Raw genomic sequence first — 144,179 nt, 5'->3', positions numbered from 1 at the left:
CAGACTCCTTGGTGCATAATAGTGGTTGATTATGAAGATCTCATTTTTATGGTGCAATTGTCTCTTTTAATGACCAAGTGTGGACATGACCCAAAGTCTATTTGTCCCATTTTTATTCCTTGTTCCCAAGAGAGGTAAAAAATAGAAAAGCTTACATTTATGAGTATATTTCCCCTCCCCCTAACTTATCTGATGAACTTTATTTGCTATGTATGAAGTGTCACTCTGTTTGAATTTTCCTTCTAAAATTTCTGAAACTGAACCTAGAATGCTTCGCCAAGTTCAAAACCCACTTAAATCATCTGGGTTTGCAATTTTGAACTGAAATTGAACTTTCTGGTGCTCCAGTTCACATGATGTTGGAACAATGTGACTTTTTGTTTTGAAAAAGAATGCCTTTAAAAGTCTCATAAACGGGTCTGGCTTGTTCTTGGATATCAAGTAGCACTTATAAACTGCAGTCCCTGAGTTTTATGTCATTGTGAATAAGTAAATGATAGAGGAGCAGAAATATTCTGATTATGCATCCTCAAATTACATCCAGTTTAAGAAATCCAAGAAATTCTTATTGCCGTGGCCATTAAGGTCACATTAAGGCCTTCAAGAAATAACATCTAGTATTCAAAAGACAGAGACATGAGGATTATGACTATAAACCATTATTAATTAATAATTCTTTAATCAAAGTCAAAGAAAAGTCAAGAACTCCAAAGAACAGGTTGGTGGAATCATCAACTTACTGGGAAGCTTGTTGGAAGGAAAGTCATAATGAGTACATTATTACTTCAATAGATATATGTATAATTAGCATATAGATAAATATTTTGCCTTATTTTATATTTTCTCTCTATATTATACATATTCTCTATATAGAGCTATAGATCTATATGTAGATACAATATATCTACATATATATATATATATATTCTGTATATGCAATTTTTACTAAGACATCATCACAGAACATTTATTCAATGGTTGTCTGGTATATAATGTTATGCCATTTTAAAAATTATATCGACAAGCCCAGAACAGCAAAATGAGTAATAATATTCATCAAAGGAAAGTCCATGGAATCCTCAGGATAAAAGGAATATAAAACAGTGGAGCTTGGAATATGGCTTTTAGCCAGAAATGAGCATTTTTGAGCTTTGAGTTTTGCTGTCCCATTTTTCCTCTTCTTCTGTATTCATTTCAATTGACCTAATGCTTAGATTTTTCCTGGATTAAAACTATTAGATGATGCTTTAGATTTCTTTATTTTTATTGACTCCCCCAGATGATTTCTGATTAAAAGTTGTGAATTAACTTATGGATATCTCTATTTTTCCCCAATTAAATTCCCAAATTAAAATTAAACCCCAATTAAATTTCCCCAATTATGTTGTTGATTATCTCAACAAATCAAGACAGTGGCCATACTGGACAAAATAGATGGCTACTTTAAAAATTGCATATTTCTTGTCAATATAATTGACATAACACTTCTCAAGGATTCCATGAAAAGAAAAAAAAGAAATTCTTGACTGAAAAAGCAGCTCAAGTTACTTTCACTGTACTGAATATCCCAAGACAGACACTTTATGAGAAAATAGAAGATATGCTCCATTAGACTTCTCTCTCAAGAGGTACTAATAGCTAGTGTTGTTTGCCCAAAAAGGATTAAGTGAGAGAAGTTGATAAAGTAGAGTAGAAAAATAGGAAAAGAAAGGCAGGACATTGCTAAGCTATTAGCCGAAATATGACATCAATGTATTACCAAACTTCCAACCAAGTTTAACACAAAGGAGTGCTTTGCCATTTTGACATATTGACTTTTTTCTATGGGTATGAGACTTGACCTTCCCACGTACTTTACATCTAATATATAATAGCAATTTAATAAGTATAATCTATTTACCATACTAAACATTAACCATGGAGATCAGTTGTCTAATATTGAAGTCTTGTGATGCAGCAAATCCACTGGCACTGAAATTATGCTCATTGTAAACAAGTTTAGTCTGTCTGGACTAAAATATAGAGATAATAATTTCAGGGAGATTTTGAAATAGTTGGTCAGGTCAGTTGTACTACAGTAGGCGCATCTGGAGGCAAAGTGGGCAGAATTCAGTTTATGTAAAATCATTATCTTGATTATGCTAGGTATCCCTTGAATTTTCTTCACTATCCTTCTCCTGGGTAGATGATAAGCTGAGTATTTTCTTATATGGTTATTAGCTGAAAGTCAATTACTCTTTAAGTACTTATTAAGTGCCTACTATGTACCAGATACCATGCTAAGTTCTGAGAAACAAAAAGAAGTAAAAGTCAGACTCTGCTATCAGAGTTCACTATCAAATAGGGTAGATTCATGCAATTTACTATGTACAAAATATTTTTCAGGATTGGCAAGGGTAGAGCCACCACAATGGGAACCATGGTTATTTTCCTTCTAAATAAATTGGTTTAATTATTCCCTCTGTCTTGAGCATAATCTGCTGTTCTTATTGTTGACTAATTTCTCCTGTTCTACTCCTATCACTTTTTAGATTATGGGCAAGAGAAGAGCTTGAGATCTGTGTATCATCCTAGGCTGCTGACCTTGCTGGTGAAATCTGCTAAGGCCAAACCTATAGGGTCCCAAAGGAGTCAACCAGTCAGTCAATAAATATTTATGAAATTCCTCCTACATTCCAGTCATTGAAGTAAATACTGGGGACACAAACAAAGGTAAAAACTGTGCCTACTCTCCAGGAATTTCTAGTCTAATGGGGAAAAAACGTGCAAACAACTATGTACAAACAAACAAGATAAACAACAAATAAGTGCTAGAATTTAGGAAGTTCAGGAAGGTTTTTTGAAGAAGGAATTTAGCTGGAACCTGAAGGAAGCCAGGAAAGCCAGGAGAGGAGGATTTTTATTCCAGGTATGGGGTAGAATGCCTGGAGACAGGAGATTGGATGTCTTGTTCTAGGATGCTTGTGCCATTGGAATGCAGGTACCTAGTTGATGTGTGTGTGTGTGTGTGTGTGTGTGTGTGTGTGTGTGTATGTGTGTGTGTGTGTGTGTGTGTGTGTGTGTAAGACTGGAAAAGTTGGGGTGGAGAAGGACAGGTTACATAGAACTTTAAAAGCCAAAGAATTTTGTGTTTGATTCTGGAGATGATAGCTGTGACAGGCCATTGGGGTTTATTGAGTAGCACGATGATGTGGTCCGACTTGCATTTTAGTTTAATCTTTGATAATAAATGAAAACTAGTGAGTTTCCACATTGGAAGCACATTTTTGGAGGATGTGAAGGATTAGATGAATTTACACTGAACTAGCCAGAGAGGTACTTAATTCTGTATAGGCAAATGAAGCTCAAGCATTAAGGGAAGAAAGAGGAAGGGACAGAGATGTCATGTAAGTACAATTTAATTAATACCAGAACACTGACTTATCTCAGTAATTTAAAGTGGAAGAGAAATTGTCTTTCTCTTTTTTACCATCAAGTAAATGGATGTACACTAATCATTTCAGTGCTAAGGTGCTTACCACTACTTCTGCAGTGGGGTGGCAGGGCATGAACTAGGTAATAGTAAGGAGGAGGAGAACCTACAGTGAAATAAATATAGCCTCCAAGATGAAACGAGATATTTCAGAGGTCCTGACATTGCTGACCACTAAAGCTAGTTTTACTTCTATATTATTAAGGAAACATTTTAAATTCCAAAGCTCTTCCCCCTCTCCTGACAAATAATTTCTATTGTTTCTCTTACAAAACTAAAATGTAGTTTCTATACTACCATATGGTTGTAAGTCCGTGGACTTTATATAGTTTGCTTTTCGAGAGAAGAAAAGTTAAGTAAGACTATGTATAAGCTAACTGAAAAATTATTTTGTTTTTATGCAGAAATTACTGTGGTAAAAATAAAAATGTTCAGTACTTTCCCTGAAGTGTTCTGACCATTTCGAATATCAAAGAGTGGAAAAGTAGCCAACTCGTGGGAAAATTCATGCATCTGTTGATAAGACAGTGTGTGTGTGTGTGTGTCAAATAATGTATTAAGCTTGATTTATCCTGTGACTATTTGAAAATTGAGGTTCACAAAGTATAAGGAAGCTCATCCTGAATAACATCCCTGCTGAAACACTATCCAATGGGTAAGCAAGGGGATAGGAATACACTTTAAAAGGTAATCTGTCCTTTTAGCCAATAACATCAAACTGAAACCTTTTCGTTCACTTTTTCTGGACCTCTAACCTTTAAAGGTGACTTAGACAGCTGCAGAAAACCTGATCTCATTTTCTGCCCCTGGCAAGATTTTTTCAAGTTCATCTTTTTTTCCCCTTCTCTCAAAATCTGATGAAAAATGAAATGTCAGGAAAACAGGCTCTCAGGCTTAAAAACTTCTGTCTGTCTCTGTGACAGATGTCAGTTTGAAAGGTTTCAGGTCACCTGTCAGAAGTATGTCAGTGTGATCCATACAAACATCTACTCAACCTCTAACACTAACGGCAAGTTCTACTTTTTAAAATATCTCTTGAAAAAGAATCAAATGATTTCAAGTCACTGCCTTTTCCCTTTTCCTTTAGTTCTGATTAATGAGGCAAACTCTTAAGCCAAAAAAAAAAAAAAGGGGGGGGGAGTCTTTAAAAAAGGACAGCTTGACCTTTGTGTGCCCCTGGCAGTGAACCAATCAGCATTCTCATAATCCAAACACAGATGCCTGGAGCTAAACAAATTCTATACTTGTGAACAAGAATTCAGTTTGCTGTCAAAATACAGTGAGGAGCTACATAGTGCTACTTTTAAACAAAATATCCTGAATTAAAGTTTAAATGTTTTTAATTAATTGGAAAAATAATGTTGATAACATAATGCTTCAGTGATGCCACAATTAAGTACCATATAATAATAGGGAAAAATAGAAATATTAATAGTTAAAAAAAACCCAAAACTTATACCTTAACTTTCTACACAGAACACAGTTCTAAAATATTTTATGCCAAAATCATTGCTTGTATTATGTTACAAGTCAGTAGTTTGTAATGACTAATTAATGGAGTTGAACTTTGTCCTGTTTCTGGCTTAGTTTCATAACATTTGAATTATTTATCCCAATGATTAATTTTTTTAAATAAGCTTCTGTCTTGGTCTAGACAATTTAAGAATTGAATGAAAAACACAAAAAATATATTTGATCAGTTTGGGTGGTTTAGTAATCATGGGTGGTTATATATTGTAATTCCAAAGGGGAAAGAATATAGGACTTTCTTCTTATTCATTCCAAAGATATGTTTGGCAACTTCATTATTCCAAACTCCCTCCCTCCTCAACCTCCCCCCCACAAAAAACTCCAAACAATAACAAGACCCCCAAATCCAGGGTGAGGTCACAAGTAAACAGGATTCCTCCAAAATATGAGTTTCCTCATGTTTCCTCTAAATCCAGGAATATTTAATAGTATAGGAGAGAAGATACTGAGATTTTTCTTTGCCTTCTAGGGCTTTTGGGCTCTCCAGCATTTCCTTGTTTTTAAGTGTCCCAAACGGACACTCTTGACTTTAATTAAATGAGCAACAATTTTGGCATTCTAGAAGTAGAAAACCTGGAACATGTAATGAAGAGGCCCCAAATGCAATGAGATAGCTTGAATTAGATAATTGGGAATGTTTGAATCTCAGTGAAGATTTGGACTGTGAAGTTTGACTTTGCAGCAACACTTTTCATGGTTTATATGACTCAAATTTGAAAACAACCTTTCTTTCTCTTTTCACACCTATGGCACAGTTTCAGGTCACGAGAAACTTAAAATTATATTTCAACATTTTCATGTGCTAATCATATATTTTATCATTTAAAAATATTGTTCCATTCCTTTGTCTGTGGTTAAAAAATCTCCAAATTGAATATAACTGAAGTTATTTTACTTATTAATGAAACAGCAATATTTTCCAATTTAATAGTATTACAACACAGTAACAACACAGCTCATCATTTTGTGATGTCAATTTTTCCTCTAACTTGCTCTTAAATCATTTGTTTTTTATTTAGATCACTCTTGTAGTGTCAGCATTTTGTTCCTTGAGATAATTTCATTAATACTGAATGATAACCTCACTTGGTTAAACTGGGAACCAGTCTGCTCTTATAGTTAAAAGGTTTACAAGTCTTCTGAAATCCAGCTTCTTAAATTGTTTGCAACTCATGGCATCTCATAACTGAATGTGGAGCTCACAAAATTATGATCCATTATCAGTAAATGTTTCATTTTTATACCTATTTCATATACCCATATGCCCAGGGTCATGTAAAAATTTCACAGATGAAAGAGGATCTTCAATGGAAAACATTTAATAAGTTCAGTGCAAAAGAATGAAACCAGCTTTAGAAAGCAACTTGAAGACAAAACAAAAATAAATACAAAACAATCCTTTCACCAAAAAAAAAAAAAACCCAAAAACTGAAACAACATACAATGACTACATTGCCAAACAACACAGTTATATAAAAGGAGTAGCCAGAAGTATCATCAATGTTTAAACCCAGATAACCACAAACATCCTGGAATTTACTTAACTAAGTCTGATTTCTCAGTGAAGAATGTTTAGAATTCTGGATGTTACTTTGCTTTTCCTTTATTTTTTTTTCTTGATCAGCCATGCAGTGGAAAGGAGGTGGGGTAAAAATCTTCCATGGCAATTAAATTTCCAATAGCTATTTGTACATGATCTTGATAAAGATGGATCCAACCATTAGTCAAACAAGGCTGCACCAATGTTCTCATGCTCATTTTGTATTTATAATATGGACATTCCTATGACAGATCATGCAGCTGCTTTAGTCAGAAACTAATATCCAACAAGAGAGTGCCAAAGTCAGCTTTACAGAGATAAAAATACACAATATTTAATACTCAATTTTCACTGTGTATGTTGGATTTGAAAAGTGATTACTGCCAGTTTCACACTAGAGTTCTCATAATAGAGTTTAATAATACAATCCATTTTTATTCTCTGAAAAGATTCTTTATTATTGTCCAATGGAAGTAATATTTAAACATGTGAAAAAACACATATGGAAACTTTCTTGCCTTCTGATTTTTCTTTGTTTTTAGATTCCAGCACTTCACTGCTCTTATATTTGAAAATTGAGCACTTCATATGTAGGCTACCCTACAGTAAGCTCTCTTAAGATCTCATTAAATACTTCTAAGAAAGAAAGAGTTCACTGATTTCTCTTCTTTTGCATTACCCATTTCAAGTGGCGGGGCAGTCGAAAATTGAGAGAGCATTCATATAGATTCCAATCAGAAATGTAGTTGAAGTTATCCGTGCCTTGTTAGAAGAGCTCAGCTAACTTTAGCAAAAGACAAAGACTTCCGAATTCTGTTGCAAGAAGAGCACATTGATGTTTGAACCTTTTGGGCGTATGTTTGGTGGGGGGCGGGATTTAATAGCCATTGTGAAAACAGATTCCGAGCTGAAATTAATAATTCCAAGCAGCACTAAAATTAATTACTCCATCGTTATAAGCAGGCACTGGATTTATGGTAAATGACAGAGTGTTTGCAAATTTCCCTGACTACTCGATTAGAAAATGCCCAAGTAGAGGCGTCAGCCGAGCATGCATTATTTAAGTGGTTGGTGTCTGGCGACAATCTGGAAGCTGCAATTGTTGTGGTTGCCCGTAGGAAAACTCACACTTTCTGAGAGAAATTCTTTCACCTTTGTGTGCCCACAGCACGGATCTCTCCTCATGGCAGCTGTAGGATACACAAGAACTCCATGACCTGGAAAATGTGGGACAACTGACACAAGGTGACCCTGGAATGCTGGGGTAGGCCCAATTAATTTAAAATTTTGCTTGGCCTTGTCTCTTCCAATTTTCTAAATCCTCTGGAAAAATGATTAATGCGTACACTGCCAATGCGAAAATATTTTTGACCCTATTAAAGTCGACCAAGGGTAAACCAAGTGTAGGCTGGCATTGTATCAAACTAGCTTTATTAAATTTGATTGGAGGTTTGTATGAGGAAGGGACAGACAAGGACATTATTTTGCACAGCAACTCCTTTTAAATGAAAATATCGAGAGGAATACAAAGCAGAAATGTGCATTCATAAAGCTACTTTAAATACAGTAAAATCATATGCTGAAATTTGTTTAAGGTGAAAGTTGCATTTGTTAGATGTCCTCTTCTATTTTATTTCTGTGCAAGTCTTTTGCCAATAAAGTTGATTCAATTTATGGAAGCCTTATATTTCTTCATTTAAAGATGAACCAGTTCAACCTTGCTTTCTTTTTCTTATCTGTCCTTGTATTTCAGGCCTTATAATAATAATTATTATTATTCTTTTTACTTTTTGAAGTTTAGTACAAAAGGGTCAGCCTCACAGATTTTTCCCATCCATCCTCCACTACAATCCAATCAGTGTTACAGGTTTTCCACCATCATGCTATTTTGAATATTATTGGCATCATTCCAAAAAGCTTATTTTCCAAAGAGAAATATTTCTAGTATTAAATCCTTTCCAAGTCTAAGAAAACAGAAACCAAATCTCACTATCTTAAAATGCTAACTATGCTGGACATAGTTTAGGGTCTTAGAGAGGAGAACTGGATTTTTCATGTAATATTCTTTATTTAGCTAGTTGGTTTCAAATTCAGTGATATGTATCAATTTTAATATTACAAGTAGAAGGAAGACATTTAGGGCCCAAAATGCATCCATTATATAACATAGATATTTTCAATCTATGCTGAAGGATATGAAATATTTTGTAGATTGTCTATAGAATTATTATATCAACTACTGTCCTTTCTAAGAAGCTAAGGCAGCAGGCTAAGCTTCAGTATTATATGACAGAAAAATCCACAGGTTCTCATAGGACTGTTCATTTAGGACTAAAAGTAATGAAAAATTTCTGAGGATCAGACTTGCCAAAGACACATAGTTTGTTATTAGCAGAAATGGGATTTGAGATGAGGTTCCCTAATTCCAAATCTAGTTCTCTTTTCATACCACACCATTCCTTTTATTCAGTGATTATCTCTACATTCCAATTACAGTGCGCTAGGAATCATTAACCTATTTCAAAACTAACATGTTATATTTAATTAATTTATTTTTAATCAGTACCAAAAACATTATTTCAGCATCTATTATGTGCCAACTAATGTATGAGAGATTCTGGATGATAGGCTCTGCTTCCATGCAGTTTAATATTTTAATTCCATAATATACACAAACACAAATAATATAATATGATATACAAATAATATTATATAATGAATCATATGTGCATTAGTGAGATCCCTTCTTCCCCTTCAGTAATAGTGGTGGTATGGCACAGCAGTAATCATAGTGAAGATAGTTTTTCTTGTAAAGAAGGAAAAGCAGCTCAGACAGTTGATTACTTGAAGGAGAAATTTTCCCAGTTCCAAAATTATAGGAAATTCTCCATCCAAATCAATTGAGTTTTAAATTACTTACAAATCAATTGAATGTCACCAACAAGGCTCAGAAAGAGAATCTAAGGAAATTCTCTAAGGATAGAAAATACAAGCTTTGTACTTGCAGCCCAAGAAGACCTTTGTCTGTCATTATAGGCTTAGTAAGCACGAGGAAAGTATGAATTCCAAATAAATAAATAGCTTTCCCCCCTTGTGTTTGTTATTATAATAAATTTTTTATTGTTTCATACTCTCCAATAATCTAATATTAGTTTTCATCAATGAGTTTAAAATAACTTTTCTCTTGAAAATTTAGAAAATTACCAATGCAATATATAACAGAAAAGGTTAAAAGATATTATCTTTCATTCCTCTTCCCAAAATATAACAAAGCAAAACATCCTAGAAAAATATTGTTGATAGTGGGAAGTTGGATAGCTATCCAGCTGAATCTTGCTTTCCTTCTAGTAGAAACAAATACAAACAGATACAATAGAAAGTTAGTGATGATTATACAAAGATGGAGATGGAATGAAAGAGATAATATTTATAAATTGAGTTGGGATCATAAGAGAGAAAGGTAAAATGAACTAGCTGAGTTAATATTTTTGAGTCTAGAAGAGTTGACATTTTGTAGACAAAATTGTTTTCTTTCAATTTATTCATATGCTACTCTAGTAGTGACTCTCTCTTTGACATATAGTTGATTTTAAAAATAAAGGAAAAGATTAAAGTACTTCAATTAATGACTGGTAAAAATTTTGAGAATTGATGTGTAACTAAGAGAACAAACAATTAGGACATTTTTTGTCTACTACTAATTGCAACAAATCTATAATTCTTGGCAAAATTCTAGAATATTTTAATAAAAAGGATGATTTGTGAAAACACAGAAATGCAACAATAATTAATATTGATCTGTATAGAAACATCAATAATAAATCATGACAGAGTAAGAAAACTTTTTTTCCCTTTTTTTGGTGAAGCAATTAAGTGACTTGTCCATGATCACACAGCTAGCTAATGTCTGAGGTCAAATTTGAACTAAGGTCTTCCTGACTCCAGGGCCAGTGCTCTATTCAGTGTGTCATCTAGCTGTCCCAATTGCCTTTTTTGGGGGAAAGGATTAATAGACTGATAGACCAGAAGATAGACCAGATAGAATGCAGAGAACACTTTATCCCTAGAATTCAATAAATTATTTCACCAAAAGCTTTCTTTGTGGAGAAATGGAAAGATGTAAATTGGATGAGAGTATGGGGCAGTACATTTACAGTAAGACTAGGGAAGTGGTAAGAAATGTTAAGAGTTTTTAGCAGTATGTCATAGGCATCTATAATATTGTTATAGTTTACTTGTGTGAAGTCAGATATGTAGAGAACTAAAGCTGGGAGAGATTGCTAAATGACAGAATAAAAAATTATCAACAGACTAGAAACATAGGTTGAATCAGATTAAATTAATTTGATAAAGATAATTGTAAAGTCCTTCATTGGGGTTCAAAGAATCAACAATAGTTAATGTAGGCACTACACATCTCTTAAATTGTCTAAGATAATAGGAAAGGATAGTGATGAATGTTGGAGGGAATGCAGGAAAAGTGGGACACTAATACATTTTTGGTAAAGTTTTGAATTGATCTAACCATTCCTGAGAGCAATCTGAAACTATGGCCAAATGGGTGTCAAATTGCGCACATCCTTTGATCCAGCAATGTCTCTACTGGGTCTATATCCCAAAGAGATCATAAAAAAGGGGAAAAGGATCCACATGTGCAAAAATGTTTGTAACAGTCCTTTTTGTGGTGGCAAGGAACTGCAAATTGAATGGATGCCTATCAGTTGGAGAATGGCTGAATAAGTTGAGGTAGATGAAGATAATGGAATATTATTGTTCTATAAAAATGATCAGAAGGATAATTTCAGAGAGATCTGGAGAGACATGTATGAACTGATACTAAGTGAAGTGAATAGGACCAAGAGAATAGTATACATGACAACAAGAAGATTATGTGATGATCAATTCTGATGGATGTGGCTCTTTAACTGCAAGGTAATTGAGGTCAATTCCAATGGAGCTGTGATGGAGAAAGCCATTTGCACCCAGAGAGAGGACTGTGGGGACTAAGTGTAGATCAAAACATAGTATTTTCATTTTTTGTTGTTGTTTGCTTGCTTTTCATTTTCTTACTCATTTTCCCCATTTTTGATCTTATTTTTCTTGAGCAGCACAACAACTGTGGAAATATATATATATATATATATATATATATATATATATATATATATATGAATTGTATATGCTTAACATGTATTGATTGAATTACTTGCTGGCTAAGGGAGGAGGTGAAGGAAAAGGAGGGAGAAAAATTAAAACAAGACTTTGCAAGGGTGAGGGATGAAGAATATTTGTGCATATATTTAGAAAATAAAAAAAAACTTTAAAAAGAAAAAAACAGTTAATATAAGTAATTTAATGGACTATTTGGTCAGTTTCAATCATAATGAGTTTAATTTAACTCAAAAATGAATTTAATTTTTAATTTAATCTTAGAAGGTCTTAATGGTAGGCAATTATCCTATAAAAATTAAATCATAGCCTTGTTTTACTCTATCATAGTTTGTCTCTATATATTCTGTTGTTTTTCAATTCTGAGGAAGAAGGTCATTAAACTGAATGCCATTCAGAGGTACTAATCTGGATGTTTAGAAGGTTCAAAACTATTTATTAGTAGAATTGATCACAAGAATTGTGGATTTTTAACCTGGTGAAGGAATGTGGAGAGGATATTATAGCCAACTTCATATAATTGAAAGGCTTGTCATGGTTAATTTCAAGGAAGTAATTAAGTGTTTGGAAATTTAAAAGGGATGCATTTTGTCTGGAAATAAAGGGGAAAATATAACTTTCTAATAGTTTAACTGTCCTAAAATGTTAAGCATTATGCCATAGAAAGTAGGGTCTTTTCTATCACTGGAAGTCTTCACTTGAGGATAACTTCTTATATGAGTTTTTCACATAAAAACCAATGTGACACTTATTAGGCATAACATAGAGAAGATTCCTATTTATGCAGAAATTGGATCACATTGCTTTTTATGTTCTTGCCAACTTTTGGATTTTATGAATTTGATCTTATTTTCCAAGTGAAATCCATTCTACTTTTGTCCTATCAATTCTGAAGTCCTTGCATTGTTCATATTCTTGACATTATGGAAGTAGCAAGGAATACATGACCTATTATATATCAATTATATTTCTTTTTTGCTATAAGATTGGTCCTTGTCTTTTTCCCCAACACTCACCTCCTTGACAGTATCTTCATAAATGGTTGTTAGAGCTAGAGTCAGGAAGACATTTTTCCGAGTCAAATCAGGTTTACTTACTAGCTGTGTGACCCTTGGCAAGTCACTTAACTCTATTTGCTTCAGTTTCCTTATCTGTAAAATGATCTGGAGAAGGAAATGGCAAACTGCTCCAGTGTCTTTGCCAAGAAAACCTCAAATGAGATTGTGAAAAACTGTACATGACTGAAATAACTGATTAACAACAAGAGAAGCATCTAGTAGGATTCTTCTCCATAAAGATTCTGTGCCAGATATTCTAAATGACAGAGGCAAAAACCTGTTTTATGACTTGTTTGATATTTATAATAATCGCAAATTTCTTGTCAGGCAGTCAGTCAACAAGCAGTTAGTTATTAGTGCCAGACCTTATACTAAACTCTGGGTATACAAAGAAAAGCAAAAACAACCAGTCTCTGAATTGAAGGAGCTCTAAATCTAATTGTGGAAATTGCTGTTGTGCTGCTGTTATGTCTTTCAATTACTTTTGTATGATATAGTATATGCTTGGAAGATATCTGATAGGTTAATTTAAAAGAGACATTTTCCTCTATTGATTTGTTTTTACTTTTAACAAATAAGCACAATGTAATCTTGTAATCTGTGAACAGCTTTATCAATTATATTATTATAAAGATTTGAGCTGCTGTAAATAGTGTTTGTGAACCTTCTAATACCTTCATCATGTCTGCTTTCAATATATGTGTAGATTATTTTTATAAGTATTTTATAGAGTCACTGAAGATAGGTCGATTGACAGTTATTGAAACTTTTTCAATTCTCTTTTTTCCCCTTGCTGTCCATAATTTCTATAATTCCTATAATCTCTATAAATTTTCCCTGATGTCTATAATTTCCCCAAGCATTTCTCCTCACTAATAAAATATGCAGGAGAAATGAAATAAAGAATACTATTAGAATTGACTCTTCCACTCCATTGGTATCTATTTAATTGTTGACATATATAGATTCTTTATTTGAGGTCTGTGAATATGGATATCTGTGTTTCAATATGATTGGTTTTATTTTAATCCTATATATTTTATTTTATGGATTTAAAAAATTCAAAGATGGAGCCCATAGACTTTGCAAAACTGCTAAAGAAAACTTTAACATAAGAAAAATTAAGAACTCTACTTTTAGAAGAAGGACTTTAACATACTGGGCAATCTTTTCTCTGGAGAGTTTCTAAGGGTATGTAAAGACACAGTTCAAGATTTAAAAACAAGTAATTCTTGCTTGCATTTTTTTTTCTTCTCAGGTTATTTTTACCTTATTTCTAAATCCGATCTTTCCTGTGCAACAAGATAACTATATAAATATGTATACCTATATTGCATTTAACATATACTTTAATATATTTAACATGTATGGGATTACCTGCCCTCTGGGGGGGGGGGTTGGGGGAAGGAGGGGAAAAGTTGAAACAGAAGATTTTGCAAGGGTCAGTGTTGAACAATTACCCATGCATATGTTTTATATATAAAAACCTATAATAAAAAAATAAAATAAAAAGATTTAAAAACAAGACTAGAATAGGTGTGTAGTATATCATGTAATGAATTTGTGTGTTTGTATGGACCTGTAATGTTGAAAAGAATGACCAAATTAATGCTATCACATATCCATTAAAACATTAAAGTATCTAATAATAATTCTAATGTTGGATTCCCAGATACCATATGGAAAGTCAATTTTTGGATGTTCAATAACTCTTAAAAGCTTTTATATTTAGTTAAGTTAAAATACATTTAAAGGTAGCTGAGGAATTGATAGAAGAAAATATTTGTTCATTTTATACTAAAATTTTAAAATATAAGTCTAAAAAGTAGCTTAGTTATCATCAATTTCCTTCTTTTGTAGATAAAGGGGAGAAAAGCAAAAAGAGTATCAAGTTGGTAACAGTAGATAGATCATTGGAAAACCAAGAAGATTCAAGTTCAAATTTAATCTCAGACACTTACTAGCTGTGTGACTAGATCCCAGTTTCCTTAAATCTAAAATATGCATGATAATAGCACTTGCATTACAAGGTTCTCATAAGATAAAATAAAATAATATTTGTAAATTGCTTTGCAAATGTTAAAGTATTATATAATGTGATGATAATGATGCTGATAAAATTATTTGACTAAAGTCACAATAATAATAATAATGGATCCAAGATTTTAATTCAGTTATTCTAACTCTAATATATGCATCCTTTGAGGAAAATGTAGAACCCATACTAGTTGCTGGGGGAATAGATGTAAGAAGAAGATTATGCATTTCTAAGAAGAATGAAAGCTGGAAATCATAATGGGAGCACATTTCAGAGATATGATGAGGCACCCCCAAAATGGAAGTTCTAAGGTCATGGTAATGCTGTCTGAGAACTAACCATTTTATTTTTTTTATAGACTTACTTTTTGCTTGGGGGAATGTGTGACAGATAAGCAAAAGATTGTTTGTTCTTACAACAGTAGCCAGAAGAGCCTCACTTTGGCAGAAAAAATGCCCAACTATAGCATTCAGGATGTTTAAAACATCTGATTCTCAGATTCTCTGCTTCATATATAGCCATAAATCAATCATTCTGGTAGTTTGGGAAGAGTACTAAGACTCTTACTTAAGTAGAAGGAAACTAGTGAAGTAAAAGTTATTCTGTCATAGTCAGTCTTGAATTATTGTTAAATGTCAGGATTGGAAAGAGACACCAACAGTACATATGATTGAGAAAATCCTGTCTTCAGCAGAATGCTTTACAGTTTTATTTTTCTGGTCAAGATTTGTGATTTCATCAATATAAGAAGCCATTGGTTTTGAAATTCTTTCCACCATCTCAAAATAGCAACCCATTTGTAATTTATGATTTAAAGAGTAGGCATTCAGAGTAATACTCAGTAGTTAAATGACTTGTCCACAGTCACTCACCCTGAAAGTGTCAGAAGCAGAATTAGGACTCAGATTGTCTGATTTCAAGGCTGACAGTTATCTAGAATGCTTGTCTGTTTCCCTTCTCATATCAGAGGTGTTTAATTATTATTTGTTGAATGATATAAAGCATGAATCAATCAACAGTAGTTATTCTTGATCCCAAGAGAAATATAAAAGTAGATTTTTAATAAGATTGCATTACAACTTAGAGAATTTTTGGAATCTAGTTAAAACTCAAATAGGAATAGAAAGGAACATCAATTTTGACTCGTTTTATGTTTCTTTAATTCTTGCTTTAAGCTTTTTTCTCATTTTATATCAATTTACTTAAATCACACAGATCAATTTTTTTCAACAGACATGGGATTTTATCGTTATAGGGAACCCCTAGTGAGGAAACTGTTTCTACTAGTGCAGATCAGGGTGGGCTTCCAGGGTGAATTAAAAGGTTAAGTAATTTACCGAGGGTTACACATCAAATATGTGTCAGAAAGGGAATTTGAATCCAGGTCTTTCTCATTCCAACACTATTTACTTTCGTCATTATGCTATACTGCCTCTCATAAATTGACTAAAATTAATATTAATGTTTTAATAAAAATGTATCTTTTTTGAAAAAAAGACTGACTTGTGATTTATGCTAAATCTCCATTACATAGACCTGAAGAAAGAATTATTTATTGGCAATTCAACATACTGGCATCACCTTGTCTTAGAGCAACTACCAGGATTTCATGCTCAGGCTCTTAAGGGAATAATCCAACTATGGGAGGAGTAGGCTTATTAATTCAACCCTACCTTGCTGATTGAAAATGTCACAATTCCCATAGAAGCAAATCTTATTATCTTCACATTTTATATCTAAGCTCATTGATGTTGAAATATTTTATGTTCTTAAGTATAAAATTATTAATAAAAATTTAAGATCGTAAACATAGAAACATTATACAGATTTAGGTATGTGCATATATCAAATCTTCAAGATCAGTGACAACCATGCAAACCCTTTTGTAAGCTTCTATCACACATAAGGCAATTTCAAATTTCAAAATAATATAATATATTATAATGCTTGTGAAATAATTGAATTTTCTGATGCATTGCTTTTGAGCTGAATGAGTCTGAAAAATTCTTTTACTTTATTACATTTCTCTCTTTCTCTTTCGTGTGTAACTCTTTCTCTCTCTCTTCTCTCAAAGATGAAATGATTAGGAGTAGGAGGTGGTTAAAAAATTGGGGATGATGCACAAAATAGGTTTTCACAGACAAGCTTTAGCCATAAGAGTGCTAGCAGGCACCATTGTTTTACTTGACTTATTTCATAGGTTGCAAGTGAGTGGACTTGATAACTTCTCCAGTAAATTAGTCATTCTAGTGGGCCGCCTACAGCATTTTTGTGAAAACAGTAGAGCCAAGAACAAAGAGACATTAGTGGTATGAATCAGATGCTGCCCTGTGACTTCAAAGCTGAGTTCAAAAAAGGGTAAGGTGGGAGGGAGACTGTGCAAGCCTAATTTTCTTAAGATACAGGCAGTTTGTAAAATGACTCCAAATATAGGCAATTTCTTATCTTTTGAGCTCTATTTCATTCAAATGCTTATTATATTTCTCCATTAGCAATTGATAGACCAGAGCTGTGTAGGTTGCTAGAAACTTACAAGTTAGCTCAGTTAAGGTATTTAGACAATTTTTACACGGAACTGTTTGATAATTATAGTCCATAGTCCATAATCCATACTGGATAGTCCAACTGGATGCTACCTCTTGATATGACTAGGGATGCCATTACAGTAGCATAGAGAAAAATCCAGGAATAAGGAAGTTTACACTTGAATTCTGTGAGGGAAGACATCGCCAATTTGCAAAATCATAACACAAGATAAATAATAATGTGTTCTACTGTCCCCTGTGCTAGAGTCCCTCCTCAGCAGTAAGTTAGGTGCTTAGGGAGGCAGATTCAATCTTTCGGGCCACTGGGATACCAGTGAATTTATTAATGTACATCCCTCAGCTCCAAGGTAATACCCCAGTCACCTGGACTCTGGGGAGGATCTGATTCATTATTTCTTAGACTGGAACATTTATCTTCCTGCAAAGACAGCACTGCAGTTAAATGGAAAGTGCATTAACTCCTTCAGACCACTAGGGTTTGGCTGAATTGTGCACTATGTATTATTTAATAGTGCTCATGTCAAAGCCAGTCCATTTACAAATGAACTGTACTACTGGCAGATTGGAGCAGTTCAAGTGCAGAGTAACATTTCATTCAATGTTTAAAAGAATAAATCTGGGAGAATCACTATGGCACAATGAAAGGAGGACTGCCTTTGAAATACAAGAATTTGAGTGCAAAGCTTCCCTCTGCTACTTCCTATTCCAGTGAGATTAGTTGAGCCAATATTACTCTGAGCCTTGATTTCCTCAGCTATAAAATGAGGGGATTAAACTAGATTGATATCTAAGGCCTCTACCAGTTTTAAATCTATGATTTTAATGAAGAATAAAATAGCTTTTACTGAGATTAAATGAGAATAAGATATTTTCTAGTAAACTGATTTTTAATTTATTTCCACTCCAAAGGCAATACTCTTCTAGCTATGCTATAGCATGGAGATTTCCTTTGCTTATTTCAGTTCTAAAAGTCATTGTGCTCTTCTGTTCAATCAAAATCCACCTTTGCAATAAGAATTTAAAAACAAAACAAAACAAAGAAAAGATAGTCTGAGAATGGCAGAGAATAGAGTTTATATAGTGATCAGGGATTTCCAAGATAGTTAAAACATTTCACTCCCTCATTCATTCATCCAAAAAAAAAAAAACACTTTAATGCCTACGTGCCCAGTTCTGTGTTAGGCCCTCAAATTAGAAACTGATTAAGATTTTTGGCTCAGAGTTAAGTATGCTGCTCTTAATTATTCTAAAATATTATACCTAAACCTTTCTTATTGAAGGAGTAGTTTAAGGCATTATATTAAAAATGCAAAATATGAGGGAGAGTGAATATAATCATACTGTTTCCTCTGAAATTAATGATTCAAGTTCCATGTAAGAAATAAATCTATACTTTAGCAGAGCTACCTTATAAGTCACAGCAACCTACATAGATTTGCTCTATCAATTGTCAACAGAGAACTTTAATGAATATTTCAATATTATGATGAGCCCAGTGTTTTAGAAAATTTTAGAAAGTTATTCAGCAAGAATGTGTAGAATAGATTGTCATTTGAGATTTTAGAGGCAGAATTGGAGGCTTGCAATCAAATTTGAGAAAATATTGTAATCCAAAGGGAAATGAAACAGCTGCTTAGGATGATGGCAGTAGGGATGAACACAAAGGAGAAATCCAAGAGACATAATTTATTTGAAGAGTTCAATAGTGAAATAATGGTAAAAAAAATACTACAGTAATTTGAAAAAGAAGCAATTAAGGGAAGATATTTAAAATTAGTTCATATGTAGCATATATATCTTTTTGTAGAAAAGAGTTAGGAAGTAGTGGAACTGTTAACCAACAAATAACATCAAAAATTAAAATGATTATTTATTTATTTATTTTTATTATTATATTTTTAAGAAATGAAATGTCTTATTAATAACCAAATTAACAAAAACCATATGATCATCTCAATAGATGCATAAAAAGAATTTGATAAAATCCAATATCCATTCCTATTAAAAAACACTTGAGAGTATAGGAATAAATGGACTTTTCCTTAAAATAATCAGTAGCATCTATTTAAAAATAGATCATATGTAATGGGTACAAATGGCAACCATTCCCAATAAGATCAGGAGTGAAAAAGGTTGCCCACATTCACCGTTACTATTTAATATTGTATTAGAAATGCTAGCTTTGGCAATAATAGTTGAGAAAGAGATTAAAGGAATAAGAATAGGCAATGAGAAAACCAAATTATCACTCTTTGCTGATGATATGATGGTATTAGAGAACCCCAGAAATTCTACTAAAAAGCTATTAGAAACAATCCACACCTTTAGCAAAGTTGCAGGATACAAAATAAACCCACATAAGTCATCAGCATTGTTACATATCACTAACAAAACCCAGCAGTTAGGGTTACAAAGAGAAATTCCATTTAAAGTAACTACTGATTGTATAAAATATTTAGGAATATATCTACCAAGGGAAAATCAGAAACTTTATGAGCAAAACTATAAAACAATTTCCACACAAATTAAGTCTGATCTAACCAACTGGAAAAATATTAAAGGCTCTTGGATTGGGTGAGCAAATATAATAAAGATGACTATACTACCTAAACTAATCTATTTATTTAGCGCTATCCCAATCAGACTCCCAAAAAACTATTTTAATGACCTAGAAAAAATAACAACAAAGTTCACATGGAAAAACAAAAGGTCAAGAATTTCAAGGGAATTAATGAAAAAAAAATCAAATGAAAGTGGCCTAGCTGTACCAGATCTAAAATTATATTATAAAACAGCAGTTACCAAAACTATCTGGTATTGGCTAAGAAATAGAGTAGTTGATCAATGGAATAGGTTAGGTTAAAAGGACAAAACAGCCAATAACTTTAATAATCTAGTGTTTGGCAAACCCAAAGACCCCGGTTTTTGGGATAAGAACTCATTATTTGACAAAAATTTCTGGGAAAATTGGAAATTAGTATGGCAGAAACTAGGCATTGGCCCACACTTAACACCATACACCAAGATAAGGTCAAAATGGATTCATGACCTAGGTATAAAGAATGAGATTATAAATAAATTGGAAGAGCATAGGATAGTTTACCTCTCAGACCTGTGGAAGAGGAAGGAATTTATGACCAAAGAATAACTAGAGATCATTATTGATTACAAAATAAAAAATTTTGGTTATATCAAATTGAAAAGTTTTTTTACAAACAAAACTAATTCAGACAACATTAGAAGGGAAACAATAAACTTGGAAACCATTTTTACAGTCCAAGGTTCTGATAAAGGCCTTATTTCCAAAATATATATAGAATTGACTCTAATTTATAAGAAACCAGGCCATTCTCCAATTGATAAATAGTCAACGGATATGAACAGACAATTCTCAGATGAAGAAATTGAAACTATTTCTAGCCATATGAAAACATGCTCCAACTCATTATTAATCAGAGAAATGCAAATTAAGACAACCATGAGATACCACTACACACCTGTTAGATTGGCTAGAATGACAGGGAAAGATAATGTGGAATGTTGGAGGGTATGGGGGAAAACAGGGACACTGATGCATTGTTGGTGGAATTGTGAATATATCCAACCATTCTGGAGAGCAATTTGGAACTATGCTCAAAAAGTTATCAAATTGTGCATACCCTTTGATCCAGCAGTGTTTCTACTGGGCTTATAACTCAAAAAGATACTAAAGAAGGGAAAAGGACCTGTATGTGCCAAAATGTTTGTGGCAGCCCTGTTTGTAGTGGCTAGAGACTGGAAAATGAATGGATGCCCATCAATTGGAGAATGGTTGGGTAAATTGTGGTATATGAATGTTATGGAATATTATTGTTCTGTAAGAAATAACCAGCAGGATGAATACAGAGAGGGTTGGAGAGACTTACATGAACTGATGCTAAGTGAAATGAGCAGAACGAGGAGATCATTATATACCTCAATAATGATACTGTATGAGGATGTATTCTGATGGAAGTGGATTTCTTCAACAAAGAGATCTAACTCAGTTTCAATTGCTCAATGATGGACAGAAGCAGCTACACCCAAAAAAAGAACACTGGGAAATGAATGTAAACTGTTTGCATTTTTGTTTTTCTTCCCAGGTTATTTTTTACCTTCTGAATCCAATTTTTCCTGTGCAACAAGAGAACTGTTCAGTTCTGCACACATATATTATATCTAGGATATATAGTGACGTATTCAACATGTATAGGACTGCTTGCCATCTGGGGAAGGAGGTGAAGGGAGGGAGGGGAAAAGTCAGAACAGAAGTGAGTGTAACGGATAATGTTGTTAAAAAAATACCCAGGCATGGGTTCTGGAACACACACACACACACACACACACACACACACACACACGAAATGAAATGTCTAATCAGTGTTGTGCCCCTCCTGCCTGAATCAATTCTTTGAGTATAGGCAGATTACAACTATACTGAATCAGAGATCATGAACAATAATGAACTAGAAGAAAGAATAAAAAAAAAATGAGACAATATTATGTAGAATTGATGGTATTTCAATTTAGCCTATTTGAACTAATTGTTAATACCAACCAAATAGGAAATAGATAAAAAATTGACAAATTTTCATCATTTACAAAAAAAAGAATCCCTTAAGCTTTATCCATGAAATTGATTGCCAATGTGAAATGAAAAGAATCTAGGAAGTGTCACTATCTGCAAAAACTTGATGTCTGATAAACTGAGATAAAAGACAATGGTAACAGTACTTGAGTGTAATGCCCTTTGTTTGGTTTTCCTGGGGGTCTCTGGGAGCCTTCTTTTATTTGAGTTCAGTAATCACCACAAGAGTAGCCAGGGGTTAAAGTCCAAATTCTTTATTATCTCCTTCAAAGTCTTGTATCCTTTCCTGGGGCCTGGTTAGCCATTTTAAAAGCCTAAGGCTTTTAAAAGCCTTAGTTTCTCAGTGGAGAAACTAAGGCGCTTGAGAGCCTGCCACCCATGTGGTGTGAGCTGGGATGAATGAATCTGAGACCAAGGGATTGTACTTTAGCCTCCAGTCTGCTTGTCTTCTCTAGCACTCTGAATCTCTAACAATCTAGTTGAGGCTCCTAGCTTATATGCTCTACACTGAATATAAATCAATCATTATATCATTAGGAAACCATGATTTGTTGTAAGATTAAATCAATCATACTGAACTTAGAGAACTATTAATCACCACGCTAAACTAGGTAATTATTGTCTCATCAATTCCACTTAGTTAGCACCTTGTTAGAGTCCTTGTTTCAAGTTCAGAGTTCTGGCCCATAATATCTTCTGCTTTCTTTTATTTTAGAACATAAAGTGGTCACTCTTCCTGACTTCTCAAGGAGGTGAGAACCCCAAAAAGGAGGTGATCACACTTTCCCTGACTCCTCAAAAAGGGGGTAAAAACAGCATAAAAGGTGGTAATCATGCCCTCCCTGACATCTCAGGAAGGGAAATGAAAACACCAAAGAAAATGGAAGATTAGCGGGTTTCTGAAGGGTCTCACTTGAAACAGGTATATATAATATCAACATGGGAGGTATTACACATAATTGCATAAATTACATAAGCACATAGTAACAGAGGCTAGTAGTGATGTAACAAATAACATGTATCAACATGAGGAATTATACATGTCCATAAGTCCTAGAAATAGTCCAAAAGGGAATCTATTGTCTATTACTTCACATGAGTAGGGAATCCAATGATTCCTGCAAGTTTTAAAGTCCTGCAATAGTCTTATCATGTATTAGGAAATCCAATGATTTCTGCTGGTTTTGAAGTCCTGCATCAGTCTTATTATGTCTCAGAGAATCCAGTGATTCCTGCAAATTTTGAAGTTCTGCAACAGTCTTATCAATAATTTTTCATCTCAGGGAATACAATGATTCCTGTGGGTTTTAAAGTTCTGTAACAGTCTCATTATTAGCCATGCTTTTTCAGTGTCAGATGTTTCTTAGGTCTTCTCCTTTGTTTCAAGGTTTTTCACTGTTTCTGTCTCTCTCTGATAGATGAGGTGAATACAGCTTGTTGGCACCCATCTAATTCCTTCTCCATCCGTAGAAATACAAGCAAACCCTCTCCCCCAAGCAGTTAACCTATCTAGTCCCTTCTATTTACCACTTTCTAAATCTTTCCTCATCACCTGGCAATTAATTGGAGCTGCTCCCAGTGGACACTGCCATTCTGTTTGGTTAAAAAGCCTATATTCTCCTCAATTGTACTTCTTTTCTCTTATCTGATTGCTTTTTGGCTGATTGATCATGTAATCCCTTTCTCCCATCTGATAGCTTTTTGGCTGATTGATCATGTAATCTCTTTGTTCTATCAGATTGCTTCTCTGCTGATTGATCATATCAGAGTCCTGAACTTCTAAAGACTCTCTGGGGTGTAACCTCAGCTGCCATCATGCCCCATCTGTTTTTTGTTTGAGGTTTTGGAGCTGGGCCCTGCCTCGCATTTCCCTGGGTCAATCTACATTTGGAGGCCCATTTTGGACATAGGGTTTTAGGTCTTCTCTAACCCTGTCTTCTCACTCTATGTCTATAGCTACATTGGGCTTTCAGATGTCCAACTTTACCGCACTGAAAGCATTGATGAGTTTCTCTGGAAGTCCCTTGCCAAGAGGGACTCTGTCTTCCCATGTTCATCATAGTCTGGGTATCATAAGCATTTGTGTCCCCTGGGGCACAGCGTCTTATGATCTTCTCTAAAGGAGCATCTTTGTGTAGTCGCCATATAATTCTTCTACAAACCTCATTAGCATTTTCCTTAGCCAGTTGTCTTATCATTATTCCTGTAGCTGCATTTTCTCCAATAATTCTTTTTTTTCAATTTATTTTATTTTATTTTATTGCTCTAGAATTTTTCTATAGCTTTTTATTTACAAATATATGCATAGGTAATTTTTCAACATTGACAGTTGCAAATCCTTTTGTTCCACCTTTTCCCCTCCTTTCCCCCACCCATTCCCCCAGATAGCAGGTTGATCAATACATGTTAAATATGTTAAAGTATAAGTTAAATACAATATATGTATACATGTCCATACAGTTATTTTGCTGTATAAAAAGTTGGACTTTGAAATAGTGTACAATTAGCCTGTGAAGGAAATAAAAAATGTAGGCAGACAAAAATAGAGGGATTGGGAATTCTATGTAGTGGTTCATAGTCATCTCCCAGAGTTTTTTCCCTGGGGTTCAGTTCATTACTGCTCTATTGGAATTGATTTGGTTCATCTCATTGTTGAAGTGGGCTATGTCCATCAGAATTGATCATCATACAGTATTATTGTTGAAGTAAATAATGATCTTCTGTTCCTGTTCATTTCACTCAGCATCAGTTCATGTAAGTCTCTCCAAGACTTTTTTGAAATCATCCTGTTTGTCATTTCTTACAGAACAATAATATTCCATAATATTCATATACCACAATTTATTCAGCCAGTCTCCAATTGATGGGCATCCACTCAGTTTCCAGTTTCTGGCCACTACAAAGAAGGCTGCCGCAAACATTCTTGTACATACAGGTCCCTTTCCCTTTTTAAAAATATGTTTGGTATATAAGCCCAGTAGTAACACTGCTGGGTCAAAGGGTTTGATAGCTTTTTGAGCATAGTTCTAAATTGCTCTCCAGAATGGCTGGATATATTCACAATTCCACCAACAATGTGTCAGTGTCCCAGTTTTCCCACATCCCCTCCAACATTCCGCATTATCTTTCCCTGTCTCTCAGAGTTGTCTTAATTTGCATTTCTCTGATTAATAATGACTTGGAGCATCTTTTCATATGGCTAGAAATAATTTCAATTTCTTAATCTGAGAATTGTCTGTTCATATCCTTTGACCATTTATCACTTGAAGAATGGTTGATTTCTTATAAATTAGAGTCAATTCTCTCTATATTTTTCTCCAATAGTTCTTGTGACAGCTGTCTGCAAACATCCCACAAAATCAGCAAAAGGTTCATTGGGACCTTGCTCTATTTTTGTGAAGACTTGCCCTCCATCTTTTCTTGGTAGGGAGCCCCATGCTTTGATTGCAGCAGCAGCAATTTGTTCATATGCTTGCTATGGGATAATTAATCTGTACTAAAGTGTCTGCATATTGACCTTTACCTTCTAGTTGGTCAAAGGTGATTTGTATATTAACTCCAGTTTGCTTATTTCATTGGGCTTGTATCCTGCATAGTTTACTAAACCCTGAAAGCTACAACAAGTTTTGTCCAGGTTCTAAACATGGACTTGCTATGGATTTCCAATCACTAGGGGTTAAAATTTCATAAGCCATATTCTCTAGTAACATCTTAACATAAGACAATGTAGCCCCATAAAGAGTGCAACCGTTTTTCAAATCCTTGATTTTTTCCAGATCAAAAGGAGTGCATCTTTTCCTGGCTTGACCTGAAGAATCAAATTCTTCAATCAGAGGGTATGCATTTATCAAATCAGATATATCCTGTCCTTCTTCTTTTGCTTTAACTAATTCCTTTTATAATCTTGTCATAGGCTGCTTCATAGGTGGTGATGATTGTGTCACTGCTCCTCCCCCTCCCCCTGTCTCCATGTTTGGAGGATTAATTGAGGGGGGCAGGGTCACGAGATGGGGAATGCCCTAATGGCTTCTGCTGTGAAGCACCAAACTCCTTAATTTCATCAGGATTGTACTTAATTCCTTTCTTGTCAATTTCTTCATCTTTTTCCCTTAGTTTGTCAGTATCCCCTCTCTCTCTTGCATTTTCTTCTTTTTCCTTCTTTTTATACTTATATAATTTCTTAAAGCCAGTTGTATTAAGTTAAATGTAAAAAATATTTCTTTAGAAATTAAGTCAGATGTATACATATATTGTATTTAACTTATACTTTACCATATTTAACATGTATTGGTCAACCTGCCATCTGGGGTAAGGGGTTGGGGGAAGGAGGGGAAAAAGTTGGAACGAAAGGTTTTGCAATTGTCAATGTTGAAAAATTACCCATGCATATATAAGCTATAATAATAAAAAAAAAAGAAATTGAGTCAGGTCCATTATCATTGTAATATTCACATAGTTGCTCTCCTACTAATTTCCACTCATCTGGATCTAATTCTTTTTCCTGTGAGAACTAAGGAGATGTATACTGTACTGTTTCTAAAAGTTCAATTATCTGCTCCCAAGTTACAATCAACCTTTGGTTTTTTTTTATAAATTTAACCAGCTTTCAACATATTTTCCTTGAATTGGAAAAGAAGGCTCCTTTCTAAACATCTTTCCCATTTTAGCTGAATCACTAGTTTAGCCCTTTACAAAGTTTCCTTCTTGTACTCACCCTAATTTCTGAGTCACAGATGTAGGTCCTTGGTGCCATATTCAGGGTCCATGGTTCATGTCCCTGTCCGGGTGTCAAAATGTAATATAGTTTGGTTTTCTTGGGGGTCTCTGGGAGCCTTCTTTCATTTCAGTTCAGTAATCATTATAAGAGTAGTCAGGGGTTAACGTCCAAATCCTTTATTATGTCCTTCAAAGTCTTGTCTCCTTTCCTGGGTCCTGGTTAGCTTTCTTAAAGGCCTTTTGGAGTCTTGGTTTCAGTGGAGAAACTAAGGAGGAGAACCTTCCACCCAAATGGTATGAGATGGGATGAATGAATCTGAGTCCAAAGGCTTGTGCTTCAGCCTCCAGTCTAATTGTCTTCTCTAATTCTCTGAATCTCTCAATGAATGTAGCTGAGGCTCCTAGCTTATATGCTTTACACTGAGTATAAACCAATCATTATATCACTAGGAAACCATGATTTGTTGCAAGATTAAATCAGTCATACTGAACTTAGAGAACTATTAAGCATCATGCTAAACTAGATAACCATTGTATCATCAATTCTACTTAATAGCTTGTAAGAATCCTTGTTTCAAGTTCAGAGTTCTGGCCCATAACAATTGCGAATATAAAATTGTCACTAAACAAAGGAAAAGCAGTTGATGATACCAACTACATTCAGAAGAAGACTTTGGTTAACATTGTATTGGTGGGTACTGGGAATCTGGACTCAAGACATCTGAAAGAAGGCAAGAGAGTCAATATCTGGGGGAAAATGTCAAAGCTTGCTTTTGCCAAAAATGGAAAGTGAAAGACAATAAATAAAAAATGAATGAATGAATGGATGGAGAGATAGATAAATAAAATCTGCATTTCTACTTTTTTACCTTTGCATTCCCCTAGAGCAGAAATTCTTAATGTTTTTGCATGTGTATCATGGATCTCTTTTGTGTGTGTTGGGTGCAACTTATAAATCATGTCTTAGGAGAATATATTTAAATACATAAAATAAAACAACATAGTATTACAAAGGAAAAGAAACAGTGAAAATAAAGACATTTTTCCTATCCAAATTTATAGTTTGAGTGAAATCTATTCAAGTGCCCAGGTTAAGAACCTTCATCAAAGAGCACTAGAGCATCTTTGATAAAAACAAGAGAAGGACATAGGCAAAAACTCATAAATAAAAATTTTGATAGCATTCAGACATCTTTTGAATCATATTATTAACTCAAAGATAGCACAAATAAAATTTCCCACTATAATTATTATATACAAATTTTTAAAAAAGTTTTCTGATTTCCCAGAACAAAGTATTTTTATAGCTTCTTTTCCAACAAGGCAGCATCCATGTATATATCAGAATCACACAAGGTTTTTTAAAATATGTAAAAGAAGAGATAACTTTACTCAATGTTTCTCTGATAATTAATATCAAATGTAGGAAAAAATAGAGATATATGTTCATTAACTGTGTTTGCTACTGTCATGGAACATATCCAGTGCAGAATCCAAATGAAAGAGGGATTCCATGTAGATATTAAAGTCTTTGAGGTGTTCCTTTTTGGGGAAGACATTAAATGATTGCATTAATCCTGGGAACATGGCAATATTTCTTAAATAGGACACAAACCACTCAATAATTGACTTAAACTAATCACATAAAATTTTTTAAAGTATTGGAAAAAGTACATGTTCAAATTATGATATTTAGTTGGCAAGGCAGTTCAGGGCTATTTCCACTATACACAAATGCATATATTCTGATATAATCATATACATGTATGGAACATATATACATATGATACATTCACTCTGAAATATATACCTATATAAATATGTGCATATAATGATATGTGAATGATCGAGTATATATATATATATATGTATATATACATACATACATACATACATATATACAGGTATATGTGTCTGTATCTGTTTATACCTTCTACACACAGATAGACACAAAAACAGAGAAATAGTCATAAGCAAATACACTCTGCATGTTCAGTGAACTAGGCTTAGATTTTTACAAGAGGAGAAGTACAAGTTCAAATATCTTTGGAAAATTTTTTAGTGCTTTTAAAAACTTAAAATTTTTCCATGAAAAGAAAAAATCTGTCTTTTCACCATTAATATTGTTGTGGTGATACTCTATGACTGTGATTCATAGAGCATTAAAGTGTCTGAAGAATTGAAAGTCATACAAGGGATAATGTGGTGTTGTTTCATGGGCTTAAGTAGGCTACAGCATGTTAATGAGCTACAGAGAAGGAAAAAAAAGTAAAGAATTATTAAAGAGAAGGAAAGTTAGAGATGTCATCCAAGAAATATATGACAAAGAAAGGAGAAGGCCTAGTCTTATGGTGAGGACTCCTGTACAACTTTCATATTCTATTCACATTCATGTAATATTAGGAGACCTGTAGAATATTCCCCAATTCTCCCCCTCCTGCCCCATTCTAGGTCACTATGCATATGATTTATGGAACAACATGGAAAAGAGTCACAATGAGAAGGCATGAATTAGTTCTGTTTTGCATTATTGGAGGGAGCATCTACATGAAGGAGAATATAAATCTCACAGAGAATTCAAATATTTAATGAGAGAGTTTAGTAAAGAAGTTGAAGATGTTGGAAAAAAGAGAGAATTAATATTATTAAACAACTGCTCAAATGATAGGACAGCGTAACTTTAGAAAGAGAAGAACTTTTATCCTTCTTTCTCTGAATCTGGAGGGAAAATGAAAAGGGATGGTGTAGAGATATGAATATGTTGAAGACATCAGTGTTTGACTATGCTGCATAATCTTTAATTTCTCAAAAATTAAAGCAAAGAAAGCCCTCATGGGTTTCAATTATTTAGTTTCATTTTTGTTTGTCAAACACTTGCCTGCCAATTTGCTAATGAGTTGCTTTTTTGGTTTTGATGAATAACATACACTGTGAAAACATATACATCAAAAGATATTGTCATCAAACTGTTACTTTTTGTTTCACTTAATAGTACAATAAATAAGAAAACAAAATCCACTAATTCACTTGAACCTCATTATAATAGACTACTATACAGTTTTATTAGCAAAACCTTAGAAACAATCTTTTGATATTTTCTATCAGTGCATAAAAACAAATGTATTATATCTGAAATGGAGCTATGATTGTAGAAACCTACTTTAGCAAGTATTAAAGCAAATTAAATATGCTTACCTTTATTGTCCTCAAAAATATACACACACTGAATATTTATTCAATTAAAATTAGTATAAGTGCAGTCTTTAAAATAAGAAAAAAAGTTGAGCATTAATTAAAATTGTAAAAACAAAAATACATGTACTGAATTAATCACCTTCCTGTCCTAGCTATACATAACAATTTTCATTATAAACTTATATCTTTTATACTAGGGAATGGTCAAGGGGCTTCTTTAATTGACTGATTGTTTTCCTTTGTTATAACTAATTTAAATCATGTGAATTCAGGTGTTTGGATAAGCTACATTTAAAAACAAAAAGAAGATTCAATAAAGAGCAATTTACTGAATGATTCATTAAATCTGTCTTTACTATTTTGTTCTTTATGCAAACTATCCAACAAAATTCTCTTTTTAATATAGGGAATTATAAATAAAAAAATTCACAGGGATATTTAAATTATGTTTCTCAAAAATTATCCTAAGTGATTGTTTTCATCAGTGTATAGTGCAGCGGACCTGTGATCTCATTGGTACTCTTTCCATTAATAAAGATCACAACCCTTCTACATCTTTTCATATTGGGTGATTGCAGTCCATATTACCCCAAAGATCATTCATAGAAGAGGTATCCAATGATTCAAAGGCCGTCCTCTTGATATTTTTATATTTAATCCTAATTTCAATAGTTCCTTCCACAGAAAGTATGGAAATTATAATTATATCTTTAAAAAGAAATATAATTTTTGGAATGTGGCAGTTTAAATGTCATTTGAAGAAGTTTAACAGTCATGACTGGAGTGAGACTATGTCACTGAGAAAAAAGACTAAGAATGCCTTGTGTGAGAGAATCAATAAATCAAATGAATCAATTATCAACATTGAGAAAGATTAAAGAAAATGATTTCTGATAAAACAGAATTTAATACTTATGTTATGGAGAAAGTTTCTTTTTTTTATTTTTTTCAGAGACTAATCTTTGGGAGAGCTGAAGAGTTCAATTCTAGGTCCAAAAGCTAAGAAGTGTTAATGGTTAGAGATAATCCTCAATTGATATGAGGTTTTTTTTAAAAAATAATTAGTTTAGATAAGTTTTAATAAATGAATTTAGGAGTTACTACTCATTTCTCAAATACTTTTGCTTCTAATAACTATGTGCAAGTGAAATCTATTCTGATACATCGTTTTCTAGAAATTCCTTTAAAATTGATTATGCCATATTTGTAGTCCTCTGCCCACTTGAGTCATTTTGTATTTCTCTCTCAAGTTGTATTACTCCTTTTTCTACCAATATTTGCAGTCAGCTCTCTAGTTGAATCACAGTTTTGATTGGTGATTCTTCTTTTTACTTGATAAAATTATTTCAGCATTCAGTTTGTGCTACAATACTACATAATTAATAATTGCATTAATGTCTAAATGGTAATTTAGTAATAGAATTTCAGGTCTTTCTCTTTGATGAGATTTTAAATGTCAAAATCAGGTCCTGTAACAGTTTCCACTCATTTATACATTTTATTTAGTTCAAATGTCTATTACACATTTACTAATTCTCTATCATACCCATTTCAACTCTCCACACTCTTCACTAGAAGCTCTGAGAAGATTCCTGAGAAAGACATTATATATATATATATATATATATATATATATATATATATATATATAGTGGTTTTCCATAAAATCTTCCAGTTTTAAAATTATCTTTTTTTCTTCAAAGGATATTTTAAAGATGAATTTCCAGACTTTTTCCTGTCTTCATTGTATCAGAATTTTTGAAGGGTCACTGAGTTTTATAGTTCACAAAATCCTGATTGAGTAGTCTCTTTTTGTTTTATTTTTCTATTTTTTACTTTATATTTTCTATTTCTTTCACAATGATTTTATATTATTCAAGTTTTGCCTCTGTCACATACTGGCTGTATGATACTAGGCAAGTCACTTAGCCTCTCAGTTTTTTGGAAATTCTAAGAAGATAAATTATATAGAACAGAATTTTTAAAACTTTTCCCATTCCTCCTCCTCCTCCTCCTCCTTCTTCTTCTTCTTCTTCTTCTTCTTCTTCTTCTTCTTCTTCTTCTTGCTTCTTCTTCTTCCTCTTCCTCTTTTTCTTCTTTCTTCCTCCTTCCTTCTTCCTTCTTCTTCTGCCTTTTCCTCTTCCTCTTCCTCCTTCTCTTTTTCTTCCTCCTCCTCTTCCTCCTCCTTTTTTTCCTCTTTCTTATTCTTTAGTTCCATAGAATAAATAAATATATAAGTATTTTAGGCTATATACATGTAATGTTTCTAAAACTTCCTAAATGCATTTGTTAGATAGCAGTGAAGCACTTAGAATATTTGTCTATTGTATCTTTGTCTACACAACAGTCCTATTTCTTTTTCTGATCATACATTTCTTCAACAATATCTTTCATGTAAATTTTTGCATGTAGGGTGTCAGTAGAAATATGCTTCAGCTTGGTTATCATACTTCTTTCATTTCTATTTGAGTTTCTTGCAACTTTGATTCTTCAGTGATTATAATGTTCTAAGATAATTATTAAGGATTACTGGAAGATCCTAACACTTTCCTACTCAACTCCAGTGGTTTTCTAAAACTCCTATAAATAAAATCTAAAATCTGTTTTTAAAGCCCTTCACACCAGGGTCTCAATCTATTCTTCTGGAATCATTACATATTATTCCCCTTTACATATTTTTCACTTCAATCAAACTGACTTTTTCCTTTTACATATTTTTCACTTCAATCAAACTGACTTTTTATCTATTCCTCACATAAGTCATTCCTTTGTTCATCTTCTGCCTTTATATTGGCTCTGCCCTAAAATGCAATCTCTTCTTACCTCATAGAAGGTACCATATACTTCATGAAGTCTTTTCTGGAGCTCTCAACTACTGTTGTACACTATCTTCCCCTATCTCCACTCCTGTGTGTGTGTATCAAACTATTTTGTATTTGACTATTTTACACTGATTTATAATTATTTTCTTTACATTTAGCCTATATATGTTTATATTGTTGTTCAATCATTTCAATTGTGTCTGACTCTTCATAGTCCCATTTAAGAGTTTTCTTGGTGAAGATACTAGAGTGGTTTGTCATTTCCTTCTCCAGTTCATTTCTCAAACGAGGAAAGTAAAATAGAGTCAGATGACTTACCTGTCATCCAATGTCATACAGCTAGTAAATATTTGAGGATATATTTGAATTCATGAAGATGAATATTTTTGACTCCAGGACTGGCATTCAATCCACTATGTCACCTAGCTATCCCATGTGTATTTATATATTTATATGTGTATGTACACAGAGACGTGTATATGTGTGTGTGTGTGTGTGTGTGTGTATCTTTATAGATAGATACAGATATATAGATATATGGATCTGCCTATCTATATTTATATCTACTTATATCTACCATAAAAATAAACTACTTCTGAATAAAAATTGTTTTATTCACTGTATTTTTGTCCTTAATGTCTATGTCAAAGAATGACACATAATAGGGGCTCCATGAATTTTCAAATGGAATATATTTGCATATTCATTGAGGAAAATATACATATATAACTGTAGATATATCAAAAATACATGTAAAACAATTAGGTGGTGCAATAGATAAAAGACTGGGCCTGGAGTGAGGAGGACTTGAGTTCAAATGAAACCTTTGATAGTTACTGGCAGTGTAACTCTGGGCAAGTCACTTTACTATTTGCTTCAGTTTCCTCATGTCTAAAATAGATAAAATAACAGCACATATCTCCCAGGATTGTTTTGAAGATCAAAATAGATAGTACATGGAAAGTATTTCTTAGTATATGGTAACTAACAGTAGATACTTTCCTCTCATCTCTTCACTTTCCATGTATGCATCTTAAGAAAAAAATATTTTTAATGTTATAGTTGAAAATTATCAAACTTTAATACTCAAATTATTATATGTTTTCTTGTCAAGTTTTTCAGATGAAAAACCTTTTAACTATCAGCTTTTTCCAGTACTAATATGATAATTTTTTGGCAATCAGAATCACTCAAAAATTTAGATTACTCAAAATATCTATCCCATATTATCTGCTAAAACTTTGTATTTATTTTTGACATCTTGTACCATGTCAACGCTTTTCTATCATGTCATACTGTGTTATGCCAGCTTACAGAGGGAAGAAACCTAACAGGATGTGACACCATGCAAGTGATGCCCTGACATGTGTAATTTAAGAACTACACTGTTGTTGGAAACAGGCACCTGCAATTAATTCAAATCTTGGAAATTCAAGATGAAATTGATGCACAAAAAGTGTGTGGAGTAAGGAATAAAGGACTTTTCCAGGTTACTTATAGACTGAAAATACTGTTTTTAATAAATTTCATGTCTTGACAACATTGTAATTATTAAGGCCCTCAGAGCAAAATAGAGTTTATGGATAATATTTAGAACCTTACCATTTTTTCTGACTTTTTTTGGAGATAGCCACAGATTTAAGGAGGGCCTCTCTTTTACTTTGGTATCTTAGTCATTTATATCTTACCTGCCCAGTAAAAAAGAAAGGATTGTATCATTAGCACCCAGAAAATATCAGAGCATTATTATTGCCTTAAAAAGAGATTAAAAATCTGTACCATATATTTTTATCATGTTTAACATGTATTGGATTACTCGCTGACTGGGGAAATGAGTGGGGGGGGGAGGTGAGAATTGGAACATAAGGTTTTGCAATGATCAATGTTGAAAAATTTTCCATGCATATGTTTTGAAAATAAAACTCTTTAATAAGAAAAAAAATGTATAAGACACAATCTATATGATAATCCAGGGCAGAATTAAGTTCAGCTTTTTTCTATGTATCCAAAGTGGCATAGAATAATAGGACAATGATACAAATAATTTAATCTAAAACTCAATGGTACCTCAAAATCTGGATATTTTGATTGAAAAAGATGTTTTTTTGGTCTTAGTTTTCTCAACATCTACCTCTACTCTTTATTCATATTCATATGTACACATATTGTCTAAGACCTGTGAAACCAATCTGAAATAAAGACATATGGCTTAGAGTTTCACTACATATTTTTAACTTTTTTTCTGGATTATTATATCTTTCAAAGACTCTAGCTCCTTTTATTTTTGTAAATTATACATTTCATAAGAGAATCAACAAAACAAATTATCAAATAAACAGGCAAAATTAGATACTAATATGACCCTCAACAAATTCTACAGTAGATTTTGATAAATTATAATATATATATATATATAATATGTTTTCTTTGCCTTTTTCTGAGATGTAATTTCCCTCATTTTACCTCCACTTTCCCCTTGTTTTTTTTTTGTTACAATCCCCTTCCCATCTCTAGTTTTTTTTTAATATTATAACAGTAAAACCCGTCAAATACCCATAACAGAAATACAGTTCTCAAGAAATATTTTTTTTTTCTTTTTAGCTTTTTATGCTTGTCTTGAGTTCTATATTTGGAGGTCAATTTTTTTGTTTGGCTCTGGTCTATTCATCAAAAAGGAATGGAATTCACCTGTTTCATTAAATGCCCATCTTCTTCCCTGAAAGAAAATGTCCAATTTAGCAGGGCAATTTATTCTTGGCTGCATTTCAAATTCCTTTGCTTTTTGGAATATCAGATTCCAGGCCCTTTGATCCTTTAAAGTGGAAGCTGCTAGGTCCTGAGTAATCCTTATTGTGGCTCCTCAATATGTGAATAGTTTCTTTTTGGCTGCTTGTAATATTTTTTCCTTGGTGCAATAGTCCTCAAATTTAGTCACAATATTACTTGGGATTTTAATTTGGGGTCTCTTTCAGGAGGCATTTGGAGACTTCTTTCAATGGTCATTTTACCTTCTGTTTCTATGATATCTTGGCAGTTCTCTTTGATGATTTCCTGAAAGATACTGTCTAGGTTCTTTTTTTCATTATTTATTTCAGGGAATCCAGTAATTCTTAGTTTGTCTCTTCTAGATCTATTTTCCAGGTCAGTTGTTTCCCAATTAGGTATTTTACATTTTTTCCCTATTTTTTTTTCATTTTTTTGGTTTTACTTGACTGATTCTTGTTGTCTCATTGAGCTTTCATTTCCATTTGTTCAATTCTGAATTTTTGTAAGTTATTTTCTTCCTTTACTTTGTTTTACTTCATTTTGTATTTGTCCAATTGGATTTTTAAATTTGTTTTGTTCTGTGAATTTTTTTTCCATTTCACAAATTCTGTTTTTTTGAGGAGTTATTTTCTTTTTCTGTTTCACAAATTCTGTTTTTTCTGAGAGTTGCTTTCTTTTTCTATTTTATCAAACTTATCTTTTAATGAGTTATATGCCTTTTCCATTTCACTAAGTTTATTTTGTAGTGCATTTTCTTCAGATAGTTTCTGTGTTGCCTTTTCTAGAACCTCTTGTAAATTTTTCATTCCTTTTCCCATTTTTCATCTAGCTCTCTTTTAAGATACTTTTAAATTTCTTCTAGGAGATCCTTGTGTGATGGGGACAAGATTATATTGCCTTTTGGGGCTTTATCTGGAGACAATCTATCTTTAGTCTCCTCGGGGTTTGAAATATATTCTTCTCTTTCACCATAAAAGCTATCTATTGTCAGAGTCCTCTTTATTTTTTAATCATTAAAAAAAATAAGATCCGCCTTTAAGGGGGGGGAGGGGTTTCCAAGCAGCCACAGCTGGGTTGAGTCAGTCTTGATTCACTTCTGGTGCTGGGTGGGAATGGCCAGTTCTCCTGAGATTCTGGCATTTTGGAGTTCACTATTGATGTTTTGTATTTGTGTTGGATGTTTTATAACTTCTCTGCTGATGTACTGGCTTGCAACCAGGGTAGAGTGGCCAACACTGCTGTAGATTCCTGTGGATTCCTACCTGTAGAATCTCTGCTATGTGGAGTCAGCAATGTAGGCGGAGTCAGCAATACAGGTGGAGTCAGCAATGCCCTGGGATTCTGCACTGTCTGCACTGGCTCTTGTAATCTGCTGTTTGTGTTAATTTCCAATTTGTGTTGTTTCCAATTGAAACAGACCTTTTCTGGTGATCTTGAAAATATCTTCTGCTGGTGATTTGTTACACTCCCAATATTTGTGGGTTCTTCTGGTTCAGAGCTAATTCAGAGGTTGGATTTCATAATTATTGTGAGGTTTGTAGAGAATATCAGAGAGGAACATGTGCTGTTTCTTGGCCCTGCCCCCTATATCTAAAATATAAAATATTAACCAACAGAAAAAAAATACTTTTGTTCTTTGCTTTTTACTTTTCCTGCATATTTGGATTTAATGTATACTTTTTTATTGATCTTACTTTTTATCATTCTATAAATACTTCTGTATTTCCTTAAGTTCCTTTTATTTATTTTTATAATACCCACATATTCAAAATAACAGTATGGATATGTATACATATATTGTATTTAACATATACTTTAACATATTTAACATGTATTGGTCTATTGCCATTTGGGGGAGAGGGTGGGGAGAAGGAGATGAAAAATTAGAACAGAAGGTTTTGCAATTGTCAATGCTGAAAAATTACCCATGCATATATCTTGTGAATAAAAAGTATAATAAAAATACATATATGCATATGCATACACAAAAATATACACATACATTTTGTTCCCATGCCAAAAGAATTTGAGTAAAGGGATCAATTGGACAGGAGGGGAGATGGAAGAAGAAAGGGTCTTTGGGAATATTCACATGAGTGGGGATGAAATGAAAATCTTATGCGGTTTTTGTTTGTTTGTTTGTTTTTTGTGGAAAGAGTATCCCTCTGGAGACTTCAATTTTAGAATAAGAGTTATATTTTTAGCACATTGTCTTACCTTATTAATATGTAGGTTCAAGGGGCCTTAGTGTGTCAAAAGTAGAGCGTATTTGGGCAGGAGTATTTAGATGTGAAGGTAGGCTGTGCTAGTTTTAGAAGGAGTGAGAGATGAACATCAGGACAAATGAATAATGCTGGGTTCTGGGTTCCATGACATGGAACACAGAATTTTTTCTACTTTCTACATTCCATATAATAATAAACAGTAAACAAATAAAAAATAACCAAAAGGAATAGATTCTCCTCCTCTTTTTCCTCCTTCCTGCTTCCCTTCTATCCCTCCTCCTTCTTTTCCTTCTTCTTCCTCACAAATCTATGGAGACAGAATTTCAGCTGAGGTTATCTTAATTATTAGATTGGTCTCCTATCTGAAATATCATACTATTTCTCATACACATTTATATGCTAAAAAAATTGAACACTTAAAGGAAAAATTGGTTATCTATAAAAACACTAAATATGTAAATTAACAAAAAATTATTAGCAAACAATCTAGTGTCAGAAAAACTTATACAGTAAGTTAAAAAAAACCTACTTGTGAAGATCGTGTATTTTTAAATCAGCAGGAGTCAGGAATTCAGGTTAGGGGAAAACCATCAGTCTTTATTCTCAGTGAAGAAGGATCGCAGGTGGAAGAGAATTGGTGATAGCAATGTGTGCAGCTGAGTCAAGAAGCTAGCTCGACCAGCAGCCACACAACCAGCAGCTCGGAGTCTCGAACCCAGCCCAATCTCCCCCAGCTTCTCTTCCTGTCTCTCTCTCTGCCTCCACCTACCAAAATCGTCATTTCCAATACAACACATCAGGACTTGCACGGAGAGTGGGCAGGGACCATTCTTTATCCAATCATGTATATTAATAGAGTATAGCCCAATTACTATTTAGCCTCACGTACTTGGGACCTCAGTGCATCAACTCAAACCTCAGCCCATTACACCTACTAAAAGGGGTTAACTGGTCCAAGAAATATTACAAGTGAATGGTATTGAATGAATAAAGAACAATTTTTGTAGGTGAATAATGTGCAAAAAAAACCCTATTTCAATTTTTTTGTCTTTTTTTCTTATTTTTCCAGTTACATGTAAATATAGTTTTATAGTTTTCAGTATTCATTTTTCTAATATTTTGGGTTCCAATTTTATTTTTTCCTTTCCTGTATTATTGATGTAGATTATACAAGTGCAATCATTCCAAATATATTTCCATATTAGTCATGTTTTGAAGGACAAGTCAGAACAAAAATGAAAAAAACATGACATTCAATCTCCATAGTTTTCTCTTCTGGTTGTGGATGACATTTTCCATCCTAATTCTACTAGAATTGTATTGGATCACTGTTTAGCTATGCAGGACTAAGTCTGTCATACTTGATAATCATATAATCTTGTTATTACCTGTATAATGTTCTCTTGGTTCTGCTTGATTCACTTAGCATCAGTTCATCTAAGTTTTTCTAGGCTTCTCTGAATTAGTCTGTTCATCATTTATTATCAAACAATAATATTCCATTACATTCATATTCAATAACTTATTTAATCATTCTCTAACTGATGGGTATCCACTCAATTATCAATTCCCTGCCATCATAAAAAGAGCTGCTACAAACATTATGGTACAAATGGGTCTTTTTTCCCTTCTTTTATGATCACTTTGAGAAACAGACCTGGTAGTGAAACTACTGGGTCAAAGGGTATACACAGTTTTATAGCCTTTTGTGTGTAGTTACAAATTGCTCTCCAGAATGGCTAGATCAGTTCATAACTCTATCAACAATGCATCAGTGTCCCAGTTTTTGCATATCTCCTCCAAAATTCATTATCTTTTCCTATCATCTTTGCCAATCTGATATGTGTGACTGGTTCCTCAGAGATGTTTAAATTTGTATATCTGTAATCAGTAGTGATTAAGAGCAAAAATCTAGTCATTTAAGTAATTATTATCTATGTAATAGTGTTAACACATTAAAAATGAACATATCATATATGTATGTGTGAATGTGTATAAATACTCATAATGATCATGTGGTACTTTTCCAATGATACAAGGATGATTCAACTTTAGAAAAATAATAAGCATTGGTAATCATATAAATAATAATAGCAACCAAAAAACTCCAGAAACCATCTTATTGTCAATAGACAAAGAAAAAGAGTTTTTAAAAATATGGGACAATTTTTATGCTCTAAAGGCTCCAGGGGTCCTCAAACTTTTTAAATAGGGGACCAGTTCACTCTGCCTCAGACTGTTGGAGGGCTGGACTATAGTAAAAACAAAAACTTTGTTTTGTGGGCCTTTAAATAAAGAAACTTCATAGCCCTGGGTGAGGGGGATAATGATATGAGCCAAAATCAAAGACAAGTCTTAAGCAACTCAATATGCACAAACTGTGTATTTTTTTTAATATGGGAAATGAATAATATATATTTAAGATTAACATCAACAATAGGATAATTCAAAAGAAAGAATGGGGCAGAGTTAAGGTAAAAATAGTAATTATGTCATACAAATGAAGTGTAGATGGAGAATAGACACAGAGGCATTGTGGGGGAGGACAGCATGTAGTTCTGAAAATCTACTCACATCAGAAATGGGTTAAATAGGCAACAGTACATATAAATCATAAAGGGCATGGCACTCCGCATTAAAGGAAAAAAGAACCTTGACACAATAATGCAAGAACAGTCAACAAAAATGTGTCTTGGGCCGGGGGGGGGGGGGGGGGGAAGCAGAAATAGAAATAGAAAGCAGAAAAAGAAATAGAAATAGAAATCTATGAGTCACTACCTCAAAGAAATCCTACATGGAAAACACACAGGATTATTATTGCCAAATTTTAAAATCCCCACATCAAAGAGAACATTCTACAAGAAACAAAAATCCTAAACAAAACAAAAACAGAAACAAAAAAAAATTCAAATAAGCTGGAATTACAATTACATTTGTATAGAATTTATCAGCATCTACAATAAAAAACCACAGATCCTTGAACAAAATTTATCAATAATCAAAAAAAAATTAGGCACATGGCTAAAAATATAATATTCAACAAAAATAATCATAATATTGAACAACAACAAAAAGACATTAAAAAATTGCAGATTTTCAGAACTTTATCTCAACAAATCTGAACTGAATAGAAAATTTAACAAAAGAGCCAGCATAAAGATTAATTTAAAGATTCAACAAGGACAATTTTTTTTATATTTTACATGAAAATAAATACCATATGTTTGATTGTCATAATTGAGTAGTGAGTAACTGAGTAGCTCAAAGAAAAATTGGAGCAGATGTAAATATGATCTGTCTCTAAAAAGCAAAACTGTATAGGAAAAGGCAAAAATATTAATTATATTATATGAATGAGGTACAGAAAAAACATCAACACAGAAGCATTATTGGGGGAGGAGGGCTGGTAGTTCTGAAAACCTACTTATATGTGGAATGGTCTATATATGGAACAAAGCATTTGTACATGCATATACACATCTATCTATATACCTATTTATCTATCTATTTATATTATTTATTTATTCATATATTTACTTATTTATTTGTTTATTTATTTATTTATCATATAAATATATTTGTATATACCATGAAGAGAATATCACCTTCCAAAGTCTACAAAGAAATGATGGGGAGGGAATACGACAAGGTGGGGAATAGAAGAGTGAATAAGTTTATGGTGGTGAGACAAAGTATGTAAATTAATGGTAAAGGAATCAAGAGGGAGGGAAAAGGTAGAAGGACAAGATAAGGAGGAATTCATGAGTGGGAAGAGGTTAAGCAATAGAAAGTCAAATTAAGAACTAGAATTAAAGTAGAACAATTACTAGTGACAGGAAATGAGAGATAAATTCAAACAGTATAACAAGGATCAGGGTGGAATTCATTAGAAAAAATAAGTAGGCTAATAATCATTGATCTCAGACAAAATCAAACTTAAAGATTCAATAAAGACAGAAATTTATAGTATATGCCAATCATTAATATTGTTTTAGATGCATTTCTACACATGTATAAATGCTTATGTATATATGTGTATATATATGCTTATAGATATATGTATTATGTAATGTAAATATATGCATATATGTTTGTGTGTGAATGCATGCATGCATGCATGTATACTGGCACTTAACTTCAGCCTACTGGAGGAAAATGGTGGGGGGGGAACAAAAGGAAGGGGAAGAATAAAGTAAAAAAGTGCACAGCACAGAACAAAACATTAACTTAGAAGGAAGCAAAGAAAAGATGAACTGTCATAAATATATAGTCTCTTCTATTATTATATAAGTTTTCTTTAAATGGAAATTTATGGTTACATATTTTGAATCTTCCCTGATGTTCTGCTGGGCATGTGACAAATTTTTTTTTGATTTTTTAATTTTAATTTTCTGTTTTGGTTTTTTATTTTGTATTTAGTTTTTTTAAAAAATAGAAAAAAGAAGAGCAAATATTATTAAAAAAATCTAAAAATTGAATTAAAACAACAATTAACATTATTTGTAATGGATAAACAGTTGAAGTCTTCCCAACAAATACAGAGATAAAGCAGAGATATACAGTCCCTATAATTAATTTTAAGAATTCTAGTTATAAAAATAATATGAGTGAAATTATCCTTATTTATAGATAACATATTACTTTACTTACAAATTAACACAATATATCAGTGATGGAACTAAACATATTCAGAAACTCTTAATGAAGGATAAGTTTGACTTCCTTTCTTGAAAGCAACTTTACTCAACATTTATAAGTTTTGGGATCTACAATGGGAAATGTCTTGGGTAAAAGCCAAAAACCATCAATAAAAGATTTCTTTAAAATTACATTGCCTTTTTGTCAAAGAATATATCAACATCCATTTGTTGATTTGGCCTCACTCTTTATTAGAAAACAGTAAAATATTTCTAGTCTGATAATTATTTTGTAGTTTTCATATACATATAGATTCTCCAAGAGAAGAATGACATAGCATATTGTATATGAAATGCTCCTTTTTTATTGCCCAAACTGAAAAATTGTTCTGAATATTTACAAGATTCTTATTTCTCTTTTTTTCCCCTTTCATTTTCTTTTCAGGACTTTCTAATACAAAGTTACAAAAGAACAAAATAAAATGTCTGACATATTGAGGGATACAATTACATGAAAGAAGTGTACTCTGAATGAGAATGACCATGAAAGTTATTGTGGGAATTCACGGCACAATTTCAATACCAATATCACAAATTACTTAAAAAAAAAAAAAAACAAAAAAAAAACCCAACAACAACAACAACAACAAACACAGCAACTCAGACTGAAAGCAATAAAACCTCAACTAGGTTATATAATTTTTCAGCTGTAAAATAAAAGTGATTTCATCATATGTAGCCCTGCCAAGATTTGACCTCAATAAATGCAGTCTCTCTCCTTGCTTTCCAAAATGCTATAAAAATGCACAGCTTTGAGTTTTGTGACATATATTTTCTAGCAGAGCTCTTACTTAGAATCAGTTTCTTGGATACCTGCTAAGTTGTGTATTAGTCATTTTCTAATATTCTACCATTTCTGAGGATTGTTTTCTTGGGCAAATAGTTCTCTTATTCCAGTTGAATCATTTCTATCCACCAATATTGATAGTTTGAATTATGAGCCAGCTAAAAAACTATGATATACTTAATATACCTTACTTTTTCTTTTTTTTTTTTTTTTTTTTGTAGAATTTGGAAATTCCAGAGAATACACTAACAGTATTAACATATCACCAAGACACCTGATAAGAATAAAAAACTCTTGCAGGAGCAAAAACAATATCCCCACAATCACTTTATCTTCCAAAAGGAAAAAAAAAATAGTTGCTACATTCTTCATTTCATTAAAAACTATATAATATCATAGAATTTCATGACATTCTTCTGAATCCTTTCTTCTTGAGATTTTTGTAACTGCTCCCTTTATTTCTGATGGGTGTCTAATAACGTTGTCCATGTGGCTTGGAAACAACAGCAGAATGTTAATTTATTCCCCAGTGCTACCTAAAGGCCCTGACATGGATCCAAGACTGGTAGCACCCTAATTTAAATAAAGGCAAGAACCAGGGTTGATCAGGTGGCACAGGGATAGCACAATGTGCTGTGAAGGGAGGACCCACTCCCTGATCAGGGCAGATCAGGAGTATTTCAAATGTAATTGGTCCCCAGGGAGAGTGTAACTCACTCCTGTACACCCCTTTTCAGACCCTCTTAATGCCTTGCCAGCTGGAAGGGAAAGGACCTTCATTGCAGGCCCCACAAAAGAAAAGGGGTGTGTGAGAGGGACTGAAAGAATTATAAAGAGGAAAGTAGACAGCTGGAAAAGTGAAAAGGTAGACAATAATGTAGTACATATGAAAGTATAAAATCTGCTATTATAAAAAAGGGTAGTTCAATGGTCAGTAGACAATTAGATCCTGTTCTATAATTAAAAACACTGACTAATTACATAAAGTTAAAGGAAATTAGCACAGGAAACTTGTTTTTGTCCAAGTCCACATCAAAATGCTATAAAATCAAAGCATGAATTTAATCTTCTGTGGCTTTGAAGAAATCATAGTTTCTGAAGTTTGGAACATCTGTCCAAGGCCCTCCAAATATTACAAGACATACATGTTCAGAGCTTAGCAATTGAATTTTAAAGAACAAAACAAAATAAAAACACTCCTGTCTCTTCTAAACTTCCCTTTCTCCTATAACACTTATATGATCCATTAAACTATTTCATTCTAAGATGATATTTCCCAAATCATCTTTCCCATTTTATCTGTTTATGTACAATACCATGTGGAGAATAATCATTTGCTAAAATGCAGCAGAATTTTTAATTGCTTAGATGAATGTTAAAAACAGCATTTTGCTAATAACCAAGGAGTACTTTATAAATCTCCCTCTTACCTTAAACTTAATGTACCATTATGGAGCTATATAAAATTTTAAATTTTGCTGTCAAAATAAAGAACTTTACTTGGGTGGAAAAAAACTGAAATCATATTTGAAAGAGATTTTTGATGCTGACAATTGGCCATCTGTAGAGAAAACATTTTTCTTTTCAGAAAGAATTAGTTACTTGGCTCTCTTTTGGATTACAATTGGCTAATTCAATTCCATGAAACTGAATAAGAAAAGAATCCTTTACAAACACATGTAGAAAAATAACTCAAGTCTACCTTCTTTTAATAGACATGTCATTGGAAAATTGCATGTATATTGGATTTTGTAAACCGAGTCATATTTTCTCACTGTCTCCCATTGCAAGTTTAGAGATTTATTTTCCCTGGTAACATTGGGGAAGAAATGAGCATGCTACTTCAGAATTTGTAATCTGTAATTAATTAAATGAATGTTTAGCATAGTCTGACATCTATCTTAAATTTTGGCCCAATTACATTCAGTGATTTCAGAAAGTGGATATAAGAGGATAACAAAAAATAATATCTTATAAAGAGAAGTTTTCTTAAAGAATTTTGGAGGAAAGAGATTCTAAAGAATGGAATTTTGACAGTATAAACATAAATAGATCTGAGAAGGAAGAGGGGAAAAGGAAGGTCTTAAAGAAACTAATGGGATTGTACTTGGAACATATAAGTGAAATATTACATAGAATGGCATAAAGTTTAACATGGAATCAAGATAATCAGGAGAGTAGTGTGAGTCTGTAAGAATTATTAAGTACCCACTAATAAGGACTGAAAGAAATGCAAAAATCAAATAATCCCTGTCCTGCTGGAAATTATAATCTGATAGTTATATTCAACTTTGTATACCCTATAGAATATAACATGATATCTTATGAATAGTTTGTTGTTGCTCAAATGTTTCTGAATCTTTGTGAGGCTGTTTGTTGTTTACTTGACAAAAATATTGGATTTATTTGCCATTTCTTTCCTTATCTCATTTTTCAGACAAGGGACACTATGCAAACAGAATTAAGTGACATATCCAGAGTCACACAGGGTCTGGGACCAGATTTGAATTCAGGAAGATATGTCTTTCTGACTCCAGGTTTGGCTCTCTATCCATTGTGCTATGTAGCTGCCCTTTATGAATAGTAAAACACAAAAAGTGATTGTGGAAGAATGGGAAGAAGGAAAAAAGGAAGAAAGGGAGGGAGAGAAAATGGGAAGGAGAAATAGAAAGAATAAGGGAGGGAGGAAGGAAAGAAGCATTTGTTTAGCATGCACAATGTGCTAGGCACTGGCCTATGTGTTTTATACACATTGTTTTATTTGATCCTCACCACAGAACTTGGTCAGGTACCTTAACTCAGTATTTGGATATTTGGACATCCTTTTTTTGGAAGGGATATTAATCTAATCAATTTTTCTAAGAGACTTACTTTACCTCTTTGGGTCTCAGGTTAATTTATAAGATCAGCATGTAATAGATTTAGAGCTACAAGACCCTTAGAAGGTCCGCTAGACTATCTCCTTATTCAGAAGACAAACCTGAAACCTAGAGGTGAAGTAACAAAGGTCATTCAGATAGTAAATGGTAAATGGAAAATTCAATACATCACGGTGCTTCTTTTTTAATAAAGCTTTTTAATTTTCAAAACATATGCACAGATAATTTGACAGCATTAACCCTTGCATACCCTTGTGGTTCAGATTTTCTCCTCCTTCCCTCAACCCATGCCTAGATGGGAAGCAATCTAATATATGTTAAATATATTAAAATATATGTTAAATACAATATATATAAACATATTTATACAATTGTCTTCCTGCACAAGAAAAATCAGATCAAATAAAGAAAGTAAATGAGCAAGAAAACAAAATGCAAGCAAACAACAAAAAGACTGAGAATGTTATGTTGTAATCCACATTCAGTTCCCACAGTCCTCTCTCTGGGTGTGGATAACTCTCTTCCTCACAAAATCATTGGAGTTGGCATCAATCATTTCATTGTTGGTAAGAGCCATGTTCATCAGAATTGATCTTCATCTATTAATGTTGCTGTGTACAATGATCTCCTGATTTTGCTCATTTCACTTAGCATCAGTTCATGTAAATCTCTCTAGCGCTACCATCCTGTTGGTCATTTCTTATAGAAAAATAATATTCCATCACATTCATATACCATAACTTATTCACCCATTCTCTAACTGACGAGCATCCACTCAGTTTCCAGTTTCTTGCCACTACAAAAAGGACTGCCACAAACATTTTTGCACATGCATCACACTTTTTAATAAAATGAATAAATAGGATAAAATGATCTTTAATGTTCTATCTAGTACTAAATACCATCTAATATATATAGTATATAATCAGTAGGTATTGACATCTTCACTGCTTTACTGGGTGATGTGATAAACATTTATTATGTCTTTTCAGCATCTAACAATCATGTTCCAGAGATAAGACAAGCGTGGGAGAAATGAACATGATGCACATAAGGGAACTCCTCATGACATTAGGAGACCTGAATACTATATAACCATTTACAAAGTAATTTAATCTCTGTGGATCATCTTCATCACCTAGAAAATGATGAGCTTGGATGAGATCATCTCTGCAATAAATTCCAGCACTAAAACATAAAAGGAAATCATGATATAGTAGAAAGAAGTGTTAAAAAAAATCTGAGTTTGACTTTTAGCTCTAGTATTTAATTTGTGACATTAGAATGTCTTTCACCTCTCTCACTTGTTTAAAATGTAGAGTTAAATATGACCTTACATGTCCTTTTCATCATTAATATTCGTGATCAATAATTTTGTAGTGAAAACTGAAGTATTTGTGGGAATATGACTAGAAGGACCATTGTGGAAACTTCCATGAACATGCCTGAGAGTTCTGAAGAATTTGAACTTTGAAGTAATGACTCAATGCCCTAATTGATCATTGGTTAAGAAGAGCCAGTGGTTTAGTGGATCTTTTTTTTCTCCCAAAACATTTTATTTTTTTAAAAATATTTATTTATTTAACATTTTTGTCTTTTTAAACTGAAATCCAAATTCTCTACCTCACTTCCACCCCACCCACTGAGAAGGTCAGCCAAATGATATCAATTATATGTGAAATCATACAAATATATTTTTATATTGCTAAAAAGCAGAGAAAACTAAGAAATGAGAAAATTAAAATATAATTTTTTATTAATATTTGACCAATTCTCTCCCTGGAGGTGGATGGCATTTTTTCATCATGAATCCTTTAGAATTATTTTGGAACAATGTATTGATCAGAATAGCCAAGTCTTTCACAGTTGATCATCATCATGAAACTGATCTCCTTGTTTTTCTCATTTCAGTTTTTATCAGTTTATATATATATATATATATATTTATTACATTTTTTTTTACTGAAATGAACCCTCCCCATTGTAATTTCTTATACCACAATAGTATTCTTTCACAATCATATTTGTTTAGTTGTCCCCAAGTGATGATCCCCTTAATTTTTAATCCTTTGTCATCATTAAAAGAGCTACTATGAATATTTTGTAAATATAGTTCTTTTGCTTTGATTTCTTTGGGATACAGACCTTGTAGTGGTATTGCTAGGTCAAAAAGTAAGCACAGTTTTTTTTTTTTTTTTTTTTTTTTTTTTTTTTTTTTTTTTTTTAGTCCTTTGGGATTAATCCCAAATTGTTCTCCAAAATTACTGGACTACTTTAAAACAGTTCATTAGTTTACCAATATTACTTCAGTTTTATTAATCTCCTCTTTTATTTTCAGAATTTCAAATTTGGCATTTAATTGAGGGTTTTTCCTTTCTTTTTTATCATAGCTTTTTATTTATAAGATATACACATGGTTAATTTTTCAGCATTGACAATTGCAAAACCTTTTGTTCCAATTTTTCCCCTCCTTCTCTCCACTCTCTCCCCCAGATGGCAGGTAGACTAATATATGTTAAATACAATATATATATATATATATATATATATATATATATACATATCCATACAGTTATTCTGCTACACAAGAAGAATTGGACTTTGAAATAATGTAAAATTAACCTGTGAAGAAAATAAAAAATGCAGGCAAAAACAGAGGAATTGGAAATGCTATGTAGTTGTTCACTCTCATTTCCCAGAGTTCTTTCGTTGAGTGTAGCTGGTTCTATTCATTATTGAACAAATGGAACTAATTTAATTCATCTCATTGTTGAAGAGAGCCACGTCCATCAGAATTGATCATCATACAGTATTGTTGTTGAAGTATATAATGGTCTCCTGGTCCTACTTATTTCACTCAGTATCTGTTCATGTAAGTCTCTCCAGGCCTTTCTGAAATCCTCCTGTTGGTCATTTCTTAAAGAACAATAATATTCCATAATATTCATATACCACAATCTATTCAGCCATTCTCCAATTTATGGGCATCTATTCAGTTTCCAGTTTCTAGTCACTACAAAGAGGGCTTCCACAAACATTTTTGCACATACATGCCCCTTTTCCTTCTTTAAGATCTCTTTGGGACATAAGCCCCTTAGTAACTCTGCTAGATCAAGGGGTGTGGACAATTTGATAACTTTTTGAGCATAGTTCCAAATCGCTCTCCAGAATGGCTGGATGTATTCACAATTCCACTATCAATGTATCAGTATCCCTATTTTCCCATATCCCTTCTCACATTCAGCATTATCTTTTCCTGTAATCCTAGTCAATCAGACAAGTGTGTAGTAGTATTTCAGAGTTGTCTTAATTTGCATTTCTCTGATTAATAGTGATTTGGAGCATCTTTTCACATGGCTAAAAAGTTTTTTTCTTCATCTGAGAATTGTCTGTTCATATATTTTGATCATTTATCATTTGGAGAATGGCTTGATTTCTTATAAATTTAAGTCAATTCTCTATATATTGGAAACGAGGCCTTTATCAGAATCTTTGACTGTAAAACTGTTTTTTTCAGTTTATTGTTTCCATTCTAATCTTGTCTGCATTTGTTTTGTTTGTATAAAGCTTTTTAATTTGATATAATCAAAATTTCTTATTTTGTGATGAGTAATGATTTCTTGTTCTTCTTTGGTCACAAATTCCTTCTTGCTCCATAGGTCTGAGAGGTAAACTATGCTATGTTCTTGTAATTTATTTATAATCTCATTCTTTATGCCTAGATCATGAACCCATTTTGACCTCATCTTGATGTATGGTGTTGAGTATGGGTCAATGTCTAGGTTTTGCCATACTAATTTCCAATTTCCCCAGTAGATTTTGTCAAACAGTGAATTCTTACCCCAAAGCTGGGATCTTTGGGTTTATCAAACACTAAATTATTAAAGTTATTGACTATTTTGCCCTTTGAACCCAACCTATTTCACCAATCAATTAGTGTATTTCTTAGCCAATACCAAATGGTTTTGGTGACCACTGCTTTATAATATAGTTTTAAATGTGGTACAGCTAGGTCACCTTCATTTGATTTTTTTTTATTAGTTCCCTTGAAAATCTTGACCTTTTGTTCTTCCAGATGAATTTTCTTGTTATTTTTTTTTCTAGGCCATTAAAATATTTTTTGGGAATCTGATTGGTATAGCCCCATATAAATAGATTAGTTCAGGTAGTATTGTCATCTTTATTATATTTGTTCAACCTATTCAAGAGCACTTAATATTTTTCAAATTGGTTAGATCAGACTTAATTTGTGTGGAAAGTGTTTTGCGGTTTTGCTCATTATAGTTCCTGACTTTCCCTTGGCACACAGATAGATTCCTAAATATTTTATATTATCAGCAGTTACTTTAAATGGAATTTCTCTTGGTAACTCTAACTGTTGGATTTTGTTAGTGATATATAAGAATGTTGATGACTTATGTGTGTTTATTTTGTATCCTGAAACTTTGCTAAAGATGTGAATTATTTCTAATAGCTTTTTAGTAGAATCTCTGGGGTTCACTAAGTACACTATCATATCATCTGCAGAGAGTGATAATTTGGTTTCCTTATTACCTATTATAATTACTTTAATCTGTTTCTCAACTCTTATTGCTGAAACTAGAATTTCTAATACAACATTGAATAGTAATGGTGATAGTGGGCACCCTTATTTTACTCCTGATCTTATTGGGAATGGTTCCACTTTTCCCCCATTACATATGATGCTTACTGATAGTTTTAAATAGATGCTATTGATTATTTTAAGGAAAAGTCCATTTATTCCTTTACCCTCAAGTGTTTTTAATAGGAATGGATGTTAGATTTTATCAAATTTTAATTTTATTAAAATTTTAAAGCATCTATTGCATCTATTGAGATGATCATATGTCTTTTGTGAATTTGGTTATTGATGTAGTCATTTATGCTAACAGTTTTCCTAATATTGAACCAGCCCTGCATTCCTGCTATTAATCCTACTTGATCATGATGTACTAATATTCTATTTATCTCTTTAACTTTTTTCTTATTTGTTCTGTGGTTTGATATATCTAATTCTGAGAGTGCAAGAGTTGAGGTCTCCCACTAATATAGTTTTGCTATCTATTTCTTCTTGCAACTCTCTTAATTTCTCCTTTAGGAAGTTAGATGCTATACCACTTGGTGCATATATGTTTAATATTGATATTGCTTCATTGCCTATGCTACCCTTTAGCAAGATATAGTTTACTTCCTTATCTCTTTTAATTACATCAATTTTTGATTTTGTTTCATTTGAGATAAGGATGGCTACCCTGCTTTTTTAACTTCACCTGAAGTATAATAGTTGCTGCTCTAGCCTTTTACCTTTACTCTGTATGCATCCCCCTGCATTACATATATTTCTTGTAAACAACTTATTATAAGGTTCTGACTTTTGATCCAGTTTGCTATCCACCTTTGCTTTATGGGAGAGTTCATCCCATTCATGTTTCCGGTTAAAATTACTAATTCTGTATTTCCTGCCATCTTATTATTCCCAGATTATGCTTTTCTTTTTCTTGTCCCTTCTTACCCCCTTTCCAAGTATTAAACTTATGGGCACCACTTGCGTCATGCAACTCTCCCTCTTTAGGATCTCTCCCTCCCTGCTTTAAATCCCTTCCCCTTTCTTAGTACCCCTCCCTTATTACTCCTTTCCTTTTCCCTTTTCTTCTCCCACTTTTTAATGAGGTGAGAGAAGTTTCTCTGTAAACCAAATCTGTCTATTATTTTCTCTTTGAGTCAAATCCGATGAGAGTAAGATTCACATAATATTCCTCTCCCTCTCTAAATTCCCTCAGATATGATAGGTTTCCTTTGCCTCTTCATGAGATGCAATTTCCCTCTTTTTATCTCCCCTTTTTCCTTTTTCTGATACTATCCCCTTTCTACTTCTACTTCCTTTTTATATTATATCAATAAAATCAAATTATACATGCACTCTTTATGTATGTCCATAAGAGAAATTCACTTCTCAAGAGTTCTTTTTACCTTTTTCTTCTTCTCTTGAGTCTTATAGTTGGAGGTCAATTTTTTTGTTTAGTTCTGTCTTTTTTTTTTTTTTTTTCATTAGAAACAAATGGAATTCACTGGTTTCATTGAATGTCCATCTTCTTCCTTGCAATAAAATGCTTAGCTTAGCTGGGTATTTTATTCTCGCCTGCATTCCAAGTTCTTTTGCCGTTCAAATATCAGATTCCAAGCTCTTCCATCCTTTAATGTGGAAGCAGCTAGATCTTGAGTGATTCTTATTGTAGCTCCTCAGTATTTGAATTTTTTCTTCTGACTGCTTGTAATATTTTTGCCTTAGTCTGATAGTTCTGAAATTTAGCCACAATATTCCTTGGAGTTTTTATTTTAGGGTGTTTTTCAGAAAGCATTTGATGAATTCTTTCAATGATTATTTTGTCTTCTGATTCTATTATATCTGGGCAGTTCTCTTTAATGATTTCCTGTAAAATAATGTCTAGGCCCTTTTTTATCATAATTTTCAGGAAGTCCAACAATCTTCAGATTATCTCTTTTAGATCTATTTTCCAGGTCTGTTGTTTTCACAAGTAGATATTTAACAGTTTTTCTATTTTTTCTTTTTTTTTTTTTTTTTTTTTTGTTTGACTGAGTCTTGATGTCTCAACGAATCCATCAATTCTATTTGTTCAGTTCCGATTTTTAATGAGTCTTCATTAGTTTTTTTTAAACTTCTTTTTGTATATGTCCAATTGAGTTTTTAAGTGAGTTGTTTTACTCTATGGGATTTTTTTCCATTTCACTAATTTTTTTTTAACTGTTATTTTCTTTTTCCAATTCACAAATCCTACTTTCCTGGGAGATCATTATCTTTTCAAGTTCACAAACCCTACTTTTCTGGGAGCTCTTTATCTTTTCCAATACACAAATCCTACTTTCCTGGGAGTTCTTTATCTTTTCCAATTCACATTTCAGGAAGTTGTTTTCTTTTTCCACTTCATCAACTTTTTCTTTAAGTGAATTTTATGTCTCTTTCATACTCTCTTGCAAAGCTTCTCTTTCCTTTCCCCATTTTTCTTCTAGCTTTATTTTCAGATCTTTTATAAATTCTTCTAGAAGAGCCTTGTGTAATGGGGATCAGGTTATATCCCCTTTTGCGGTTTTGTCTGGAGGCTGTCTACTATTAGTATCCTCGGACTTAAAAACCTGCTCTCTTTCTGTATAGAAGCTATTGATGCTTAGCATATGCTTGGCTTTTTTTTTTTTTAAACTACAAAAACCCTTAGTGTCTGCCTTCAGGCAAGGAGTTTATCAGCTTCCTCTGCAGAGCAGGGATAGTTGTATGGACAATAGCTGTCCTGTAAACAGCTGCAGTGGAGCTGCAGAAGTCCCCTGAGAAGAGCCCCTCACAGGAAGTGTTTCTGCCCTGGGAAGTGCATCCATAATGGGTAAGTTCTATTGCCCTGGACAAAGCCCTTCTGCTGTACAGATTTGTGGCTGACCCAGGGAAAAGCCCTGTGCAGCAGAATGGGCCTGTATGGCTGTGCTGTGGTCTGTTCTGAATCACTTCCAGTGCTGAGTGGGTGTAGCCAGATCCTGTTAGATTTTGACGTTTTTTGGAGTACACTCTTACATTGGCCTTTTTGTAACTTCTCTGCTGGGCTACTGCTTTGCAAAGCAGATCCGCCAACCTGTGGTAGAGTCCTCCCTGTGGAGGACTGTAGAGCCCACCCTGTCCCCATCTGCTCAGTGTGCTAGCCTCTGCATTCTACCTTCCTGCCTGGCCTGCTCCCGCCAATCAGGACAAACCTTTTCTGGCGATCTTCCAGATTATCTTTGACTGCTAATTTGTTGTACTCCAAATATTCCTGGATTTTCCCAGTCAAGCACTATTTCTGAGACTGAATTTGGTAATTAGTAGTGAGGGTAGAAGAGGAGTTTAGAATGTCATGTGTATCTTCTCCACCATCTTGGCTCCACCCAATTGGGGGTTTTTAATTTTTTCTTTTTCTAGCTTTTTAAATTGCATGACCAATTCATTGATCTTTTCTTTCTCTATTTTATTCAAATAAGTATCTCTAGACATATAAAACTTCCCTAAGAACTGCTTTGGCTGCATCCCATAAATTTTGGTATTTTGTGTCATTATTGTCATTTTTCTTGGATGAAATTTTGATTGTGTCTATAATTTTATTTTTTCACTCACTCATTCTTTAGGAGTAAATTATTGTTTACAATTAATTTTTGGTTTATTATTCCCTGGCCTTTTATTACATATATTTTTGTTGCTTCATGAACTGAAAAAGATGCATTTATCATTTCTGCCTTTCTGCATTTGGTTTTGAGATTTTTATGTAGGTTCCATGTACCACCAGGAAAAAAGTATATTTCTTCCTGTCTCCACCCAATTTTCTCCAAAGATATATCATATACAAGTTTTATATAATTCTACTTACCTCCTTAATTTTTTTTAATATTTATTTTGTGGTTTGATTTATCTATTACTGAGAGAACAAGGCTGAAATCTGCCAGTAGTATAGTTTTGCTGTCTAATTTTTCTTATAGATCTCAACTTCTCCTCTAGGAAGTTTGATGCTATGTCACTTGATACATATATGTTTAGTACTGATATTACTTCATTATCTATAGTACTTTTTAGCAAAATGTATTTCCTTCCTTATCTCTTGTAATTAAATCTGTTTTCCTTCTATTTGATCTGAGACCAGGATTGCTCCCCTTGCTTATTATCATTATTATTTATTCCAGCTTAAGCATAATACATTCTGCTCCAGCCTTTTATATTTATTCTATATGTATCACTATGATTTAAATGTGTTCCTTGTAAACAACATATTACAGGATTCTGGCTTTTAATCCTTTCTGCTATCTGCTTCTGTTTTATGGGAGAGTTCATGTCATTCACATTCACAATTAAAATTACCAAGTTTGTATTTTTTGCCATCTTGTTTTCCCCAAGTTATACTTTTCTCCTTACTTTCTGTGTTTTCCTTCTTCCCAGTGTTTTGCTTCTGATCACCATCATCAAATAGTCCTCCTTTTTACAGCCCCTCCCCTTTTCTTATCATTTTCCCTTTTTACTTTAATTTTTCCTTCTATGAGCCTCCCTCCCTTGTACTCCTTATAGGATGAGACAAATTTCTCTGTGAGGTAAATATGTATGATTTTCTCTTTTTGAGCCAAATCTGACGAGATTAAGGTTCACGCAATGCTCATCCCCCTCTCTTTCTTTCCTCAGTTGAAATATTTTTTTTGCCTCTTCATAATATGTAATTTACCCCATTTTTCTCTCCTTTTTCCTTTTCTTCCAAGACAATCCCTTTTCCACTATTACAATAAAATTATACCTATACTCTTTAAGTGTACTCATATTAGAGATACAATTCTTAATAGGTAAATATATCATTTTTCTATATAGTGATGTGAACTTTTTAACTTTGAAAAGAAACAGTTATGTTTTTCTTTCCTTTTTACCTTTTTATACTTCTCTTGAATTCTGTATTGAAGATCAAACTTTATGTTCAATTCTGGTCTTTTCATCAGAAATAAATGAAATTCTCCTGTATCATTGAATGTTCATCTTTTCCCCTGAAAGATAATGCTTAATTTTGCTGATAGTTAATTGTTGGCTGCAAGCCAAATTCCTTTGCTCTTTGGAATATCATATGCTAGGCCCTTTGAATCTTTAAGATGGAAGTCACTAGGTCCTCGGTAATACTGGTTGTGGCTTCCTGAGATGTGAATTTTTTTTCTGGTGGCTTACAGTATTTTCTCCTTGATCTGATAATGCTGAAATTTAGCTATGATGTTCCTTGGAATTTTAATTTTGGGGTCTTTTTCAGGAGATGATTGTTAAATTCTGTTAATTGCTATTTTACTCTCTGGTTCTAGGACATGAGGGCAGTTTTCATTGATTTCCTGAGAGATGTTGTCTAGGCTCTTTTTTCTTTGTGGTTTTCAGGAAGTACAATAATTCTTAGATTGTCTCTCCTAAATCTCTTGTCCAGGTCAGTTGACTTTCCTTCTTCTTTTGGTTTTGTTTGATTGATTCTTGATGTCTCATTCCTTTTATTCTCTAATTTTTAGTCAATTATTTTAGTCAATTGTTTTCTTCAGTTAGCTTTTTTATCTTTTTTTGCATTTAGCCAATCAAAATTTTAAATGAGTTGTTTTGTTCATTGGCTTTTTGTCCATTTCACAAATCCTCTTTTTCAATGAGTTAGTTTCTTTTTCCACTTTGTCAAATTTGACAGTAACTTTGTAAGTAGTTATACACCTTTTTTTCACTTTATCAAATTTATTTTGTAAGGAGTTAATGCTTTTTCCATTTCCCTAAATATATTTTAAAGTATTTTTTCTTCAGATAATTTCATTACCTCATTTTTCTTCTATCTTTTAAGATCCTTTTTGAATTCTTCCAAGAGAGCCTTGTGAGATGGAGACAAACTCATATCTGGGAGATTCATCTGGAGATTGTCTTTAGTGTCCTCAGGATCTAAAGTCTCTTCTTCTCTATCACCATAAAAGCTATCTATGGTCACAGTTCTTTTTGCTTTTTAGCTCATTTTTGTTGTTTTAGTTTTAGTTTTTGCTGAGACAATTGGGGTTAAGTGACTTGCCCAGGGTAACATAACTAGAAAGTCTTAAGCATCTGAGACCAGATTTGATCTTGGGTCCTCCTGACTTCAAAGCTGGTATTCTATCCACTGTGCCACCTTGCTGATCCTTCTGTGCTAATTTTTAAATGTTTAAATATTAGGACAAAGGAGAGACTGTCCTAAGCTTCCTCTCTGGGTGACAGTAACTTTATGCTGCTCTGGGGTAGGTGCTGCAAACTTCCTTCCAGTGCTTGTTGAGTGTAGCTAAATCCTGAGTTATTCTGGGATTTAAGGGGCTCACTATTTGCCTTTTGTCATTTTGTTGGATGTTTCACAGGTAGCCTGCTGATCTACTGGCTTCTGAACCAAGGTTGAGTAGCTAACAGCTAACACTGCTGTATTTTGGGAAATATCCTCCTCCTGGTAGATTCCCCTGGTGGAGATACTGAACTACCCTGGGTCCCTGTGCTGCACCTGTACTCACCCACTTTCCTCCTTTGCCAGTTGAAACAGACTTTTTCTGAAGTTTCTCCAAAATATCTTCTGTTGCAAATTTGTTACACTTCTCTCACTCCAAAACCCTTTCAGAGTTTGATCTGGTGTTGACCTGGGGGAAACAAGGAAGAGCTCAGACAAAAACCTGTCTACTCTCTGCCATCTTGGCTCCACCCTAGACTCTTTTCTTAATTAATTCTTAAGTTCACATAGTACAATAAGTACAATAATTCTTAAGTGATCCCTCCTGGATCTATTTTTCAGGTGCCTTTTTCCAATGAGATATTTCATATTTTCTTCTTGTTCATTCTGTTGGCTTTGTTTTATTGTTTTTTGATTTCCTGTGGAGTTATTACCTTCTACTTGCCCAATTCTATTTTTTTAAGGAATTATTTTCTTTGGTGAGTTTTTGTACCTTTTTCCTCATTTGGACAATTATACTTAAATAATTCTTTTCTCCAATTAACTTTTGTATCTTATTTTCCATTTGGCCTATTTCTACTTTTTAGAGTTTTTCCTTCAGTTTAATTTTTGTGCTCCTTCACTTTTTTAAGGTGTTATTTTCTTCAGTATTTTTGTACCTCTTAGGCCAAACTAATAATTTCTTTTCATATTTTATCACTCCTGATTTTTTTCTAATTTTTCCTTTACAACTCATCCAGTAAAAAGGATCTCTTCCAAAAATTTTTATTGAGTTTTGGTACAAACAGCTTTGCTTGTAGGTATAATATTGTCTTTCTCTAAGTATGTCTTGGTCTTCCTTGCCATTATGGTAGCTTCCATGTTCAAGTTATTAAAACTTTCTTTGTTGATTTTCCTATTTATTTCTTGATTTGCACTTTATCTTAAATTTTGTCTCTGCTCATGTTAGGGAGCTTCAGGCTTTTTTTCTGCTAAAGTTTTTAGAGTTAGTTCTAGTGTGCAAGTTTTTGTTGCTTCTATTGTGTTGTGCTCTATAAAGAGGTGTAGTCATTTTCCTTCTGTTCTATTCTGATATTTACCTAGAAAGGGCCCCTGATCTTCTGTGACAGTGAGAGCTGGTGTTCCTCTTCTCCCTGAAATTGTAAAAAGATCCCCTGTGTTCATGAATCCACAAGAACTTGTACTTCTCTCTGCCTTGGAACTGTGACCAGCACCTTTGGTACCTTGTGACCAATTACAAGTGATTCTCTCTGTCCTTGATCATGACCCAGAATTATATATGGACAATTGACTTGCTTAAGGTCATATATCCATAGTATTTCAGTGGTAGAAGATGAACTCTTCTCCCTCACTCTGAGACAATTTTTCTTTATCCACTGTGCTATACTGTCAGCATAAGAAAGTAAGTGCTAAGTGCTAAATTGTACACTATGAATGAGGAAGCCATATTTATTTTTCCTTAGGACTTTTCTCCTTTTAGCAAAAATCTTTTAAGAGCACTAATAATCTTTACTTTCTCTTTTGAAAATTTCATAACTATTAAATACATAACTATTCCAATTTAAACGACAAAAAAGAATTATCTCATTTACAAGCTTTCACAAGGCACCTTACTTAATAGCTGAAACTACCCTATAGACACAGTCAAACCTTTTTGAACATTGTGCATCAATTAGACAGCTTTCATGTTTCCCACCTATAGTGTTCATGGGCTGAAGGAAACTGGTAAATTACTTAATAATATAATTACAAACCTCCTTACAGCAGGGCTGAAGCAATATGTAATATTGTCTATCTGGAAGTAGCTGAACACCATATGACTACTCAAATTACCTTTCTCCTCTCTCCTTTCCTTTTAAAAAACTTTTTCTTGTTCAAGACAAATGATTCCAGTCCTCTTGCTGAGAAAGTATGTAGTGAATTGTAAAGTTGTAAGTCCAGCAATGCAGGCAATGCTCCAACCTTAATTTGCTGAATGTAGGCAGGAGATCATTTATTCTCCTCGAGTTCCAATTATGAAAAAAGTCTCATAAAAACTCCTTTCCAGAATTGGAATATACTAAGCTTCAATATCAGAATAACTAGACTTTCCAAGTGTTTTTAATGTTAAGAGGAGAGCTTGATAGTGAAGAAAGGCTTCCCATTACCACAATTTTAATGTACTTGGAGAAGATGAGATCTCCATTTGCCTACAGGTTTGCTTAATATCGCTTTGCCTCCTCTCTCATCAGTACCTCTCTTTGCTAAGAAGAGATGTGTAGCAGAGAGATGTAGCTCTACTTGTTTATTCCCATGGTACCTTTATTCTTTTTTGCGAATACTTTGTGTATCAATGATGTTTAGGAGGTGCCAGACTCTGAGAGAAATAGTGAATCTTTCATCAACTGAGGTGGCTAGTAAGTATAGTGAATATATAGTGGAACTAGATTTAGGAAGATCTGTATTCAAATCCTGCCTCAGACAATAGCTCTGGGATCCTGAGTTAAATCACTTCACCTCATTTGCCTCATTTTCCTCATCTTTAAAACAGAGATTAATAGTATATGAAGTCTTGTTGTGAGGATAAGTTGAGATGATATTTGTAAAGTGCTATATAAACATTAAATTCCATGTTAATACTAGCTATCATTATTAACATTGGCTGAAATTCAGATGATAGTTTATGTTTGAATTAACATATCAAATATATAAACATTTATTATGTCTTATATGCTGACTATAAAACTATAAACTATAGAAACTATAGGAAAACTATAAACTATAGAAACTATAGAAAAGAGATGGTTTCCACCATCAGAGGATTTATAGTCCAGGAGGGAGAAGAGACACTAATATAGTGAGCTTCAATACACTCTATTATCAGATACAGGTATTTGGGAATGTCAAGAGAAAGTATTATGCTATGTGAGTTCTGAAGGAGCAGATGCTTGGTGGTAACATATGGGTGGCAAGGTTTTGTAGTTGGAATAGGTGATCCTGAACTTTAAAGAGATGCAAATTAACAATATTGCTAGTTTTGGTGTCATCTTTACCTCTTTCTTCTCACATCTGATCATTCATCATGCATTGTAGATCTGGGGTCTGCCTAATTTCTCCCTCTACTCCCTAAATCTCTTTATTTCTACTTCCATAACCAAGTCTTCTTTACTACTTGGACTATTACAATGTCCTCCTACTTCTTTCCTCTATTCTTTTATCTCTTTTATGTATCCTCCCTCCTGTATATACACATATGTGCACACATGCTGAATCCTTTATGATCCATATCATCAATTCTGCCTATGGGAGACAACATTTCCACCTATAAGTTATTACCAAGCACCTTAAAATTTGTGTTTGTGTATATATGTGTATTTGTATACTCATAGTGAGTGTGCATATAATTATGTATGCATATGTAGCCTAAAACTATTTGACTCTAAAATTATAGAAGTTAGTCTATAACTACTAAAAGAAAAATGTATAGAATAATTATACATAAATACATACCTATACACACAGATACATATATGTGTATGTGTATATACCTGTTCCTATCTATGGTAGCCATCATTAGGTTTGAAGGAGAAGGAAAAATGATTACATATAAATTTTTTATATATAATAATATAAATATGTAAATATAATATAAATAGCATAGCAAATTGTGCATAATAGATTTTCAGTTTCATATACAATCTTTTTATTATATTATGCTATGTAAATCCATGTTTTTCACATAAATTAAAAATAAAATAAATTTTAAAAAATGTTAGTATTTTCTCATCAATATAAAATTGTATAAAAATAATTTATGTATACATGGAAATATCAATGAGAGTATTAGAAAGGAACAATTAGGTTTTCCACGCAAGTTTTCTAGTTACTTTTGTAATGGGACTAAAAATTAGTGAGGCAGTTAGTTAACAAAATTTTATTAAATGCTTATAATGTGACAGGCACTGTGCTAAACACAATATAAATATAAGCATAAATATAGACCCTGGCCTCAAGGAATTTGTGGAGAAAGACAATACATAAAAGGAAATTGAAAATTCAGGGAGGAATGGAAGGACTAGAGTATTTACTGTAGGCCGATGGTAGAGAAAAGTTCAAAGGAACATCTGGAAAAGAATGAGACATACCTAGTCAAAGAACCCTCCTTAAATGAAAATTTTGAGAGAATCCATCTAAGCAGATGAAGAGTCCACAAGTCTGGAGAGTTATTTCCAAAGTGGAATTCCTTCAATGTGTGAAAACTGGGACTGAAGTGAGCTTCCAGGATTCAGAGTTTTCTGAGGCATGGTAGAAAAAGCTATGTAGCTTAGAGAGGAATAAAAGTAAAGAAAACACTATATATAATTGTATTTATTGTTTTTGACTATAAAATAAATTTATTTGATAAAGCAAAATGGCAACTAAAACCTTTCCATCAATAATTTTAATTTCCCATGAATATGCCACTACATATGACTCCTTAAAAGATAAAACTATATTATATAACTCTTTAATCATTGATTGTATATTGCACTTGGAATGCCTCTTCTCTAATGCTTTTGATTCACCCCCCAGTAGTTGCATTCCCTCCACTAGCATCTGTTAAGTAGTTACTAAGATTTTAGTTACATCTGACCATTTAACAGCAATTCTTTTTATGGAGAGAAATTTGCTTGAAAAATATACCAAGAAAAGTTGTGAACTTATTTAACCATTCTGGAGAACAATTTGGAACTATGTCCAAAGGGCTGTAATATTGTGTAGATCCTTTGATCCAGTAATATTTCTACTGGGATTGTACCCCAAAGAGATCATAAAAGAGGTAAAGGGACCCACATGTGCAAAAATGTTTGTGACAGTCCTTTTTGTAGTGATAAGAAACTGGAAGTTGAGTGAATGTCCTTTAGTTGGAGAATGGCTGAATAAGTTGTGGTATATGAATGTTATGGAATATTATTATTCTTTAAGACATGATCAGGATGCTTTCAGAGAGGCTTGGAGAGACTTACATGAACAGATGCTAAGTGAAGTGAGCAGAACCAGGAGATCATTGTTCATGGAAACAGCAAGATTATAGAATGATCAATTCTGAAGAACATGGTTCTTTTTAACAATGAGATGATTTATGCCAGTTCCAATGGTCTTGTGATGGAGAGAGCAATCTACACCCAGAGAGAGGACTATGGGAACTGAGTGTGGATCACAATATAGTACTTTCATTCATTTTGTTTGTGTGCATTTTATTTTCTTTCTCATTTTTCCCCTTTTTGATTTGATTTTTCTTGTGCAACATGATAATTGTGGAAATATGCAAAGAAGAATTGTACATGTTTAATAAATATTGGATTACTTGCTGTCTAGGAGAGGGAGTGGAGGGAACATTTGGAATACAAGGTTTTGTGAGACATTGAAAATCATCTTTGCATATATTTTTAAAATAAAAATATTTAATAAAAAGTAAGTACTAACATTTCCCTCATCACCTTGTGGGAAAACTGTAGCCCATCTTGTCTTGATTTCAGAGGAGATTGGGGCTGTAACTTAGCCCAGTTCCTACATAACCTAGTCCCATTAAATTCATATCCAATATGAGACTACTATCAGATTTAGTTCTTGTCTCACCTTCTGCTTAGCTGAGTCCTGAAAAATCACTCCCAAAGATCCCTCCTCCATCATTAGGCTACCCTAATGTGATGCTAAGCGCCCAGTAAAAGCTCATCATGAAACCTGTCTCTTGGATATCTGAAGGATTTTTCTCCTAACCTTTTGGAACTCATAAGGTCAGTATCTCCAATTCAATCTCTTTCATCTAGAATGAATGAACAAATGCAGAGACCAAGGATTGAGTCTCTTTCAGAGGGTCCTATGTTGCCCTTTGTGGGGAAAACCTAAAACCCTTTCTCTTACCCTATTGGCTACTGGATGTCATCAGCAAAGGAGTCAAACCAAAAATAGAATAGAAAAAGAGCAAAAAAAAAAATTCACCAAGGTTGTGATTGTTTGTTCTTTTAGAATAACTCCAAATTCAATCACAGAACCTGCTTACTTAATGATAAGCTGATCTGAATCACTTAGAAAATATCTTCTTATAGTCTGCCTTTTCTTCAAGGTACTTCAAATATCCATTATCATGGCCTCCCATAGTTGGCCACCTAGTCTCTCCTTGAGAGATTCCTTAGCATGTTCTAGGCCCTATTTCATACACACACAAAGATTTTGAATGTATGGATTTGGGAAACTAGAGCAAGCATGGGTTCCCAGTACTCTCCTAAGGAGTAAAGGTAGGCCTAAGCAAAGAAGAGAGATATTAATGACAATCTTGGTAATTTTTAGGACTGTTTAGATAGAAGAATTGGGCTGAAAGAACAATTTTTAAAAGGTTGAGTCCCCAACTGCCTCTCCAGAAACACTATAATATAATAAACTGTTTTGTTATACAAATTTTTACTATAAATTTAATCTTTTTTCCAACTATAAAATAGCCAGGGATTAACTAACAGTTAGATGACTGGGTACCCAGAGCAATTATGATGAAACTCACAACTGTTCATTTAAAACAAACTCCATGAAATTAAAGAGGAAGGAACCACATGATTGTTAGGGGTCAATATGTCACCCCAGGCTAAAAGCAAATGAATTATCATACCAATAGAATATTGATAATTAGTTGCATAGATAATATAATAAATAGTAAAGTGATTGCCCTGATCCTATTATTTGCTAATTCTTTTTGCTTACTCTAGAAATAAATAAGTAAATAAATAAAAGTGTGTGTGTGTTTAAGTAGATTGAACCTCTTTTCCTCATATAATATAATTTCCTTCAAGATAATGTCTAACTACCTCTTCTTTTTGTATTCTTAATACCTATTACATGCCTGGCATATAGCAGACACTTTATAACTGAATGAATGAATAATAACTATCATTTACATAATACTTTCTTTCTTTGTGCCAGGAACTGTGCTGACCTTCACAAATATTATTTCATTTGATCCTGTGATTTATCCTGTGAGGTAAGAACTTTATCACCCTCATTTTAAAGATGAAAAAACTTAGACAAACAGAAGTTGTGATTTTCCTCTTAAATGTGATTATCATTTACTGTTAGTAAGTGTCTGAGGTCATGTTTAAACTCAAATCTTCCTGATTTGAGGCCAAGAGCTCTATCAATTGCACCATATAGCTACTCTTAAATGAGGCAAAATAAGGGAGTACATAATATACACAATAGAATTCTATAAGTTGTCTACCAAACTGTATTATTTTGAAGATTAGCATTCTTTCCTATCAATATATAATCAATCCTATTTTATGTGACATTATTCAGCGTTTACTATGAACATTGCTTCATAATTTTTTTTGGAAGAAAATATTCATGATAACACAAGTATGATATATAACACAAGCTATATGAGGCTTCTGTGTAATCTATAAATCTTTTGGACTAATTCTCTCCTTGCTCCTGAATCTTATGTTCCAACATATTTTCCCCCACCTTTCCTTATTCACATTTTTGCACTGACATAAAAGTAAATGTTGCTTTAATTCAGGGTGTTGCTTTAGTTCAGGTTATCAGTTCTTCCTAAAAATTATCTAAATATTCATCTTTTATAAGAGAAATTAATGTGCAAGATATAGTTGTTTTCAAAGTGGTTTCTTTGCAAATACCCTTCAGCATGAGATAATCAAATGTTCTATGAAGTGATGTTGTTGTTACTTTTGGATATTTATCAGTGCCAACTTAACCAACTCTTTTATTTGTTTCATTCATTCATTCAATAAACACTTATTAAGTGCTTACTCTATTCCAGATTCTGTTTTGAATGTTTAGATTACAAAGAAAAAACTGGCAGTGTTCTTAGAGAGTTTCTATTATATCAGGTAGGAGTGGTGCACCAGAGGAGTTTCAGTTCCCCAGCTCTTTTTCACATGAATTGTTGCCTAGAGAGCTCATTTGTATTATATATTTTTAGAGTTAATTTTTTGAACCTAGATATACAACTTTATCTTTATCCTTATCAAATTTCTTCTTTTTAGGTTAAAACCATCATCCTAATCTATCAAGAGTTCTGTCATCAAAAGTGTTAGTTATGCTTCCCAGGTTCATGTCATCTACAACTGTGATAAATAAATGATGTGTGTTTTCACAATTAAAAAAAAAGTTGAATAGTACAACACCAAGATCAGATTAGTTGACTTTAGTTGATTAACTCATTAATACAGAGCAGACCCACTGGGTCTAGTCAACTAATTCCAAAACTCCCTAATCACAATATAATCCACTGGATATCTTTTTATCTTGTCCATTAGGAAGGAAATCACAATTTAAAATGTTTTGATAAAGTAAAATACAGGCATAATTTGTCTTTAACATTCTCTAGATCTATTGTTTTAATAGCCTTCTGAAAAATAACTTTTTAAAGGAAATGAGCTAAGCTTAGTATGTCTAAATCTTAGCAAAACTATTTTCTGAAAGTTGATCAATGATCCCTATCACATATTCTAGAATCTCTTAGGAATAAAAACAAAGCTTATTGACCTTTAGTTTGCAGACTCTATCCTCTTACTTTTTTAGAAAATTCGGTCAACATTTGACTTTCCATAATCCTATGTCTTCTCTCCCATAGTTATTGGTCATTGACAGTGTTTCAATAAGTACATCAACCAATGTTTCAGCATTGTCAAATATCCTCAGGGCAGGTTAGAACATGGACTAGATGTGCAAGTCATATTTTCACTGGCCTTCTCCCCATAAGGTAGAATTTCCCTTGTATTTCCCCTTTAGGAAAGGACAATGCTTTCTTAAGGAATGCTAATATGCTGGAATACATTCTTTGCAAGCCTGTGCACAAGATGTAGTTTGTTCAGGAATGGAGTATTTCTAGGTCTGCTCACTTGAACTCATTGAAGAACAAATTGGTATTTATTTATTATTATGTCCTCACTGTGTTTCAATTGATTTTCATTCATTTTTGTCATACCTTACCCAGTTCAAATAATCTTAACAGATAAAAAAGGAGCATAATAAAAGATGGATATTTCTGCCTTCTTTCTGTTGGCTGTTATCATCATGCAGGCAGTTGAACAGTGATACTGTCCCATCTCTGATATTCCACTTTTCCCATCAATAGATAAAAAATGTGGATGTCAATGTATATATATTCATAACACATACATCCAGATATACATCTCTCTCTTTCACTTTATCTAAGTTAGTTGATTTCTCTTGTTTTTACCTCTTTAAATAGATTTCCCATTTATCATTAGCATGTTACTTGTTTATGTCCTTCATGAGACCATCTTAACATCTTGTTGAGATGACAGGTCTAGATCTTCTTTTCTATCTTCTTCCTTTTTTTTTTTTTGAGACCATGGACAAGTCTGAATATTGTTATTGATTTTAGATATTGGGAAAATTAAAAAATGAGAAAAGTAGTTATTTAAGTATTTTTTCATTTATCAATGTTATTATCAAGCAAACAAATAAGAAATTTCATTAAATAAAAAAATCTTATTAGCTGCTGTAAGTTTTAGTTAATTATAGTTATACAATCTATTACAAAAACAATATGATGAAGAAATGATGTCACTGATTTCTCAAGTTACATTTGTAAGATGGTCCTGTTACTTTATAGTCACACAAGTTATATTCATGTATATGTGACAGCATATTGGTAGGGACCATCATTGTTAAGTAAGACCATATAACAGCAGACTGTAACCACATCTGTAATATATCCACATTTTTGTCAATATATAAATTATCTATTGGAATTTTTCTTAAAAGGCTTCCAGTGAAATACTATGACAAATAAGCACAATCTAACTTCAGCCTACTCATTAAATGTTTTATTTTTGGCATTTATAAATGCTCATTAAAGTTGTGCATTCTTGAGTAAATTCTGGTTTTGGAAGATAATTTATAATCCTTATCATTCCTTCTTTTGAATGCAGTTGACTCTTGCTCTTGACCAGCTGAAATCAAATATTATATAATGGAGGGCCAAATTAATTTTTTTAAGTCCAAACAAGAATTTATTTAAATGTGGATTATTTGTTAAGTGGAGATCCCCATTTACAAAGTCCATGAATTTAAAGTATCTAGTAATAACAGGTCTGCTTTCCTACTCTAAGCTGAGAGCTCCTTTTGAAATGGTATCCTGCCAAATTGCCACTGAAATCATACCATGTACCCTCATGCCCATGTCAAAGCACCAGCCCAACAGGGACAGGCAAGAGTGTAATTTGGAAGAGCTGCCTACTCCATCTTCCTCTACTCCTACAGAACCACCATTAGCTATTCAGCATGTCAACTGCTCCATTTTCGGGAATGTGAAAAGAAGGGGGCTCTGAGGTCCTAATAATTACAATGTACTTCCCTTCACTTAACACCCAGGCTTCCTTCCCTCTCTACTGATCCATGTCTGAAGACAATGGGAACTGTTCCTAAGTCAATGTGCACAAATAAACAGATCTCTTCTTTTTTTTTTCCCCAGGGTAACTTATTAGTTGAACCAAGATTCCATTCATCTCTTTGATTTATAACCTGTGATATTTCTATAAAATGTAGCATTTTAACAATCACTCTTGTGCAAATTACCCAGAATGATGGGCTAAAGTAAGACACAATTGTTATTCCTCTTGATTAAATCCTGATATTTCCTTTCTTGTGCATTCTCTACTATTTGAAAGTGAACAATGGATAGTGTGTGTGTGTGTGTGTGTGTGTGTGCATGTGTTTATATTCATCAGCATCTATTGTGTAGATATTCGCAGGTCAGAGAGTTCTTATTTTTTTCATGGACCTTTTTGGTAGTCTGATGAAATCAATATATATTTCCAGAATTTAAAAAAATGTATTAAAAGACAAATTACAAAGAAGAATAATTAAACTTGTGTACTTATCAATATAGTTTTTTAAAAGTCATGTTAATGGACATCATCTTAAGAATTGAATTCTAAATTAAGATTTATTTTTGGAGTAAGAGGGTTACTAAAGGTAGATTTGGATTTAAGACAACTTTTCTTTAATCACTTTTTCCTGTAGTAACAAGTAAGTACCATGTAAATAAAATTGAATAGAACTGTTCCTCCCCCCAGCTTTCTCTTAATTCATCCTTGCATCCATGCATACACCCATCCATTGCACAGTCAGTGAGGATTTAAGGAAGAATTTGAGATACATGTATCATAGTATTCAGGTAAGTAACTCTGGAATTGTTTATATAGTGGATGAACATACTATTAGAAGAGAAACAATTAAATAAATAAGCCCTGGTTCACATGAAAAAGTTGTGGTAAAAGAAATATGATCCACCTAGATCCTGATGCCTTATTCTAAAAATGACTTGCCTTAAGGCAGTGATCCTCACTGTGAAGCTTGTGAACTGCATGCAACTCTTAACAAGTGGTTTGTGGCTCATTATAGAATGATTTACTACATGGTACCCTGTGTATACTTCTGGGTACCCCTTATAAAGTGGCTTCAAATAAAATCTGTAGACTGTTCCCTCTGTATCTTCAGCCAGGGAATGGGGCTGTTCTAGTCATGAAGATGGAGCACCTAGGACCCCAAGGCAATTCCTTAATTTATACTGGTAATAATGAGGGATGAAAGCAGGCACACACCATCACTGTAAGTGGTTAAAAAGAGTTGTAAATGTAAACATTTTACACAGGCAGTAATAGAAGAGCGAACTAAGCTACTGAACTAATGGGGGTCAGCAGGTTTATGTTGTTAGAGGGTCCCATCAGAGAAATGATGAATCTTAAAATACATGTAACTTTATCACAGTGTTCCAAAGATCAGGAGAAAGGGAAATGGAGTATGTGTGCTCATGGAATAGGGAGAGGGAAAAAAATATCAGCCAGCACACACTAGCTCTCAAATGAGAAATCTTCTATTTTCTTATTTTTTTTTCTTGAAGCAGGAAATTCACTGTTCACATTATTTCTAGAAGTTGTCTATGATAAGGTATGTACATAGCAAATGGGTTTTACCCCCTCTTTATGTTGTTTATTTTTTATTTTTTAAGCAGAAAAATTATTAATTTAATCTTGGAGGCATTGACAACACTGATTGTACTTTTTTGACATACCCTATGATCACACCATTGAACTTCTAGCAAATCTTCTTCAAAAGATACCTCATTTTCATTTTCAATCAGCCTCTCCACACGATTTTTCACATAGGCTTCCTTCACACTGCTAATTTCACTTTAGAGCCGGCATCCTATCACACATCCCTGGGCTTGCTGTGCTAACATGTTTTAACATGACTAGCCTTGATTAACATAAGAAAGACAAAGCTTCTGGAACCATACACCTTTTAATTTGCCAAAGCTCCAAGGTTGGACCTCAGCTCTTGAAATTGGACAGGAATGACCCAACAGAGACATGGAATACATTAAAAGGAAAACTGGGCATTTTCTCTTTGAAAGGAAAGCCTGTCTATATAATTGTTGTCTGTGTGTACATACTTATACTGTATTACAGGTCAAACTCTGACACAACAAATACCATTACAGTGAAACTGAGTAATAAAAACATTTTCTTCTCCAGACTTCAGGCAATGGCTCATTTATTTTGAACTATGATCAATACAACAATACAATAAAACAGTGGTGAAATAAAAGGCTTTGGAAGCCCCTTTATAGTCCTAACAGGATTTAATCTCTACTGTAATCTTGGTAACAACATCTTGTCAAGACCATGTTTACTTGTTCATAAATTTATTCATTCATCCATCCATCCATCCATCCATCCATTAATCCTTTCATCTATCCATTCCACCATCCATTCCTCCAACAAATACTTATTAAACACCAACTATTTGAGCGATTCATGTGAAGATTACAAAGATGTAAAGCACACAAACCAACAAACAACTGGCCCCTATTCTCAGGACCTTCATAATCAAGGATATTTCAGAGGTATTGTCATCATTTTAAATACTTCATTTCACCTTTGGTTAACTACTGGGAAAGATTTCATCACCAAGTGGCCAGCCTTGCTGAATACCTAAGAACATCTCCATTTAATGAGGCAGAAGAGTAAGATTATGCATAGGATGGATTCATTGTGATCTGAATCATTGGAGAGAATTACCACACATTGAATTCACATAACCATTGACATAAATTCTCATGAAGATTTACAGTCATTAATTAGTTTATGCATATATAAGGCAATGAATTGTTTCATAAACTGAAACTGAGGAAAGGGTGTTTGATTTTGTTCCATTTTATGAGTTTAAACTTTCAAAAAGTAAAAGATAAAATTACAATTGTCATAGTAGGTTAGTGAGAGATGACTCTGAAGATAAAATCTGCTTATTTTACCGATTAGAAAACTGAAACCTGTAGAGATTAAAATAATTTGCCCAAGATAACAATGTAGTTGCTAATAGAACTAAGAGAAGTTTTCTGATTCTCAGGGTGGTGTATTTTCAATTACACTAAGTTATTTATTATCCCCTCATTTTGTGTGTATGTGTGTGTGTGTGTGTGTGTGTGTGTGTGTGTATGAAATGGAGGGGTTGTGATTGTGGTAGTACTTCCTCAGCAGTTTTCCTTGTGGTAAGACAAACTCACAATCTTCTCTGACCTCACTGATGATTTTTTAATACTTCCTTCTAATATCTTAGTGTATCATTTCCAAAACTTGATTTTGCTTTTCTTTGAATCTTTCTTCTCCTAATAGTTAAATCTTAAGAGTTTCAAAGATTCAGTTTAATTCATTTGAATTGTAGTGATTATTCAAACTCTTGAGTTTGTCAAATGGGCTGGAATAAGCTTCTTTACAAGGTTCCTGATCATTTCTGACTTTAGCCAGTCTGGGCATAAATCCAAAACACATTCTTTTTTATAGAGTTTGCCTTAAATTCAAACTTTCAGCTCCAAAGAGAAAGAGCAGAAACTTCATAAAATGAAAACTTTAAGATTTAAAATAGCTATTAATTAAGTATTGAAGCAGTTTAGTTTGGTGTTTGATCAGAGGCTTAGCATTATAGAGAAAAAAAATATCACATTAAAATTCAGCAATTCATTTGAAAGATCAAAGACAATGTAGTATAGTACAAAGAGCACTGACTCCCAAAAGGGCCAAAAGAAATGAATTCAAATTCTAGCTATTCTGTTCTTTACCTGTATGACTTTGAAGAAATCTTTTATTCTCTCCAGAGTTAATTCTTCTCCCCTGTAAAATGAGAGAATTAAACCGGATGATCTCTGAGGTTCTTCCAGCTTTAGATCTGTGATCCCATAACTTCCTTGTTCTGATCTAGTATTCTATAGCATTTGTTGTTTTTAAACTCATTGATTGATGACTTGGTGAATGAAATGACTTCCAGTTTTGTTCAGTGATAAAGATGAAGGGTCAAGGAATGAAGTAATTGCTAGAATTTGGCTTTTCTGAGAATAGAACAGAGATCTTCTTTCACCTGTCTTGTGCTGTCCCAATTTCCAGCTATCCAAAAACATGCAATATCAACAGCAAATACCTTCCCTGTGCCTCAACTACAAAATTTAGGCACAAATGAAAGATGTGATAAAATTGCTAATGAAATGTGCTAAACAGAAAAGTTTTGTAATTGTTATAAAGGAGTTTGAGCTTCAAGGCTCACAAATTTGCAGGGGATCAACTGCCATGTGTAGTCTGTGAGTTTTTTTTAAATCTATTGAAAGAGATACTTGGGTTTTGAGCATGGATTTTATGCAGAACTGCAGAGTTCTGCTTATACTTACACTCTCTACAGACTACACCAAACACATGGGTTCTCATATTAGTTAACCCAGATATCAGTCACTTTGCAATGTGGTATGAAGTCCTTGGATTTATCACAGTAATATTCTTCCTTATTTTATATAGATCATGCAGGTCTCATTATATCCGTGTTGATGGCTTTGTCACTTCTACTGATGACCTGAATTCTCTTTCTTGTACCTTGGGCTTTTGTGGCTTTAGTGATTGTAATAATTAGAGATGGAACAGAAGAGTATCAGATGCTTGGAGTAGATAAAGGTTCCACAATGTGTTAACAGTTTCCCTTATAAAGGACCAAAAGGTTGTCTGAATTGATCAATAGCATTTCTTAGAAGTCTGAAAGTAATGCTAGTAAGGGCTCTCTTTGGTTCTATAAATTACAAGAGTGAATCCATTCTGTTCATCTTCACCCTTTAATTTGGAATGGAAAAACCTCTTGTGCATAAACTGCCTTTCCTAAATCTAACAAAATTAATCCAGAAGAGATGTGGGAATGCGTAGCAGCTTTTTTCAAGTTTTGTTGTTAATTAAAAAAACAATTATCAAGGATTTCTAATTACTTTATAAGTACTGTATAGCCAGTACCTGCTCCTTAGCAAATTAGTAAGATAATGCTTGAAAGATCTTATTAAACAGAATTACTCTTTCTCCTCCTCCAGATTCACACATCTACTTAATAGTCTTCTCTTCTTCTTTTCTTGAGCAACACCTCTGTGAAACATTTATATCCATTAAGTTATTAGACTGTTATTACCATTGTGCATTAGTTTCCAAAGGTTTTCTACCCAGGATCCTATAGGACTGGGGAAGAAGAGAAACTCTTTAGAAACGTCCTTAAACACACGCCCTGTTGGAGAGGGAGGAAACAACTCACTAAGGGGAGAGTGTTTAAAACAGATGTTCTCAACCTTTTTCTTCTACGACCCTGTTTATACTCTTAAATAGATTGTGCACCTCTTTCCCCCAAGAGCTTTTTTGTAAGTTATAGCTATTGATCATTATCCTATTATGCATTAAAATGTCAGTATAATTATAAAAACAGTTTTAATATCTTAAAAGATTCAGAGACAACAAGAAATCCCTGGATCATAGTTGAAGAAATGTTAGACTAAAGTAATGAATTGTAGATGTATTTCACTAGAATAGAGTGGAAGGTTTGGGAGAAAATGTGTGCTAAGGGTGACAAGAACTGAGAAAACAAAGAATAAATTTGATGCAGAAGTTACTGACAAAATACAAGAGTTTTGAAAAGTAAATGCAAGGTGAAAAATTACTAGGTGCTTATTCATAGTTCTGTTTTAAATTGTTTTCTTACAGAATGGAATCTGAATTCATTTTATGAATAAATGATTGAATGAATGAAAATGATTTTAATAAACATCTACTGCATGGCAGACATTGTATTGGAGATACAGTATTAGAAGAAGACTGTCCTTGTCTTCAAGGGTTTACATTGTTAGGGTGTGACAGTGTTTATTAAGGAAGTCATGACCAAGAGAAAGAGTTTATATTGGGGGTATTATAAGATTGATTTTTGAAGCTATAGGCCAGTTGATTGTTACATTCTTCCCATAAGCAATAGTACTACAGATTTAAGTTCAAATCTAGTCTTGGACATCTAATAGTTGTATGATTCTGGGTAAATCACTCAACTAATTGTGCTTCCAGTTGCTTCCCTCAGGTTAATCATAAGGATAATTATAGCATGTAATTCCTGGGGCTGTTGTCCGAGGATAAGATGAAACAATATTTGTAAAGTCTTTTACAAATCTTAACGCGACATATAAATACTATTTTCAGTTATTCTTGTTTGTCATTGTGCTTGACAAAATTCTCAGTATTCTTTTTACTCTAGGACAATCAATTTTTATGTATGTTTTGTCCCTAAAGTTTTTGAAGGAGAGACAGAGAAATAGACAGTGAAACAGAGACAGAATAAAGGACAGAGAGAGACAAAGAGAGAAGATAAAAGAGAGGGAGGAGAAGGAAGAAAGAGAAAGAGAAAGAGAGTGAGAGAGTGAGAGAGAGAGAGAGAGAGAGAGAGAGAGAGAGAGAGAGAAAACTGCAATTGGAGAATTATTCTATTAATGAATTTCATGACATTTAAGGAAATAAATGTAAATCTCAAGTTGGAGAGGGGATATGATTAGTTCTGTGGGAAACATTCTGCTTGAAATCTAACATCATATGTTGCTTGAGTAATTATAGCAATAAGAAAGATAATGGAATTAACAAAGACATATTAAAAGGTTTTCTGGATCTTGTAAACTTTCAATGAACCTTAAGATGAATCTATTTTTCACCTATTATTACTACTATAGTACATGCTCAGAAACCATGAATCACTTTACAATGGTTGTATCTTTTAAAAAAAATGCTTCAAATGACATTTTAGGAATATAGGTCAAGCTTATTATTCTTGTTACACTCAATAGGAAACTGAGGCATAATAGCCTAAGTAAAATTACAGAATCCATGACCTAGTTTGGGTTAAGCCTCAGGCTTCTTTTTCTCCTCACTTCATCTGCAGTAATTAGCCAGTCATGCATCTTTACCTTTGTTTGTATCTTGCATATATCATGAAGGTCTAAAGTTGCTCCAAGGCCAAATGTGCCAATAAGTCACTTTTCAAGAATGATATTTTCATTTTTATCATGAATCAGTCATGAATATTTGTGATGAAGCTGTAGAAACCCTTTGCATTTGCTGAAACAACATAAAATTCAGCTGGAAAAACTGGTTTATTCAGAGCCTTAGTGACAAAGACACAGATAATACCAACCCCCACAGCACTGTGTGTTACTTTGTAAATTGTAAAGCTGTATGCACATGTGAGTCATCACTATTATTGTTGTTACTATAGGGCTTTCCATATTTAGAATGCCTATGGAGAATTTAGAAAGTGCTCAGAAAAAAAAAATAAAAATAACTAAATGGTTAGAAAATAATTCTGAGTCCAAGTTAAAGGAGTTGGGATTGATTAGCTTGGGGAAGAGAAGACTGAGGAGTAATTTAGCAATTGGGCTTTAATGTTACAAGATAGTCTCATCTTCTTTCACAGGAAATCACAGGAATTTAAGCACCAAATGTGGACCAGACACTGGAGATCTGATGAAAGAAAAATAAGTTTATGTCCTCAAGAAACTCTCAGTCTAATGGGGAAGATGACACAGAAACAACTCTATACAGACAAGATATATAAAGGATCAATTGAAGATAACTTTGGGATGCAGAGGTACTAGCATTAAGGAGGATCAAGAAAGTCTTCTTGCAGAAGATAGAATTTTATTTGGGATTTGAAGAAAGCCAAGGAGAGTAGGAAATGGAGATGAGGTTGGCCAGAAATCCATTCATCAGGGATACCTAGTAAAAATTCTGAGGTGAGATTTTTTTTTATCTTTATTTATTTATTTTTAATGTTTTTTTTTTAATTTTTCCAAATACACACTAAGATAGTTTTCAACATTCACCTTTGCAAAACCTTGTGTTCCAGATTTTTTCTCCCTCTCCTCTCCTTCCCCCCTCCCAAGACAGCAAGCAATTTGATATACGTTAAATGTGTGTGTAATTCTTGTAAGCATATTTCCATATTCATCATGCTGAGCAAAAAAAAAAAAAATCATATCAAAAGGGAAAAACCAAGCAAATACGTGACAGCAAAAAGGTAAAAATACTATGTACAAAATGACTAATATAAAAATGTTTTACCTGATTGCATATATACTCTCTATTGGATTTCTAACCATCTCAGGGACAGAAAAGGAGGGGAAGGGGTAGAATTTGAATATTAAAAGCTTTTTTTTAAATGTCTAAAATTGTTTTAATATATAATAGAGAAATTATACATGTAGATATATGAACATACACTTACACACATATATGTATATATGCATATATTATCATATATTATATATAAATTGAAAAAAATTCTCAATTTGTAGAAGTTTTTATTTTGCCTGGTCTACAAATTCTCCTGAACATCCATTTGCTTGTTTGCTCCCCTTAAGTAAATCTCTCCTCTTTGGAGCAAAATTATCTTTGTTTATTTAGTGGAATTCAGTCAAATTTTCCACTGTGTAAAAGATCCAGAATAATTGGAAACAAATTGTTCTTTCTCCCCTCCAAATACACTCCCACCTGGCTAGGTCAATTTCTTGGAATAGAGATTTTAATTAATTTTAAAAGGAGGAATCTTAGGAAAGAATTTTAGAAAACGATTATTATAACTCTGTACTCACATAATGACAAGGAAGGAGTCATTGTATGTTGATGCTTGTTCTCTATAAGTCCTAGGCAAATGGAAGGCTTCTAGAATGTCTTTGCAGGGTGTTTTGATTTTTCATAGTTGCTTTTAAATGCCCTTTTCCTTAAATACTTAAATTATCAACACAAATGCAAAAGCTCATTGCTATCATGTGTGTGCTAGATTTAGTTTTGGAATAACCAATCTTTATCTACCCCCCAATAAGTCCTGATAAAAACATCATTATTGCTATGGAACATGATTGAATCTGTTTGGTATATCATACTTAGGTACTGCTTGGTGCTTTTACTTCAATTAAGTACATAAGAATCAAGAACTTCAAATTTCTCCCTAATGTATTTGGAATAGTTAGTTTCACTTGGCCTAAATAGTATGATCCCAGTCCCATCATGTACCTATTTACGCCATTGTTCTCAACTCTACTTTTCATTTTTCCCTTCATGTACTTGTTAATTCTTAATTCAAGTTTCTGGGGCAGATTATTACTCATGTAGTATGGAAGAAGTAATAATTAAAAGGTTCCCCACTCCAAAATTTCTCTCCTACCCAAGTGACATAGTATTTAAAATTCCGCTATTACAGATTTATTCTTAATGTTCAATTTATGTATTCCCAAATGTCCAATAATTGTCATTGAGTTTACTTTAGAGAGGTATTATATTATGGAGGACAGTGAGCCAGTGTAAACATCAGGAATAGTGAGGTTCAAGTGCCAACTTTAAAAGACATTGACCATGTGACCACAGACAAGTCACTTAACCCTCCCAGACCCCAGACATCTCCTTAAACAGTTTGGTAATACTAGGTGATTTGCAGTGATAGAGATAGGTTCTTCATCAAGAGTTTCTAGCACCAGTGAAATCTTAAGTGCAGACAACCCCTCCCCAATCAAAAAAACAAAACAAATACAAAAACAAAACTTACAAACATGACTCAGTTTATTATGTCATTGTCATTCAATATTAAAAGGCAACTCAGACAGCGAAATCCAGGTAAGAAGTGGGATATCTCCCACTAAGCACTAGATTTAGAGTCTGGAAAATCTGAATTTAAATCAGACTTTTAAATCAGAGTTTCAGACTTTTAATCAATGTATGATTTGGAGCAAACACTTAACCATATTAACTCAATTTCTTGTAAAATAATAATATGAATAGTACCCATCTCCCAGGGTTATTGAGAGAATTGAGTAAGATAATGCATTAAATCAGGTAACATTGTATTCAGCACAACCTCCAGCATATACTAGGCAGTAAATGCTATTTATTATTTTTCAATTTTATTTTAAATCATGAAGATTGAATATAAGGTATAATTAGGAAGGGAGACTAGAGCAAGGATGAAATGATCTAACAAACTAAATAAAATACCAGTTAATAGTTAATTGGATAATACAAGGAATTTGGGGTAAACATTAGTAGGTGAAATTAAGTGATAAGAGTTTTGTAAAATATTTTCCCTTATAGAGAAACATTCACAGTTACTGTCAAGTCATTAATTTGTGTTGTGAATATTAATTTTAGTGCACCAAATTTCTTAACTAGAAGTGATGCATCTAGGAATAATTTTTCCTAATTTTAATTTAAAAGACCAAATTAAAAAAAAAACACTAAAAAATAATTTTTACTAAGTAGGTTCAGTGAAGATTTTCAATAAGAATTAAGAGTTAGTATTGCAAGTCACAAGAGGCATTTTTGAGATAGAACATGTTTAATTCATTTAAGGATCACATTTTGAAAGATTTTTGTATATGTAATGTTTTTAGAAATATTGTAAGAGGATACAAAAGAACCAGAAGATACAGACCCTAATCTTTGTGAATCTATAATTTAGGGAGGAAGAAAAAATCACACATTTGAGAAGTAGTCATAGAATGAAAACAAAAAGCAAGCTAATATAATTTTAAAAGCAAAAGGATAAAGAAAAAATCCTAATTTTATTGTTGGATAGGTAGGTAGGAAAGAATAAAATAAAAGGTTGTTTCCTGAAGAAAGAGTAAAGCTGACATGAACTAGAATAGAATTAGGTGATTTTTATGAATGGTAATTCAGGCAGATGAAAACCATTGAGCAAGATAAAAAATTATCAAAATGACATATATGGTCTACAATGCCCTTCATCTTTTCTTTCTGTACAACTTTCTCTTCTTCACACCTGGATTTTGCTGTCTATGTTCTTTCTTATTTGTTTTAAAAATGTTATTGTAGTAAGTTTATTGATTTTTAATATACATTGCTTTATGAATCATGTTGGGAAAGAAAAATCAGAACAATAGGGAAAAACCATGGGAGAGATAAAAAAAAAAAAAAGAAAAACAGAAAAAAGAAGTGAACAAAACACATGCTAATTTACATTCAGTCTCCTTAGTTCTTTTCCTGGATGCAGATGGCATTGCTTTGGATCACTGAACTATTGAAAAGAACAAAGCAGTTCTGTCAATAAAAAAGTTATTAATAATAAAAAAAGAAAAGAACAAAGCATTTCATAGTTGATCATACATTTTTGCTGTTATTGTGTACAGTATTCCTGGTTCTGCTTGTTTTGCTCAGCATCAATTCATATAAATCTTTCCAGGTCTTTCTATAATCAGCTTGTTCATCATTTTTATAGAACAATAATATTCCATTATCTTCTTGTACCATAACTTGTTCAGCCATTATTCAACTGATGGACATCCACTTCTTTCCAGTTCTTTCCTACTACAAACATGCTACAAACATTTTTATACATGTGGATTCTTTTCCCTACTTTATGATTTCCTTGGAATACAGACCCAGTAATGGCCCTGTTGGATCAAAGGAAATGCACAATTTTATAACCCTGCAGGGATAGTTCCAGATTGATCTTCTGAATGGTTTGGATCATTTCAGAATTCCACCAACAATGCATTAGTGTCCCAGTTTTCCCACATTCCCTCCAACATTTATCATTATCTTTCCCTGTTATCTTAGCCCATCTGAGAGACATAATGTGGTACCTCAGAGTTATTTTAATTTGCATTTTTCTAATCAATAGTGATTTAGAACATTTTTATAGAAGTATAAATAGCTTTAATTTCATCATCTGAAAATTATCTTTTCATATCCTTTGACCATTTATCAATTGGGGAACGAATTCTATTCTTATAAATTTGACACAATTCTTTACATATTTTAGAAATGACACCTTTATCAGAAACACTTGTTGTAAAGATTTTTTCCCAGCTTTGTACTTCCCTTTTATTCTTGTTTATGTTGGTTTTGTTTGTGCAAAATCTTTTTAATTTAATCTAATCAAAGTTGGTCATTTTGCCTTTCATAATGTTCTCTATGTCTTCTTTGGTTATAAATTCCTCCCTTCTCCAAAGATCTGATAGGTAAATTATTCGTTGGTCTCCTAATTTGTTTACAATATCATCCTTCATGTCCAAAATTATGTATCCATTTTAATGTTATTTTACTATGGAGTGTGAGATATAGGTCTATCCTGAGTTTCATCATAGATTGCTATAGGCTTTGATTATTGTGTTGTGTGTATGTAATCCATTCTAATGATCCACTTCTCTATTGCTTAGCCAGTACCAAATAGTTTTGATTGCTGTTACTTTATAATATTGTTTTGGATTTGCTATTGCTAAGCCTCCATCCCTTGTATTTTTTCATCAATTCTGTTGACATTCTTGACTTTTTGTTTTTCCAGATGAGTTTTCTTCATATTTTTCTAGTTCTCTAAATAATGTTTTGGCAGTTTGATTAGGATGGCACTCATTGATGAAGCAGACCAATTTAGGCAGATTTGTCATTTTTATTATATTATCTTGGTAGACCCATGATCAATTGATATTTTTCCAGTTGTTTAGATCTGATTTTATTTGTGTGAGAAGTATTTTGTAATTATCTTCATATAGTTCTTGGGATAGTCTTGATAAATAGACTCCCAAATATTTTATTTTGTCTATAGTAATTTTAAATGGAATTTCTCTTTCTAACTCTTGCTGGTGGGCTTTGTCAGTAATATAGAAAAATGACGATAATTTTTGTGAATTTATTTTATATTCTGCAACTTTGCTAAAGCTGTGAATTGTTTCCAAGAGATTTTTGTTTGATTTTCTGGGATTCTCTAAGTATATCATCCTATCATCTGCAAAGAGTGGTACTTTTATTTTTTCATTGCCTATTCTAATACATTTTATTTCTTTTTTCATTTATTTTTGCTAAAGCCAGCATTTCTAGTACAATGTTGAATTATAATGGTGATAATGGGCATCCTTGTTTCACCCCTGGTCTTAATGGGAATGTGTCCAGCTTCTCTCTCCATTACAAATAATGCTTGCTGTAGGTATTAGAAAGATTCTGCTTATTATTTTAAGGAAAGTTCACTTTATTCCTGTACTCTCTTATGTTTTTAATAGGAATGAGTGCTGTATTTTGTCAAAAGCTTTTTCTGAATTTATTGAGATTATCATATGATTTCTGTTAGTTTTTGTATTGATATGTCAATTATGGTAATACTTTGCTGGTACTGAATCAGCCTTGCATTTCTGGTATAAATCCTCCCTGGTCATAGAGTATTGTCCTACTGATAAGTTGCTGTGATCCCTTTGCTAATATTTTATTTAAAATTTTTGCATTAATTTTCGTTAGGAAAATTGGTCTGTAACTTTCTTTCTCTGTTTTGGCCCTTCCTGGCTTAAATATCAGTGTCATATTTGTGTCATGGAAGGAATTTGGAAGTATTCATTCTTTACTTATTTTTCCAAATAGTTTACATAGTATCGGAATTAATTGTTTTTGTTTGGTTGAATGCATTTGTGGATTCATCTGGCCCTGGAAATTTTTTCTTAGGGAGTTCATTAATGACATGTTCAATTCCTTTTCCCCAAATGGGACTATTTAAAGTATTTTTTGTTTACCTTTTTTTTTTTAACCTCTTTGTTTACCAGGGGCATTTATATTTTTGTAAATATTCATTCATTTCAGTTAGACTGTCAGACATGCTGCCATAAAGTTTGGTAAAATAGCTCCTAATTATTGCTTAATTTCTTTTTCATTGGTAGTAACTTCATTCCTTTCATTTTTGATGCTGGTGATTTTTTTTTCTTTCCTTTGTCTGATCAAATTAACCAAAGGTTAATTTATTTTGTAAGTTTTTTTTTTTTTTTTTTTGGTAAAACGAACTCTTAGTTTTGTTTATTAGTTCAATAGTTTTCTTAGTTTCTATTTTATTAATCTCTCCTTTGAGTTTCAAAAAAATAATTTGGTATTTAATAGGGTGTTTTTAATTTGCTTGTTTTATTCTAGCTTTAATGGAATAACAGTCAAATTGCTATTTTTTTTCTAGAATTGTTTCTAATTGTTTCTTATAATTTGAACACAACTTAAAAAACAGCACAGCAATCCTCATTAGCCAAGCACATAACACAAAAGACAATAGGTCGCAATAAAGGTTGCAATTTAAAGTTGCAATAAAAATTAGGGATCATCTAATTTAATGCTCTGATTTTCCAGATGATAAAGAAGGCTTAGAGAGATGAAGTGGCATGCTTGTGGCTACATAAAGAATTACTAGAGTACCTAACATTTAAACTCAGCTCTTCCAACTTCAAATGTTTTTTTTTTTTTTCCTATACTAGTTAGGGTTAAATTTATTCTATTAAAATGTTTTCTATTGCATCAACTTTTAAGTGAGTTATGATTTTATTTTGGTAACAAAGCTATTACTCCACTGTGAAGCAAGATGATTTCTAATGTATAGACATACATATATTTGTATAATATATATAAATATTACATATATATGCACACCTCTAACTATAATTCTATTATTCATTTATCTATCATCTCTACCATACATTTCTCTTTCTGTCTGTCTGCTTCTTTATTTGTGTGTGTGTGTGTGTGTGTCTGTCTGTCTATCTATCTATCCATCCATCTATCTCAATAGTAGAATGGGAGTTGGGAGAAGAAAGAGAATTAAGCAAAAAGAATTCTTTTAAAAATTGCCAGTATCTCTTTAAATGGCTGTGTTTGTTGCAACTCTACTATTGGAGTTGCTTATATTTACAAGTAGTATACTATGTTATATATAAATCAGTCAGAAGAGAAAATATCCTTGTACTTATTGGTATCAAAGGTCAACAAAGATGATCCACTATCCTAACAACAAAGACTGATCTTGAAGGTCTCTATTACAAACTATATGTTTAGGGGCTTTTTTATACAGTAATCATGGTAGATGGCTGGTAGTGAATTACTCATGCATTTTTAGTATTTTAGATTAGAAGAGACTTTAGAGGTCATTTAGTACACAAATGTAGAAACTAAAACTAAGAGGTAAGTTTAAGTTACTATTCTGGAATTACACTGCTAGAGCCATGAACTAAGCTTCCTGACTCCTGATTAGTATCTATATTTTGTGAAATTAAAGATTTTGAAAAAGAAACCAACAAGAATTTCATAGAAGAATTATAGATTATAAGGGAGATCTTTTTACTCAAGATTTGGTAGAAAAGGTGAGTCAGTATATATGAAATTTTTGTCAAAAAAAAATCTGCAAAAGCATAAAAGAGAGAAATGCAGGGATGGACATGGAAAATTTGTTGCTTGTTATACATATATCTTTTAATGAAACTTTAATTTCATAATAAGAATCCACAGTTTCTTACGTCCTGCTTTACTATTCTTATTTGTACTTTGAATTTTATGTGATGATTGTTAAGTTCATAAAAAAGAAAAAAAAGTTATAGGAAAAAAGAATATGAACAGCATGAAACTTTTAAAATCTTGGTATCCTTGAGTAATTTGTATTCTTCAAGTATAATTTCTGAAACTTAAAAATTCTTTTTAAAAAATCAAGCAATGATTTTAATGGTTCTCACTTTAAAGCTACTAGAAACAAGTTTGCTTTTGAAATTGTTATTGTTAGAAAGAGAAAAAGTGTTTATGCTCAGGAGATAGATATCATAGTGAAAAATAGATACTTAGAAGTTTTCAGCTGAGTTTTTCTCAGAAAATTCATAAAATATCACTGAGTTTGATTCTAACGTCAACTTTTGCATTTGAACCTCAAATTCTCCAAGTGTCGTGTAACTGAAACAAACAAAAACTTTCCAAAAATGTACATTAGGTACATATTTTGAATCATAATATGAAAAGTGTTGGCTGTAGTTTTAAAGCTGAAAAAGATCCAAAGATTATTAATCAGGATCCTGAAACAGTAAGGACTTGACAAAAATGAAGTGCTGTTATTTGTCAGAAATCATCCTTTCTCTTGTGTTTCTCTCTTGCATTGTACCTCATCAGTACTAATTAAGGGGTTTTGCACATAATAAGTAATCAATGAGTGACTATTATTTAATAAATGATTAATGTATCTTAGCATCCTGTGAAACTATAAGCTCCTATTTCTAATTTCTATTTCTAAGTGATATTATGGAATAGGATTTTCAAAGGATCATATTTGTTTCTAATATGCAAGTTAATTGTGGGTCATGTGATGTTGATGATGATAATGATTATGATATCTAATTTTTTGTAAGCAGAGGATGATTTTGTTTTTGTTATTATTATTGGACTTTATATCTCTAGAGTTTAGCATACTTTATGGCATATAATATTTAATAATACTATTTGATTTATCAAAGTTTATTATTCACAATAATTCCATAGATAGATAGTGTAAATAATATTATTTCTGTTTTACAAATGAAAAACCTGAGGTTCTGTAAAGGTAATTTGTCAATTGTGATTTCAGATCTAAACAAAAGTTTCCTGACTTAAATTAGAAGATATGAACTACATTTTTTACCTCCCTCCCCCAAAAAATATAAACTTGGGCTATATTAGTAAAGTCGAGAGAGAGAGAGAGAGAAAGAGAGAGAGAGAGAGAGAGAGAGAGAGAGAGAGAGAGAGAGAGAAAGAGAGAAATCTATTTACTGAAAACTAATTAATTAACTTAGGAGGAGAATTTAAAATCTCAATGGCCATTCCATTGATACTACATGAAATATCACAGAAAGTTCTTGTCTATCAACTGGGAAATTTCAACATTATATACTCCATAGGGCTAATTCAACATAGGGCTAAAAGGAAGATAAGTATTATTTGAATTAGCACTGGACAGTCTCAGGAAAAATTGTAAAGGGTTTCAACACCCAATTAGATCCTCTCTGCCTTTAGGAACTTCCTGGAGTCATTAAGCTATTTCTGTTTTTCCCAAATCCTATTCTCAAGAAATAACTGCTACTAGGGAGCATGAGTAAATCAACATCCATCCATCATCACCTAGGGTAACAATTGGAGTAAAGGTACCATTGCTTAATGGGAAGGATGAAAAAATCAATACTGCATCAACACCTTATTACCATCAAGGAAGATTCTTGTCTGAGCCTTAAGTACCCTGCTTTGAGTACTGTCACCAAGAGCCTCAGTTACCAGAAAGGGTGATAAAATAAACCATTCTATACTTTGTTACCATTAAGAAATTTAGTTTGCTTAATGGAAAGGATAAGAAAGTTAACTATGTCTCAGCTTCCATAAACACCAGGATTAACTGCCAGAGGTCCAGCTCCTACAACTCCAAGCCTCAGACACCAGACCAGACCAGGAAATGAGAAGATCCAGGGTATCTTTTTTTATTGTGCATTAGCGAACTCCTGCCATCTGATGAGAAGCTAAAGAAACAGTGAATATGAGAACAGTCTCCTGGTGTTCCAGTCAGCAACTTTTCCTTTGTTACCTTCCTAATGTCTCCTTTTTGCTACTGTTTGAGGAATAATCCAACAAAACCCTTTTCTATTATTTACAGGAGTATCATGGGGGGAGGAATTGAAACTAGCTAGCTTCTTGTTTTTAATCTTATCTCTGTAATTTAGAATTACAGGCTGTCTGTAAAGCTTTTCCTCTTTCTACTATTTTCTGCTCTTTTACCCCTGTCCACCTCCAAAAACCTATCCTGCTCTGCCCCCCATTCTATCTTCAAAAATAAGTGAATGAATGAAAAAATTATTTAAAAACATTTATTTTGTTACTATCTGCTAGTAAACATTATGATAAAAATTAGGAATTATAAATACAAGTGAGATATTATTTGCTTTAAAGGAACCAACTTGGCAAATGAAAAAGCTAAGACAGAGTTTCTGGACAATAAATAATCAATTTATTAATTAGATTGTCAAATAATCAATAGATTAATGGTCAGTGATCTCTCTTAGGAACTTAGCAAATATTCTTCATTGATTTATGTAGCTTTTTACCTAAGAACTTTTGCTGCATGTGGCAAGTTTTGGAATGTTTTCTCTATTATTATTTTATTTTTATAATTAATGCATCTATAATATATTTTAATCTTTTTTGACTCATTCTCATTCTTTCTTTAGAATCACATTCATTAATTATTCTTAATTTGAATCTAATTTTTTCTTGTAATTTTCCTTTGCTCATTATAATAAAGGTTATTACTTTTATTGTATACTTAATGTTCTTTTCTTCCTACATTTGCTTATGATTTTTTAAAATTTCCTGTCATTCACTCCAAATTTTGCAAAGGTCTTAGATAAAGCTGAAAAAAGGATGTATAATCTTATAGTACTTGTTCAATTGTTATTGAAAAAATATATTTTAAAATATTGTTATTGAAAAATATATCTATTTTAAAATATTGAAAAAAATAAGATTTATTTCTTTATTATTTGATTTTCTAGTTAATTTTATGTAAATCTGAAAGGGAGTATTGTTGAGACATGGAAACAAAATTATTATTTTATATTCTAAATTTCTGTGTACTTGAGTAATTTCTTCCTTTAAACTATTAGATTCTGTGTCATTTAATTTACATATATTTAGTCCTGATATTATGTTATTAACTATACTTCCTTTGAGCATAACATAGTTCCCCTACTTATGCATGTCTATTTTTACTATTGCCTGAGATCATGATTGCCAAGCAACCTTTTTGTGGGGGGAAGTGAGAATGTAGAGGGTAATTTAACTAATGTATAAAAGATTCTAGTCGAATTGTGTATACATTTTTATGTGTTTGTTTTTGTAAGTAAGATTTTGTTTTCTGTCCATTCTACTATATTCATATTTAATGGGAATATTCTATCTTATTCACACCTACAGTTATAATGTTTAGGTTTGTTTTTTTCTCTTTTATATCCTATTGTAATAATTATTTATGTATTATTTTTGTCACTTTTTTACTTTGACAGAAAAATTAAGAGGGGGGAATGTAATGTAATGAGCACAATTGCTGAGTTTTGGCAAGTTTGATACCAATTGTCCTCTCTTTTCTTATTTCTCCAGAACACAGATCATCGTGAGTTGCCCTTTCTCTTTCTTTTTCTCCTTCATAATGAATTCTATGTAATTGAAATTTATTTTGCTTGCCACTTTCTTCTATGACACTGCCCTTTCTTTTAACTTCTATTTATCCTACTTCACCTGGGGCCATATCCAGCTGTCTTGACCTAATTTTTGCCTCTGGATCCAGATGGCTTCATAGGAGTGAGTGAAGCTGGTGCATTTGCATAGATGTGCTTTACTTAAAACTATTCACTTGCAAGCAAAGGTATCACCTTCCTGACATCATTGGTCCTCTCTGAAAATAAAGGACAAACAACAATCCCTAAACCAGTCCAGTTTCTGGATTATTTGTATCTCTTTTCTCAAAACAACAATATTTCTTAGCCAGTCCCAAAGAGAGATTTATGTAATTCCAGTTCCTCTTCTTTCTTAGATAGTCCAACAATCAATTGCTTTCTTAGGTTAGCCTCCCTAAAGCCAATTGTTCTTGTTTCTTTAAACATTCAGACCCTTAAATTGTCTTTGTTCTCTTATTGGTTTCTACAGTTAAGGAAATAAAATTATTTCTTTCCCCCTTTTCTGAATGTAAACACTTGATTTAGCCCTTTCAAAATGTTCAAATTTGCTTCCCTTTGCCTTTGCCCCCTACACTGGCCTTTGTTTTGAGTTTCGCTTGCTTTCTATGTTATTAGCATTTCAAAAATTCTTCCCATGTCTGATTTTCTCTTTTAGCTATATCTGAAGGTTTATCAATTCTATTTAAGGTCTGCTGAAATTTTCCCTATGTAATGATTAAGCTCAGTTTGCAGGTTAAGGCCTTTATGATAGAAGCCTTTTTTATTTGCCTATTGATAGGTCATATTCTACTCTTTGGTTTTTTATCTTATATTTACTCTCTTCACAACTCCTGATGACTGTTCCAAACTCTGAAAGGTTCTCACACTGTGGAAGAAATCATTCAGCTATGGCTCTATCAGTCTAGGTAAAGACTCATTATCTAGAAGGTATGAATTATTATAGATTGAACCCACCGGAAATCTGCTTTTAAGTCCCCATGTCGGGAAAACCATCCTTCTCACCTGAGCTAGCTATATTTTATGGATCTTAATTCTGTGGTCTTAGAATAATAGAATCAAAAACATTTATCATATCAGATATTGATGCCTATTAATTGCTTCTTTTACTTTTGGCATTTAATCAACCAGAATTAGTTAATAAATAGTTAAGAAACATTTTTCAAGCATCTATTATATGTCAGGGAATGTTCAAAATCTAGGGATGTGAATAGAAATAAAAAGAAAGGCAATCTATGCCTTCTATGTGCTTATACCATGAGAAAGGATTATTCAGACATGGAAGCTCAGAAACTGGGGAAATAGTGTAATGTTAAAGGTCACTTTTAATGGGGTGATCAGTTCCTCCATTTGTCCTATTTCTTATTCTGCCTTAAGGTTATGACCATCCCCTCTTAATGGTTGAGATAAAGGTGTTATAGACATTCCTTAATGTCATTAGAATATCAGTAACCTCCATTTATGAGGCTATCCCCACCTAGGTATCTGCATTATGCCATTGTTAATGTTATTCCATAAATGGCTTACTGTCCCAATACTTGGGGCTAGACCCTTTGAGATGATAGTCTCCTCTAGCCCTGGGATCCACTGGTCCCAGTATTTCTCTCCATTTAATAAATTATTGAATTGGTCTCTAATCTCTGTCATGCTCAGTTTCTTTTAACATTACAATAGGGCCATGAGAGAGATGAAAAAATTATAGGCCTGGGATAGGTTTGAAAATATCAAAAAACAGTGTTGCTGGTGGAAAATGTGGTTGAGCACATTCCTTAAGTGGAGACCTTAGAGGTCAGAACTCTGCTTTTCAGTCAAAAGGTACCTATGAAATGAATATACGAAGAGTGATTTAATCTTGCAGGGTAATGAGATTTAATAATTAGCATTGGATAAAAGAAAAGAAAAAGAAAAAAGAAAAACTATAGCATAATGAAAATTTTACCATTTGGTTGCATGGAAGACTCTAGATATAGATCTGATCAATTACTCTCCTACTCAATTATCTCCAGGGACTTCCTACTGCTTCCAAAAGTAAATCCAAAATATTCTATTTGGCATTCAAAATCTTTCATAAATAGACCCATTCCTACCTTTCCGGTCTTTGTGCACCTTATTCCCCAATTTAAATTCTTAAATCCAATATCACTTAAATAAAAATAAATGCAACTGACTTTTCCATGAACAAGACACTCCATGTCTCAGCTCTGAACATTCTCACTGGCCCCTAAAACTGAAACATTCTCCCTCCTCAGGCATTCTTTACTTCCTTGAAATTCACTTAAAATCCCACCTTCTACAAGAATCTATTCCCAATCCTTCCTGGTTCCAATGGCTTCTCTTTGTCATTTCCTATTTACATTTTACATATACTTTTGCAAGTCTCCCTCATTAGATTATAAACTCATTTGCTTTTTTTTTTTTTTGGTATCTAGTTCTTAGTTCAGTGACTGGCACATAGTAGGTAAGTAATAAATATTGATTGGTTGCTGATATAACACTGCCTCCTGTTTTGTAAACTACTTAAATTAAAAGATTATTTTTTCCTTATTTGTATCCCAATTGCCTCACAAAGTAATTAACATCTCTCAAAAGAACTTAATATATGCTTGTTGTATTAGGTTAGAAAGGAGACAAGAAACTCATTCACAATAATAATAGCTAATATTTATATAATACTATATACTTGGCATTTTCCAATTATTACCTAAGATAACTCTGGGAGGTAGTTAATATTATTATTCCCTTTTTACAGTTGAGGAAACTGAGGCAAACAGAAGTTAGATGACTTGCCTAGGGTTACACAACTAAGTGTGTGAGACCATGTTTTATCTTAGGTCTTCCTAACTTTAGATCTAGTGCTCTCTCCACTGAACCACCTAGCTGCCTTTTTTTTCACATGAAGATATAAATGATAGTGTGCTGCCATTTCTAAGGATACTTTATAATTGCTTTTTATTTTTCAAAATACATGCAAAGATAGTTTTCAACTTTCACTCTTGCAAAACCTTGTGTTCCATATTCTTTTCCCTGCCACTCCCCTACCCTAGACAGTAAGTAATCCAATATGAGTTAAACATATGCAATTTCTCTAAACATACTTCCATATTTATAAGATATATGTTTTTAAAATGAATGTAAGACTACACCAAAGGGATATCTAACTGTAGAATTTCCTGTATAACTAAAAAGATGCAAGACCAAGACCTTAGTGTATGGATAGCTGCTTATTCTGCTTTATAATATTTTGTTTCTTATGGGGATTTATTAGTTTTTATTAGTCTTGGGGACTAAAAAATGTTCTTATAAAGGAAATAAACTCTGTTGCCATTGATTTATGTCAATAAAGTATAGCTAGATACAATACTACTTATATAGCCTAGGACAGATACTTAAGGATAGTATGATGGAAAGAGTACTCATAGTATGGTGGGATGAGCACTCAGTCTGAAGACGGTGGGGGTTGTTCAGTCATTTTCATTTGTGTCCAACTCTTCATGCCCTCACTTGGAATTTTCTCAGCAAAGATATTGGAATGCTTTTCTATTTCCTTCTGTGACTCATTTTACAAATAAGGAAACAAAGGCAAACAGGGTTAAGTGACTTACCTAGGATCACACAGCTAGAGAATATTTGAGGCAAGATTTGAACTCCAGAAGATGAGTCTTCTTGACTCCAGCCTCAGTCTTCTACCTATTTAGCCACCTAATTATCCTTATAGACAGTAGAAGTGGGTTCGAATCTTTTTGAGTAAGTCTCTTTATCTCTTTGAAACTCAGGTTCCTCCATTGTATAATACAGGTTCTGCAACAACTAATTTATAAGATCTTTTTCAGTTCTGGATCCAATAAATCCACCAAGAAAAGTTGTCATTTGGGAACATTTTAAAAATAACTGAAGTACATTAACAGTCATCAGCCCTGCTGATTCTCTCTATGACACTCCAGCTGCTCACTAGTCATTCTCAGGCAGCTTGAAGGTGGAAATTTTTGCATTTTCATCAATAAGGGTGATTTCAGGAGATAACCCAGGAGCAAGACTCCTCCTGTGCTGTGGACCTGCCTTTCTTCCTCTGAAAGAGCAAAATTTACTATTACTCCCAGGAGGGGTGCATTTATCTAGAATTATCAGAGATAATCCAAATGAAATGAAATGGAAAGAACCCCAACCACAGGTGATGTTGATACTACTATGGGATGGAGTGTATAAAGGTGGGAGAAAGATCCCTCAACTTGCATTAGTTTGTATGGAGAAAATGAAGTTTTAGGAATAAGCTGATTTTCTCTCTTGGAATACAGCTAGCACCATGGATTGATGTCCTCATTTAGCTTCCTTTCCGATTTAAGTTTAATATGCAAGCTATATATTATTTAGTCTGATTTCACAGATTTAAGTGGGTGGGAATGGAGTTGTTCTATTTTGTCTTGACACAAAGCCTGGGCTTCCTCCTCTGTTCTCAAGCAGACAGTTTTGGATTTTGGTTAGGAAAACAAACACTCTGTGATGGACGACATTAATAAATAAGTATTATACTTGCACGGCAAGAACGGTCCCTCTTCATCTTTATCTTCTTGTTTAAATCCTAGGGGGTCTTATATTGCTCTTTATGGAGATCAAGAAGATTAAGCAAAATTAGCTTGCAACCACATAATGGGCTTCACTTTCCTGGCATGTTTCTCTCGACTCTGCACGGGGTGACTCCCTCTGATGTCAACAGGAGATTCACAGATGGAGAAAATATTATGCTCTGGGAAAGCAAAGCATATATGATTTTGGATTTCCCTTTAGTTCATTTTTAATTGATGCTTATGCTAATTTTTTTTAAAATACCCTAAAAATGATAGCTACTAAAATGGCCATGAAGCTTTCATTCACTTGAAGTTGGACTGATCTGCTCCCTTTCAACCAAGAAGCAGTTATTAAGTGCCAACTATGTGCCAGGAACTGCTCTCAGCTCTGGAAGTAGAAAGGTAAAAATCAAATAGTTTTTAACCTCAAGAAGTTTATTTTCTATCAGAAAAGATAACAGACAAAAATATGAAACTATTACAAATATTTTCCTTTTTGTGGGGAGTGGGGAAGGTTACCTGTGATTTCATTTGTAATGGGATTTCCCTGTTGAAGAAACACCTTCTACTCAATGTAGATCAATATCTGTCTGGTAATTTCTATTTAGAGACTTTCTTAGGGTACTTGTCAAAACTACATACACTATGTCATTGCCAAGATTATAAGCTCTGAGGCTAGATCTCCATTAATCTAAGATGCTTTATCTTATATTCACAACATATACACAATAACCAAAAATAAATATTTTAGTGAAGCACTAGCTACTAGTAGTCCTCCAGAAAGAGGCTTTTGTCTCATAGATAAAAATTCTAAATTATAATCTCCTAATGCTGAAGGGATAGAAAGAGGTCATGCTATTAAACCACAGCAGATAACAAAACCTATCCTGAGTCTGAAGAACTTTAGATCTTTGCCAAAACAGAAGGATTTTGTCCAGATAGTATGATTTGAGGGATATAGAAAGCCCCATACATTCAATTCAATTTGATTAACACACATTAAGCTCCTCTTTTTGTATAGGCATTGTGAAATTTGAGAGACATAGAGATAAAAGAGAACAGAATCCATAAATATCTCCCTCCCAGAACTGCAGTAATGCTTGAAAATCCCATAACTAGCCTTTATTCCTCAAGGATCCTTTAAAGAATAGATGTACTTTCTAGAAAGTTGTTATTTTATTTCCTGGGAAAGAGTTAAATATTAACTAATTAATTAGATATATCAGCACAGATTATTTTTTAATTAGTGGAAAATCCATCATTCCACCTAAGAGAGAAAGAGACATTACTAGAATGAATACGAGAATAGAAAGGTTTGGAAGAGATGCAAACATTCTACTAAGGAGGATTTGGTTCTAGATTATGAGTTCAAATTCTAATGAAGGACTACTACTTGTGTAATTTTGGGTCAATTACTTTTTGTGTTTGGATATTTCTTCTTTTGTCAAATAAGAGGGTTGGAGCATCTAATTTTGAAAGTAACTTCCAGGTCAAATTGTTATGATCCTACAGTGAGGAGGGTGGAGGTACCAACATAAGGTGTTTGTGGAGTGTTATATCAAGTACTCCCACCCCAAACCGAGGGGCAGCAAAAAGCTTTGAATTTGGAAGGGGCATCAAAAGAGTGTCCATTAACAGTGGCAATGAAAACTCTTTCTGAATACACACACACACACACACACACACACACACACCCTAATACATAACTCCTTTTGCCTCAATCTGTCTCTGATCCATAGGAGAGACTATGGCCACTCTCAGGAAAACAAGGTCCTATTTATTGTGAACAATGAATCTTCTGAAATAGTTTCATTATTTCAATTTACATAGCTAGAATCAAACCATATTTTATATAATTATAACGTCAAATAATACAAATGTTTAACCAATTGTAGACCTTGTGTACCTACTTTCACCATTATAATTATGGTTCAGTTCAGTCTCTTTGTCTTTCAGTTTAGTTAGATCTTTTTCAATCCATTATCGATTGAAATAGTTATCATTCTTTACCAATATTTCATGGACTTGAAGATAATTATTTTTGTCTTTAGCCTTAACCTCTTTAAGGCTAAGTAACTATATTTCCTTTAGTGGTTTTTTCCTAAATCCTGATTTTCAAATATTTAATGCAGCCACAAAAATAGGCACTCTCCTATACCCTAAAATAAATCATGGTGGGCTTAATTAGCATAAGGAAGCTAGAATAATGAGAATCAGGTTGTAGGCCTAGCAGGAATATACACGACCTCTGCTTTCGGTTCTCTTTTCCTTTGGTTTTTATGGAAATCTGTGTTTTGATGGAACTATGAGTGACATTGCTGCTGGCATATGTTTTTCTTTCTCTTACCCTACTGAATTGGGCAGTAGCAGGGAAGAGATAAAGATGTCAAATAGTGAGAATTGGTGGCATTTAGTCTTAGTGCTTAAGTAAGGTTTCTTATAGATCTTTGGCCCTCAGAATAACAGAGAAGAACCAAAATTCTTGGGAAAACCCCAAACTTATTAAATTTTACTCTTTGGTTTTCCTGGAATTGGTTTGGTCTCCAGAGATGAAGTGTTAGCAGTATGAGATTTAGCCCCCATGCATTTCATGCCTATATTTCAATCGAAGAGAGAAGAGAATAGACTTGAGGTACTAATTGAGACGCCTATACATTTAGAAAAAAGATTAATCTACTCTTTTGGCAAATTAGGAATAAGGCAAAATTGGAAATAAGATTAGGAGAAAAAAAGTCTATAGAGTAACCAGACCTAGTAACAGTAAGAATAAACAGCTCCACTGTTCTCTGGACATATCTTTATAGGAATAAGAGCTCTGTATGAAGTTACTGCCCTATTTAAAATTTTATTTTATGTACATCTTAGCACTGCAACAAACTTAGCACCATTCTACGGTATTATTACTGTAATTATGACAGTCATATTTGCAGAGTTCTGATGCAAATGCATTTTTTTTATTCTGCATGTACCAGCTGCCTTCACCAAGAGAAGAAATGACCTCTTTCTTTCAAAAACTATTTATTACAGTTGTAAGACCTACATATTTCATTTTCATATGTGCTCTGTTGGTCCATGGAAAATTCCAGCTTTAGGCCGACTCCTTTCAGTGGAGATAAAAACCAATAATGTATGAAATGGACTTTATCACCAATATAAAATAAAAAAGTTAATATAAGACAAATAGTAACCCCAACATTACTGAAATGCTGAGCATTTTTAAAGTACTTATTTCTATTAGTGTTAATAATGGTTTAGAAGAATCACTAAGAATGTGATAGATGCTGTAGTAGATGGAACATTGTACCCATCGGGAAGAGAAGAGTTCAAATTCTACTTCAGCAACTAGCTGTGTAACTCTGGATAAGTCACTTTGCTGTACCTTGATTTCATGCAATATAGATAATAATAGTACCTACTTTATAGGGTTGGTGTGAAGATTGACTGAATTTACAAAAGCAAAATGCTTCATAAACTTAAAACTGCTATTCAAATGCTAGCCATTAAAAGAAACACTCAAAGTGGCTCATATAGGAAATAGATCAAAATCATTAGGTCCAATCCCTTGTGTTTAGGCATATGATTGTCAGAATTACTTATTCCTAAAGAGTTCTAGAGTCGCAAATTCTCAATTCTCTCAGAAGCCTCTGCCAATATCTTTAGAGATGAGTGAAAAGAAATAATGAAAGGACCATTGTGTTTCTAGTGGGAAAATGTGGGTCCCAAGTCTGCCACTTAGTGATTGTGTGACCTTGCAAAAATATCAGCCATTCTAAATCTACATTACTTCCTTCTATTTTTGTAATAATCAAATGAGAGAGTGTGTGTGAAACACAGTAAGTATAAAACACAATAGAATCTAAACAATTATGATAACTTCTTACTCAGAGAATTAAGTTATTGCCTAGCTAGAATCACTCTACTGTTTCTTCTGTCCTCTTTAGAATTAGCCAATGATAGCTACTGAACCTCCTCCATGTGTATGAAGTATATAAGAAAGCCATCCCCTCAAATTTTGGGTTATCCCAGAAAAAAATATCATCTTTTTTGACCCACTGGAGAATCCTTATAGAAATCCATGCAACTTACTACTGGGTTTATATCACAAAGAAATACTAAAGAAGGGAAAGGGACTTGTATGTGCCAAAATGTTTGTGGCAGCCCTTTTTGTAGTGGCTAGAAACTGAAAAATGAATGGATGCCCATCAATTGGAGTAAATTATGGTATCTGAATGTTATGGAATAGATATAATTTGGTAGCTCAGGAAAAAGCTGTAGACACACTTTACCCAAGCTTTGACCCTTTATTTGATAAAAATGACTTTTTTAAGGAAAATATATTACTATGAGGACTAGTTGTTACCATTTTTCTTTGGATTTGGAGCTGGTTGAATGGTTATTGTAGTTGTTGATATTATTTGTTCTTCGTTTTTGAAGAGAACCATGACATCAGGAAGATGATGCCATGACATATAAGTGAATTGAATTGAAGGAGGGAGGTCTGTGCAAGGTCACCTGCCCCACTCTCCTGTCCAAAACCCTTTGGATCCAGTGGAAAGATATAGGTCAATAACATTGGAGATGGCCCTGGATTCAATGGAAAACCTTGGCCTTTTTAAAGTAAGGTTTTCAACAGATCTCAGTTTGACTGAGGCTGCCCCCATTCAGTGATTAAGACTGGTAGCAATTGAGGCAAAGAATCTCCTCTTTGATCTAGTCAAAAACAATCTATATAAATGAATCTGGGAGGGGAAGACCCTTTCAGACTCAAATAAATGGTCAATAATTTTCTTTCAATGGTTTGATTGTTCAATGTCTTCTTGGAAGATTTTCTCCACAGAAGTGCTTCAGGGATGCCTGAATTTTTGTTCTATATTATTTAGCAGTCTTATTCATAATTTGGACAAAGTAATTAATGTCATGCTTGTAGATTACAAAATCGGCATGCTAAAAATGAATCACAGAATTAGAAATTTAAGAGATTTTGGATAAGCTTGACTTAAATATAATAATATGCCGTTTAATAGGGATAAATGTGAATCTTGGCATTTGGTTTTAAAAAGCTCAATTTTCTGAAAAGTTGAAGATCAAGTCATGGCTAGCTAACAGATCTCTAGGGAAAAATGGACACAGACAGACACAGATATACACATACCAAATGCACACAAAATCGACACAAACCTCAAGTAAATGCCATATGAATGTCTAAGAAAATTGGATGGGAATGTACTTGAGAAGGGAATATGTAGGGATAAGATGATAACCATAGTCAAATTTTTGAAGAACAGTTATCTGGAATGGAGATTAGAGCAATAATGGGTTGAAGTTGAAAATAGATTAAGTTTAGGCCTGAGGTGAGAAAAAAATTTCCTTAACAATTATAGCTATCCCAAAGTCTTTTTGTTACTTATTACTTTTTGTTTTGTTAAAACTGTGCCATCAAATTGAAAAGTTAGAAAGAACTTCAGTGGCTATCTAATCTAATCAGTGACTGAAAAAGAATTGTCTCTAACTTACCCTACAAAAGACCTCCAAGGAAAGGAACTCATTATCTCCATCACCTCTAGAGGTAATATTTATGAGATTGAATTTGCTTCTTTGTGTTAACATCTTTATTTCACCTTGTTGATACCCTGTACTTTTGAGTATCTGTTTAGGTCATGGTCTTTATTAATGGCTTTGCTAATATGACCTCCTAAGGATCACTGGTCTTCCTCACTGATATTTTTCTATCCATATTATAAATATGATTTTCTGTACTGCAAACCTTAGAATATCCCCTTGCAGCAGGATGGTCACACATGGGTTGGTGATTAGGGCACTGAGAGTTAGGGACAATTTACTTCTAGAAAAGAGATATCTGATAGTTCTGATAGTTTGCTTCTTAATTTCTTGTGTAAATCTCCTTGACTTGAAACCTCCACTCTTGGACATTATGGTTCTGAAATATTTCTGGTTCCTGACTTTGCCCAGCCTTTGGTTTATGTTCATTCTTGGATTCCATTTTGGAACACACCCTCTTTTTCTAGGAAGGATTTTTCAACTTTAGTGAATTCCTTAATCACCAGCACATCAGTCCCCTGAGGAGGATATGACATAGATGAGAACACCATTTTTCCTCCCTCTCCATTTTCAGTTTATAGTCCTATTGATCAGATTCACACATGTCTGAGCAGATTTAATTTTACAGGTCCTCCTGAGAAGCATGCTATCCTTGACAAAGGCCCATTATTCCTACATTTTAAACACTGGCACAGCAATACAAATTCCATTCTCAGACATAGTTTTCTTAAACTAGCTATTATTTTCCCAAACCCAATCTTCTCAGGCTCCTATCTTCAATCAGGAGTAGTGGGGGAAAAAACCCACCTAAATCTCAAAGGTATTTAGTTGCTGTCCCACCAGTTCTCAGTTCCTTACATAATTTCCTTATGTAAATATAACGTTTCCTTGCAAATTATATCCTCAATTTGTAAAAGTCATTTTGATGAATTTGTATATTCGTACAGAACTAAAATTATACCAGAAAGCTTCATGGCTTGTAAGTGGTCTTTTTCGAACAAAGTTACTGAGTTTTTCTCTCTGAAGAAGAAGCATCCCCAAATCCCTGGAACAGTGCTGATAGAGTGCCTTATACTGCATTTTTTATGATAGTATTTTGACAGGGTTGTAAGGAAGATTAAAGAATCAAGTTCTTCTCTTGAAGATATCTCTTCAAGCTTAGGCTTTTCATACAATTGTGGTTTTGGTCAGCATAGATGTGTACAACTATTTCTCCTTAGTTTTTATTAAGCAGATTTTTGGACTAGGATAAACAATTGCTATCGTTCTTTAGTCATTTTCATGTTTCTGACTTTTCATGTTTCCTTTTGAGGTTTTCTTGGCAAAGCTATTGGAGTGGTTTGCCATTTTCTTTTCCAGCCTTTTACAGATGAGGAAACTGAGGCAAACAAAATTAAGTGAATTGCTCAGGGTCACACAGCTTGTGTCTGAGGCTGGATTTGAATTCAGATCTCCCTGACTCTAGGTCTGGTGCTCTATCCACTGTACCACTTAGCTGCAGTGATATGGACCTTTAAAAAAATTCATTCACAAATACTTTACACTTAGAATACACACTTAGTGGCTCCCAAATAATGTTTTATCCAAATGGAATATTTGAGATATAGTTCTCATACAACTTAAAAAGGCAACTAATCAACAACTAATACTCATATAGAGGCCACTCCTTTTCTCCAGAGGAGTGATATTCACAACAATAGTGATTTAGATAGTATTGTTAATTTGCTGCTGTATTTCGTTTTGAAGTCTAGTAGCAGTAGAATGGGTGTTATGGGAAGGAACCCATTTATGTGGTTTCTCCTGCTGAGCCAGGTTGGTTAACTCAAACATGAGGACAAACGTGTATTTTTAGGCTTATTCTTCTTTAGAGAAAAGATGGGGTGAAGTGATACGTGGGAGTCAGCAGCAACACAGTTGTCAGGTTGAGACACAGGGGATGCCCTGTAGCCAAAATGGCCTGGTTGTCGAGAAGGGTATAATTTGCCTTGTACAATGTGAACTACATGTTATTAAAGATTCAGTTTAATGTTCTTTTCCAAGAAAGTTGTCTCTGGTGTTTTTATTGTCCAGGGAAATGTGGCACCAAAAACAATCACATTTCCTGCAATTTTCTTTGAAAGGGGGTAAACTTTCTTGGAGTTTTCTCTTCCTTCCATTAGAGTTGATAATGAGAAATTGTGAGGATTATTAAACACTCTTAGCTTTCAGTACAAACTTATTTAGCACAGATGTTTCTATAATTGCAGTACACTGGGAAAATTCACAATGTTCAATGGCCCAAGACTCATTATTACTTATTACTTCTACCTGTGTATTGTGGTGCTAGCAAGTTGGGCTGAAATGTTTAATGTAGCAGGGAGTTGTCATTGTAGATGCCCATTACTTTTCAAAGGCTACTGAAAAAAAGGAGTTAATGGATGTTTCTTTTTCTCAACCCCTTATTACTTCCTATTATTCTTCAATTTTTCTCGTACTTCGTCACTTTTCCTGAGAAGACCATAATCTTTGAGGAAGAATAGTCTACCAAAACCAGATCCATTCTGGATTCTAGCTAACGGTTACCTATGCAATGCCCATCAGAAATTCATCAAGTCCTTGGGGGACTTTTTAAATCCCAAGCATTACTGATACTTGTGTTTTATTGGAAAGTGAAAGAGTATATCAGGTTCTCTGCAATATCTTAAACTACATCTCTCTCCCATGAGCTATACTTGTGGTACACTCTTATAATGAGGGCTTAGAAGCTATGGCATAAGGGTATAGGAGATATATTGAGCAAGATTTGCAAAAGCCCACTTGGAAGAGAAGAAAGTTTCCCCCTTTTCTTCCTTCCTTCCTTCCTTCCTTCCTTCCTTCCTTCCTTCCTTCCTTCCTTCCTTCCTTCCTTCCTTTCTTCCTTCCTTCCTTCCTTCCTTCCTTCTTTCCTTCCTTCCTTCCTTCCTTCCTATTCATAATCTTAATTTTATTTGAATTCTTTACAAGTTCAAACCTAGTTTTAAATACTTACTAGCTGTGTGACCTTGAACAAGTCATCCTTTTGCCTCAGTTTTCTTATCTGTAAAATGAGCTGGAGAAGGAAACACTGAACCATTTCAATATCTCTGCCAGAAAACTCAAAATGCGATCACAAAAAGTTGTTCATGCCTAAAACAACAATAATAAAACCATTCCAAATGACAAGAAGAGGGAAAATGTGCCCTTTTTATTTAAACTCACCTACTGGGAATGAGAGTTTAAAATTTCTACTCTAGCAATAATAAACATCAAAATCAGAAATTTTGATTTAAATTTATCATACCTGGAATTTTTATTAATGATTGAAGGATTGCTTTTCAGGTGTTCTTTCTTTTCATAAAAAAATTTGTTTGGAGCCAAAATTGATAGGAGCAGGAAAGCAGGCTCAAATGTAAAATTCTTCTTGATTTTATAATATTCAAAGCCTGGATCTTGTACCACCTTTTAAGTCTTCTTACACTTTACTCCTTTTTTATATTCTCTCTAATCCTGTTACATTCCTTATTATTTCTTCTCACATTTTTTTCCTGGCTCTATATCTATACATGGAATTCTCTCTTCCCTCAATTTGGACTCCTGGCTTCTTTGGCTTCCTAGCTGAAACTCTAGCTTCTTTAGAAATTCTTTTCTGATAGCCCTTAATGCAAATGTCTTTCCTTTTGAAATGTCTTCATTATCTTTGATATATCTAATGGTTGTACATAATTGTTTCATGTCATCTTTTCTACTAGACTGTGAACCCATTATGAAAAGGGATTGTTTTTACATTTCTTTGTTTTCCCAGCACTTAGAGTTTCTGCCATATAGTAGGTGCTTAATAAATGCTTATTGATTTTACTTCCAGTTCTAGATCTGTTATTCTAGGATCATATGAAACAAAAAAAAAATCATTGATCATATATGTTTAATGAGGGATCCTTATTCAGGCATATTTTATACTAGATAGTCTTTGAGATTCCTTCCAACTCTGGAATTTTGTAAATAGGGAATATAATATGTAGTTTTCAGTCTGCCTAAATATATGATCGATAGTTTCAAAAATTGAAGAGTAATTAGTTATTCAGAGATGATTTTTATTTGAATCATTCTAATTAGCAAATGGACCACCTTCAACTCATCAAATAATTAAGTCCTACTCCAGTTATTACAAATGGATATTTTATACTTAAATAATCAAATAATTGGTCTAAAGTCAGAAATTATTAAGCACCCACATCTGCTTTTAGATCAATTACATGTAAAGAACATTTCTATGAACCCTATTTTTCCAGGCCTGTATGTGGAAAAGTTTGAGAGCTAAAATAGTTTCTAATGATGAGTTGAATTATTTTAGGGAACAAAAAAAGTAAACACTTTTTTTCCCCCTCAAAGGGCAAGTGGGTATGACAGAATATTGTGCTTGCAGTCAGGAAGACTTAATTTCCTAAGTTCAAATCTGACTTCAGACACTTACTAGCTGTGTGACTCTGGACAAGTGACTTAATCCTATTTGCCTCAGTTTCTTCACCTATAAAATGAACTGGAGAATGAATTAGCAAACCACTATAATATCTTTGCTAAAAGAACCCTAAATGGAGTCACAAAGAATTGGACACAACAGAAATGACTAAACAACAACAAAATGTTTCTCAAGCTCTAAAGGATAGATACTAGATATTATATATCTATATATAAATATAAATAGTTTATATTAAGAAAAAAGGATTCCTGTTTACTCCGCTTTCTTTCAAGTCCCTACTCCTTTCATGTATCCAGTTAGGTAATAGAATGGTGTACTGGAATCAGGTGCTATGTGATAATGGACAAATCACTTAAACTCATTAGGCTACAGCTTCATGAAGAAACATTAAATTTAGAATTAGAAGTGACCTTAAGATTCTTTATAATCTAGTCCCTATGAGGAAGGTTCAATCTTCCAGGATCTTCAAGGTCCCTTCCAGCTTTAAATCTATGATTCTAATGGAATCACTAGAAATCTAGAGTAAAATGGTTGGGAAATTTGGAGGAGCATTGGTGACTAAATGAGAAAGAAATAATTTTAGCTGCAATGATGGCTTTAAAAATGAATGCAAATGGGGAGCAAATCAGCTTTCTCTTTCAGAAAACTCAATAGACTTGGAACAATGGTGCAACATACTTAAGAAGGCTTAAATATTTCATATACATGTAATGCTAGTACTGAGCAGATGCTCCATTAATTAAAATGTCTTGCTAACTCCTACAAGTTGCATTTTTTATTGTGGCAGAAAAAAAAATCTCAAGGTTAAACTACTTATGAAAAACTTCTCATTAGCATTCAAACTTTTTAGATCATGTTTTCTAGTGAGATCTAAAACATCCTAATCAACTTGATCATGAAAACAAGCTAGTTCAAAATTCAAAATAGCATCTACATTATTTCCCATTTTCAGTTTCAATTGGTACTTTTAAAGGTAAAGAAGTAGAAACTAATTAAAAGTTAACTAACCTTCACTGGGTATCACTATAGCATCAGTCTGGCTGAATGCTGCAGGGTCAGATTGTTGAAGTTGAGAGATGGGAGAGGGTTGGATTCAATTTTTTTTTAATATGTTCACCCCTTTCTCATTTGGGTTTGCTTTTTCCAGACTCTAAATCAAATTCTTCTATAGGATGGAAAATAAGTGACAGAGATAAATCTAAAGCCAGTGACACCTGCACAAAATATGCCAGCTTCAGATGGAGTTATCAGCATTTCATCCACACTGCATTGTACTAAAATCCTTCTCACCCATTCCTTCCCTGGAATATGTCTATTGAGGAGGAACAGTAATAACTGCACTGCCAATTAAGATGGTGTACCTGGGGCCAGCAAGAGCTTAGTTTGGGGACAAGGTCACTTCCTGGGATGGAGTTGTAGTTCCCCAATTACTAGTCGTGCCACTACCTCTTCTAACTTGTCAAATAATGAGGAGACTTTGAAGGCTAAATCCAGCAGTAGCTCCTAGCAGGGTTAGTGCTGAGTGAATGACAATGATCCGTGGAGCCTGAGAGTCTGACAATGTCTGTCAAGTTCTGTTCACAAGGATGACGAAGTTCATTTCGACTCTGCACCTATCTAGAAAAGGTATTGGGCTTGATCCCATCAGTAAGAAAAAAGAAAATTACTTACTTTCAGGGAAGTGCATTCATTCTTTCAATCTACCATGACATTTCAAACCTATTGTCCAGAAAAAAAGTTTCCTGTAGAAAAGTGAGGAGTTCATCCACAAGTCCGTGTCCTTTTTTTTTTTTTTTTTTTTTTGCCATAGCTCAAGCTTTGAGTCCAGCCAATGATTTTTTTTTTTTTCCTTTTGGATTTTGACATAAGTGCTGTCTTGTGGTGGCAACCTATCAATTAGCAAAAGCACCAAAAAGAAAATATAAAACTTAAGGAAAAGCCTTCAATAACTTAAATTTATATGGCATGTTAAAGTTTTCAAGCACTTTACAATATTATATTTTATCCTGAACTGGAAAAAAGATAAAACATTAAGAAATGAAATGTATATCAGTGATGATATCCTACACTGTAGATAAAGACTTCTCTGATTTAATTACATTAAGATTGGGGGAGAAGAGTCCAAAATCATCATCATCTCATCACATTAGTAATAAATTCATTTAGCAATCCAACCTCAGTTGGAGACATCTTACATGACCTAAGAGCTAATATCTTCCAGGCTTTATTTCTATATTTTATCTTCCATAGACCTCATAAGTAAATAGCTAAAATGCTCAACTATTTTTGGCTAGTAGAGCATTTGAAATGTATTTTCTTTTCTATTCTGTTTATTTATTGCAATCAGTGGGAGGGCATTGTAGGTCTTTGAATATGTTTGAATTCAGCTGTGCAAAAAAGATCAGGAAGGTGAATGATTCTACTTTCTCCCTAGGTGTTCTATGACTCATTCTTGGAATTCTGCTTTGATTCTCTTTGGGGGATAGAACAGAGATTTACTCCATGTTGTACTGACAAAAATCCCTAAAGAGAAGCTGATTGCCTTATATTCCCTTCCAAATCAATCATTCAGCATAGAGTTCTATATCAGAATTGGGATTTTTTTTCCACTGAGAAAAGGAGAAAGTAGTTTTCATAAGCCTGAATGTTTTATAGGAAGGAACTTTGAAGAACTTCATAGATAACATATTTTACTGGTCCTTATTTAACCTTCCTGGTCTTCAGCTTCCTCATCTGTAAAATGAGGGGGTTGAACTAAATGGCTTTTTGTCTCCAAATCAATGATTCCATGATGAATTACCACATTCATTTGAAACATTTGATTTTGACTTACATGGTAAATCCACCGAGAATAGGAACATAATCTGCTTGGGTTGGTATCCATATAACCTAATTTGTAAACATCTATCCACTAACATGCAATTGAAGGAAATAATGAAAAATCTTCCTCTTGGGTTATAGTTATCCCTCATAGGTTACAATATTCCCTTAAGGGCCAAGATTTCAAATAACTAATCTTCAAAATTATGCCAATTACATGACCCTCCTAGATAATTTATATTTTAAGAGTGACTTTCTGAAGAAAATTCTGCACTCACACTCCTTTTGTAGTCTAACTAATTGATGAAGTGTGAGGTTTTAGAGATTCTGAGAAATTTTTCAGCACTTTAGTGGACATTGTATTGTCTCTTAAGTATCACTACTTAATTGCTACCCTTCCCAGTGAAGGCTGGCTCCACTTCCCCCAATACCCTTGGACACAACATGGAAAAGCAATTGTATACTGCTCCAATCTCTCCCAAACTGATTGGATTAAATGAGAAGGTTCAAATATTAGCTCAGCTTTTTATTTGTGTGACCTTGGGAAAGCTATGAGTCTCTGTTTCCTCATCTATAAAATAAGGAGAAAGAGGGCAATGTTGATTTATATGATCTCTAAGTCACATAAATATAAATTTTGCTCTTAATGTATAAATCTTAAAATTCTCAAATTACATGAATATCCTTTTTGTTTTTAAGGGCCAAGGGAGTAAAGGAGATAGGTAGTACAACTTCGGGATATTTTTGCGTTCTTTGGAGAATCACTTGCCTTTTCTGCAGAAACTAGGTTTGAAATGTGGTCTAATATAGCTTTTCCACAGAAGGAAGCAACCTCTCTACTGGACTTTTCTGTGACTAAGGATCACTTTCCCATTTCCTGCAACATCTGCTTTTTTCTGTTTCCTGGAACAGCAAACTTTTATGTAGCCAAATGTGTCTCTTTTTAACTGTAGCACACTCTACTATCTTTTTTTCCCACAAGAAAAAGTAGTCATTCTTCACTTAGGGAATCATTTCTTACTCATAATTAAGAAGGTTCCATGTTGGCCTTGAAAAGGAATTCTTTATTATAAAGGATATATTTTTACAGTTATATTAGATGATTATGAAAGATAATTATAATTTCAGGAATTTTAATATTGGTGGATATGGGCAGAACTATGCCACAAGGAGAGGAAGAGGAGGAATCCATTAAAAGATTACTGTTACTTTTCTGTTATTTTAGCTCACTTCAAATATTATATAACTCTGTTGGACTTTTTCCAGTTTATCTGTGAGTCAACAAATACTTATAAGTGCTTATTATGCACCTAGCATACAGAGAGACAAAGAAAAATAAAAACATAGACCCTGTATTGAAGGATCTTATAATCTAATTGGGGAGATAATTGGCAGATTTCTTGTGGGATTCTATCTTATTTTTCATACACACATTTTGTCTATACATCCATATGTTTTATATATACTTGCAATTCATACATAAATGTAACAATTACTTAAATATATGCACATATATATATATATAGGCATACACACCAGTTTTATCTATACACCTAAATGCTCATGTATATGTTTTATAAAAATCTGCATTATATACATATATGTGAAAAAATAATGATATTTATAAATATATACATTTATACATATACACACTTTTATTTATTTAAAATAGTATCTATTCTGTTATTGCACCATAAGGATTAATCTGATTTGTAGAATTTTCCATATGTTTTGTCTCCCTCATTAGAATGAGAGTTCCTTGAGAAGAGGCATTGTCATACTTTTCTATTTGCATCCCCCAATACTTAGCAATTATTTTGTACCTACTAAGCACTTAATAAATATTTTCTTCATTCATTTTCTTGAACATTATGTATTCTCCCAAAAGAAATATAGAAATTCGCCTCTTGTAAGATTCACAATACCTCTTTAAACAAACAAAATTCTTCTTAAGAAACAAAGCTGTGGGCTTCAAAACTTCAAGTTAAAACTATTTATTCAGACATTTAGAATAGATTCCCTTTATTAAATTATTTTGATCCCCATAGAAGTGTTGCATTTTATTCCTAGGGACTATATTGTAATTCATTTCAGACTCCAAAAAATACAACTCTTTTCCAAAGGAAGGCTCCTTACTGAGTACTTAGAAAAAGAAACATATTTTAAAGTTTATTTTTGTTTGCATTATAGATAATATTATTTCCCTATGACATAAATGCCTTTGTAGATGATTATGGAGTTGGGAATGGATAAGCATAGCATGACACATGATGATAATGGAATATTTCTGCAGTATGAGTACAAAGAATATAGAGAAGCATGGGAAGAATTAAATTAACTGGGACAAAGTAAGATAAAAAGAACATTTTTACACAATACACAACAACTACAACAGTGTAAGTAGAAGGAACAATATATAAACAAAAGAAATATTTTAAAAGATCTTTGAGAAAAGCAAAACAAAATAAGGAATAACCAAAAAGATTCCTTCCTTATGTTAATTTCTTTTTATAAGTAAATATTGAATCACCATTTGGTCCTTAGTAGTTAATTGATTTAAGACATATTTTTTTTTGCATATATTTAATATATATTGGATTACTTTCTGAGCAGAGGGGAGAAGAAGGGACGAGGGGAAGGAGAAAAATGTGGAACACAAAGTTTGCAATGTTGAAAACTATCTTTACATGTACTTTGAAAAATAAAAAAAATCTATTTGAGTTCAAAAGACAGTCTTTATTATTACTTGCTCCATTAAATTTGTCAGTTTACTTCACATTTCTGTATCCCTACAGGCCCTCTGGATTCTGCTTTAGATCTCACTTTGTATTTCTATGCAATTCACTTGCATTCATTTAGCCTCAGTTTACTTATTTATAAAATTAGGAATTATTATAATGCCTAGCTCACAGAGTTGTTCTGAGAATCCAATGAGAAAATCTGTGTAAAGTGGTTTGAAAACCTTATAGCATTAGATGAATGATAGATATTATTATTTTTAATTGTTACATATGCAATTTACCACACAAACCTGTTGTAAAGATTTTTTTTAAAACTTTAAGCATTATAAGTTATTTGAAAATGTGACAGTTTTTATAATGACCTGATATTATCTACTCAAGTATTCTTCTGATTCTTCCTCACCTGCTTGAACAATTACCCAAAGGATGCCAGAAATCTTTGAATATTCATTTTGATAATCAGTTCCCCAATTTTCCTCCTTTGTACAATACCAATATTTACATAACAATAATTTAACAAGATAAAATAATGATGTGCTGTACAAGAAAAGAAGTGCATTGAAATTTAACATCTTCAACAATGCATAGGAAATATGAAAATATTTATATTGATTTATCTGAGTTTAAGTAGCTTTTAAACAGTATTTACAGCATGAGTGAATAATTGCTATTTTATATACGTAGGGGAAAGGCCATTAGGCATTCAGAATAGTTAGTCAACCTGAAGCTCAACTCTGGAAGTTTTATGATATTTGAACTATTGTTCTGTTTTATTGAGTCAGACAACAACCACTTTCCTCTTTCAATTTTAATCTTAGTAAATGACCCTGCTGTAGGAGACTTTAAAAAATTGTAATGCAAAGCTTCTGACCATAAATGAACTAACCCATTACTCTCATTTAGCCTTGGGTTCAAGATAGACTTAAGAGGTCAAATGTAATCCAAAGCCATCTTAAATGAGTTTTTCGTGAAATTTGTGCATTAAAAAAAATTAATGGCTTCGGTAGCTTACTGCACAATCCGGTGGTTGCTGAATTATAGAAAAGAATCAAATGGCATGAGAATAAAAAAGCAGCTATAATTTCTAAATTACCTCCATAAGCTTCAAATTTAGGAAAAAAAAGGGTTTGAGCACACAAAGTTCATCTAGGTTTTGTCAGGGACTTTGTGGTGGTTGTTCAATTGGGTCTGTCTGATTCTTCATGATTTTATTTGAGGTTTTCTTGGCAAAGATAGTGGAATAGTTTGCCATTTCCTTCTCCATCTCCTTTTTATAGATGAGTAACTGAGGCAAACAGAATGACATAGCTTGTAAGTGTCCTAGGCCAGATTTGAACTCATAAAGATGAATCTTCCTGTTTCCAAGCCTAGTGTTCTATCCCATTGTGCCACCTAACTACCTAGTTTGTTAATTAACCTGGTGAGGGAGGAGGGAATGGAGTGGGGATGAGTTCTGACTGATATTTCCTCAGTGCAGTAACACCTAATCTATAAACTCTTTCTAATAATACTCTTGACAATTTGTCTGTAAATTGTGAAAACTACTAGGGTACTTGAGGCAGCGACATAGTAGATAAAGTGCTGGACGTGGAATAAGGAAGATATATACTCTAATTTTGATTATGGCACTTGCTAGCTATGTGTCTCTGGGCATCAATAATAGTAGCTAACATTCAAACAATCCTTTAAGGTTTATAGAACGCTTTACATTGTTTATCTCATTTGGGTTGTCTCCCAGTTCTCTATACTAGGTATAAGTTATGTTTCTAGAACTCTGTTTTTTCATCTAGAAAATGAGAGGATTGGGATTAATTATCTCTACTGTCCTTTCCAACTCCAAATGAACAATTGACTTAATTCCTGGTCATAACTTTTATGTATAAGAACTGGAATCCAGTTCTTCCTGATTCCAGGGATGGCTATCAGGATTTCTCTTAGTAATAACTGATGAAAGGAAATCAAATTTTTATTAAAATATTGTCAGAAGGATTGTGGAATTTAAAGCTAGAAGGATCCTTAGCAAACATCTAATCCACTTCTATCCTCTCCTTGAAATTTTACACATGAAGAAAGAGGCTGAGAGAAACTGTAACTTGATGAAAATTCAACAGTAGTAAAGTCAGTTTTTGAACCCAGATCTTTTAACTGAAAATTAAAATTATTTCTAGGTCATTTTCCTAGCAATGTCCTATATCCTAGAAGTCAGGATTGACCTGCTCCAATATTTGTACTTGGGAACCCAAGTTCTCTGAAGCAAGGATAAGTTGAGTAGCCACAGTAACTACTGAGTATTTTCCATATCTTCCCTACTTTGCCATTCAGTCTCAGTGGAGAGAGAAGTAGGTGAAGGACCACAGGTCACTTAAGTTATGGGAATAATAACAGGAACACCTTAGGAGTAAGATGCTGATGATTATACAACAAAAGTGAAGGAAGGAGATTCTTGATGGATATAATGATAAATGATTCCTCTAGTTCAAGAGGTATCTACTGATTTAGGCCCTGTTCACCTTGGTTAACTGGAATTGCAACTCCTATCACATGTTTTTCTGAATCATATAACAGAGGAGATAGCAAAAGACCAGTTCAGAAAATCCCTGAGTATCTATCAAGAGAATTGTCAAATGTTTTTTGATTTGACTTATATACTCATACTCTAGCACACATTAATTTGTATCAAAATTATTTGTTGATTGATTGATATGTAAAATCACAGGAAAGGGAATAACTCTGAAAATCCATTTTATAACCCTTTAATTCTGAATCATATTAAAAAAGTTTGACTTTTTTTTTTTTTTGCAAAATATGTGCATCCAGTGTATTCAATGGAATTTTCTCATGTAGCTATGTTACTACACAGTATAAAGAAGTCCTTATCATATCTGTTAACTTGGACATGGGTTCATATTAGCTCATCAATGTTAAAGTCACTGGACTTTAAAAACATCCTTTATATTTATAGATAGAGGCAGACTTCCTCTTTGTTGATGAAGAAGGCAACATTTCACATAAAATGTACAAAGTTTTCACGGTATTTAAGTAGGTCTTTTGAGTTACCAGAAATGCCTGAATTCCTCAGTCTGCTCAAAAGGAGGATCCTTTACTATCTGGAACACAATGGGATACAAATTAGGTCAGTTTTGATAGGGGGAGAATGTTAAGAATACAGGACTTTGTCCTAACTACATGGACATCTGAGTTACTAAGAGAGTTGATAGTGTAGAGATGGAATACATTTAAACAAAGGGAAGGAATATGGAAGATAACATTTTCCTACTTCCCAATTTTGCTTAGTGCTATCCTAGGACTTGAATTATTGGATCAAAGAAGAATAGATTTAAGTCTGACAGTGATCTGAGAGTCCCTTGAATCCAATTTCCTCATTATACACATGAAAAAAGTAAGGTGAAGGTAGTAAAGTCATTTGCCCATATTCATATACTAAATATCTGAGGCAGGATTAAACTCAGGCTTTTCCTATTGCAAACACAATGACTTTCTCAGTATACCATGCAACCTCTCTAAGTACCTTCTCTGGAAAACATGGGGGAATATGTCCACTGTAATTTTTTCCCTACTTCATTTTCTCCTCTGGCTTCCCTAGGCTAACAAACTCCAATTTTCTATGAGGAATCTGGCATAAGACAGAAAGGAGATATGTGAAGAAGAAAAGGAACAGATAATAATTTTGATGATGATTGATAATGAGTTATAAGGATGACAATAAGCCTACATGATGGAAGTTGAATTTTGGTTCAACTAGAGAAAGAGGATGACACTAGTACCAAAGAAAAATGACATATTTTCTGAGGTATATATATATACCTCCTTTATATATATCTGTGTGCCCCATAGTTACCCTTTATAATAAACCATTTTAAAATACATTTTTCCAAATGGGCTTTCTTGCTCTTACTGACCCCATAAGAATATAAGCAGGCAGCATCTTCATAAGGAACCCCTGTTGAAAATAGATGAAGCCAAAGGCTAATGTTACCCTTGAGTTCTTTTTCTGGTGATAGTTTGTTTAATTCAAAGTCTTTCCCTGCCTCTAACTGAAGCAGACAAGTTGAAACACATAGTTATGTATAGCAACACGTGGATTTATTTACCAGACTCCCCCCTCCCCCCTAATTTCTTTGACCATTTTCCCTTTTTCTCCCCACAATGATTTTTTTTCATTCCCTAAGAGAAGTCAAACTTTTGCCCTTGTAAAAAAGGACACCATTTTCTCATCTCTGCTCTTATGGGTTTATGTAAGCTGACATTTACTGTGCCTATTCTCTCACTCTGAGCTATTTGAAAGTGCTTGGCCAGGAAATCCTTTGGGACCCGGTTTCCAGACTGAGGGCTGGTGTTGCTTTCAGGGTGAAACCTTGGAACCTCTTCAAAGAAGAGACAGGTTTGACCCCAGAGCCCTTATTTATAACAACCAGTCACAAGGTGGCCATCTTACATGACCTATGGAATGTGCCCTGTACTATTTTTAGACACCATAGAATGTGCTCAAGGGCAAATGACACATTCCACGATTAGGAATGAATTCCTGCAGCAACATTATTAAATATTAAGAACTACAAATAGCCCCATCAAATGGTTATATGACCCAAAATCTTTTAGTAAAATATTTTTATTCTGAAAATATCCAAACATTTTAAATTATAGTGAAATGGAGGTGCTTTTTAAGAACTTTAAAAAATAAGTAAAAAAAAAAACCTCCTAAAAGGGAAAAATGTGGAATCTTAGAAATGTCAAATGAGCACATTTTAGAAATGACCAAGAAGGGTGTTTTTCTTTTTAACTTCCCCAAAGAAGTTTAGTATATTTGTACTACTCAATGAAAAAACAATTGAATCATTCAGGGATTCATGGACTATATTTTTTTTTCAGGAAGCTGCTGTGATCTCCAAATAAGAATGATAATTTATTTATAATTTCTTATTTTAAGAATAAGAATTTACATATTCACAAATTATCTCATTTCCTTCAAATATCTTCACTTACTTTCTAAAACTTTATTTACATCATTCAATATCAAACTATAAAGAGAAAATTCTAATCAAATAATATTTCCTTTCTCTAATGAATGGATTAATGGTCTTACTGATTTTTTTTTTTTAACTTATTTGATGTCATTTTCATCACATGGATTTTGCATGTGATGATGATTATATATAAAAGATAGTTTCAAAAAACATGTAACATGAGATTTACTACTTCATGGGAAAGTCATTTAATTTCTCTGACATTTGTAAATTTATGATAATGTTATCTGTAGTCTATACCTGATAGAGTTGTTTTGAATGTGAAGTTAAATGTATTATTGTGAGGATGATGATGAGGATGATGCAGGAAGGAAATAACTATTAAGCATTTGTTATGTACTAAGCACTCTGTTAAGTCACTTTACAAATCTTATTTCACTTTATCCTCACAACAACTTTGGGAGGTAGCTGGTATTATTATTCCCATTTTACAACTGAACAAACTGAGGCAGAACAAATTAAATGAGTCATCCAGTTTGTAAGTGTCTGATTTTGAATTAGAATTCAAGTATTCTTAATTCCACGTCAAGTACCTCTATATTATATTTATGTCCATGTTTAGTAGTAATAAATGTGGGGGCTTTTTTTCTCAATATTTAGGCCATTTCCTGACTATTTAGTTGAAGATGTTTTATCTGAATAGACTGCTAGGAATCAAGGACTATGGGATCTTTGAATTCTTTTTGTGGGGATACAACCTTCTTTTCAGTATCTATTTTGAATTAGAGCAACTAACAAACCTTTCCTGAACTGGAATGCATGTACTTGACCTTCTTATCTTATTGATTTGACACTGATGTCAGTAATTGCTACAATAACATATAAAAACTATCTCTCCTTTCTTCTTATTTCTTTGGGGCATCTTTCTGATGTGATATGGCAGATTCCAGAGTTTGCTAGAATAAATTTGACTAAATTTAGCTTCACTGGAAATTTTCCTTCTACAATTATCATTGTTTGGGGATAAAGGATAGAAAGATAGCAACAGGAGATGATTATTTGATCATTTTTAACTGAATTATTTCTGATATAAAAATGGAAGTGCTTGAATGGATAAAAATATTTTTGTACTAAATTTTTCTAAGTGATATCCATAATGTAATTTAACATAAATATATAAGAAAAAGTGCTTCCCAAATGGATGTCATCAAATAATTCCAATAATAATTATTTTTTAAAGTTTTTTCAAAACATATGCATAGAAAAAAATTCAACATTGATCGTTGCATAGCCATGTGTATCAGATTTTCCCCTTTTTCTCCCCACCCCCTCCCCTAGATGGCAAACAATCCTATATATATATATATATATATATATATATATATATATATAAAACAATAATTCTTAAAAGGAATTGTAAACTATTAATAACTAGATGAATAAATCCTCCAAAATACCAATAGTAAGAGATTTAGAAACAACTCAGATTTTATCTTATACCCACCAGGCTGACAAAGATGACAAAAAATAGGAATAGTCAATGTTAGCATCAATTTATTTATCTGTAAAATAGGATAATAACTGCAGTAATCTCCATGGGTTGTTTTGAGAATAACATAAAATGCTAGTTGTAAAGTGATTTGCAAATTTTAGTCTCATCAAAATTCTATTTTAAAAAAAGGGGATTATTATTATTAAGATAGGTACACAACTGTATTATTGGAATAACTTGAATTAGTCCACACATTTGGAAAACAATTAGAAATTATGCAAATAAATTGACACACCTGTTCTTACCCTTTGATCCAAAGATTCCACCATTGGACATATATCCTATGGAGTTTATCAAGAAGAAGAGAATCTCCATATAAACCAACATACTTATAATAGCACTTTTGTGGTAACAAAGCAAATATCCATCAGCTAGGTTATGGTTAAAACAAGTTTGATTACATAAATGTAAGGAAATTCCATTGTGCTATCAGAAATGATGAATGAAATGAATATAAAGAAGCATGTGAAGAATTATATGAAATAGTGAAAAATGAAGCAAGTAGAGTAACCCCCAAAACAAACAATATACATGACTTCAACAATGTAAACGAAAAACACAAAACAATAGAAAATGTTTGTAGCAAAATTACTAAGGAAAAAAAAATATCCCCCCCAACAAGGAAATATGTCTTTTACTATTTACCTTGCAGAGGTGGGGTAAAACACAAGGGAGGGGCAAATAATGGGTGGGCTTTGTAATTTTTTTCTCTTTCTTCCTTTTTTTTTTTTAAATAAAAAACTAAATTAAAAGGAATGGCTTTGCATGAGTACAGAAGAATAGAGGAGGAATTTAAGTAATATAGAACAAAATATTTCAACATCATTAGAAGTATTTTTTCTTTACTTAATTCCTTTGAAATCATTTTAAAATGTTAATGTATAGATAGTATATATGTAATGTTTCTTTTATTTTTGCACTAATATTTTGATCATTTTTAGTCATACTTTTAAATTTTATACCTAAAAAGACTCAATTGGATTAGTAAAAAAGAGCTGTGCCTTTTAAAACTGATGATAGATCTAAGACAATTATGGAAGAGGATGATTGCATTTGAGAGTGAAGCTTTAGAGTAAGAATGCAGAGGTTCACATTGGACATCATGGCTGAAAATGGGAAGCCCCTTAACTTACCTTGAAATGGCTAATAGAAACTGTCCAACAAAGTCAGAACTCCATCCAGAGGATGGACATCTGGAGTATCACAATAAAGACACTCTGGAAGCCACTGAATGTTTTATTCTCTAATTACAACTTCTATAAATGTGAAATTTGTTATAGTTCCAATTTTCCTTTTTGCTTGAGGCGTATGAATATGGACATGCTATTTGTGTCCTTGATCTATATAGTTATTTTCTATAAGGGCAATATGGCTTTATTCCAAAAGTATATTAAATAGCATTCTCTTGATTTAAAAGCAATAAAAGGTAATTACAATGTAATCATGCCAACAGCTAATTTGTTGCCAGCAGTTTTGGTTATCTCAGCTTGCCTTAAGAAACTCACAATTCACATTAACAAAGGTGTAAATCCCAAATTACTCTGCTTCTTCCTGCTCCCCTTTCTCTCCTTTATCTCTCCCCTCCCTACCTGTCAGACAAGCAAGTCTTCTAAACTGAGTGATTTAATCCTTATACGGTACAACCTAAACTCTCTCTGGTTTCTTCCTCTCAAGTGTAAACTTTAATAGTATGGCTGCTGATAATATTTTTTTCTTCTTCTAGATGAATGATACCAGTACCTTTTGTGCCACTCAGTTAAGAGTCTCTTAACATTTCCATTCTAAACATCTATTTTCAAAGGTTTATAACTCAGCTATAAAAATGTGCTCCAGGCTGAAATTTAGCATACAAGGTCCTAGCCCAGGAGCAATCTTTTACTCTTTTATATATTAATCTTGAAAAAATGGTGTGGCTGTATTTTAAGGAACTGGAGTGCTCACAATAATAGAAGTTAAGGACATAAGGGCACAGAGAAAGATCACAGTGCTCGCAAGTCTGTCCACCTCCTCGATAATAGGTATATCTGAAATTCAGTTTCTCAACATCTCCTTTCTGTTTTTCATTCTCTCTGCTCAGAAATAAATCTAGTTTTATTACTTTTATTATTTGTTTCAATAGCCTCATTTGTGGAACTTATTTAGTAGTTATGCCATCTTGATCTATGTTCCTATCCAGAGGTGGCTTGTAGGCATAGGTTGGTCACTCCAGGCCAGGTCACTGTTTCTGGAGCTTTGGGTGTTCATTATGGGATTTCTGTTTGAGAAAGAAAACTTTTGTTTGGAATATTCTAGGTTTGGGGTATAAGGAACAGAGGGCCAACGTTTATAACATGGAAACAATCATAACTATTTCCCTGCTTTGATGTGTTGTTTGTCCTATCTCCCAAAAATTATAAAAGAAATTTGTACCCCTCATTTAGTATACCTGAGGAAGCTGAGATACAATTTATTGGTAAATTTATGCATCTTTTATAAATTTATTATGTTTGAGGAAAAAAAGTAATAGAGTGCTAAAGAGAGTTTAACAGCAAAACTGGTTACTTTTTGGTCTCAAAGAAAAGAGAACATTGAAGGAAAGAAACACGGAAGATAGAGAAGAAAGAGGAATATACAGAGGTATAATTTCATTTTGTTTATTAAAGCTTTTTATTTTCAAAACATATGCATAGATAATTATTCAACATTGACCTTATGAAACCTTGTATTTCAAATTTTCCCCTCCTTACCCCACCTCTTCCCCTAGATCGCAAGTAACCCAATGTATGTTAAACATGTTAAAATATATGTTAAATCCAAGATATATACATATTTTTGCAATAATCTTGTTGCACAATAAAAGTCAGCTCAAAAAGGGAAAAAATGAGAACAAAAACAAAATGTAAGCAAACAACAACAAAAAGAGTGAAAATGCTGTGTTATGTTCCACACTCAGTTACCACCATCTTCTCTCTGGATGTAGTTGACTCTCTTCATCACAGGATCATTGGAACTGGTCTGAATCATCTCATTGTTGGAAAAAGTCTTGTCCATCAGTATTGATCATTGTATAATCTTGTTGCCATGTATAATGGTCTCCTGGTTCTGCTCATTTCACTTAGCATCCATTCATGTAAGTCTCTCCAGACATCTCTGAAATCAACCTGCTGATCATTTCTTATAGAACAACAATATTCCATAATATTCACATACCATAACTTATTCAGTCATGCTCCAACAGATAGATATCCGCTAAGTTTCCAGTTTCTTGCCAGTACATAAAGAGCTGCCAGAAACATTTTAGTACATGTGGGTCCCTTTCCCTCCTTAATGATTAGAGGTATAATTTCAAGACTTAGAGAATATGAGAGATCATTTAGTAGCTAGCTTCCTATTAGCAAGAAAAAAATGTGATAACATATACTTAGTACTTATAAAAACACTTAAATTTTTAGTTTAAAAAGTTTATTAAACATCAATCTGAAGATCTAGGCTAGCCCTGAAGCCAATTATTAAATACATAGCTTATTTCATATAGTTAGTTTGCATTCAAATAGAAAAAATATGCATTTTTGATAACTGGATTCTGTTTTTCTCTTGCTTAAAACCATTAAAGCAGAGCTATAACTAGGCTTTCTGGTGTCTGTAGAAAGAAACACACAGTTTGACAGCTGGACAAACTCTGCAGGTAAGTAGTCCAACTGATATGCCAAAGGAATCTCTATTGTAATATATCTGAAAAATGGTTTTTGAATTTCTATTTGAAGACCTCCATACTGGAGGAGAAAAGGGAGATTAACAGATTTATCTAGCAAAGTGTGGTCATATTGGTAGAGTTATGACATAATCTTCCTCCTAAGTTTTTTGTTATTATGCTTGTGGCATAGGTGATACTACTACATCCCAATCCAAGGGGAAAGTGGCAGACATAGGATTTGGCAAAACAGAAAGATGTAGTAGTGGAGAGAAGATTAGAATCCTCAGTAGGTGGGAAAATCCTTGGTATTATGGGACTGAGATTTATCATTGTATCTCAGGGATGTTTTGTGGCCTGTAGCCCCATCTCTATATATATATTCTCTATATATTCTGTCCTGACAAAATAACTTTTTATCCGTGGCCTTCTCATCACTCTCTAATGTAGTTCTTTGTGGTCTCATAGTTTTTTTTTAACTTCAAGGGGATAAGGACAGGTGACTTTCTTTCTAGATTAAAAGTACAACTAGAACTATAAATTTTGATGCTGGAAAAATTTAGCTGAGTTAGAAGAACAAAAGGACACTCTTCACTGATTAAACTAGTGCTATGACAGAGGAAGGTCCATGTCTCACAGTGTATCTCTCAATTTCCATAGCATATCTGATTACCCCTAATCCCAGAAAAGAGGCAGGGATTACAGGGTCAGAAGACAGTAAGAGACATGGTAGTGATGGGAAGGAATAAAAGTAGAGCCTTAAGAAAACATGAAAAGCCAAGGACATGAGTCATGAAGACCATGGGTTAAATGTTTACAATGAAGAATACATGGTTATTGGATGTTGGTATTGTGGAATACAACTCTACTTTTCTTGTACTAATTATGGCTCTGAATTTAATTGATTTTTCATATATTCTAAATTCAGGTGAATCTACATTTGACCTGAGGACTAGGTTTTAATTTAAGTTTTAAATACATTAAAAGTCTATAATATATCCTTTGGAAAAAATATCATTCTTTTTTTTTTCAATGAGGAGTATAATAGTAGATCACCAATCTGCATCCTCCCTTTTGATGTTAAACAGATTTAGGTGAGGTGGAAGAAGACAATAGAGTTCTGAGTAGCAAAGTCTCATCAGACTTACATTATAATTATATCTTAAATAAAATTTTACAGTGTATTAAGGAATATATGTTAGGCATACAAATACTAAAAATATGATTGATAGATGTATTGAAATATGCATATGATATAGCATAAGTGTTTCATGTGATAAACGTATAGCAGAAGGCCAAACAGAGTGACATGGAAGATTCAAGAGGAAGAGATCTCTTAGCTGGAGGAATTAAGAAAGATGGCACCGTAATAAGACCTTGAAGTAGAGGGAACATTTAACCAAATAGAAGTGTTAGGGTAGACCTTTCTGGAAATGGGAGCATTGTGTTTTAAAAATATCTGAAAACAGCAATATATGATAAGAAAAAAGACAAGTAGAATTGACTGGAATATAGAGTGTAGAAAGGGGAACTGCATGTAAACAAAAACTTAGAAATTGTTTGACATAAGAGAGTGGAGTGTAAAGATCGTTTGACAAGAGAATGGAGGGTCTTGAATGCTAGACTAGGGAATTTATATTTTATTTGGTAAATTATGAAGAACAATTGAAGATTTTTGAGCAAAGAAATGATATCATACACATAAATGAAGATTATTTTAGTTGCAATATGAAAGATGAAAAAAATGGAAGAAACGTAGTCAGAGAGAGACTAGTTATGCTTTTTCCTAGAAGAAAGATCAAAGGTAACAGTGACCTACAGATAGCCAGTAGAAATGTAAAAGGTAATTGTGGGAAATTAGATAGCTATTGTAGAATTAGAATCAATCATACTTGATAACTAGTCAGATATGGGGAGTGAGGAAAAGAAAAGAATAAAACATAAGGCTCTGAGCATATGAACCTGTGTAACTGGAGATATAATTGTGTTAGCAATAGAAAAAGGGATGTTACGAGTTAAGGAAGTTTATTTTAGTTTTTATTTTAGTGGAACATAATGAACTTCGTTTGGGTCATATCTATTTTGAGTTTTTGGCAAGAAATCCAGGTATAAATATTATGTAGACACTTGCAAATAGCTTGTAACTTTAAATGAATATTCCAACATTAAATTTTTCTATTATGGAATATAATCATGTTTTCTTTATTCACTTTAGCTATTTCTTGAACATTAAAAATTTCAGACAAAAATAGAAATGGAAGAGTCATGGGAAACCCATTAAAATGGATTAGTCTTCAAGGATGTGTTTACAGGGGTATCCTAAGTTCAAAAATCTGCTCTTCTTCTACTAGGTTGGAGAACACTTGCTCCATTAACTTCTTTCTTCTTTGTTCATTTTTCCATTCTGTTTCTTGACTGTGGACTTTATTTTAGAATTGGGCTTTCCTTACTTCTAGGAGTGGAGGCTGGAGATGTTTGGCCTTAGCTTTTGGCTTTCATTGACTTCCACTGCTTTTACAGCTTAGTGAAAACTGCACATTTTTGGTGTTTCCAGAATGGTGTGATCTGAGGAAAGATCTGATTACTGTTTACTTGTCTTGCTATCTGGTCCTTACATAAGTAGGACTCCTTCTCCCTCTTAACTGTGACCACTATTCTCTGCCTGGTACAGCAACCCTGGAACTGCATAATGGCCAACAGAGCTGCCAAATGGCACCTAATTCTGTGTCCAGTAGTAGTGTAGGGGTCCTTAGGAATCTCTCTTTGGCCAAGTTTACAATCTCCTTACTGTCCTTGGTGCTTGGCTGCTCTTACTGCTGCCATTCCACAGTCCACAACTACTCCTATTACCTGCCATGCTGCCTAGCACTCCTGTTCAGCCCCCATAGGCATTGGCAGGCTCCTATCTTATGAAAATGAATGATATTTTTAAAAATATAATTTTGTAATTTTAAAGGAAAACACCACAAGATTGGTTTGTGCCATTGGTTGAGTTGGCTTGCTAGAAGATCACTTTCATATTTTCATGTTTTATCTATTTAAAATGTCACATGAAATGAAACAGGTAAGGACCAGATTGCAAGACGAGAAAACAGTAATCAGCTCTTTCCTCAGATCACACCATTCTGGAAGCTTAGTGAATGATTGTACATTTTTGGTGCTCTTCAGAAAAAAGCAGAGTATCTTATGGGTACTATGATGGTTTTTTGAAGAGCAGGAATTTTTTGTGTGTGTGTGTGTGTTTGTGTATGTGTGTTTAAAAGTAATGATTTGCAGAAAGAAAACATTAGAGTATAAACTGTAAGATTCTTTTCTTAGTTAACTTCTGAATATATAGTTCTTCTGGGACCTGTGGGTAGTTATTCAAATTTTTTATCAATATTCTGGAAGGGATTTCATTTTCAAAAATCACCAGGAGGAAGGGAAGTATAGATTGTGAAGTATAGTGCATATTTTGATTAGAATTGCCACAAGGGAACATCTATATATATTTTTTGTAAAATTCAGAGATGGTATTTCCTCTAGAAATTCCATAAATTGAGCAATCTGCCACTTTAAAGGATATAGGTGGTGAGTGTTGTAAAGATAAAAATAAGCATGAACTATGGTACTTATATGGAAAGTGGAAAGTGCTATCTTGTGAAAGATTTCTCAGGTGTCGGTTTTCTACAATAGTTACAAGGGATAGTCAGATCACAGATCCAGTAAAATATTACTGAAGTAAAAGTGTGAATGTTAATTCTTTTAGTTTTATTTTACATTAGCAATTTAAACTTATTTTGATAGTTTCTGTGAAATGAGACCAAAAATCCCCCAAAGCCTTCAAAACACAATAACAAAAATTACAAAAACCCAACCAAAATTCCTGCATAAAATACAAAAGTAGTTATCTGCATTTATAAACTCTCCATTAAAAATAATTTTAAATATATAATGAATACATTGGCCATCAATTTAATAAAGACATTTATTTAATTTGGACCAATTTCCTGCAATGCACTTAGCAGGCTTTAAAATCCATTTTGTTGGGACACCTCTGAGACCCCATGCTAGATAATAGGGACAGCTGGAAGCTGATTTCATAATTTCTATGTGCAACTGAGGTAGAATTAAAGTGCAAATGCAATTTTTGAAGTGCTTGACATGAGAGAAGCTATAAAATTGCTCTTTGCACTGACTTGTTTAATTTCTATATGAATGTTTCATACAATAGTCTTTTTACTGTTTTTTCAAGTTATGAGCAATTATATTTGATGAAAGGGCAATTATCACACATTGAAACTCAGCATTCTAAGATCTGTACAAAACCAGTATTGGTTGTTTTTGTTTTTTTATTCCACTCTGATAAAGAAATTTTGTGGAGATTTTTTTAATTGTAAAAGTCCTGACTTCCCTGATTGCTGACAGCAAATTAGAATATTCTTTCAACTGCATGAATGCATCCTCTATAACAAAATGCTATATAGTTTTAGCTTCATTGATTAAATATTAATTTTATGCCAGTATTATGGTACCAATCCCTAGGGCTTTTCTTCAAATCAACTTATTCGTGTTCTAAGGTAACAAATGACAAAAGTACCCAAAGAGCAGGTGTGGACTCAAGCAAGGTTGTGGTTTTGATTTATTGCATGGCATCCTCAATGTTCTCTATTGGTTCCTGGACCCATAGAATTGTGCTCTGTCTGACTTGTTCCCTTCTCATTTAAAATTAAATGTACAACTATTGGCAGGTTTGAAGCTTGATTTTCATCCCAGGCCTAATGGCTTACAGGTGGCAAAAAATCTCCACCAACAAACAAACAAAATCCCCAAATATATCTCTCACTAAGATGCCTGAGAGAACATAATAGATAAAGGACAAGGAAAGGGATATTTTAAAAATTAAATCTGTATTTTCACTTGTCTTTCTTGATTAAAAACTCCCTCCTCTTCCTCTTTCTCTTCTCATTTCCAATGTATGAAAGGGACTCCATTTTGAGTTCTTTGGTTCTTTTGGTCTTTTTGTCCCTGCTTATTTAAACTTTGACATTCTTAATGTTTTTGAGTTCTAGCAATGTGATCTGTTTCCTATCAATGAAACATGTTGGACTTTTCTATGATTGACTCAGCCATATAGATCACTTTTCCATCCTTCTTAGAACTTGGCTGATCAAGAAGATTAGAGAGTAGACTACAATATTCTCTTTCTATTAGTGCAAGTATTGTGGGAATTGTTGGTATTTACTCATTTTTTTATTATTAATATGTTATCTGGGATTCCATTTTAAAAATCTCCAGGAAGAAAATAAATATGGATAACGAAGTATAGTATGTGTTTGTGTTTGAGTTACCATGAGGGAAAATCTTATTTTAGGTGGGATCCAGAGATGGTATTTTCTTTAGATATTTCATAGATTGAGCAATCTGACACTTTATAGTCTATATGTGGTAAATGTTGTAAAGGTAAAAATAAGCACCAACTATCATATGTATGTGAAAAATTAAAAGTCCTATGCTATGAGAAAAGTTCCTTTTCTCAAGTGTGGATTATCTCTAGGGATTAAAAGAGACATTTCAAAAACATATTAACCAGACATGCTCTATTCATCAAGTAGGGGGCCAAATTCATTACCATTTCACCCTCACTGTCATTGGTTTTTCTATTCTTCTTTACTCTTAAATAAATACATATTGATAGGGTCTCTTTAAGACTAATCCATCCTCCACAAGTGCATGCAAAAACCACACATTTGCTCTGGGATGGTGCCTAGGGCACAGAAACTCAGTATTACATAAACTGTCATGATAAACAGTATGTGAATGGATAAACAAGAAGGGATGTTCCAGTCTATGGTAGTTAGAGAAGATCTCAGGTTCTATACCATATTGTGAATATTAAACCTTCCAAAAGCACTACTCTTTGTCATATAATATTCATAGGCAATGCTAGCTAGCACTTGTCAGAACCAGTAGATGGGTCGAGAGGGAACTGTACATTAAAAAAAAAAAGTAAAGGAAATAGGATGCTAATCATTTAAATCATGTGGATTAGTTATTGATAGTATCTGTGCAATTTATTTGTCCTAATCAAATCTCCTGAATCTTTTTGCCTAGAAATGTTTTCTACTTTCTAGATCTCTCTTATTGGTAAGCAGACTTATACCTTCTCATTCATCTTGTTCAATCCATACACAAAAGGAAACCTCATTATAACACACATGAAAAACAGTTATCAAGTCTCTGCCTGAAGATTTTCAAGGAGTGAATATATTACCTCTTGAGTTTATCCATTCTACTATTACAAATGTTAGGAGGTTACCTGATTTCAGGTCTAAATATTCCCCCTTTGAACTTCTACCTACGGCTCCTGTTGTCGTTCTCGGGGCCCAACAAAATAAATCTTCTTCCTTTATATGACAGCATTCTAATACTTGATAACTATCATGTTGCTCTTGATCTTTTTCCTAGGTTAAATTTGTTCAGTTTATCCAATTGATCCTCATCTTTCATGGACTGAAGGAATCTGTTGATCCTGATGTCCCCTTTTGGACATGCTGAAGTGTCCCTAAATTGTGGTATACAAAACACCATACTAAAGCGATGATGATGGAGTACATTAAACTATATCCTTTTGATATAAGCCAAGATAACATTAAGTGTGTGTGTGTGTGTGTTTCTTGAAAAATGACACTATTGACTCATATTGACCTTGAAGTGCACTAAATGTCCCTCATCCTGTTTTTTTTTAAGAATAATTCCTATCTAACTGTACATTCCCCATATTAAAATTGTGACATTGTTTTTTGTTACCTAAGTGCAGAATTTAATCCTTACTGATTTTCATTTTATTAGCTTCTAGCCTTTCAAAATCCTTTTAGTTACTTACTCTGTCATCTTGTGTATTAGCCAACCCCTCAAGCTTTGTGTCATTGGAAAATCTGATGAGTCTACCATTTTAAGCTTTTATCCAAGGCAATGACAAAATGTTAAACAGAACAAGGAAGCACAGAATTCTGGGTTATTTCATTGGAAATCTGCCACATTAATACTAAGCAATCAACAATTACCCTCTCAATCTGACTATCTATTCCATTCCAAATACACTTGATGCCTTAATACATAACTTATATCTATCCATATCCATGAGAATATGATGAAATATTTTGTCAAACATTTGGCTAAAATCCAGGTAAACAATACCCACAAAATTCAACCTAATTAATAATTTACTAACCCTAGGGAATGAAATTAATATGAAGTGAAGTGTTGGCACTTTATACCGAGTATTAAAATTTTCTCTGACTTTTCTTATCTCTACCATTGTCCCTGCTCCTCTGGATCTTTTGAAGACTCCTGAGCCTCTAGAATCACATTTTATAATTGTTTGAAGGAACTTCAGAAGTCAACCTGTCAACTTGCACCTGGAAAAAGTATGTTCTCTATAGTGTCTCAGTTATAATATCCTCAGCAAATAACCATTCAGCTTCTACTTGAACATCTGCAATGAGAATCTTCTGTTTAAAGACTTTCCAGTTAAAACCCAAATCAGCATAACCTTTGATATCACCTGAGATTCAACATAGCAAAATCATTACCTTAACTTACAAGCACTATATACATGAATGTGAAAGACTTAATCACCTTCAGAGAGTACAATACTCTCACTAATTTGGACCCTTATACTACTCTTGTGTACTGTTATAGTATCCTTTTAATTCACATCCTTGTCTTGACTTCATTCCAATATAGTCTTTATTCAACTGCCATGGAGATTTTTCTAAAGAATTGATTGTGTCAACCTAATTCAACTCTATTTTTCTTACCATGTCAAATGAATACTCCTGGAGGGCAGTGACCATTTATTACCTTTTTAAAAATTTTCCCCAGTGCTTTATGCAGTGCCTGGCACATAATAAACACTTAATAAATACTTGTTGGCTATTTGAGTAGATGGCTCATCACATCTCTTGTCCTCTTGAAGCTCCCTTCATTAACAAGTTAACAAATTTAACGTCTTAATCTCTCTCTCTCTCTCTCTCTCTCTCTCTCTCTCTCTCTTTCTCTTTTTTTTTTTTTTTTTTTTTTTGCTGTTTTGCTAGGAAATTAACAAATCAAGCTATGATAAAAGGAAAAATTAAAAAATACATAGCAACAGGTTATTATTGAAGTTTCCCCATGTAATATTTGTATTTTACCAAAGGTTTTCTGGCAAGAGAGTGTAATGCTGGAGATACTAAGGCACAATAGAGATTAGAGAATTTTTAATATTTTATTTGGATTTCTGAGAGGGCGAAATTGTGCTAGGCATGATGTCCCCAGGGCTGATGTCCAAAGCATCCAGCAGCTACAAGGGTAGACCAAGGCAGGGGTGGAGTCAGAACACTGAGAGTGGAAATGGATTATCAATTTGGCTCTGGCAGGGTGAGGGGAGGCACTGGACATTCTGATAAGTTGGGATAAAGAAGAACAATGATAGAATGGGGGCTAGGACAATAAATTCTTGATGACTTAGAGGAGTTAGAAGCTAGGAAGTCTGAATTCTCCCTTATCTTGAGTTTACATATTGACAATTTATAACCTTAGAGTAAGTAGCCCTGAATTATATCAGTCTTAATGAACCAGAGAGGGGGGTTGCAACTAAGGGGATTGAGGCAGAACAATTCAGGGAAACTAAGGCAGAACAATTGGGGAAACTGATGCAGAACAATTTAGGAAAACTGAGTCAGGACAATAAAAGGGAACTGTGGCACAACAAGAGGAAGCCAGATGATATAGTGGTAAAGCTTGGAGACAGGAAGAAGTGAGTTCAAATTTTACCACAAGACAGTTTCTGGATACTAGATATGTAAATGTAGGCAAATTACTTGACCTTTCTCAGACTTAATTTCCTCACCTGTAAAATGAAGATAATAACAGTACCTACCTCACAGGATTATTATTAGGGTCAAAAGAGATAAAAGAGATACAGTGCTTTGTAAACTTTAAAATATAGATATTAGTATTATCATATTTATTATTATTGTCATTAAACATAATAACCCAAGGATATGAATAAAAATATTAGGCCATTACAGAAAGATGAAGAGGATCATAAGCTCATAGGATTCATAGTGGAAAGGAACCTTAGAAATCATATATTTCAGTTTGTTTATTTTGTAGATGAAGAAATGACATTTTAGAGAGGTAAAGTGACATGCTCCCAAAACATCCCACTTAAAGATAATTGGTGATAGATCTCTGATTAAAACCCAGGATGACTCATTCCCAAATCACTGTTTCCACTATATCATGTTGCCTTAGGGCAGATGAACTTTGGGCACTCTCAAGTGACAACTTTTGTGTTTGGTTACTCCTCCCCTCCCCCAACATAAACTTGATCCTTCATATATAAACGTAATTAAAAGGCATTTATATACCTTTGTATATAAGGCCAGTGACAAATAACAGGATGCTTATGGTCAAATAGCCTGGTTTTTCAACATCCTCTCATAGTCTATGAGGTGAAAATGAAACATTTTTTCTGTTATGAGGGAGAATGCTATTTTCACTTCTATGCAAGTTTAATTTAGGATGCTACTTTGTTGCTGCTACTCTTGCCAAAAACATCAGAAAATGAAACGTATATATAAAAACTCCAAAAGAGTCCTTTCTAATACTTTTATATTCACCTTTCTATGAGACTGCTATGATAAGTGGGTGAAAACTCAAGTTTCAACTAAAGTAAATATTTCATAAAATTGAAACAGAACAAAGTAAACAGTGAAGGAAGATGTATTTGACTGTTATGAAGGGATCTTTGGGTTCCAATTCAAGGGGAAATGCACCTTGGCAGTTAATGATAATCTCCTTGAAAATATGGCACTTGGAAACCTGTTGATTTGGTTGACTTGATGCTTATATTAGCTTACTGCTGTATTAGAGTCATCTAAGATGGCTCTAGTTCATTTCAGGCTTTTTAAAACTCTCAAAACATTAGGGGGAAACATATAGCTACAATGGGATATCTTCTTTTACTATTTTATTTTATGCTTTTGAGTCATTTCATATCATTTTATTCAGGCAACATTGCCTAACCCATAGCCCTGTGGGAGAACCAAATGGATGCTCCTGTAGGGTTGTATAGGCTGAAAAACTCTTGCACTGCCACCTCCAATTTGCTGTGCCAGGATCATTCCCTAGGGCAAGAATTCAATGCAGAAGCAGTCTATGCAAACCTTATAAGATTCAGGTTCTATTGTTCTTCATGCAGATTATGGAAAAACTCAAGATTCAGGGATATACCAATGGGAAAACAAAGCCTTGAGCCTGGGCTTTGTTTTAGATTAAACTATTACTGTAAGCAGCCTATTGTTTCTTGCATATATCCTAGATTTTTACTTCCTGTCATCTCTTAGAAGAACTACTAAGAAGAATTAGTCGTACCCCACAGTAAATAAATGCTTTAATACCCTGCATTGTTGTTTAAACTAAGCTTTGTGAACACTTAAACCACAACAGATATATTGTCATATGACAGAGCAGTAAAATCACAGCCAGCAGTTACAGTCTGCATATTATTCTAGGGAGCTGCTAGTTAGCCATAGGGCTTATGTTTGGTTCATGGAAGGGTGGAGGGGGGGTAGAGGGGGGCAGGAGGGAGGAACAATAATTGATGAAAGTCTTTGTAAACATTAAAAAAAAAGAAAGGAAGGGTCCCTCAAATGCTTATCTTAAAATGTTCCCTAAACTATGCTTTCACGTTTACCCCTTCTATCTCCATATTTTTTGTTTTCCTTGTCTAGTCACAAATTTAAGAAATCACTTTGAATAATGGGGGGGGGGAAGGGGAAGAGTCACTATGATGTATTTGGGAAGATCATGCCAATAGAACATACTTTCTAGCAGGTACTACCAAGTTAAAAAAAAAAAAAAAACTTTAAGTAAGCACTGATTAGTCTTGAGGACCAAACTAAGGGTCATCACCAGTAACTTGAGTATGAGGTAACACTCATTGTTTGGCTAGAATAAAAACTAGGTGCACAGTAGAGTGATGGGCCAAAAGTCAGAAATATATATCTTCCTGATTTCGAATGTGACCTCAGATAATTAATATCTGTGTGACCCTGGGCAGGTCACTTAACTGAGAAAGGACCAGGAAACTCTGAAAACTCCATGAAGGACAAATTCTCCTTGAATTCTGCCTCTGTGAGATCCACCCCAAGGAACCAAGACAAAGTGGTTTATCTTGGTGGGACTAATTGAAGTATTCAATTCCAAGATTTTCTACCCCTATTGTTGGCTCAAAACCACTCCCACTAAGTGGCCTCATCTAGGCCTGGGGGCAGTGACATCATTGAGGGAATGTCATTCAATTGAAACTTCTGTCTCAGATTTCCTTATAAAAACTTGGGGCTCAATCCTTGCAAAGGACCAGAATATGCCATGCCAAGAAACTCTCTCTTTTCCTGGCATAGCAGCAAGCCTCTGCCCACTGGAATGATAGTCTCTTTCAGCGCTACCCTCTCTTTATCCTCACCTATTTCCCTAACAAGACTTTATATCTTTCTATTGGGACCTCGCCACTAAGAAATTCAGCCTTTCTATTTATTCATGCATAGCAAAGGTTGACTTCCCAATGCCAATAATAAACTTCTTTTACCAGTCTAGCTTTTTGGGTTCATAAATTCCTTTACGAAGGACCTCTGTGCCGCCAGAAGGGAGGTTCCCACAACTCTCCAGGTTGTATGAATCCTAAGGGGATTTAGGGGAGCCAAAACTCTTCATTTGGTTACCTGAACCTGCCAGTAACTTCATTATTTAACTCCCTTGACCACCAGGAACCCTAATCTCATCATTTTGGTTCCCTGAATCTAGAATCTCATCATAACTTTACAGCATCAGTTTCTTTATCTGTAAAATGAACTGGAGAAGGAAAAGGGCAATCCACTTTAGTATCTCTGCCAAGAAAACCCTAAGTGGAAAGAATCAGATATGACTAATAATGATTGAACAATAATAACAAAAGAACTTTATAGTACCTATTAAACTGTGAAGTGAATTTTAATTAGCACTGACAGAAGGAGCACCTTAAGGATGAGTTATCAGATCACTGAAAGGTATGAGAGGTAGAGACAGCATCCAAGCAGCCCAAGATTCTTTGTCCTGAAAATCAGCTTTCTTTACCCATTAACTTTTCAGCTTTGTGCTATAGGTAGATAGCTAGGCTTGTCAAATACTCTTCTCTTAGACACAATAGTGGTGTTCCCTTTAGTCATATAGCATCAGTTTCCTCATTTATAAAGATAATATGTGCACCTATAACAGGGATTGGTGTGAGAATCAAAAGAGTATACACATGCGTGCACACACACAGACACACACACGTGTGCGTGTATAATTTCTAAAATTTAAAATGCCATATAAGCAAATGTTAACTATTATCATCAACATCTATAGAGAAAATGACCATCAACAAAAGACAAAGGGACACTTTCTGAATTTGTCTTTTAAATTTATACTCTTGATGAAAAGTCATACTTTGAAAACATAAATTCAGTAAAATTATGTTTTTGAATGCTTCTTTTTTATTATCTTTACCTTGGGTGGGTAAAAGACAGGGAGTCATATATATGTCTGTCTCTGTCTCTGTCTCTGTCTCTCTCTCTTTTGTTTTTCGCCACAAATAGTCTAGAAAGATCCATGTTTGCTTTACCCAGGGCATTAGTGAAATGTGTGTTCTGTCAATTGTGATATAAATGAGTGCACACAGTTTGCCCTTGGTCATTATGTACCTATTTGGACTGATTATTTTCTTATAGCTCAGAAGCAGTTGGCTTCATTTACTCTGCCAGATCTGATACTTTAGTTACCCTATAACTAATAAGAGAATAACATCATTGTCAAAATTAGAGAAAAATTAAGGAAATTTTAGCTAAGAAATCGAAAAAAATAAAACAACCATTGATAACAAAATTCCTACATGTTTTAAATTAGAAATTAGGGTGAATGGAGGAGAGGATGTGCAGTATATGTATTATAGCAAAAAAAAATTCCTAATTATTGTAGGTATTAAATGAATTTTTTATAACCTATTTAATCTGATTACCAATTTTTTACTTAAAATAAATTCCTATAAACCATGATAGAATAATTCATATTCTCATAAAATGATAGCATTTTAGCATTTTTATAGGGAATGAGTTGATACTCTTACCCAAAAAATATATTCTAAAGAGTAGGGGTGAAAATTCAGTCTTTTCTTAAAGACAAAATAAGGAAGCTTCCATTAAATTTAGGGCATTACATCCAACTTTTAGATATTTCTAATTCTGAGGAAATCATTCCTTATATTAAAACGAAATATACTAACTTTCTTGAGATATAAACAATAACATGGAATATTACACCTTTTCTCCAATTTCTCTGATTTTCAGCATATCATCATAATGTAATTATTCATGAGATGAAGTAATTTCATTGCCTTCCATGGTATTTGGATACCAAGATCTCTAATAAGAAAACAATCTGAAGAACTAACAGCAGAGAATGCTTTTACCCAATCCCCCAAGTGCTGAGCACATTCTCAACACAATCAGGGACTACATTAAGGGAATCGACTTTCTAAGATCTGTGGGAATTTTTCATTCTAAGAATGAGACACAACATAAAAAATGGATTCAGGGAGCCTGGGTATGATGTCTGTAAGGCAATAGTATGGACACTATTTAGAAGGAACTCAATAAATACTTTAGAAATTTAGATTCCATTAGGAATATAGAGACTAAAATAGTATTAATGGCCATGAATTAAAGTATAAGATTATAGAATACACAGAAAAAAAGAGGTAAACAATGAAATGAAGGAAAGGGAAAAGTCTTTTTTTTTTTAATAAAAAGTACACAATGAAATTAAAATAGAATAAAACAAGTTGAAAGGGAGGAGAAGAAGAAAGACTGTACTTAACTTCTTAACTAAAAAGAAAATGGGGAAAGCCTTAAGTAAGTAGATATAAAGAAAAAAAGAAAAAAAAAGTTTGATAAAACTCCAAATGATAGAAAGGTATCAAACAGGAGGAGCAGTGATCCTTGGGTAAACCAGTGTGAACAGGGTTGCCTTAAAGAAGGTTAAGTTAAAATAACTGAAGAGATTTTTTTTTTAAATTGTCTTAAAAAAGGAAGAAGGGAAAAACATAGTAAAAGAAAGAAAAGAAATAGAGAATAGAAACTTAACTCTAATAATTTTAAATGTGAATAGATCCTCATTATCCAACATAGTGAAAAAGAGTGGAGGATCAACTAAAAAACCAAAATCTTTCAAAATATTGTTTGCAAGAAATACATTTTAAAAAAGGATATAAACAGGATTAAAATAAGGGGCTAGAAAAATTAGTATATATTATATGAATAAAAAGAAAGTAGGAGTTATAATTATGCTATGAGAAATAACATTTAAAAATAGAAAAAGGAAAAAAAAATAACTACATACAGCTAAAAGACTCCGCAGACAACATGCCAATATTAATTTTCAACTTAAATACTTCAAATAACTTAGCATCCAAATATGTAAAAATGAAAATATTACTGAACCATAAAAAGGATATAGATAATTATATAATAATGGCAGGAGATTTCAGTGTCCTCTCCATTCTGTATAAACCTAAAAAATATATAAATAAAAGGGAACAAACAAAATTAAATTGTTGGAGAACACAGAGCTAAAAGACTTATGACCTTAAAAAAAAAAATGGAACTGTGTGTTTCTGAATGCTACATGGAACTTAAAAAATTTTTGACCAGGTATAAGGGCACAAAGATTTTGCAAACTAATATCAAAAGATAGAATGGAAAATACATGCTTTACATAACATAATGTAATAAAAAAATGTAATCAGTTAATAGAGCATAAACAAAAACCAAAATAAGGACTGAAGTTCTTCCCCAAAATGAGGTGAAGTTGTGAATGATGAGTTGGGTTGAAGAACAAATCATAAAATAATTATGAATTATGTAAAATTCTAATGATCAAATAATATATCAAAATTTCTGAGATGCAGCCAAAATAGTTATCAAGTGAAAAGGCATTTCTTATAGAGATATTTCAACAAAATTGAATAAAGAGAGGATTAATTAGCAAAATATATATTTTAAGAAATAGAAATTCAATAAATAAAAAGTATAATATAAGCACACAAAAAGATATTATATGTTAATAGGAGAAATAAATCAATAATTAAAGGTAACCTAGAGAAATGATAAACAACAAAAATGTTGTTCTTTGAAAATACTAAAGAAAATGTTAAACCTCACTCAATCCAGTTAAAATGAATAGAACAGAAATATCGAAACAAAAATATAGAAAATGGGGAAAGTTGCAAGAAGTATAAAGAATTGCCTGGTACTCATTGAAAATGAGAGAAATAGATAAATGGAACAGAGAAGACAAAATAGAATCAGAAATGACAGAATCTAATAACTCTGTGTTCAATAAACCAGAAAATATAAATTACTTAGTAAAAATAAATCTGATTTGATTAAAAAAATACTTTTGGGAAAACTGGATCTCAGTTTGGCAGAAATTGGTGTTAGAGCAACATTTTGTAATAATCCACATTTTAAATGGATATGTTAACTTAATATTAAAGTTCATACTACAAAAAATAAAAGAAGCAAATAATGTGCATTTCATAATTATTGATGAGAAGTATATTTTAATCAAAACAAAGGGTAGAAACAATAGAAGCGCAAATAAATATAAATAGCTATTAATTGCCCATGCCTAGGTCTATACTAAGTACTGAGGATATAAAAAAAAGGCATAACAAAATTTTGCTCTCAAGTATATTTGTCTCATGAAGAAGACAACATGCAAACAAATATACACAAAGCAAACTAGTATATAGAATAAATAGGGAATGATTACTAGGACAAATCACCAGGATTAAAAAGTTCTGAGAAAGGCCTTTTATAAACAATAATATTTTAGTTGAGACTTAAAAAAAGCTAGGGAAGTCATCAGGCAGAGTTAAGGAGCTAGAGTATTCTAAGCATGTAACACAGCCAGAAGAAATATCTAGACTTAAGAGATGGAGTAAAATAGCTAGTTTTTATTATATGAAAGTGAAAAACTTCATCACAAACAAAATTAATGTACTTAATATAAGAAAGAAAGCAATGAAACTAAGTAAAAATCTTTGTGTGAAATTTTGCTGACAATGATATGACATCCAAGATACTTATAAACAATTAACATATGTGTGTGTAAGAGCAAAAGCCATTCCCCAATAGACAAGTATTCAAAGAATAATAAAAAAAAAAAAAAGCCTTCAAAGAGTGGTTTAATATTAACCATTTGAAAGAATACTCCAAATCACTAAAAACAAAAAGATAAATTATAACTATCTTGATGTTTCACCTCACACCTAAAGTTGACAAAACTGACAAAAGTTGGGAATAGACAGTCATAAGAAGTTAGGTACACTGGTGATTTGTTGATGGAGCTGTGAATCAGAACAACCAACTTAGGAATGATTTGGAATTAAGCAAATAAAGTGATAAAAATATCTATTATACCTTTTGTCCCAGAGATTTCATTACTAAACTAATATCATAATCAAATCAGTGATCAGAAAAGAAAGGAAAAACACAGTTCTCTGTTCTAAAGGAATTCAATCTAATTGAGGAGAGAACATGCAAACAGCTTTGCATAGTAAAGATCTAGACAAGTTAAGTCTTCTTGAACACATATAGTCAAATGTTCTCTAAATTTTTATTAGTTTTCCTTGTTGTCACATCATTGACTCTTGTTGACCTTGCTATCCCCTAAAACCTCAGGAACTTTTTTTCAGATAAACTGAGAAAAGTTTGGTCATCCTCTCTCTATAGGAAATTGACTTTTTGAACCCAAGTGTAAGATTTTACATTTATATCTTTTTAAATTTAGTTTTGTTGCATTTGGTTCAATGGTATGGTCTATTGAGTTTTAAAAAAAATTCTGTGCCAGCTATTCCTCTCAAGTTTGAGTCATTTGAAAATTTGATAAGCATGTCATGAATGTCAGCATTTTGTCATTTCACAGTGAATTGATAATGGCAGCAAGAGACAAGACTTAGAGTTTATTAAGTGTGTTTTGATTTCTGGGGAGGCTTAAAATAAGGATACTTCCAATGTATTGTCTAAAAATGTGCCTATGGTTTATTTTTACTTTTCCTGAGTAGGCTAACAAATGTTTTTGAAGCAAGATCAGAAAATATGACAATATCTTGCTTTATTAATAACATCTTGGTCTCTTAGACACTGAAAGATAGACTCAACAGTGACTAGAAGATAGCAAGACTTCCTGGAGCACTTTCAGTTTTAATTTAGAAGTGCTTTTGTGTTTGACCTCTCAGAAGGCTTCCTAATTGGTAGGGAAGGAATAAGTGACATGTACTCCCTCCTCTCTTTGAAGACTCCATCCTTCCATCAAGCTGTCTCTAGCTTCTCCTATTCCCTCTACCCCTGGCATTATTTGGTTGACTTTAGATCCATTATAATCATTTAAAAAAATGGAGTGTAGTTCAGAGCTCTTTGGTTATTCTTTCCATTAAGCCTTATAGGCTAAGCATGGAGCTGTAACGAGTATTTTATCATTGTATAAAGATATTTAATTAAAGTCTGAAAAAGATTCCAATGAGGTAGCACAAATAGTCTGCCTGATCATTAATAATTTAACAGTTTGTAAGACATTAAAACATAATGTATTCATTATTTTCCTCAGGTCTGGTGAGAGCATTACATAATGGTATGCATTTTATAATCTGCATCCTCTCTTGCTTTAGCTGTGCTCTCGTTGTCTAGGATAATAACACCTAAAAGAAGATACTTACCCTTTTTTGGCAGATGTAAGATAGTGACATCCAGCAAACAGCACAGTTGTTTCTTAATTAAATGTGGTAACCAGTCTAATTCAGTGTCCTTTCATCTATCATTTATCTTCACTCTGAGTGCTCCTGGTATTATTTCTTATGCTAATTGCTCACTGCACTGCTCCCCAAATACATAGCTGCATAAATATTCCCTAAGCAGGAAGGTTGGCCCATCCGGTAGCTTGAAGTTCCAATGTAGAACAGTTCCATGTAAAAATAAGATAAAAGGCCAACATTTTCTCAGCCAGACATAGTATAATTTGCTGATTTTTCCTAAGTTTAACATACTTTCAATGAAGGTAAAGTGATGCATACATGTTTTATCCCACCCAGGTTCCTACTGTAGGAAATCTGTTATGAGATGTAGCAAATAGAAAATCAACCCTATAGTCAGGAAAACAGGGCTCATAAGCTTTTTCTGATACCTACTGGCTGTGTGACTATGTATTGTAGATTTCACCTCTTGGAGCAGAGGGAATCAGACACATCAGTGAAAGCACACATCCAGGCCCTAAATAAAAACTGGGTTGCTGTTCATTTCTGTTTGATTATGTAATAGGATGTTAGTATCATTTACTCTGTAATCATATTCAGAGTTCTATATGCAGACTTCTCTATGATAAAAGAAAGAAGAGTATATTCCATGCCCTGAAGAAGCTTCTGTTGGACAGTAAAACATATTGAAAGAAACAATGCAGAAACCACAAGGATGGAAGCATAGAAATGCTCAATTCCAGCTCAATTGTAGGGGTAACTAGAAACACTGGAGTGGTAATCAGCTTGAGCCAGAATGGGCTGACTTCATAATGTGGGTTAACCTTTAGCAGTAAGGGACAGAATAGAAAGGAGCTATGTTAGGAAAGGAAAGGGAGGTATACTGGGTACAATTCCATACTAGTGACTTTTCCATGATCTTCATTAGTTGATGCAAGTGAATATATTGATTCATCAGGTAGTGATAAAACTTGGGGGAACAGTCTATTTTAACATCACTAAGTTATTCTCCAATAAAAATAATAATGATAATAATAATATTAATAACTAACATTTATATAGCACTTAGTGTGTCAGGAACTGTGTTAATTTCTTTGCAATTATTATCTCATTTGGTCCTTACACCTGAGAGATAAATACTATTATTAATTACTATTCCCATTTTTATAGATTGCCTTGGTAATAACAATAGCTAACATATACACATACATACATACATTTATGCATATCGACACATAAGTACACAATACATACATCTAGGATTCCTCCTGATTTTTACACTCCATGTTCCTTTGAGCTCTGTTATTCTGCATTAAATTCTGCTATTTCCTCTATACATATACATACACCCAAACACATATATGCATGCATCCATCTATCCCAGATAGATATATAGATTGTGTGTGTGTGTGTGTGTGTGTGTGTGTGTGTTTACTATGTGCCAGGCTCTCTGTAATTGTTTTCTCTATGGTCTTCACAACTCTGAGAAGTAGGTGTTATTTTTACCCTCATTTTATAGATGAGGAAACTAAGACAAATGGAGCCTAAGTGATTTGCTCAGCACCCTATGCAGGATTTGAAGAAGTCTTCCTGACTCTAGGCCCAGCAATATCCACTGCCCTAGAAGCCCCTGACTTGCATTTTGGTTTAATTGTAGTAATAGCTTGTAAGAATTATTTGATATATACAATATTTTATATTTCTTTCCTTTGATGTCCATTTGATGGAGATGTTAATGAATGGGAAACTGGTTGAGTGGTGTACAGGAGACAAGAGGAGCATTGGAAAAGGTGATAGATTTTTAGTCAAAAAGACTTGAGTTTCAATCCTGACTCTGCTAAAAATACAAAGTAAGGAAGATAAAGGACTTATTTCAAATTCAAATTGAATAAAGGACGTGACTTTCAGCAGGTCACCTGTCTTTATAGACTTAAGCTTCTTCATATATAAAATTAGTGGGTTTTTCTAAATTACCTCTAAAGCTTCTTCCAGATCAAATGTAAGATCCTATGAATTACTTTTCAAAAAGACAATTCAACTTTTGGTTTCCTTCCTCCCTTCCTCCCTCCCTCCCTTCCTCTTCCTCCTCCTCCTCTTCCTCTTCCTCCTCCTCCTCCTCCTCCTCCTTCTCCTCCTCCTCCTCCTCCTTCTTCTTCTTCTTCTCCTTCTTTTTCTTCTTCTTCTTCTCCTCTTCCTCCTCCTCCTCCTCCTCCTTCTTCTTCTTCTCTCTCTCTCTCTCTCTTTCTCTCTCTTCAGAGAAAACTGGAAAGAGCTGTTGAACCAATGCAGAATGAAGTGAGCAGGACCTAGAGAACAATTTATACAATAATAACGATATTAACAAAAACAATCATGAAATCTTCAATCATAATTGCAGATGATGGAAGAGGAATCATACTACCTGCCTTCTGAAAAAGAAGTGATAGACTTCAAATTCAAATGAGACACGCATTTGTGGATTGAGGGAATTTATTTGTATAATTTGATAAAGTGAATCTATTGCTAGTAATATATTTTTCCTTTTCTTTTTTTTGACAGGAATTGAAAGTGAGAGAGTAAATGAATGTTGATTTTTAAATGCATGTTTGTGTATACATGTACATATACACATATGTACACATATATGTACATATATATTAATATATACAGGTATAGTCAAATGTATATATACCTACGTGTGTATACACATATATAACGTAGAATTCAGAACATGGAGTGACTTTACAATATAGGACTTCTGACTTTGATAATGCTTTATAACAATGTCAGAACTGAAAGAGAATTTAGCATAAAATGTCCAACCTAGAAACACCTTGCACCATAGAATATTAGACCTGAAAGGAACCTTTAAATATAGCTTATGAAAATTGGGAGGAAATAGCAGAATTTAAAGCAGAATAACAGAGTTCAAAGGAACATGGAGTGTAAAACCCAGGAGGAATCCTAGATGACAGAATTTAAGAGATAGACATTTAATGTTAGTATGATAGCATTTGAAAGAGTATTTTTTCTTTCTCTTAAAAAAATTGCTTAACAATCATTAACAAACTTTTATAATTAATATTACAGAATGTTAAAACTGGAAATGACTTTAGAAATAATTTAAACCATCTTTTCATATTGAACTTGGATATGTGGAAACCTAGAAAGGTGTAATAATTAAATAAAGATTCCAAAGCAAGGGAACAATATGGGTTTGGTTCCAGACTTCCATGATTCTAAGGCCAGCTGTCTACCACCCATGAAGATTATGTCACCCAAGTTCTTTTTCCTTTGAGAGAAATAATTAGAAATCTTTTTTCTAGGTTATGCTGGTTGTTGCTGTAGGGTAGAGTGCAGGCCAAATTTATGATGAATAGACAAATCGTAATTGGAACAGAGCCTGGATAATACAGAGTATTTTTTTAAGTAGCTCTTTGGGGCTGGTCATATCTAATAGGTGATCTGATACAAAAATATGGGAAAGAGTATGAGTTCTTTTTCTCTTTATTTTAATCTACATTCATCCCAGAGTAAAATTCTGGGAAAATGACTAAGCAAAGCCTATGCATGGTTTATGTCCAAGTTCTGCCCAGAAATAGTAATGAGATGTTCTTGAAAAAGGACTCATTGTATGTGTTGGTTATTACCTATATAATAACTATTTGTCAGGTCTTGTAAAGAAAATACTTAAGATGTAAAGAGACATTTGTGCATGAAAAAATGTTGAAAATATAAAACATCTAAAGTAGCTCATTAGACTTATTATGCCTCTTCCAAAAGTTTAAACACTTAATGGAGTGCTGAAATTTGACATTGCCCCTAGACCTGCAATTTCTCAAGCAACAGATAGGGTTCAGATTTTCTGAAAAGTTAGGAAATCTCTTGGACTTAGTCCTTTGCCACAGAATTCTTTTGATAATGGTTATCTTCTCTGAGAAGCATTGCATTGTCAATGCTGCTGTCTTTGACCCACTCTGGTCCACTGATGAGTAAATTGCAACCCATTAGCTAACCTCTAAGTTTGAAAATATTTGTTTATTAGTATTTCTGCTCCTATTTGTACTCAAAGATTACAAATGGAATAAAATGGAGTGGAATGGAAAGGCAGAAGTAATAATAACCTAATGTATTCCTCACCTAGGCAAGCACATGAACCTATCTCTGTGTACTTAGAGCTACCATTGCCACTGGGATGGGTAAAGCAGAAAGAAATCTTTTCTTATCGAAAGATCAAGGGAAAAGCAGCTTTCAAAAAAGCCCATAATCATATATACCACTCTTTATATTCTACATTTCTTCTTACAGACTTCAAAGGAGTCCATCTCCCATGATGCCCAGTGATTTTTTTTAACAACCCCTTATCCCTCCTCCTGCTGGACTCTCCTATCATTGGGACTTATAGAGGTATATCAGAATCTATAGCCCACATCCTTCTACAAGAGGGCAGAGCCCATATCCCTCAGTTAAAAGTTTAGTGCCCTCCTTCAATCAAGAGTTCTGCTGATTCCTGACTCACTAAAGTCAGCATAAAGGAGAAAATACCTAATTATTAAAAATAAGTTGTGTTCCTAACACAACTCATTAGTTCTTTACTTTAACTACAGATAGTTGTGATGATACAGAGAACTGAGCATTGATTAAGAATAAAATGTGCCATCCACTGAAATACCACTTAACCCATGTCCGGGCTATGATTTGATTTATCATAAAAAAGGGCCATCATGATACTTTGAATCATGAGGCAAGAGGAGAAGACTGATAAACTATAAAAAGAAGGTAATCACAATATGAACAGTCAAAGCTGTACACTGTCAAACAGTGTTTTACAAAAGGAAATTTGAGATAATTTTCTTACTCATATCAGGGGAAAGTTCCTGACAGTCATCTAATTTGAAGAAGTGATGTTGTATTATTAATGATGAGTATTAATAGCAGTTGTTTAGAGGGAAAAATAGGGCTCAAAGTGACAAAATACATCATAGTGTCCTGGTAATAAAATAAAGATGAGCTATTGTATGGAGGCAGCAATTCTCCTCTCTGGCTGCTAGGCTAGCCGATGGATACAGTACATGAATCCATAATGGACACTGGACCAAGCCGATTGGTTAGAGATCAGCAGCCGCATGCATTGTGCAGTAAATGTCTCTCACCCCGTTGCCACTTTTTCCAGGCCTCCATATGCTAGATTGCAAACTACAGATTTAGCCTTTTGCCCAAAGGCATCTGAACCTGTGAAAAGCCTCGCTGAAGCAATGCCTATTGTTCATTGACAACTTGTCAATTTACTTCCAGGCAAAATAACTCATAAACATGATAAGTAAAGGAGATAAAACAAGTATTCTTTCACACTTTGCAACTTTACTGCAAAAATGCCTTATTTTCCATAAATGTGCGAAATCTCCCCTCAGAATTGTGACTGTGCATTGAACTCGAAAACTGTTTGGAAACAGCACAAGCATTTCACAATTTCTGTCTATAATAAGATGAATGTTAAATATTAAACATGCATTAAAAGTGATAAAAATAAAAGATTTTCAAAGGTTCACTAACATCACCATATTTCTCTCTGATTCCCTGTGTTAATAAAAGTTAAGTTTAGAAATACTTTCCAAAAGACAAATGTTTGAATACTACCTTCTAAATATGACATTTTATGTATTTATATTAGCTATTATCAAAACCCTTTTGTCAGCTCAGATAAAAAAGAAAAAACTCAACACCTATGTAGTAAACCGTGTAATATGCATTATACTCAGGAGTCTATGGTATGTGGGGGTTTTAGAAACTGTTTCTATTGAAATGAAGTCCCTTTTATTTCAGATATTTATAAACATTCCATTTTAATGTGCTGTTTAAATACTGAAAGCTAATTGTGAATTCTTTTAGGTAAAATATTTTAAGTGGATAATAATTTTGAAATATATTAGTCTCTAAGGCAAAACATTCTCTTTATGGTGTTGTTATTTATATAGCTATACTTTCTAATGAACCTGTGCTCCCCCGCTTCCATTCCCTGGTAATGAGTTTGATTTTAAGTTTCATGTTTCCTGTAGTGGCACAACAAATATATAATAGGTCTCCCACTCTCTTTCCCTCTGTGGTTTCCTGGATGAATTGCTTCCTGTCAGAAGGACTCAACGAAGCCTCCTACCATTGGGCTGAGTATCAATTATGAATTTGAAGGAAAATATGAATAGGATTGGTAGGTATAGATAGATTTCCATCTGTATCATTGTTAAGAAATACCTGTATCCTTAATTCCATAGGAGTATTAGTCCTCAAAGCTATATTTTCAAAACCAAAATGTAATCTCACGTTCCAACTAAGGACTGCCAAACTTTATTACTGATATTCTTCCTTTTCTTGAAATATTGATTAAACATCTAAATTTGGGTGTGTCTTGAGTAAGTCCTACTACAGGCCAATCTAGTGATTTAGGTTTGGGGTTAGTGTGCATTGAAATTCCCATAAACTACAAAATACAATAAAACTGGCTAACTTTGCTCATAATAAGAGATACAAAGAATATGATGATTAAAAATAACTATTGATCCCTACTATCTCTGCATTGATCAGGGCACTAACAGAAAAAAAAAAAGTGCTTCAGAAAGTATAGTAATAGAACAAGTAAGTGGTGCAACGGATAGAGCACATGGGCCCTTGTTTCAGGAGAACCTGAGTTCAAATGCTCCCTCAGACAATTAAGACTTGCTAGTCATGTGACCTTGAGCAAGTCACTCAACTAAAATTGCCTAATAAGCAAACAAAAGTGCTGTGAGAACTCTGTTAGGTCTCAGAAACATCAACTCTCCTTAAACTAAGCTTTGTATGCCCCTAGTCCTCTGGATTAATCAAATATCAAGGATATGCTCCTTACTTCCTTAAAGGAAAACTATGTTCAGCCCACTATGTTACATTACTTGGTGACAATCCCTGAATCCTGGAGGGGATTTAAATGTCCTTAAAGCTTTTGCTAAATGACATTGACTTCAGGAGGGGGTCTAGGGTAAGCAATTTTGGAAGAATGACATGAAAGCAATAAAAAATTAGAAACAGTAAAATAATACCAAAATAACTTCTTTAAGAATATGCTCGATGCAGTAGGGAACTACAAGGGCAATTCAGAATGTATCTCAGTGACAAGCAATGATGATGAGGAGGAATAGTATCAGAAACATCAAAACCATAGCAATATGGAAACAATGAGAGTACCACTGACCTACAAATATCCCCAACATGGGTCAGGGTAATCTGTAGGTAAGAATTCATAAGCTTCACAAGCATCCAATAACAATATCTGAAATGATTCAAGATACTTCATATGTACCATCCATTCATCATTCTTTATGATTATTTAAAAGTGTTTGTCAGTCATTTTAGGTACAGCTGCTGCTTTGATACCCTTTTGAGAGTATCTTGGAAAAGATACTGGAGTGTTTTTTGATTTTCTTCTCCAGTTTATGCTATAGATGAGGAAACTGAAGCAAACAGGGTTATCTAACTTTCCCAGTCATAAATTAGTAAGTGCTTGAGGTTGGATTTGAACCCAGGTCTTCCTTACTCCAGACCTGATGCTCTATCTACTGCTCTACCTAGCTTCTCTATATGTATAGACACACAGAGGGAGTTTTACACACACACACACATATACATCTATAGATGAAAAATATATATGCATTTATCTTAACATTATGATGTTATGTCTATGTGTACATATATTATATGTATACATTTTGTATAATACATGCATGAATATATAAATATTTTACATGTGTAATAGACATGTTTTCTTATAAATACATGCATACACAATATATTTCACCATTTTATAGTACCTATTTTTCCTTATAGTCTAATCTATCTCTACTTGTGAATGTGTAGCCATATCTGTGTCTATATCTTGATCATTATCTATATAGATGTAAATATGTCATCCTAGAGGGAAGCTGCTAGCATTTGAGTAGGAGAGTTTGGGAAGCAGAAAATGGGATCTAAGTTGAGTCTAGAAGAAAAGAAAAAGTCAGTGAAAATGGAAGCAGAGACAAGGAGAGATTTCTTGCTAGGAGTGCAAGAGAGCTAGTGCTGAGTCAAGGGGAAGTGCCACTTTCAAGGCAGGAAAAGAAGTCAGGTGTCTTTAAATGGTAGAGAGCCTGGACAGAGTCAGAATATAAGCAGATTAGAAAGATTTTAGATGCCAGGTTTCAAGGGCTTTAAAACCAAAAAGAGATTTTATATTTGATTCTAGAGGTAAAAAAATAAGCCACTGGATTTTACTGATAAGAAGGTGACATGGTATGATATTATCATAGTACCTGTGCCCACCTAAATGTCAGTGTATATAGCAACTCTATTTGTTGCTATTGTTTGTCCTTCAATCTTGAAAAGAACCATGACATCAGGGAGATGATGCCATGATGTGCAAGTGAATTGGATTTCAGTGAGGGACGGAAGTGCACAGTCCCCTACCTCACTTTCCCCTCCAGAGCCATCTGGAAACTAGAAACCCCTTAATTGATACATATGTAGGCAGAAATATTTGACAGGAAAACCATCAGGGCTGTCCCAATCTCCTGTTCAGATTTCATAAATGAATCTCTCTGGGCCTACATCTCAGTGTGGTGCTTGGGTACTCCCAGTTAAAGCCTGACACCAATCAGTTGACTGTTACCCAAAAGGCAGAATTTAATTGTACTTAAAACCTGATTATAGGAGGTGAGGATGGGAGTATTAGCATAGAGTATTAGCATAGCATTTTAGAAACTTAACTCTTTTTCCTGCTAACCCACATTGAGGAACACATTTAAGAAGGAATTTATGTATATGGAGTCAGATATATAGAATATTCCATCTTATTGCCATCATAAAAATTCTAGGAGTTTGTCAAGCTGATAAAACTCTACAAGGAGAAGATGTTTAATATCTACTCCCCCACCCCCAATTACCTACTAGATAACACTCACCCTAAGCATTGTCCACATGACTCATAGCATATTTAAATTTTTCTTATCATCTACCAAGCTTTTAAAGAATTAGTTGGTACAATGGATAGAGTGCTGAGGAGGGAGTCAAGAAGACTCAACTTCTTGAGTTCAAGTTGCTGTGTAACTCTAATTGCAGATTTTTTCTCATCAGTAAAATGAGCTGGAGAAGGAAATGGAAAACTACTCTAGTATCTTTTCCAAGAAAACCCCAAATGGGATCATAAAGAGCCAAGTACAACTGAAGAACAACAACCAAACTTTGTGTGAGAAAGTTATTCTACCTCTGGAGATCAGCATAGGAGACCAGTAGATAAATCTGAAGCTGTCTTAGTACTATTGATTCCCAGTCTTCATCCTATTCCTGCTGCCATTATTTCCTTTATATCCCTGATTTTAGCAAGATTTCATATCTTCTCTTATGGGATCCTGGGTCAGAAAGAGATCATGTTTCTTGACTGTAACCTGTTCCAGCTATTACCAGCACTGCCCCTATTACTTGTGTTGCTCTCAAGTTTGTAGGATGTAGCTCTACCCTTAAGACATGATCCTTAAAATTCAAAAGATCATTCATAACTGTTTCTAATTGCTGAG

This window comes from Sarcophilus harrisii, chromosome 1, assembly GCF_902635505.1.
Source record: "Sarcophilus harrisii chromosome 1, mSarHar1.11, whole genome shotgun sequence".
Lineage (NCBI taxonomy): Eukaryota > Metazoa > Chordata > Mammalia > Dasyuromorphia > Dasyuridae > Sarcophilus > Sarcophilus harrisii.
This window is presented reverse-complemented; position numbering follows the sequence as displayed.